This window comes from Lolium perenne, chromosome 5 (assembly GCF_019359855.2).
Source record: "Lolium perenne isolate Kyuss_39 chromosome 5, Kyuss_2.0, whole genome shotgun sequence".
Classification (NCBI taxonomy): Eukaryota; Viridiplantae; Streptophyta; class Magnoliopsida; order Poales; family Poaceae; genus Lolium; species Lolium perenne.
The window spans coordinates 53,707,954-53,852,132 of record NC_067248.2 but is presented as its reverse complement, the minus strand read 5'-3'; the positions used below and the strand labels follow the sequence as shown (position 1 = coordinate 53,852,132).

At 43.0% G+C, this 144,179-nt stretch overlaps 5 protein-coding genes and 1 pseudogene across 5 annotated transcripts; 2 read left to right on the top strand and 4 right to left on the bottom strand.

Moving 5' to 3' along the window:
- Window positions 1–3,203: 3,203 nt before the first annotated feature.
- LOC127299205 (uncharacterized) lies at window positions 3,204–4,048 on the bottom strand. The gene has a single exon (XM_051329133.2). The coding sequence runs from the start codon at window positions 3,915–3,917 to the stop codon at window positions 3,354–3,356; it is 564 nt and encodes a 187-aa protein (XP_051185093.1). The 5' UTR covers window positions 3,918–4,048; the 3' UTR covers window positions 3,204–3,353.
- Window positions 4,049–49,888: 45,840 nt separating this feature from the next.
- Window positions 49,889–53,063, top strand: LOC127299203 (uncharacterized). The gene is made up of 2 exons (XM_051329131.2): window positions 49,889–51,390; window positions 52,684–53,063. Exon 1 carries the CDS (start codon window positions 49,921–49,923, stop codon window positions 51,346–51,348), a length of 1,428 nt encoding a protein of 475 aa, XP_051185091.1. The 5' UTR covers window positions 49,889–49,920; the 3' UTR covers window positions 51,349–51,390; window positions 52,684–53,063.
- Window positions 53,064–54,245: 1,182 nt separating this feature from the next.
- On the bottom strand, window positions 54,246–59,832 carry LOC127299204 (receptor-like protein EIX1; annotated as a pseudogene).
- Window positions 59,833–67,614: 7,782 nt separating this feature from the next.
- LOC127299202 (osmotin-like protein) lies at window positions 67,615–68,616 on the top strand. Its single transcript, XM_051329130.2, has one exon. It carries the CDS (start codon window positions 67,714–67,716, stop codon window positions 68,389–68,391), a length of 678 nt encoding a protein of 225 aa, XP_051185090.1. The 5' UTR covers window positions 67,615–67,713; the 3' UTR covers window positions 68,392–68,616.
- A 1,648-nt stretch (window positions 68,617–70,264) lies between these two features.
- Window positions 70,265–103,301, bottom strand: LOC139831483 (uncharacterized). Its single transcript, XM_071820768.1, has 2 exons — window positions 103,141–103,301; window positions 70,265–71,195 (listed from the first exon to the last, which is right to left on the bottom strand). Exons 1-2 carry the CDS (start codon window positions 103,299–103,301, stop codon window positions 70,265–70,267), a joined length of 1,092 nt encoding a protein of 363 aa, XP_071676869.1.
- A 6,594-nt stretch (window positions 103,302–109,895) lies between these two features.
- Window positions 109,896–110,791, bottom strand: LOC127299200 (osmotin-like protein). Its single transcript, XM_051329129.2, has one exon. It carries the CDS (start codon window positions 110,751–110,753, stop codon window positions 110,100–110,102), a length of 654 nt encoding a protein of 217 aa, XP_051185089.1. The 5' UTR covers window positions 110,754–110,791; the 3' UTR covers window positions 109,896–110,099.
- Window positions 110,792–144,179: the final 33,388 nt, after the last annotated feature.

Sequence of the window (144,179 nt, the reverse complement as noted above, 5' to 3'; positions counted from 1 at the left end):
CAAAACATCAAGAAGCGCTCGAACTGCCGCGGCATTGCCCAACCCGTGGCAGTTCCAGCTTAAGATCCTCATTGCGACCGGACAGGTTCCTCTCGGGAACCCGCCGATCCGAATGAAGGGGAGTCAGCTCCGTCCTTCTTTGTACGTTTCTTCCTATCCTTCTCAGCCAACACATTGAGATCCTCACTTACATTAGCTCCATCAGCAACTTCAATCCCTTCCATACCATTATTTACCAAAGCGCTCCTATTTTGCTCCTCAATTACTTCCTTACCATCAAGGACCAGGGCTCTCTTAGTAATTGGGTTTGCCAAGTTTGTTCTATCCAGATCCATGCTATTTGCTTTTCCCGGGCTGGTCGCAGTATCCGTCAGTTCAGGGTCTCCTTGATTGGTTCCCTGGATGATTGCATTATGTCTCCAGGGAGTCATCAAACCACCACGGCCCCTCTGTTCATTTCCTCTCCCAAACTGTGTATCTCCAAACCGACCAGATCTACCACCACGGCCGCCTCCCCTAGCAAAAGCCATTCCACGACCGTGCCAAGTGTCCCATTCAGCCTTCAAGAACTCACCCCACTTCAAGTTTGCTTCCTCATGCTCCCCCGAGCCACACTCAAGATGGGAGTGTCCAAAATAACCACAGGCACCACAAAATTTCGGGATTTTTTCATATTGGAGATGATAGATTTCCCTTGCACCGTCCCTTACCATCGAAACAAAACGTGCTAAGACCTTCCTGACATCAAGCTTAGCCCTGATACGGATGAAGTTACCCATCCCCATAACATTGGTCTGAATCTTTGTAACTTGTCCAATCTTCCTTGTAAGATTTTTAATAAGAGCCTCATTATGATATCCAATGGGTAACTTATGGATCTGGATCCATGCTTCAAAGAAATTGAGATCAATAAGATCTGTTGACATAAACCCATCATATTCCTCAATACAGACAGCATTCTGCCTAAATAACCATGGTCCTTCTTCCTTAATCTTAATCCAATCCCCTAAGCAAAAGCACTGGACAGTAAACAGGTTGTTCTCCAGATGATGAAATTCAATACGTTGTGCTGGAGCCCAGGCATTTCTCATATGATTTTCAAAGGTAATCGGGCTAAACGAGTTTGCTGTATGTACCTTAACCAGAGCGAGCCACTTCATCCCCTGTTTAGGCGCTGTTTCCTCTTCTTCAAATACCACATCATCAAATTCATCATCTTCTACCCCCAATCGCAGCATAAGATCACCAATCCTTTCCTCCCTTTTACTCCCCGATCCACTTGCGCTATTAGCAGAACTAGCCGGACTCGCCATGACGATCGACCCGGTGACGGACAGGCAATGAACCAGGCAGCGCGCCGATGCAGAACAGACAAGAGACTAACCAGAACAGAGACCCTACCGGGATCGAAACACCAAAGCGCAGGTCTCCGGCAACAGATCAGATCCCTCCCCCTCCGAACGTGGCCGGCGGCGGAAGTCCTAAAACCCTAATCGCCCTGTCGCCAGGGCTTTAGGTCCGAAACGGTATGAGACCCAATAGGAGTTCGCTCGTCCTTACACCTACGAAGCCTAATACACAACGTTTTTAAAAGGAGGTAGTACTAATGTATTAATTCAGCACAAGAGAGCCGACACCTTCACATCGGATCGCACTTAGAGCATATAAATTAGAAATGTGTTTTTTAGAAACACAATACAAACACAGACGCTCACATACACGCGCATACACTCACTCATATGAACGTACACACGCACACCCTACCACTATATGAGCACCTCTGAAAGACTGAGCCGGCAGATTGGATCTTGAAATTGACGAGGTCATCACATGTGCCTCGCTATCGATGAGAAAGTCGCCTCCCGCCGAATAAATATTCCGCTTTTATGAGACACACAAATATTAAACCTAGGATTTAAGCTCTGGTGAGCTGGGGGTACAACCACCCTCCAAACCTCTCAACCTCAAGTTGGTTCTTTTAGAAATGTGGTTTTGTTAGGTCTCAGTTCTTGAGTCTCAGTGGATTTGAAAAATTGCAACTATAGTTAGGCAAAAAGTGCACCTTGTACTATTCACTAAGCTGCGGCTCCATGAATCAACTTATAGACCTAAACAAATCAATCAATCGAGACAGAGATACCTCTCTTACAACTAACATACTAACCGCAATTTACCATTTCGCTGCTTATAACTACTCCCTCCGTCCCAAAATGTAAGGCGTCTAAGGATTGGTCAAAAGTCAAACCTTACAAACTTTGACCAAATATTTAGAAAAAATATATTTAAATCTACAATATCAAATTGACATATTAAGAAAATATACTTTAGGGTGAATCTATTGATAATGATTTAGTATTATAAATATTTATATTTTTGTGTATAAACTTGGTCAAACTTTAAAAACATTGACTTTTAAATAATCCTTAGACGCCTTATATTTTGGGACGGAGGGAGTACATATCTCAGAAATAGCATTCCAACTGAGATAGCATTTCATCTTTATTATCAACAAAAGTTATTATATGTGATCTGAATTATATTGTACTCCTTCTGTTTGGGATTATAAGATCTGATAAATTTTCTATTTTTTTATGAATTATAAGGTATATCTTATTTATTGTCCTCTCTCCTCCAATGCATGTCTTTCTTCTCTCTCTTTTCTCTCATGCGTGCAAAATTATTGGTGCATGCAGTAATTAATGAGGTGAATTATAGTTTTTTTGGTTTTATCAAATTGGCAATTGAGCCTTATAATCCCCGACAGAGGTAGTAGAAGTAAAAAAATAATATTTTGACATTTTAGTTTCTTCGAGCACGGCTATTTTCTCTTGGTGGTGCATGAGTGCCCCTGACCTCTCTATCTCCCATGGATACCATGGATCTTGGAAATAGAATATTGCTACCCAGCTACGAAGAGAGGTGTTTGTTCCGTGCACGTGACCTCCCGTGCACGAAATCATTACATTTAGTTGCACGCCATTTTATTTGAAAATACTTGACGAAACTTAATAAAACATGGCAGCGTGGATCTCATAGCGTGAAACATGAATCCAATGGTACAATCATGCATGGGATGTCCCGTGCACGGGGCATACGCATTACGCCCTTGGCATCTACCAATGGAAAGGTTGAGGGCGCCCGCATAATAGTAACATGGGGTAAGAACACATAAAAAAAAGGGAAGAGATGATTACGTTGCTGCATAATAGCAAACGTGGAATGATATACATCAAAAGCATGTTAATTATTTCATGCATTTTTTGCTTACACTTGATAAGGTGCATTAACCAGCTTTGGTAAATATACCTTAATAAATTTACAAACTCAAGCATAGGCGCTACTCTCTTCAGCAGCTAGAAGCACACGACCATCGTCCTCTCCTCGAGCTGCCTCTCCATGTTGAACCTGGCGATGAAGTCTTCGACTCTCCTGTTCAGCTCGTCAGCAGGCAGCTCCGTCGCCTCCTCTTCACCCTCTTCTTCTGGCATCTCCTTCACACCCAAAGTAGTCGATGATGTTTCACGTTGACCCAGCTGCTGCGTGCTCATGAGTACAGCTGCTTCGTCAACTCCTCGTTCTTCTCGGACGGTCTCTTCTGCAGCGGCATGGTTCTCTTTGATCGACGGTTCGAAAACCGCAAGCTCGCGCACCAAGGCATCCATTTCGTCATCCAGGGAGGATCGAGCACCGTTCTGCGAGAGGAGCTTCGACTCCCTGGCGAGGAAGACGACGATGATGTTGGAGAAGATGAAGAGGCACTGCTTTGGCGTGACGATCGCCGAAGCGGCGGAAGGGAGCGACACGGAGAGGAGGCCCCTGAGGCAGGAGAAGCCGTGCGGCACCAAGGTCACCATGGAGGCGAGGACCAGGCCGAGAAGTGTGGCTCTGGAGAAGGCCTGGAGCTGGCTTGCGTCCATGGCGGTTTTCGTGGTAACTGGGAGGTGTTGCGTTGCGCTCTTGGCTTTGCAATAGTGAAGAGACGAACAAACAGATGCATGAAAAACGCAAGGAACCTGATGATGAGTGCACGGAACTTAGCGCATGCGGGTATGGGTCTATTTATACTAGCTGGAGAGTGGGGAGTGGTGGTGGCCAAATTAAAGTCAGCTGGTTTTTTCATTTCCTCTCCGGCTAAGTTATTCCCCAATTGAAATCACTTGATTCCTGCCGCCCACCTTTGCAAAAGCAGCGAGGTATGATTGCTTGGTGGTGCTTGGGGAATATGGTCTGAGTGCTAGGTGTCTGCTAGCCATGGTGTGCTTGCTAGTGGCGACAGGGTTCTTGCCGGAACTGAATTTTTCTGGATGATGTGCTACGTTGGTGCAGTGATTCTGTCCTGGCGTATGACAAATCAGTTACCGAAGGAAAAACTAATTGTGTCTTCAGATGGATTGTACTCCATATATATGACAAACTAGCGACTCATGGAGTATTTGGTAATCAATTAATCTGGCCACTTAGGCCTCTTCAGGGGAATCATTTTTTTGGCAACATGGAGGAATCTGTCAATTCATTGGCAAAATCTTTCGGGAAGATTACAGACGGATAAAGAAATGGTATCATGTGATATAAAACAGTCAGTATTTATAATTCCATTCAAGTCGAAAGGAACAATATTATGCTTATTATCCATTCTATTTTTCAACAAAGGCAAATATGCAGCAGTTCTTCTTTGTATCTTGGTGACATCGTAAGTCATGTATACGCAGGGATCCTTCTTTTGTCCGTGTGGGCATATATTATCTGCACTAATATCATTAGGTCCTCTTCCGGTTTGGTTCCTTCGCATGCGAATAATTGGCTGGATATGTTCTGCGTATAGGATAAGAGATCTTTGTCGTGTCTCCATTAGGGACACAAGGCAAAGCCTGGCTATTATGACGGCGCCGTCTCGGGAGGCCACCAGGGCCTTGTGTCCCAACCTTTGCCGTGTTCGTAGCCTTTGCCGTATTCCTCCTCCAACCTTTACCGTGTTCCCCTATTTGCCATGTTCTTTTTTGGATCTTTGCTAAGTTATTGTTTTTGCAGTGTTCCTTTTTACCGCTTTACCGTGCCAAGTTTTTTTGCCATGTTCTTTTTTTTCCCGGGCCATAGGGCACACGGTAAAGGGTTAGGAGCACGGCAATAGCCGGTTTTCCCTAGTGAAAGCGCCTGAAATGGTGCAATTTACATCATGTTAGAATTGACGGAGAAGATGGAAACCTTGTAAAATAAGGACGGCTAATGTATCCCAATAAAAATTGACTCGCAATTCACATGGTTTTGCACCTCTTTTGTTGTTCTAGTTAGGAAAATCAGCTATAAATTTGTTTTTCTAACGGGTTGACGGAGTGAAGAGACCCTAATCTATTAGTTAAGTAGAAAAGGTTGTAGAAGTTAATTAGAGAGAATTTAAATTAATTACATCATGTTTATATCGCACCATGATGACCCACAAGTATAGGGGGTGTATCGTAGTACTTTCGATAAATAAGAGTGTCGAACCAACGAGGAGCAGAAGGTGTTGACAAGCAGTTTCGATGAAGGATTCACTGTAAATGCTCACAGACAAGTATTCCGGGGGTTTTGATATAGCAGCTAAATAAAATACAAGTAAGTAAAATGCGAGAGTAATAATTGCAGCGAGTGGCCCAATCCTTTTTAGCACAAAGGACAAGCCGGTTTGTTTACTTATAATGACCAAACGTTCTTGAGGACACACGAGAATTTAGTCTAGTGCTTTCGCTTCATATAGTTGATTAATCTTCATTGTTTTGATAAGTGTTGTGTGGGTGAACCTATGCTAATGCGTCGCCCTTCCTAGGGCTAATACATACTTGTGATTATACCCCTTGCAAGCATCCGCAAATACAAGAAAGTAATTAAGATAAATCTAACCACAGCCTTCAACTCTGAGATCCTGCTATCCCTCCTGCATCGATATACCAACGGGGGTTCAGGTTGCTGTCACTCCGGCAACCCCACAATTAGCAAACGAATACAAGATGCATTCCCCTAGGCCCATAAAGGTGAAGTATCATGTAGTCGACGTTCACATGACACCACTAGAAGAATAACACCACAACTTAAATATCAAACCATTAAATATTACTCAACATAGTTCACTACTAACATTTAGACTTCACCCATGTCCTCAAGAACTAAACGAACTACTCACGAGACATCATATGGAACATGATCAGAGGTGATATGATGATGAATAACAATCTGAACATAAACCTTGGTTCAATGGTTTCACTCAATAGCATCAATAACAAGGAGTAATCAAGACCGGGAGAGTTTCACCTATGAGACAATCAAGATTTAACCCTAGATGTTACAGCGGTGACGAGGTGCAGCGGTGGAGATGGCGATGTCGATGGTGGAGATGATGGTGATGATGATCCCAATGAAGTCCAGTGATACGTCTCCAACGTATCGATAATTTCTTATGTTCCATGCCACATTATTGATGTTATCTACATGTTTTATGCACACTTTATGTCATTTTTATGCATTTTCTGGAACTAACCTATTAACAAGATGCCGAAGAGCCAGTTGCTGTTTTCTGCTGTTTTTGGTTTCAGAAATCCTAGTAAGGAAATATTCTCGGAATTGGACGAAATCAACGCCCAGGGGCCTATTTCGCCACGAAGCTTCCAGAAGTCCGAAGACGAGACGAAGAGGGGCCACGAGGGGGCCACACCCTAGGGCGGCGCGGCCCCCCCCTTGGCCGCGCGGCCCTGTGGTGTGGGGCCCTCGTGCCGCCTCTTGACCTACCCTTCCGCCTACTTAAAGCCTCCGTGACGAAACCCCCAGTACCGAGAGCCACGATACGGAAAACCTTCCAGAGACGCAGCCGCCGCCAATCCCATCTCGGGGGATTCAGGAGATCGCCTCCGGCACCCTGCCGGAGAGGGGATTCATCTCCCGGAGGACTCTACGCCGCCATGGTCGCCTCCGGAGTGATGAGTGAGTAGTTCACCCCTGGACTATGGGTCCATAGCAGTAGCTAGATGGTTGTCTTCTCCTTATGTGCTTCATTGTTGGATCTTGTGAGCTGCCTAACATGATCAAGATCATCTATCTGTAATACTATATGTTGTGTTTGTCGGGATCCGATGGATAGAGAATACTATGCTATGGTAATTATCAATCTGATGTTTATGTGTTGTTTAAGATCTTGCATGCTCTCCGTTATTAGTAGAGGCTCTGGCCAAGTTTTTGCTAGTAACTCCAAGAGGGAGTATTTATGCTAGATAGTGGGTTCATGCCTGCATTGATACCTGGGACAGTGACAGAAAGTTCTAAGGTTGTGTTGTGCTGTTGCCACTAGGGATAAAACATTGATGCTATGTCCGAGGATGTAGTTATTGATTACATTACGCACCATACTTAATGCAATTGTCTGTTGCTTTGCAACTTAATACCGGAGGGGGTTCGGACGATAACCTGAAGGTGGACTTTTTAGGCATAGATGCAGTTGGATGGCGGTCTATGTACTTTGTCGTAATTCCCAATTAAATCTCACTATATTTATCATGTCATGTATGTGCATCGCGGTGCCCTCTCTATTTGTCAATTGCCCGACTGTAATTTGTTCACCCAACATGCTTTTATCTTATGGGAGAGACACCTCTAGTGAACTGTGGACCCCGGTCCATTCTTTTATACTAAAATACAATCTACTGCAATACTTGTTCTTTACTGTTTTCTTGCAAACAATCATCTTCCACACAATACGGTTAATCCTTTGTTACAGCAAGCCGGTGAGATTGACAACCTCACTGTTTCGTTGGGACAAAGTACTTGGTTTGTGTTGTGCAGGTTCCACGTTGGCGCTGGAATCTCTGGTGTTGCGCCGCACTACATCCCGCCGCCATCAACCTTCAACGTGCTTCTTGGCTCCTACTGGTTCGATAAACCTTGGTTTCTTACTGAGGGAAACTTGCTGCTGTACGCATCACACCTTCCACTTGGGGTTACCAACGAGCGTGTGCTTAACGCGTCATCAAGCTAAATTTCTGGCGCCGTTGCCGGGGAACTGAAGAAAAGTTACACCACAAAGATTTCTATCTCCCACGCCAACTTCACGCCAGCAATAAATTTCTGGCGCCGTTGCCGGGGAGATCAAGACACGCTGCAAGGGGAGTCTCCACTTCTCAATCTCTTTACTTTGTTTTTGTCTTGCTTTATTTTATTTACTACTTTATTTGCTGCACCTAAACAAAACACAAAAAAATTAGTTGCTAGTTTTACTTTATTTACTGTCTTTCTCTCTATATCGAAAACACAAAAAAATTAGTTACTTGCATTTAGTTTACTTTTGTTATCATGTCTAGTTCTGTACCGGTTACTTCTTCGCCTGAAGAATTAGTCTTCACTTTTAAACAAGGGGATGAGGAGAGTTTTAAGGATGCTTGGTCTAGAATTTTTACTTCTTACCGTAAAACTAAACCTCAAATGACTCTAAGTTTGCTCCTTAGTAATTTTTATTTTGGTCTTATGGTTCGCTATAGATACGCTTTGGACACTTTAGTGGGAGGAGATTTCCTTCACTGCAATGGGGATCAAGCTTTTAATGCCATAAAGAAGTTGGTTGCATCACATGATTCAGCTAATAACTTTGATTCAGCCCTCACTAGCATATATAGTAGATTAAACAATCTCGAAATAAGTACATCTCGCTTGAATGATAACTATTGTCATGTTCGTAATCGTCTTGAACAAGTTTTAGTGAACTCTGAACTTTCATTGTGGGATCCTGCTGTTAAAATTGTTATCGGTGATCGAACTCTCCATGCCTACTGTGATATTATGTATGAATTTTGCCTTATGCCTGAAAGCATTTATAAATCTTTGAAACTTTGGGGAGTCGATGAAGGAGGAGAAGAAATAACTCTCATTGATAACTCTATTATAATTCCTAAGGGAATAGCCGCAGGTGTGCATACAACCATTCTTGGAAGAACAATATCCATTGATTATCTTGTTGTTGAAACAGGAAAACTCACACTCGGAAGATCCCTGCTGAAACTATTGGGAGCAGTCATTGATGTTGGAGAAGGCACTCTGAAATTCACCTCTATACCGGGGGGAAATCATATATTTCCTAAACCAAAGGGAAAGAAAAACAATAAGAAAGGTAAGGGTAAAGCCCAAGGTAAGGTTGACACGCCATCTCTCGATAATACTTGATTACACTTTCTGCGCCTAGCTGAAAGGCGTTAAAGAAAAGCGCTTATGGGAGACAACCCATTGTTTTTAGTACAGCACTTTGTTTTATATTTGAGTCTCGGAAGTTGTTTACTACTGTAGCAATCTCTCCTTATCATGTTTTTGTGCCAAGTAAAGTCTCTATAGTAAGGTTCATACTAGATTTGGATTACTGCGCAGAGACAGATTTCTTTGCTGTCACGAATCTGGGCCTAATTCTCTGTAGGAAACTCAGAAAATTATGCCAATTTACGTGAGTGATCCTCAGATATGTACGCAACTTTCATTAGTTTTGAGTTTTTCCATTTGAGCAAGTCTGGTGCCATTTTAAAATTCGTCTTTACGAACTGTTCTGTTTTGACAGATTCTGCCTTTTATTTCGCATTGCCTCTTTTGCTATATTGGATGAATTTCTTTGATCCATTAATGTCCAGTAGCTTTATGCAATGTCCAGAAGTGTAAAGAATGATTGTGTCACCTCTGAACATGTAAACTTTTATTATGCACTAACCCTCTAATGAGTTTGCTTGAAGTTTGGTGTGAAGGAAGTTTTCAAGGATCAAGAGAGGAGTATGATATACTATGATCAAGAGGAGTGAAAGCTCTAAGCTTGGGGATGCCCCGGTGGTTCACCCCTGCATATTTTAAGAAGACTCAAGCGTCTAAGCTTGGGGATGCCCAAGGCATCCCCTTCTTCATCGACAACATCATCAGGTTCCTCCCCTGAAACTACATTTTTATTCCGTCACATCTTATGCACTTTGCTTGGAGCGTCGGTTTGTTTTTTTTTGTTTTTGTTTTGTTTGAATAAAGTTGGATCCTAGCATTCACTTTGTGGGAGAGAGACACGCTCCGCTGTTGCATATGGACAAATATGTCCTTAGGCTTTACTCATAATGTTCATGGTGAAGTTTCTTCTTCGTTAAATTGTTATATTGTTGGAATTGGAAAATGCTACATGTAGTAATTGCTATAATGTCTTGGGTAATGTGATACTTGGCAATTGTTGTGCTCATGTTTAAGCTCTTGCATCATATACTTTGCACCCATTAATGAAGAAATACATAGAGCTTGCTAATTTGGTTTGCATATTTGGTTTCTCTAGAGTCTAGATAATATCTAGTATTGAGTTTTGAACAACAAGGAAGACGGTGTAGAGTCTTATAATGTTTACAATATGTCTTTTATGTGAGTTTTGCTGCACCGGTTCATCCTTGTGTTTGTTTCAAATAACCTTGCTAGCCTAAACCTTGTATCGAGAGGGAATACTTCTCATGCATCCAAAATTCTTGAGTCAACCACTATGCCATTTGTGTCCACCATACCTACCTACTACATGGTATTTTCCGCCATTCCAAAGTAAATTGCTTGAGTGCTACCTTTAAATTTCCATCATTCGCCTTTACAATATATAGCTCATGGGACAAAATAGCCTTAAAAACTATTGTGGTATTGAATATGTACTTATGCAGTTTATCTCTTATTAAGTTGCTTGTTGTGCGATAACCATGCTTCTGGGGACGCCATCAACTACTCTTTGTTGAATATCATGTGAGTTGCTATGCATGTTCGTCTTGTCTGAAGTAAGGGAGATCTACCACCATATGGTTAAGCATGCATATTGTTAGAGAAGAACATTGGGCCGCTAACTAAAGCCATGAATCATGGTGGAAGTTTCAGTTTTGGACACATATCCTCAATCTCCAGTGAGAATAATAATTGTTGTTACATGCTTATGCATTAAAGAGGAGTCCATTATCTGTTGTTCATGTTGTCCCGGTATGGGTGTCTAAGTTGAAGAATGATCAAAAGCGAGAAATCCAATGCGAACTTTCTCCTTAGACCCTTGTACAGGCGGCATGGAGGTACCCCATTGTGACACTTGGTTAAAACATGTGCATTGTGATGATCCGGTAGTCCAAGCTAAGTAGGACAAGGTGCGGGCACTATTAGTATACTATGCATGAGGCTTGCAACTTGTAAGATATAATTTACATAACTCATATGCTTTATTACTACCGTTGACAAAATTGTTTCATGTTTTCAAAATAAAAGCTCTAGCACAAATATAGCAATCGATGCTTTCCTCTTTGAAGGACCATTCTTTTACTTTTATTGTTGAGTCAGTTCACCTATTTCTCTCCACCTCAAGAAGCAAACACTTGTGTGAACTGTGCATTGATTCCTACATACTTGCATATTGCACTTGTTATATTACTCTATGTTGACAATATCCATGAGATATACATGTTATAAGTTGAAAGCAACCGCTGAAACTTCATATTCCTTTGTGTTGCTTCAATACCTTTACTTTGATTTATTGCTTTATGAGTTAACTCTTATGCAAGACTTATTGATGCTTGTCTTGAAGTACTATTCATGAAAAGTCTTTGCTTTATGATTCACTTGTTTACTCATGTCATTACCATTGTTTTGATCGCTGCATTCATTACATATGCTTTACAAATAGTATGATCAAGATTATGATGGCATGTCACTTCAGAAATTATCTTTGTTATCGTTTTACCTGCTCGGGACGAGCATAACTAAGCTTGGGGATGCTGATACGTCTCCAACGTATCGATAATTTCTTATGTTCCATGCCACATTATTGATGTTATCTACATGTTTTATGCACACTTTATGTCATATTTATGCATTTTTTGGAACTAACCTATTAACAAGATGCCGAAGAGCCAGTTGCTGTTTTCTGCTGTTTTTGGTTTCAGAAATCCTAGTAAGGAAATATTCTCGGAATTGGACGAAATCAACGCCCAGGGGCCTATTTCGCCACGAAGCTTCCAGAAGTCCGAAGACGAGACGAAGAGGGGCCACGAGGGGGCCACACCCTAGGGCGGCGCGGCCCCCCCCCTTGGCCGCGCGGCCCTGTGGTGTGGGGCCCTCGTGCCGCCTCTTGACCTACCCTTCCGCCTACTTAAAGCCTCCGTGACGAAACCCCCAGTACCGAGAGCCACGATACGGAAAACCTTCCAGAGACGCAGCCGCCGCCAATCCCATCTCGGGGGATTCAGGAGATCGCCTCCGGCACCCTGCCGGAGAGGGGATTCATCTCCCGGAGGACTCTACGCCGCCATGGTCGCCTCCGGAGTGATGAGTGAGTAGTTCACCCCTGGACTATGGGTCCATAGCAGTAGCTAGATGGTTGTCTTCTCCTTATGTGCTTCATTGTTGGATCTTGTGAGCTGCCTAACATGATCAAGATCATCTATCTGTAATACTATATGTTGTGTTTGTCGGGATCCGATGGATAGAGAATACTATGCTATGGTAATTATCAATCTGATGTTTATGTGTTGTTTAAGATCTTGCATGCTCTCCGTTATTAGTAGAGGCTCTGGCCAAGTTTTTGCTAGTAACTCCAAGAGGGAGTATTTATGCTAGATAGTGGGTTCATGCCTGCATTGATACCTGGGACAGTGACAGAAAGTTCTAAGGTTGTGTTGTGCTGTTGCCACTAGGGATAAAACATTGATGCTATGTCCGAGGATGTAGTTATTGATTACATTACGCACCATACTTAATGCAATCGTCTGTTGCTTTGCAACTTAATACCGGAGGGGATTCGGACGATAACCTGAAGGTGGACTTTTTAGGCATAGATGCAGTTGGATGGCGGTCTATGTACTTTGTCGTAATGCCCAATTAAATCTCACTATATTTATCATGTCATGTATGTGCATCGCGGTGCCCTCTCTATTTGTCAATTGCCCGACTGTAATTTGTTCACCCAACATGCTTTTATCTTATGGGAGAGACACCTCTAGTGAACTGTGGACCCCGGTCCATTCTTTTAACTAAAATACAATCTACTGCAATACTTGTTCTTTACTGTTTTCTTGCAAACAATCATCTTCCACACAATACGGTTAATCCTTTGTTACAGCAAGCCGGTGAGATTGACAACCTCACTGTTTCGTTGGGACAAAGTACTTGGTTTGTGTTGTGCAGGTTCCACGTTGGCGCCGGAATCTCTGGTGTTGCGCCACACTACATCCCGCCGCCATCAACCTTCAACGTGCTTCTTGGCTCCTACTGGTTCGATAAACCTTGGTTTCTTACTGAGGGAAACTTGCTGCTGTACGCATCACACCTTCCACTTGGGGTTACCAACGAGCGTGTGCTTAACGCGTCATCAAGCTAAATTTCTGGCGCCGTTGCCGGGGAACTGAAGAAAAGTTACACCACAAAGATTTCTATCTCCCACGCCAACTTCACGCCAACAATAAATTTCTGGCGCCGTTGCCGGGGAGATCAAGACACGCTGCAAGGGGAGTCTCCACTTCTCAATCTCTTTACTTTGTTTTTGTCTTGCTTTATTTTATTTACTACTTTATTTGCTGCACCTAAACTAAACACAAAAAAATTAGTTGCTAGTTTTACTTTATTTACTGTCTTTCTCTCTATATCGAAAACACAAAAAAATTAGTTACTTGCATTTAGTTTACTTTTGTTATCATGTCTAGTTCTGTACCGGTTACTTCTTCGACTGAAGAATTAGTCTTCACTTTTAAACAAGGGGATGAGGAGAGTTTTAAGGATGCTTGGTCTAGAATTTTTACTTCTTACCGTAAAACTGAACCTCAAATGACTCTAAGTTTGCTCCTTAGTAATTTTTATTTTGGTCTTATGGTTCGCTATAGATACGCTTTGGACACTTTAGTGGGAGGAGATTTCCTTCACTGCAATGGGGATCAAGCTTTTAATGCCATAAAGAAGTTGGTTGCATCACATGATTCAGCTAATAACTTTGATTCAGCCCTCACTAGCATATATAGTAGATTAAACAATCTCGAAATAAGTACATCTCGCTTGAATGATAACTATTGTCATGTTCGTAATCGTCTTGAACAAGTTTTAGTGAACTCTGAACTTTCATTGTGGGATCCTGCTGTTAAAATTGTTATCGGTGATTGATGTCTACGTTCCCCCTCCTTTCCTGTAGACAGTGTTGGGCCTCCAAGAGCAGAGGTTTGTAGAACAGCAGCAAGTTTTCCCTTAAGTGGATCACCCAAGGTTTATCGAACTCAGGGAGGAAGAGGTCAAAGATATCCCTCTCATGCAACCCTGCAACCACAAAGCAAGAAGTCTCTTGTGTCCCCAACACACCAAATAGGTGCACTAGTTCGGCGAAGAGATAGTGAAATACAGGTGGTATGAATATATATGAGCAGTAGCAACGGTGCCAGAAAAGTGCTTGCTGGCGTGCAGTTGATGGTAGCAGTATTGTAGGAAGTAAACAAGCAGTAGTAACTCAGCAGTAGTAACGCAGTAAAACAGTAAACAAGCAGCGATAGCAGTATTTAGGAACAAAGGCCTAGGGATTACACTTTCACTAGTGGACACTCTCAACATTGATCACATAACAGAATAGATAAATGCATACTCTACACTTTTGTTGGATGATGAACACATTGCGTAGGATTACACGAACCCTCAATGCCGGAGTTAACAAGCTCCACAATAATGCTCATATTTTAGTAACCTTTAGTGTAAGATAGATCAAAAGACTAAACCAAGTACTAGCATAGCATGCACACTGTCACCTTCATGCATATGTAGGAGGAATAGATCACATCAATATTATCATAGCAATAGTTAACTTCGCAATCTACAAGAGATCATGATCATAGCATAAACCAAGTACTAACACGGTGCACACACTGTCACCTTTGCACACATGCAAGAGGAATAAAACTACTTTAATAACTTTGCTAGAGTAGCACATAGATAAATTGTGATACGATGCACATTGCAATCATAAAGAGATATAAATAAGCACTTCACTACGCTCTTCATAACAGCGAATAAGTACTTCGTGAAATATAGCCTAAGAGACCCACACGGTGCACACACTGTCACCTTTACACACGTGGGACAAGGAGTCTCCGGAGATCACATAAGTAAAACTCACTTGACTAGCATAATGACATCTAGATTACAAGCATCATCATATGAATCTCAATCATGTAAGGCAGCTCATGAGATTATTGTATTGAACTACATAGGAGAGAGATGAACCACATAGCTACCGGTACAGCCCCGAGCCTCGATGGAGAACTACTCCCTCCTCATGGGAGACAGCAGCGTTGATGAAGATGGCGGTGGAGATGGCAGCGGTGTCGATGGAGAAGCCTTCCGGGGGCACTTCCCCGCTCCGGCAGGGTGCCGGAACAGAGACTCCTGTCCCCCAGATCTTGGCTTCGCGATGGCGGCGGCTCTGGAAGGTTTCGCGTACCGTGGCTCTCTCCGTAAGGGTTTTCGATGCAGGGGCTTTATATAGGCGAAGAGGCGGCGCAGGAGGGTCAAAGGGGCGACGACACCATAGGGTGGCGCGGGCCCAGCCCTGGCCGCGCCACCATGTCATCTGGGGCCCACAGGGCCCCCCTCTAGCGGCTCTCGGGTGTTCTGGATGCTTCCGGGCAAAATAGGAACCTGGGCGTTGATTTCGTCCAATTCCGAGAATATTTCGTTACTAGGATTTCTGAAACCAAAAACAGCAGAAAACAGGAACTGGCACTTCGGCATCTTGTTAATAGGTTAGTTCCAGAAAACGCATAATAATGACATATAATGTGTATAAAACATGTAGGTATCATCAATAAAGTAGCATGGAACATAAGAAATTATCGATACGTTGGAGACGTATCAGCATCCCCAAGCTTAGTTCTGCTCGTCCCGAGCAGGTAAAACGATAACAAAGATGATTTCTGAAGTGACATGCCATCATAAACTTGATCATATTGTAAACATATGTAATGAATGCAGCGATCAAAACAATGGTAATGACATGAGTAAACAACTGAATCATAAAGCAATGACTTTTCATGAATAGTACTTTAAGACAGGCATCAATAAGTCTTGCATAAGAGTTAACTCATAAAGCAATAAATCAAAGTAAAGGTGTTGAAGCAACACAAAGGAAGATTAAGTTTCAGCGGTTGCTTTCAACTTGTAACATGTATATCTCATGGATATTGTCAACATAGAGTAATATAACAAGTGCAATATGCAAGTATGTAGGAATCAATGCACAGTTCACACAAGTGTTTGCTTATTGAGGTGGAGAGAGATAGGTGAACTGACTCAACAATAAAAGTAAAAGAATGGTCCTTCAAAGAGGAAAGCATCGATTGCTATATTTGTGCTAGAGCTTTTATTTTGAAAACATGAAACAATTTTGTCAACGGTAGTAATAAAGCATATGAGTTATGTAAATTATATCTTACAAGTTGCAAGCCTCATGCATAGTATACTAATAGTGCCCGCACCTTGTCCTAATTAGCTTGGACTACCGGATCATCGCAATGCACATGTTTTAACCAAGTGTCACAATGGGGTACCTCCATGCCGCCTGTACAAGGGTCTAAGGAGAAAGTTCGCATTGGATTTCTCGCTTTTGATCATTCTTCAACTTAGACACCCATACCGGGACAACATGAACAACAGATAATGGACTCCTCTTTAATGCATAAGCATGTAGCAACAATTATTATTCTCACATGAGATTGAGGATATGTGTCCAAAACTGAAACTTCCACCATGATTCATGGCTTTAGTTAGCGGCCCAATGTTCTTCTCTAACAATATGCATGCTTAACCATAAGGTGGTAGATCTCCCTTACTTCAGACAAGACGAACATGCATAGCAACTCACATGATATTCAACAAAGAGTAGTTGATGGCGTCCCCAGAAGCATGGTTATCGCGCAACAAGCAACTTAATAAGAGATAAAGTGCATAAGTACATATTCAATACCACAATAGTTTTTAAGGCTATTTTGTCCCATGAGCTATATATTGTAAAGGCGAATGATGGAGTTTTAAAGGTAGCACTCAAGCAATTTACTTTGGAATGGCGGAGAAATACCATGTAGTAGGTAGGTATGGTGGACACAAGTGGCATAGTGGTTGGCTCAAGGATTTTGGATGCATGAGAAGTATTCCCTCTCGATACAAGGTTTAGGCTAGCAAGGCTTATTTGAAACAAACACAAGGATGAACCGGTGCAGCAAAACTCACATAAAAGACATATTGAAAACATTATAAGACTCTACACCGTCTTCCTTGTTGTTCAAACTCAATACTATAAATTATCTAGACCTTAGAGAGACCAATTATGCAAACCAAATTTTAGCATGCTCTATGTATTTCTTCACTAATAGGTGCAAAGTATATGATGCAAGAGCTTAAACATGAGCACAACAATTGCCAAGTATCAAATTATCCAAGACATTATAGCAATTACTACATGTAGCATTTTCCAATTCCAACCATATAACAATTTAACGAAGAGGAAACTTCGCCATGAATATTATGAGCCAAGAACACATGTGCTCATACGAACCAGCGGAGCGTGTCTCTCTCCCACACAAGCATGAATTTATTCAAACATAAACAAAAACAAAAGCAAACAGACGCTCCAAGCAAAGTACATAAGATGTGACCGAATAAAAATATAGTTTCAAGAGAAGAAACCTGATAAGTTGTCGATGAAGAAGGGGATGCCTTGGGCATCCCCAAGCTTAGATGCTTGAGTCTTCTTGAAATATGCAGGGATGAACCACGGGGGCATCCCCAAGCTTAGACTCTTCACTCTTCTTGATCATAGTATATCATCCTCCTCTCTTGACCCTTGAAAACTTCCTCCACACCAAACTTTAAGCAAACTCATTAGAGGGTTAGTGCATAATCAAAAACTCACATGTTCAGAGGTGACACAATCATTCTTAACACTTCTGGACATTGCTCAAAGCTACTGGAAGGTAATGGAACAAAGAAATCCACCCAACACAGCGAAAGAAGCAATGCGAAATAAAAGGCAGAATATGTCAAAAACAGAACAGTCCGTAAAGACGAATTTTAAAATGGCACCAGACTTGCTCAAACGGAAAAACTCAAAACTAATGAAAGTTGCGTACATATCTGAGGATCACTCATGTAAATTGGCATAATTTTCTGAGTTACCTACAGAGAATTAGACCCAGATTCGTGACAGACAGCAATGCTGTTTCTGCGCAGAAATCCAAATCTAGCATCAACTTTACCATAGAGACTTTACTTGGCACAAAAACATGATAAGGAGAGGTTGCTACAGTAGTAAACAACTTCCAAGACACAAATATAAAACAAAGTACTGTAGTAAAAAAAACACATGGGTTATCTCCCAAGAAGTTCTTTCTTTATAGCCATTAAGATGGGCTCAGTAATTTTAATGATGCACTCGCAAGAAATAGTAGTTGAAGCAAAAGAGAGCATCAAGAAGCAAATTCAAAACAAATTTAAGCCTAACATGATTCCTATGCAAAGGAATCTTGTAAATAAACAAGTTCATGAAGAGCAAAGTAACAAGTATAGAAAGATAAAACAAGTGTAACTTCAAAAATTTCAGCATATAGAGAGGTGTTTTAGTAACATGAAAATTTCTACAACCATATTTTCCTCTCTCATAATAACTTTCAGTAGCAACATGAGCAAACTCAACAATATAACTATCACATGAAGCATTCTTATTCTCATGCATAAAATAATTACTACTCCCAACATAAGCATAATCAGTTTTATTAGATGTAATGGGAGCAAATTCAACAAAGTAGCTATCATTATTATTCTCATCATCAAATATAGGAGGCATATTGTAATCATAATCAAATTTATCCTCCATAACAGGTGGTAACAAAAGACTACTATCATTATAATCATCATAAATAGGAGGCAAAGTATCATCAAAGTAAATTTTCTCCTCAATGCTTGGGGGACTAAAAATATCATGCTCATCAAAGCCAGCTTCCCCAAGCTTAGAATTTTCCATAGCATTAGCAACAATAGTGTTCAAAGCATTCATATTAATAACATTCCCATTAGTTTGCATATAAATTTCCATGGGTTTTTTAATTCTCTCTTCAAACACATCATGTCCTAATTCAAGATAAAGTTCATAAAGATCTCTCATATTTTTGTTGTTTTCCATTATGCCTTACTAGTGTAAACAAGAAACCAAATGTCGCAATTGCAGAGTCTAAAGGAAATAGCTTCGAGTACTTACAACGGCGGGAAATAGCTTAGTAGCCGAGATCCGGAGTGTGAGTACCGTTTACCTTTCCTCCCCGGCAACGGCGCCAGAAAATAGCTTGATGTCTACGTTCCCCCTCCTTTCCTGTAGACAGTGTTGGGCCTCCAAGAGCAGAGGTTTGTAGAACAGCAGCAAGTTTTCCCTTAAGTGGATCACCCAAGGTTTATCGAACTCAGGGAGGAAGAGGTCAAAGATATCCCTCTCATGCAACCCTGCAACCACAAAGCAAGAAGTCTCTTGTGTCCCCAACACACCAAATAGGTGCACTAGTTCGACGAAGAGATAGTGAAATACAGGTGGTATGAATATATATGAGCAGTAGCAACGGTGCCAGAAAAGTGCTTGCTGGCGTGCAGTTGATGGTAGCAGTATTGTAGGAAGTAAACAAGCAGTAGTAACTCAGCAGTAGTAACGCAGTAAAACAGTAAACAAGCAGCGATAGCAGTATTTAGGAACAAGGCCTAGGGATTACACTTTCACTAGTGGACACTCTCAACATTGATCACATAACAGAATAGATAAATGCATACTCTACACTTTTGTTGGATGATGAACACATTGCGTAGGATTACATGAACCCTCAATGCCGGAGTTAACAAGCTCCACAATAATGCTCATATTTTAGTAACCTTTAGTGTAAGATAGATCAAAAGACTAAACCAAGTACTAGCATAGCATGCACACTGTCACCTTCATGCATATGTAGGAGGAATAGATCACATCAATATTATCATAGCAATAGTTAACTTCGCAATCTACAAGAGATCATGATCATAGCATAAACCAAGTACTAACACGGTGCACACACTGTCACCTTTGCACACATGCAGGAGGAATAAAACTACTTTAATAACTTTGCTAGAGTAGCACATAGATAAATTGTGATACGATGCACATTGCAATCATAAAGAGATATAAATAAGCACTTCACTACGCTCTTCATAACAGCGAATAAGTACTTCGTGAAATATAGCCTAAGAGACCCACACGGTGCACACACTGTCACCTTTACACACGTGGGACAAGGAGTCTCCGGAGATCACATAAGTAAAACTCACTTGACTAGCATAATGACATCTAGATTACAAGTATCATCATATGAATCTCAATCATCTAAGGCAGCTCATGAGATTATTGTATTGAACTACATAGGAGAGAGATGAACCACATAGCTACCGGTACAGCCCCGAGCCTCGATGGAGAACTACTCCCTCCTCATGGGAGACAGCAGCGTTGATGAAGATGGCGGTGGAGATGGCAGCGGTGTCGATGGAGAAGCCTTCCGGGGGCACTTCCCCGCTCCGGCAGGGTGCCGGAACAGAGACTCCTGTCCCCCAGATCTTGGCTTCGCGATGGCGGCGGCTCTGGAAGGTTTCGCGTACCGTGGCTCTCTCCATAAGGGTTTTCGATGCAGGGGCTTTATATAGGCGAAGAGGCGGCGCAGGAGGGTCAAAGGGGCGACGACACCATAGGGTGGCGCGGGCCCAGCCCTGGCCGCGCCACCATGTCATCTGGGGCCCACAGGGCCCCCCTCTAGCGGCTCTCGGGTGTTCTGGATGCTTCCGGGCAAAATAGGAACCTGGGCGTTGATTTCGTCCAATTCCGAGAATATTTCGTTACTAGGATTTCTGAAACCAAAAACAGCAGAAAACAGGAACTGGCACTTCGGCATCTTGTTAATAGGTTAGTTCCAGAAAACGCATAATAATGACATATAATGTGTATAAAACATGTAGGTATCATCAATAAAGTAGCATGGAACATAAGAAATTATCGATACGTTGGAGACGTATCAGTGATCGAACTCTCCATGCCTACTGTGATATTATGTATGAATTTTGCCTTATGCCTGAAAGCATTTATAAATCTTTGAAACTTTGGGGAGTCGATGAAGGAGGAGAAGAAATAACTCTCATTGATAACTCTATTATAATTCCTAAGGGAATAGCCGCAGGTGTGCATACAACCATTCTTGGAAGAACAATATCCATTGATTATCTTGTTGTTGAAACAGGAAAACTCACACTCGGAAGATCCTACTTTGAAACTATTGGGAGCAGTCATTGATGTTGGAGAAGGCACTCTGAAATTCACCTCTATACCGGGGGGAAATCATATATTTCCTAAACCAAAGGGAAAGAAAAACAATAAGAAAGGTAAGGGTAAAGCCCAAGGTAAGGTTGACACGCCATCTCTCGATAATACTTGATTACACTTTCTGCGCCTAGCTGAAAGGCGTTAAAGAAAAGCGCTTATGGGAGACAACCCATTGTTTTTACTACAGCACTTTGTTTTATATTTGAGTCTCGGAAGTTATTTACTACTGTAGCAACCTCTCCTTATCATGTTTTTGTGCCAAGTAAAGTCTCTATAGTAAGGTTCATACTAGATTTGGATTACTGCGCAGAGACAGATTTCTTTGCTGTCACGAATCTGGGCCTAATTCTCTGTAGGAAACTCAGAAAATTATGCCAATTTACGTGAGTGATCCTCAGATATGTACGCAACTTTCATTAGTTTTGAGTTTTTCCATTTGAGCAAGTCTGGTGCCATTTTAAAATTCGTCTTTACGAACTGTTCTGTTTTGACAGATTCTGCCTTTTATTTCGCATTGCCTCTTTTGCTATATTGGATGAATTTCTTTGATCCATTAATGTCCAGTAGCTTTATGCAATGTCCAGAAGTGTAAAGAATGATTGTGTCACCTCTGAACATGTAAACTTTTATTATGCACTAACCCTCTAATGAGTTTGCTTGAAGTTTGGTGTGAAGGAAGTTTTCAAGGATCAAGAGAGGAGTATGATATACTATGATCAAGAGGAGTGAAAGCTCTAAGCTTGGGGATGCCCCGGTGGTTCACCCCTGCATATTTTAAGAAGACTCAAGCGTCTAAGCTTGGGGATGCCCAAGGCATCCCCTTCTTCATCGACAACATCATCAGGTTCCTCCCCTGAAACTACATTTTTATTCCGTCACATCTTATGCACTTTGCTTGGAGCGTCGGTTTTTTTTTTGTTTTTGTTTTGTTTGAATAAAGTTGGATCCTAGCATTCACTTTGTGGGAGAGAGACACGCTCCGCTGTTGCATATGGACAAATATGTCCTTAGGCTTTACTCATAATGTTCATGGCGAAGTTTCTTCTTCGTTAAATTGTTATATTGTTGGAATTGGAAAATGCTACATGTAGTAATTGCTATAATGTCTTGGGTAATGTGATACTTGGCAATTGTTGTGCTCATGTTTAAGCTCTTGCATCATATACTTTGCACCCATTAATGAAGAAATACATAGAGCTTGCTAATTTGGTTTGCATATTTGGTTTCTCTAGAGTCTAGATAATATCTAGTATTGAGTTTTGAACAACAAGGAAGACGGTGTAGAGTCTTATAATGTTTACAATATGTCTTTTATGTGAGTTTTTCTGCACCGGTTCATCCTTGTGTTTGTTTCAAATAACCTTGCTAGCCTAAACCTTGTATCGAGAGGGAATACTTCTCATGCATCCAAAATTCTTGAGCCAACCACTATGCCATTTGTGTCCACCATACCTACCTACTACATGGTATTTTCCGCCATTCCAAAGTAAATTGCTTGAGTGCTACCTTTAAATTTCCATCATTCGCCTTTACAATATATAGCTCATGGGACAAAATAGCCTTAAAAACTATTGTGGTATTGAATATGTACTTATGCACTTTATCTCTTATTAAGTTGCTTGTTGTGCGATAACCATGCTTCTGGGGACGCCATCAACTACTCTTTGTTGAATATCATGTGAGTTGCTATGCATGTTCGTCTTGTCTGAAGTAAGGGAGATCTACCACCATATGGTTAAGCATGCATATTGTTAGAGAAGAACATTGGGCCGCTAACTAAAGCCATGAATCATGGTGGAAGTTTCAGTTTTGGACACATATCCTCAATCTCCAGTGAGAATAATAATTGTTGTTACATGCTTATGCATTAAAGAGGAGTCCATTATCTGTTGTTCATGTTGTCCCGGTATGGGTGTCTAAGTTGAAGAATGATCAAAAGCGAGAAATCCAATGCGAACTTTCTCCTTAGACCCTTGTACAGGCGGCATGGAGGTACCCCATTGTGACACTTGGTTAAAACATGTGCATTGTGATGATCCGGTAGTCCAAGCTAAGTAGGACAAGGTGCGGGCACTATTAGTATACTATGCATGAGGCTTGCAACTTGTAAGATATAATTTACATAACTCATATGCTTTATTACTACCGTTGACAAAATTGTTTCATGTTTTCAAAATAAAAGCTCTAGCACAAATATAGCAATCGATGCTTTCCTCTTTGAAGGATCATTCTTTTACTTTTATTGTTGAGTCAGTTCACCTATTTCTCTCCACCTCAAGAAGCAAACACTTGTGTGAACTGTGCATTGATTCCTACATACTTGCATATTGCACTTGTTATATTACTCTATGTTGACAATATCCATGAGATATACATGTTATAAGTTGAAAGCAACCGCTGAAACTTCATCTTCCTTTGTGTTGCTTCAATACCTTTACTTTGATTTATTGCTTTATGAGTTAACTCTTATGCAAGACTTATTGATGCTTGTCTTGAAGTACTATTCATGAAAAGTCTTTGCTTTATGATTCACTTGTTTACTCATGTCATTACCATTGTTTTGATCGCTGCATTCATTACATATGCTTTACAAATAGTATGATCAAGATTATGATGGCATGTCACTTCAGAAATTATCTTTGTTATCGTTTTACCTGCTCGGGACGAGCAGAACTAAGCTTGGGGATGCTGATACGTCTCCAACGTATCGATAATTTCTTATGTTCCATGCCACATTATTGATGTTATCTACATGTTTTATGCACACTTTATGTCATATTTATGCATTTTTTGGAACTAACCTATTAACAAGATGCCGAAGAGCCGATTCTTTGTTTTTCTGCTGTTTTTGGTTTCAGAAATCCTAGTAAGGAAATATTCTCGGAATTGGACGAAATCAACGCCCAGGGGCCTATTTCGCCACGAAGCTTCCAGAAGTCCGAAGACGAGACGAAGAGGGGCCACGAGGGGGCCACACCCTAGGGCGGCGCGGCCCCCCCCTTGGCCGCGCGGCCCTGTGGTGTGGGGCCCTCGTGCCGCCTCTTGACCTACCCTTCCGCCTACTTAAAGCCTCCGTGACGAAACCCCAAGATCGAGAGCCACGATACGGAAAACCTTCCGGAGACGCAGCCGCCGCCAATCCCATCTCGGGATTCAGGAGATCGCCTCCGGCACCTGCCGGGAGAGGGGATTCATCTCCCGGAGGACTCTACGCCGCCATGGTCGCCTCGGAGTGATGAGTGAGTAGTTCACCCCTGGACTATGGGTCCATAGCAGTAGCTAGATGGTTGTCTTCTCCTTATGTGCTTCATTGTTGGATCTTGTGAGCTGCCTAACATGATCAAGATCATCTATACGTAATACTATATGTTGTGTTTGTCGGGATCCGATGGATAGAGAATACTATGCTATGGTAATTATCAATCTGATGTTTATGTGTTGTTTAAGTTCTTGCATGCTCTCCGTTATTAGTAGAGGCTCTGGCCAAGTTTTTGCTAGTAACTCCAAGAGGGAGTATTTATGCTAGATAGTGGGTTCATGCCTGCATTGATACCTGGACAAGGATGTAAAAGTTCTAAGGTTGTGTTGTGCTGTTGCCACTAGGGATAAAACTGTGATGCTATGTCCGAGGATGTAGTTATTGATTACGTTACGCACCATACTTAATGCAATTGTACATTTGCTTTGCAACTTAATACCGGAGGGGGTTCGGACGATAACCTGAAGGTGGACTTTTTAGGCATAGATGCAGTTGGATGGCGGTCTATGTACTTTGTCGTAATGCCCAATTAAATCTCACTATATTTATCATGTCATGTATGTGCATCGCGGTGCCCTCTCTATTTGTCAATTGCCCGACTGTAATTTGTTCACCCAACATGCTTTTATCTTATGGGAGAGACACCTCTAGTGAACTGTGGACCCCGGTCCATTCTTTTATACTAAAATACAATCTACTGCAATACTTGTTCTTTACTGTTTTCTTGCAAACAATCATCTTCCACACAATACGGTTAATCCTTTGTTACAGCAAGCCGGTGAGATTGACAACCTCACTGTTTCGTTGGGACAAAGTACTTGGTTTGTGTTGTGCAGGTTCCACGTTGGCGCCGGAATCTCTGGTGTTGCGCCGCACTACATCCCGCCGCCATCAACCTTCAACGTGCTTCTTGGCTCCTACTGGTTCGATAAACCTTGGTTTCTTACTGAGGGAAACTTGCTGCTGTACGCATCACACCTTCCACTTGGGGTTACCAACGAGCGTGTGCTTAACGCGTCATCATCCAGCTCGATGATGATGACGATGGTGTCGATTTCCCCCTCCGGGAGGGAATTTCCCCGGTGGATTTCAGCCTGCCGGAGAGCTCTTTTCTCTCTGGTGTTTTCCGCCCCGTAGAGGCGGCTGTGTCTCCTCGCGATTATTCTCGGCACCTTAGGTTTTCGGGTAGATGAAGTACGCGAAAGAGAGGAGGCCGAGAGGGGCTGTGGGCCCCCTCCCCACAAGGCGGCGCTGCCAGGGCAGGGCCCGTGCCGGCCTATGGGGGGGCCATGGCGGCCCTCCTCGGCTCCTCCTTTTGGCTGGCTCATTCTTCTGGAAAAATAAGATCTTCGGTGTAATTTCCGTCAATTGTTGATCTCCAGAAATATTGCATTCTGACGGTGCTTTTTCCAGCAGAATCCTGACTCCGGTGAGTGATTCTCCAATAATCATGAAACATGCAAAATAGGTGAAATAACAAAAGTATCATCTCTAAATATGAAATATATCAATGAATAACCGTAAATTATGATATAAAATAGTGTTGCAAAATGGACGTATCAACCCCCCCCCCCCCCCAAGCTTAGACTTCGCTTGTCCCCAAGCGAAACTGAACTCAGTAAACAAGACCACATGTTTATGGAGTGAAGAGTCGATAAATAAAATACGGACAAGAAGCATCTCATTTATTAATTCACACAAGACATTCTAGTAGACAACTTCCTCATATAACTCAACTTGAAATAAGTAAAGAGAAATCACAAATAAAGGTGCATAGGAAATCATAATTGGTGATGGCAAACTTCGTTCTTGGTCAAAGAACAATTAACAGATTGTACTTATTGATGCGCGTAGATTGTACACGTCCGTTGGGAACCCCAAGAGGAAGGTATGATGCGCACAGCGGCAAGTTTTCCCTCAGAAAGAAACCAAGGTTTATCGAACCAGGAGGAGCCAAGAAGCACGTTGAAGGTTGATGGTCGCGGAATATTATGCGGCGCCTCGCCAGGGATTCCGGCGCCAACTAGGAACCTGCACAACACAAACCAAGTACTTTGTCCCAACGAAACAGTGAGGTTGTCAATCTCACCGGCTTGCTGTAACAAAGGATTAAACGTATCGAGTGGAAGATGTTTGCAAAGAAAACAGTAAAACACAAGTATTGCAGTAGATTGTATTTCAGTAAAGAGAATTGGACCGGGGTCCACAGTTCACTAGAGGTGTCTCTCCCATAAGATAAAAGCATGTTGGGTGAACAAATTACAGTCGGGCAATTGACAAATAGAGAGGAGCATAACAATGCACATACATGACATGGTAAATATAGTGAGATTTAATTGGGCATTACGACAAAGTACATAGACCGCCATCCAACTGCATCTATGCCTAAAAAGTCCACCTTCAGGTTATCATCCGAACCCCCTCCGGTATTAAGTTGCAAACAACAGACAATTGCATTAAGTATGGTGCGTAATGTAATCAACAACTACATCCTTAGACATAGCATCAATGTTTTATCCCTAGTGGCAACAGCACAACACAACCTTAGAACTTTCTCACATCGTCCTGGTATCAATGCAGGCATGAACCCACTATCGAGCATAAATACTCCCTCTTGGAGTTAAGAGTAAAAACTTGGCCAGAGCCTCTACTAGTAACGGAGAGCATGCAAGATCTTAAACAACACATATGTAATAACTTGATAATTACCATAGCATAGTATTCTCTATCAATCGGATCCCGACAAACACAACATATAGAATTACAGATAGATGATCTTGATCATGTTAGGCAGCTCACAAGATCCAACAATGAAGCACAACAAGGAGAAGACAACCATCTAGCTACTGCTATGGACCCATAGTCCAGGGGTGAACTACTCACTCATCACTCCGGAGGCGACCATGGCGGTGTAGAGTCCTCCGGGAGATGAATCCCCTCTCCGGCAGGGTGCCGGAGGCGATCTCCTGAGTCCCCCGAGATGGGACTGGCGGCGGCTGCGTCTCTGGAAGGTTTTCCGTATCGTGGCTCTCGGTACTGGGGGTTTCGCGACGGAGGCTTTAAGTAGGCGGAAGGGCAAGCCAGGAGGGGGCACAGGGGCCCCACACCATAGGTCGGCGCGGCCAGGGCCCAGGCCGCGCCGCCCTAGGGTTTGGGCACCCTGTGGCCCCACTTCGTTGACTCTTCGGTCTTCTGGAAGCTTCGTGGCAAAATAGGACCCTGGGCGTTGATTTCGTCCAATTCCGAGAATATTTCCTTACTAGGATTTCTGAAACCAAAAACAGCAGAAAACAGCAACTGGCTCTTCGGCATCTTGTTAATAGGTTAGTTCCAGAAAATGCATAAATATGACATATAATGTGCATAAAACATGTAGATAACATCAATAATGTGGCATGGAACATAAGAAATTATCGATACGTTGGAGACGTATCAGCATCCCCAAGCTTAGTTCTGCTCGTCCCGAGCAGGTAAAACGATAACAAAGATAATTTCTGAAGTGACATGCCATCATAATCTTGATCATACTATTTGTAAAGCATATGTAATGAATGCAGCGATCAAAACAATGGTAATGACATGAGTAAACAAGTGAATCATAAAGCAAAGACTTTTCATGAATAATACTTAAAGACAAGCATCAATAAGTCTTGCATAAGAGTTAACTCATAAAGCAATAAATCAAAGTAAAGGTATTGAAGCAACACAAAGGAAGATTAAGTTTCAGCGGTTGCTTTCAACTTGTAACATGTATATCTCATAGATATTGTCAACATAGAGTAATATAACAAGTGCAATATGCAAGTATGTAGGAATCAATGCACAGTTCACACAAGTGTTTGCTTCTTGAGGTGGAGAGAGATAGGTAAACTGACTCAACATAAAAGTAAAAGAATGATCCTTCAAAGAGGAAAGCATCGATTGCTATATTTGTGCTAGAGCTTTGGTTTTAAAGAGAGCATAAAAATGAAGTTTTGAGAGGTGTTTGTTGTTGTCAACGAATGGTAATGGGTACTCTAACTACCTTATCAACCAGACTTTCAAGAGCGGCTCCCATGAAGGACGTTATTTCTACCACCGTGGTAGATCATCCCTCTTCTCTTTTGTTTACACATGTATTTTAGTGGGGTGGCACTCCTTCCAACCTTTTTTTTTCATACCATGAAGGAGTACCTTTTTTTTTATTTTTTTATGATGACACTCCTCCCCACCTTTGCTTTCTCAAGCCATGGCTAACCGATTCCATCGGGTGCCGACCAACTTTTCACATACCATGGAGGAGTGTCTATTTGCAAAATTAAGTTGCTTACTGATGAATCAGTGCAACACATGTGAAGAGAATTATTAATGAAGTTAATTAATTGGGGCTGGGAACCCCTTTGCCAGCTCTTTATGCAAAGTTATTGGATAAGCGGATGAAGCCACTATTCCATTGTGAAAGTCTGTCCGAAGTAAATGACAAGATCGAAAGATAAAACACCACATACTTCCTCATGAGCTATAAAACATTGACACAAATAAGAGATAAATTTTGAATTGTTTAAAGGTAGCACTCAAGCAATTTACTTTGGAATGGCGGAAAATACCATGTAGTAGGTAGGTATGGTGGACACAAATGGCATAGTGGTTGGCTCAAGTATTTGGATGTATGAGAAGTATTCCCTCTCGATACAAGGTTTAGGCTAGCAAGGTTATTTGAAACAAACACAAGGATGAACGGTACAGCAAAACTCACATAAAAGACATATTGTAAACATTATACGACTCCACACCGTCTTCCTTGTTGTTCAAAACTCAATACTAGATATTATCTAGACTCTAGAGAAACCAAATATGCAAACCAAATTAGCAAGCTCTAAGTATTTCTTCATTAATGGGTGCAAAGTATATGATGCAAGAGCTTAAACATGAGCACAACAATTGCCAAGTATCACATTATCCAAGACATTTTTAGCATTACTACATGTAGCATTTTCCAATTCCAACCATATAACAATTTAACGAAGAAGAAACTTTGCCATGAACATTATGAGTAACACCTAAGGACATATTTGTCCATATGCAACAGCGGAGCGTGTCTCTCTCCCACAAAGTGAATGCTAGGATCCAACTTTATTCAAACAAAAACAAAAACAAAAACAAACTGACGCTCCAAGCAAAGTGCATAAGATGTGACGGAATAAAAATGTAGTTTCAGGGGAGGAACCTGATGATGTTGTCGATGAAGAAGGGGATGCCTTGGGCATCCCCAAGCTTAGACGCTTGAGTCTTCTTAATATATGCAGGGGTGAACCACCGGGGCATCCCCAAGCTTAGAGCTTTCACTCCTCTTGATCATAGTATATCATACTCCTCTCTTGATCCTTGAAAACTTCCTTCACACCAAACTTCAAGCAAACTCATTAGAGAGTTAGTGCACAATAAAAATGTACATGTTCAGAGGTAACACAATCATTCTTTACACTTCTGGACATTGCATAAAGCTACTGGACATTAATGGATCAAAGAAATTCATCCAACATAGCAAAAGAGGCAATGCGAAATAAAAGGCAGAATCTGTCAAAACAGAACAGTTCGTATTGACGAATTTTTAGATGGCACCAGACTTGCTCAAATGGAAAAACTCAAAACTAACGAAAGTTGCGTACATATCTGAGGATCATGCACGTAAATTGGCATAATTTTCTGAGCTACCTACAGAGAGGTAGACCCAGATTCGTGACAGCAAAGAAATCTGTAACTGCGCAGTAATCCAAATCTAGTACTTACTTTACCATAGAGACTTTTACTTGGCACAAAAAACATGATAAGGAGAGGTTGCTACAGTAGTAAACAACTTCCAAGACTCAAATATAAAACAAAGTACTGTAGTAAAAACAATGGGTTGTCTCCCATAAGCGCTTTTCTTTAACGCCTTTCAGCTAGGCGCAGAAAGTGTAATCAAGTAACATCAAGAGATGAAGCATCAACATCATAATTTGCTCTAATAATAGAGTCATAAGGTAACTTCATTCTTTTTCTAGGGAAGTGTTCCATACCTTTCTTGAGAGGAAATTGATATTTAATATTACCTTCCTTCATATCAATAATAGCACCAACGGTTCGAAGAAAAGGTCTTCCCAATATAATGGGACAAGATGCATTGCATTCAATATCCAAGACAACAAAATCAACGGGGACAAGGTTATTGTTAACCACAATATGAACATTATCAACTCTCCCCAAAGGTTTCTTTTTAGCATTATCAGCGAGATTAACATCCAAATAACAATTCTTCAATGGTGGCAAGTCAAGCATATCATAAACTTTTTTAGGCATAACAGAAATACTTGCACCAAGATCACATAAAGCATTACAATCAAAATCATTTACTCTCATCTTAATGATGGGCTCCCAACCATCTTCTAACTTTCTAGGAATAGAAGTTTCACGTTTTAGTTTCTCTTCTCTAGCTTTTATGAGAGCATTTGTAATATGTTTTGTGAAAGCCAAATTTATAGTACTAGCATTAGGACTTTTAGCAAGTTTTTGCAAGAACTTTATAACTTCAGAGATGTGGCAATCATCAAAATCTAAATCATTATGAGCTACAGCAATGGGATCATCATCCCCAAGGTTGGAAAAAATTTCAGCAGCTTTATCACAAGCAGTTTCAGCAGTTTTAGCAATTTCAGGCAGTTTTGCACGCTTTGCACTAGGAGTAGAAACATTGCCAACACCAATTATTTTACCATTGATAGTAGGAGGTGCAGCAACATGTGAGGAATTAGCATTACTAGTGGTGGTAATAGTCCAAACTTTAGCTACATTATTTTCTTTAGCTAGTTTTTCATTTTCTTCTCTATCCCACCTAGCACGCAGTTCAGCCATTAATCTTATATTCTCATTAATTCTAACTTGGATGGCATTTGCTGTAGTAACAATTTTATTTTCAATATCATTATTATGCATAACTTTCAATTTTAAAAGATTAACATCAGAGGCAAGACTATCAACTCTAGAAGCAAGAATATCAATTTTATTAAGCTTTTCTTCAACAGATTTGTTAAAAGCAGTTTGTGTACTAATAAATTCTTTAAGCATAGCTTCAAGACCAGGGGGTACACTCCTATTATTGTTGTAAGAATTCCCATAAGAATTACCATAACCATTACCATTAGCAGAAGGATATGGCCTATAGTTATTACTAGAATTGTTCCGATAAGCATTGTTGTTGAAATTATTATTTTTAATGAAATTCACATCAACATTTTCTTCTTGAGCAACCAATGAAGCTAAAGGAACATTATTAGGATCAACATTAGATCTACCATTCACAAGCATAGACATAATCACATCAATTTTATCACTCAAGGAGGAGGATTCTTCGACAGAATTTACCTTCTTACCTTGTGGAGCTCTTTCCGTGTGCCATTCAGAGTAATTAATCATCATATCATCAAGAAGTTTTGTAGCCGCCCCCAATGTGATGGACATAAAGGTACCTCCAGCAGCTGAATCCAATAAATTCCGCGAAGAAAAATTTAGTCCTGCATAGAAGGTTTGGATGATCATCCAAGTAGTCAGTCCATGGGTTGGGCAATTCTTTACCAAAGATTTCATTCTCTCCCAAGATTGAGCAACATGTTCAGTATCTAATTGCTTAAAATTCATTATGCTACTTCTCAAAGATATAATTTTAGCGGGAGGATAATATCTACCAATAAAAGCATCCTTGCATTTAGTCCATGAATCAATACTATTCTTAGGCAAAGATAGCAACCAATCTTTAGCTCTTCCTCTTAATGAGAAAGGAAACAATTTCAATTTAATAATATCACCATCTACATCCTTGTACTTTTGCATTTCACATAGTTCAACAAAATTATTAAGATGGGCAGCAGCATCATCAGAACTAATACCAGAAAATTGATCTCTCATGACAAGATTTAGTAAAGCAGGTTTAATTTCAAAGAATTCTGCTGTAGTAGCAGGTGGAGCAATAGGTGTGCATAGGAAATCGTTATTATTAGTGGTTGTGAAGTCACACAACTTAGTATTTTCAGGGGTATTCATTTTAGCAACAATAAATAAAACAAACTAGATAAAGTAAATGCAAGTAACTAATTTTTTTGTGTTTTTAATATGGAGAGCAAGACAGTAAATAAAGTAAAACTAGCAACTAATTTTTTTGTGTTTTGTTTTAGTGCAGCAAACAAAGTAGTAAATAAAATAAAGCAAGACAAAAACAAAGTAAAGAGATTGAGAAGTGGAGACTCCCCTTGCAGCGTGTCTTGATCTCCCCGGCAACGGCGCCAGAAAAAGCTGCTTGATGCGCGTAGATTGTACACGTCCGTTGGGAACCCCAAGAGGAAGGTATGATGCGCACAGCGGCAAGTTTTCCCTCAGAAAGAAACCAAGGTTTATCGAACCAGGAGGAGCCAAGAAGCACGTTGAAGGTTGATGGTCGCGGAATATTATGCGGCGCCTCGCCAGGGATTCCGGCGCCAACTAGGAACCTGCACAACACAAACCAAGTACTTTGTCCCAACGAAACAGTGAGGTTGTCAATCTCACCGGCTTGCTGTAACAAAGGATTAAACGTATCGAGTGGAAGATGTTTGCAAAGAAAACAGTAAAACACAAGTATTGCAGTAGATTGTATTTCAGTAAAGAGAATTGGACCGGGGTCCACAGTTCACTAGAGGTGTCTCTCCCATAAGATAAAAGCATGTTGGGTGAACAAATTACAGTCGGGCAATTGACAAATAGAGAGGAGCATAACAATGCACATACATGACATGGTAAATATAGTGAGATTTAATTGGGCATTACGACAAAGTACATAGACCGCCATCCAACTGCATCTATGCCTAAAAAGTCCACCTTCAGGTTATCATCCGAACCCCCTCCGGTATTAAGTTGCAAACAACAGACAATTGCATTAAGTATGGTGCGTAATGTAATCAACAACTACATCCTTAGACATAGCATCAATGTTTTATCCCTAGTGGCAACAGCACAACACAACCTTAGAACTTTCTGTCACTGTCCCAGGTATCAATGCAGGCATGAACCCACTATCGAGCATAAATACTCCCTCTTGGAGTTAAGAGTAAAAACTTGGCCAGAGCCTCTACTAGTAACGGAGAGCATGCAAGATCTTAAACAACACATATGTAATAACTTGATAATTACCATAGCATAGTATTCTCTATCAATCGGATCCCGACAAACACAACATATAGAATTACAGATAGATGATCTTGATCATGTTAGGCAGCTCACAAGATCCAACAATGAAGCACAACAAGGAGAAGACAACCATCTAGCTACTGCTATGGACCCATAGTCCAGGGGTGAACTACTCACTCATCACTCCGGAGGCGACCATGGCGGTGTAGAGTCCTCCGGGAGATGAATCCCCTCTCCGGCAGGGTGCCGGAGGCGATCTCCTGAGTCCCCCGAGATGGGACTGGCGGCGGCTGCGTCTCTGGAAGGTTTTCCGTATCGTGGCTCTCGGTACTGGGGGTTTCGCGACGGAGGCTTTAAGTAGGCGGAAGGGCAAGCCAGGAGGGGGCACAGGGGCCCCACACCATAGGTCGGCGCGGCCAGGGCCCAGGCCGCGCCGCCCTAGGGTTTGGGCACCCTGTGGCCCCACTTCGTTGACTCTTCGGTCTTCTGGAAGCTTCGTGGCAAAATAGGACCCTGGGCGTTGATTTCGTCCAATTCCGAGAATATTTCCTTACTAGGATTTCTGAAACCAAAAACAGCAGAAAAACAAAGAATCGGCTCTTCGGCATCTTGTTAATAGGTTAGTTCCAGAAAATGCATAAATATGACATATAATGTGCATAAAACATGTAGATAACATCAATAATGTGGCATGGAACATAAGAAATTATCGATACGTTGGAGACGTATCACTTATCTGTCGAGCAACGCTCTTATATTAAAGCTTATACGGCAAACTTGCATACTCAATCATAATAATTTCCTCATAATCATTGATAACTTTCAAAGCTATATTCATTCGGATAAAACTTGTACTAAACAAGGAAGAATAAAAGGCATGATTAAATAGATCACAATATAAATGGTTGGATCACAACAACTCAATTGCTTGCTTAGGATAGAGGGAAATAGGTTTACTGACTCAACATAAAAGTAAAAGATAGGCCCTTCGCAGAGGGAAGCATGGATCAAATCATGTGCTAGAGCTTTTTAAGTTTTGAAATCATATAGAGAGCATAAAAGTAAAGTTTGAGAGGTGTTTGTTGTTGTCAACGAATGGTAGTGGGCACTCTAACTACCTTATCAACCAGACTTTCAAGAGCGGCTCCCATGAAGGACGTTATCTCTACCAGCAAGGTAGATCATCCCTCTTCTCTTTTGTTTACACATGTATTTAGTTTCATTATTGATGACACTCCTCCCAACCTTTTGCTTTCACAAGCCATGGCTAACCGAACCATCGGGTGCCCTCCAACATTCTCATACCATGGAGAAGTGTCTATTTGCAAGATTAAGTTGCTTACTGATAGATCAGGGCAAAACATGTGAAGAGAATTATTAGTGCAAGTTAATTGATTGGGGCTGGGAACCCCGTTGCCAGCTCTTTTTGCAGAATTATTGGATAAGCGGATGAGCCACTAATCCATTGGTGAAAGTCTGTCAGAAGTAAATGACAAGATCGAAAGATAAAACACCACATACTTCCTCATGAGCTATAAAACATTGACACAAATAAGAGATAATAACTTTTGAATTGTTTAAAGGTAGCACATGAAGTATTTACTTGGAATGGCGCAAAATACCACATAATAGGTAGTTATGGTGGACACAGATGGCATGGGTTTGGTTAAAGGTTTTGGATGTATGAGAGGTATTCCCTCTCAGTACAGGCCTTTGGCTAGCAAGGTTGATTAGCAAGCATAAGAGTTGAGGGAAACAAACAAATATACATGTGATAGAAACAATCATGCATCTTACTTGTAAGCACAAACAATTTTAACTTCAGAATACTAAGCTCATAGTTAATCAAGAAAGAAAGATAATGAACTAACATATCTACATGTATTTCCTCTTTTCTACTTAAACTCAAAGTGTTGTTGCTATTGACCAATGCTAAGTTTGCCAAAACCAAATAGATTTACTTGATGCTCCCAAAGTGATACCAATACTAACAACAAGATCAATCATATAGCAGAAATTGCAAACTAAAATAAGGTGTGCAATATGTAAATGATAAAACTTCTCATTAATATTCCATAACGATAACTCACACCAAGGGATACATAGACAACCAACTAAAGAGAGATACTTCCACACTGCAACCATCTTATATAATAACTTCCCTACTCATGATATGACACTACTTGATAGTAAAAAGGTAAAAGATAGTGATGATGTGATACCGCGGCACTCCCCCAAGCTTGGAAGAAACCAAGGGGGTGCCAATACCAATGATGAATTACTCCTTCGGTGGTGATGGTGGAACGACCCCGATGGGAGTGAGGAACCGCTCTAGCATTCTGCGAAGTCGGTTGTTCTCCTCCTGAAGTATCTCCACTTCCCTTCTCAGAACACGGTATTGATCACAAAACTCATCTGTAACCCGTAATGCCTCCTCCACAACAGGGAAAGAGTTGAGGCTAGGAGCAGGTGGTAAAGGTCCCTGCAAGTTATGAGAAAAAGAACGTTGAGTGTTAACCGATCCCACCAAGATTGGCTTGCTCCCCACAGCTTGCCGCCCTCTTTTTATTGATGACATTTCCTTCACTTCCTCCTTGACTTCTTTCTTCAAATCGGGGTCTTGAATATCTTCCTCCAAAGGCCCCTTGTCCTTGTTGTTGGAGACCATGGTGCTTCTAGATCAAAAACAGATCCTGGCAGAAAACAGCTCGAAACAAAACACGACGAGAAAACGATATACGGACCTCCAGGGATCCGGGGGATTATATAGCAAAAAAAAATTTCACGACAGAAGGAAAGTACCAGGTCGAAAACGAGTGGTAGAGGGACCCCGAGGGGCCGTCACCATAGGGCGGCGCGGCCAGGCTGGGGCCCACGCCGGCCTATGGGGGCACGCCCTCGTGCGTCTCCTCCTCTCCGTTTCGATCTCGTAATTTTTCATATTTTCCGCAAATAGCAAAAATGTTATTCGGAAAGTTAAACGCGGACTTTTTATTACCAGAACTGTTACCTATTCAAAGTCGAACTCTGCAGAACTGTCAGTTTGACCTTTGATGAAAGCTTTCGGAGTCACCACTTGAATAACATCAACATCTTCATTATAAGAATCTCCAGAAATATAGTGCTTGAGCCTTTGTCCATTCACTACTTGTGTGGCATCACCTTTCAGAGAATCAATCTTAATTGCCCCTGAACGATACACCTCCACAATGACATATGGTCCTTTCCATTTAGAGAGTAATTTCCCTGCAAAAAATCTGAGACGAGACCGATACAATAGGACTTTATCTCCAACATTAAATTCTCTTTTAATAATTCTTCTATCATGCCATTTCTTAACCTTCTCCTTAAAAAGTTTAGCATTTTCATAAGCTTCACTTCTCCATTCATCTAAAGAACTCAATTGTAGCAATCTTTTCTTACCGGCAAGTTTAAAATCTTTATTAAGTTCTCTTATAGCCCAATAAGCTTTGTGCTCTAGTTCTAAAGGTAAATGACAAGCTTTCCCATAGACCATTTTATAAGGTGACATACCCATAGGATTTTTATAAGCAGTTCTATAAGCCCACAACGCTTCCTTTAACTTACTAGCCCAATTTTTCCTAGATTTATTAACAGTCTTTCCCAAGATAGATTTAATTTCTCTATTTGATAATTCTACTTGCCCACTAGTTTGAGGATGATAAGCGGAAGCAATCCTATGATTAATACCATATTTAGCAAGAGTTTTTCTAAAACCACCATGAATAAAATGAGAACCTCCATCAGTCATAATATATCTAGGTACTCCAAACCTAGGAAAAATAACATCTAAAAGCATTTTTAAAGAAGTCTCACCATCAGCACTTTTTGTGGGTATAGCTTCCACCCATTTAGTAACATAATCAACAGCAACAAGTATATGAGTATTACCTTCTGAAGAAGGGAAAGGACCCATGAAGTCAAATCCCCAACAATCAAATGGTTCAATAACAAGAGTATAATTCATAGGCATTTCATTGCGTCTAGAGATATTACCAACTCTTTGACATTCATCACAAGATAAGATAAACTTCCTTGCATCTTTAAAGAGAGTCGGCCAATAAAAACCTGATTGTAGAACCTTTTGCGCGGTTCTATCTCCGGCGTGATGTCCTCCATAAACACTACCATGACACTTACTCAATATTTCTTGTTGTTCATATTCTGGGACACATCTTCGCATAATACCATCCACTCCTTCTTTATATATGTGTGGGTCATCCCAAAAATAATGCCTCAAATCATAAAAGAATTTCCTCCTTTGCTGAGCTGAAAAGGTTGGAGGCAAATACTTCGAAACGATAAAGTTAGCATAATCAGCATACCAAGGACTATCTCGCGAGCTCACCTTTATTACATCCAATTGTTCATTTGGAAAACTATCATTAACAGGAACAGGATCATAAGCAATATTTTCCAATCTAGATAAGTTATCAGCAACAGGATTATCAGCACCTTTCCTATCTATAATATGTAATCAAATTCTTGCAAAAGAAGCACCCATCTAATAAGCCTTGGCTTAGCATCTTTCTTTTCCATAAGGTATCTAATTCCAGCATGATCAGTATGAATCGTAACTTTTGAATCAACAATATAAGATCTAAACTTATCACAAACAAAAACTACAACTAATAATTCTTTTTCAGTTGTAGCATAATTTCTTTGAGCAGCATCAAGAGTTTTACTAGCATAATGAATAACATTCAATTTTTTATCTATTCGCTGTCCAAGGACAACACCTACAGCAAAATCACTAGCATCACACATAATTTCAAAAGGTAAGTTCCAATCAGGAGGTTCAACTACAGGAGCAGTTGTTAAGGCTTTCTTTAGAGTTTCAAAAGCTTCCTTACAATCATCATCAAAAACAAAAGGTACATCTTTTTGAAGAAGAGAAGTAAGAGGCTTTGAAATCTTAGAGAAATCTTTAATAAATCTCCTATAAAACCCAGCATGACCAAGAATACTACGAATACCTTTAACATCCCTCGGATAGGGCATCTTCTCAATTGCTTCAACTTTAGCTCTATCAACTTCAATACCTCTCTCAGAAATTTTATGTCCCAATACAATTCCTTCGTTAACCATAAAGTGGCATTTCTCCCAATTAAGAACAAGGTTAGTTTCTTCACATCTCTGCAAAACTTTATCAAGGTTTCGCAAGCAATTATCAAAAGAATTCCCATAGACAGAAAAATCATCCATGAATACCTCTACAATCTTTTCACAAAAGCCATAAAAAAATAGCAGACATGCATCTTTGAAAAGTAGCAGGAGCATTACATAAACCAAAGGGATTTCTATTTTCGTGCCCTCAGGTCGTTAGTTGTACTCAGTTTTCCCCAGCCCCTTAATTTTTCCTCAGTTTTACCCTAGCCTTTGTCTGAAGACCCGCAGAAGGAGCTCAGACGGAAGGAATCCGTTTATTTGGACGTTCTGTGCTGACGTGTTGTGCCGCGTCGTCTGTGGGGCCGCGTCGTGTGGGGCCGCGTTGTGTGGGGCCGCATCGCGTGGGGCTGGTAGAAAGGGACCGCGTGGGACAGGACGAGAAGCGTTTGGTTGCACGTGAGCAGGAGCTGGGTTTTGTCTCTCTCGGCCCAAATTGGCATTTTTAAGAGCACCTTTTCCCCTCTTTCTCTCTCTGTCTTTTTCACCAAATTAGTATCAAATCTAGAGAAGCTTCTATTTCTGTCTTTCTTCAATATGGTAGCAAATCTAGTAGCAAATCTCTGGGGTTATTTATGCCTTTTGGCCCTCGTTTTTTGCCCAATATGGCAGCAAATCTAGTAGCAAATCTAGAAGCTATTATATGATAAATTCACAGCAGCATAATCAGAAAACTAAGTATAATACATAGGTAAACTGCATACATCAGCCAAAAGCAGCCAATAACATTGTTAATGTTCACTACAAACTAAGCTGAAAAAAATACAAGACGCACGCAATGTATGGCCAACAAGAAGATTAGGATACCCCAGGATGAATGAATTTGTTATTCATCCCTCATATATTTCTGCGTCGCTCCATTCGTGCATTATCCCAAGGAAATATTTATTGAACTCCCGCCGTCTGCAGTGTGCGGCCAATACATCCTCCAAACGGTATGGCCTGTCTTCATTTCTCAGACCGTAGCTTCCTAGTCTATGCACATATTGTGGCGACTCATCCCAGGAATTTGTATCATGAAAGTACTCCCTGGTATAACCTAAATCCGCATAGTATATGCAGCCAGGTCGAAGAGTCGGGTACACTCTGGTGTCGACGGAGATACACCGGATATAATGCACAAAGAAGGAATGAATGCCAATGTTACTGACCGGATGGAGAGAGCGGCTCTGAGTGTCCACACGGTACACCACAGGCGTGTTTTTCATCAACACAAGCAGCAGATCACCATCCGACTTCACAAGGTAGAACTTGTCACGTCCAAGTTCTGGAAACGAAATTAGTGTCTCCATCTTGACAGTTTCGCTCGCCGCTGCTTCTGTACATTGGTGCACACTATTCTTCCGGACTCAAAATTGTCCACAGCTATTGCATACAGTTCACCATTGAACGGGGTAATGCAACGCATACTATGGTTCTTGATCGAAAATCTTCCTTCTCCCCAATCTTCATATATATCCTTAGTTGGAGTGCTCTCATCGACCAAACCAAGTTCCTCCGGGTAATGTCCGCAAGTGAAGACCATAGTCGGGGAGTTGATTGCAGCGACTGAATCCAGAAAAACAGTTGGCATCTGCGCCTCAAACATAGTGTTTGATGTCTTTGTGAGTGGGTTCAGAAGCCGTATCTTGTGCGGCGGGTTCTTCTGGGCAAGCACAATGACGCCACGGGAAAAGCCGACAAAGTAGAATCTAAAATATATTGATGAAGATAACATTCAGCACTAAGATTGAAAATAAGAATAGATTAAGCCTATAGATATGGAGGAATTTGAACCTTGCACGAACTGCAGATAGATCTATGGTGACGTAGCGGGATGTGCCGAGATGGAGGAAGGTGAACTCAGCGGCGCGTGGAAGGTCGTGGTGTAGCATGATCCATTCGTGCAGGTGCACGTCGGGATCAGGTAAACCTGAGCGCCAATTTCTACAGACTTGCCTCATAGCAGAGTAGGTGTCCACGTACTCCTCTTTCGCCAATAAGCATTCGCCGATCTTGTGAAGTGGTCCGTCAGCCGTGAGACCGGCCCAGTTCACGGAGGCGCCGCGCTTGGATGCGCCGCCCTCGGAGGCGACGGGCTCGGCGACGACGGGCTCGGAGGCGACGGGATCGGAGGCGACGGGCTGGCAGGCGACGGGCTCGGGGGCGATGGCCGCCGGCGCATTCTTCTTCTCCATCGCCGGCAGGGGAGCGCTCGTACGGTGGTTGGGGTTTTTTGGAGAAGTTGATAGGACGTGAGAGGGGTGGTTTCGTGCGTGAGCGAGAATGAGACGTACTGTGTGCAGAGGGAGGGAGAGAGGGGCTTACGCGTCCTAAATGCGACCCGCGTCAACAATGGCACGTCTTCCACGTCTGCACCGCGACACGCATCAACAATGGCACGTCTTCCACTTCTGCACCGCAACACGCGTCCTCGAGTCTAACCCTGGAAATTTAGATATACTCAGGTATACCCTCGAGTCATATACTAGCATTTTTCGTGTGCTCAATTTTCGCCTTGACTGCTAATACTGGCTAGTGTAATATACTCAGTTTTACCCTCAAGTGGCTGGTCAACAGAGAGTCAACAAATGGGATTAACTAGTTAAATGAGTTATTTAATGTGCAAAAAATTCCGAAAAAGAGTGGCATTTACTCATGGAGTCTTTACCACAAATTGCCACTTCTCAAATCATAGATAAATCCTAGATAAATCAAGTTTCACCACAAATTGCCACTTCTCAAATCACCTAGTAGCTATGAAGGTGCATGGTTTTCCATAATAAGCCCTACCCAAAACAGCTTTCCCCAAAACATACTTTGTCTGAATGAGGCCATAATTTTCACACTCATGTAGATTTGTATTGCAAATAGTTTGAGGTAGGCCAAGATGGGTTTCATTGTACAAAACACGCATTTTCCATTTTTTAAATCTCATATTTGAATCCCTTAGTCTGTTTACTACTCACTTGCCCTTGGTTTCTTGATACTACTCAGTTTTGCCCTCTCCCTTCACAAACTCTCACAGACGCCCAACATTGCCCTGATTGGTCTAGCCCATGTCACGCGGATCGTGCCCGCCGACCGTTGATCGTATGATCTAACGGGCAGGATAACCCCTATCTCTCTCTCTGGTCGGGGCCACCACCCTCTCTCTCTCTCTCTCTGTCGTCGGTTAGCTTCACGCAAAGTTTGGTTTTCTGCATTATTTTTTACGAGCTAACTTATAAACTCTTTTTAGGCATTACTTTTCACGCAAAAAATGATAAACCATCACCGATTTGTTGTTGCCATTACTTTTCACGCAAAAAAATGATACACCATCACCCATTTCTTGTACCCATTACTTTTCACGCAAAAAACGATAAATCATCACCGATTTTGTTGTAGCCATTACTTTTCACGCAAAAAATGATACACCATCACCTATTTCTTGTAGCCATTACTTTTCACGCAAAAACGATAAACCATCACCGATTTGTTGTAGCCATTACTTTTCACGCACAAAAATGATACACCATCACCCATTTCGTGTACCCATTACTTTTCACGCAAAAAACGATAAACCATCACCGATTTTGTTGTAGCCATTACTTTTCACGCAAAAAATGATACACCATCACCCATTTCTTGTAGCCATTACTTTTCACGCAAAAAACAATAAACCATCACCGATTTTGTTGTAGCCATTACTTTTCACGCAAAAAATGATACACCATCACCCATTTCGTGTACCCATTACTTTTCACGCAAAAAACGATAAACCATCACCGATTTTTTTGTAGCCATTACTTTTCACGCAAAAAATGATACACCATCACCCATTTCTTGTAGCCATTACTTTTCACGCAAAAAATGATAAACCATCAACGATTTGTTGTAGCCATTACGGTAAATGATAAACTATCACGAATTACCATTTCTTTTAGGCATTACTTTTCACGGTAAAATGATAAACTATATCACGAAGTTCCATATCCGTCAAGATAGTCCGCATTACTTTTTTGTTGAGATATATACCCCCACAACGGTCATCTCCTCCTTAAATTATTTTGTAAACCCCCACAACGGTCACCTCCTCCTTAATTTATTGTGTAAACCCCTACAACGGTCATCTCTCCCTTATAAACACCCACAACGGCCATCCCTTGTGTCAATAGGTTCTGCCTCTCTCTTCTTCGTTCACATACACTTGATCATCCATTGCCATGGCTTCCACGTCTCGGACGAACGGAAGGGGAAGGGGAAGGGGAAGGGGCGGCCGGGGTGGTGGATCATCATCATTGCCACCACCACCGTCGTCAACACTGCCATTGATCATAGAGGAGTTCTTCATCGTCATCTATGAAGACCCTTTGGTCAAGAAGGTACGTATGCGTTCCCACATATATGATGCATGTGATTAATTATGGGCATGTTCTAAAAAACCTTTAATTTCAAACGATCGGCGCTCGATCTCTTTGCAGGCACTCCCAAAAAAGTTTGCGGACTATCTTGACGACCAGGAGCCAGCTAAGGTGTATCTGCGAGCAGCTGACTGCGGTCCTCGTCTCTGGACCGTGGAGGTCCTATTTGACGGACAAGGCCGGATGTATCTCGACAAGGGCTGGGAGAATTTCGCCATCGCGCACGGTGTGGATTTCGGCTGCTACGTACACTTCAAATATGAAGGCGATGATGTGCTCACAGTGAAGGTGTTCGACGGAACAATGTGCAGGAAGTACTACTACTCAGACGACGAAGATACTGACGATGAAAGTGACGACGAAGGCGATGATGTGCTCACAGTGAAGGATTTCTCCCGCTATTTGCCATCCCCTTTAGAGATCTAGCTATTTTCTATATATTTAGAGATCTAGCTATTTTCTATATATTATGCACAATGTTTAGCATAAGAGTCACTTTAAATTAAGCTACGAAAATAGTCACCTGCCATGGGCTGAGGCGGCCCCACAGAGCGGCTCTATATTATATTCTCTAAATAAATAGACAACCCCAGCGGTCATTGGCTGCGGAGGCCCCACAGAGCGGCAATATATGATTTTCTATAAATAAATAGACGACCCCACTGGTCATTGGCTGCGGCAGCCCCACAGAGCGGCAATATATGTGTTTTCCTGAAAAATATACGACCCCACTGGTCATTGGCTGCGGCAGCCCTATAGAGCGGCCCCATTTGTCATTGGCAGCACCGCGTATAAAATCATGAAATAAAACGGCCCACACGTCAGTGATAGATGGATGGCTGCTCCGACGTGTCTCGACCCCTGCCCGTCGGCCACGAGACGGTCGGGAGGAGCTGCCCCTGTGCGGCCCCACCCGGTCAGACTAACGGTCAAGGCCTCTGACCTGACGGCTACCGGCCGTTCCAGCACTTGTGCGTGTTTCAAACTAGAGGAGGGGAAAACTGAGGAAAAACTAAGGGACTGGGGAAAACTGAGTACAACTAACGAACCAGGGGCACGAAAATAGAAATCCCTAAACCAAAAGGCATACGCCTATAAGCATAAGTTCCATAGGGACAAGTGAAAGTGGTTTTCTCTTGATCTTTAGCTCTAACAGCAATTTGTGAAAACCCAGAATAACCATCAAGAAAGAAAAAATGAGTATTTTTAGACAACCTTTCTAACATTTGATCAATAAATGGCAAAGGGTAATGATCTTTCTTTGTAACTTTATCAACTTTTCGAAAATCAATGCACATTCTATACCCTACAACTACTCTTTGAGGGATGAGCTCATCATTATCATTAGGCACAACATTTATTCCTCCTTTCTTAGGAACACAATGCACAGGACTAACCCATCTACTATCAGCAATAGGATATATAATACCTGCTTCAAGAAGTTTTAATACCTCATTCCTTACCACATCCTTCATCTTAGGAATTAGACGACGCTGATGTTCAACAACAGGCTTTGCATCATCTTCCATGTTGATGGCATGTTGGCAAATAGCGGGAGAAATCCCCTTCAAGTCATCAAGAGTATAGCCAATAGCTCCTCAGTGTTTCTTCAATATTTCCAATAACCTTTCTTCCTCAAATTCTGAAAACTTAGAACTAATAATAACATGATATATTTTCTTATCATCAATATGAGCATACTTAAGATTATCAGGTAATGGTTTCAAATCAAAAACAGGATCTTCCTTTGGTGGTGGTGTTGTACCTAGATCTTCAACCGGCAAGTCATGTTTAAGAATAGGTTGACGAAGGAAAATTTCATCAAGCTCATTCCTTTCTTCCCTAAAGACTTCACTCTCACTATCCTCCAAATGTTGCTGCAAAGGATTATTAGGAGCAAGAGCAATAGATGCACACTGTTCAACTCTAAAATCATTATTAGGCAAATCAACTTTATAAGGAGTTTTGGCAAATTTAGAGAAATTAAACTCATAAGATTCACCAGCAAATTTAGTCACAATTTTCTCTTTCTTGCAATCTATAATAGCTCCACAAGTATTTAGAAAAGGTCTACCAAAAATAATAGGACAAGTCTTACTAGCAGCAGAACCAAGTACCAAAAAGTCAGCAGGATATTTAATCTTACCACATAGAACTTCCACATCTCGAACAATACCAATAGGAGAGATAGTTTCTCTATTAGCTAGCCGAATAACCACATCAATATCTTCAAGTTCACAAGAACCAATTTCATGCATGATTTCAGTGTAAAGCTCATAAGGAATGGCACTAATACTTGCACCAATGTCACATAAACCATAATAACAATGATCACCAATTCTAACAGAGAGCATAGGAACGCTGGCTTTCCTAGACTTATTAGGATGCGAAACAATATTAGAAGCATCTTCACAGAAAATGATATGACCATCTTCTACATTTTCAGTCACAAGATCTTTAACTATTGCAATAGCAGGTTCAACCTTTATTTGCTCTTCAGGTTCTATAGGTTTCTTTGCACTTTTATTAACCGCACTAGTTATAACAGAATACTCCTTCATTTTAGCAGGAAAATGAGTTTTTTCAATATAAGCTTCAGGAAGAATATGATCAACAATTTTAATTTCAACACATTTACCTATAGGTGAATCAATTTTATCTTTATAAGGTTCATGATACTTATTAAAGTTCTTCCTAGGCAATTCAAAATGAGAGGCAAAAGCTTTATAAAAATTTGCAACAACTTGAGAGTCAAGACCATAAGTAGCACTCATATTACGAAATTTATCAGTATCCATAAAAGTTTCAATGCATTCATAATCATAATTTATACATGACTCTCTACCTTTGTCGTTCTTCCATCCTTCAGTATTCTCTTGGATCCGATCAAGAAGGTCCCATTTAAACTCTTCTTTGTTGCGTGTAAATGATCCAGAGCAAGTAGTATCCAGCAAGGTTTTATCTTGAAAAGAAAGTCTTGCATAGAAATTATCAATGATGATATTACCAGGAAGCTCATGAATGGGGCATTTGAGCATTAAAGACTTCAATCTCCCCCATGCTTGGGCAATACTCTCTCCATCATGAGGCCAGAAATTATATATGCGGTTCTGGTCTTTGTGAATTTCACTTGGAGGATAGAATTTAGAATAAAATAGAGGCACAATATCCTTCCAATCAAGAGAATCCCCATTCTTCAGCAATTTATACCAATGCGCCGCTTTACCAGACAGCGATATAGAGAATAGTTTCTACCTAACTTCATCCATAGCAATACCTGCACACTTGAATAACCCGCATAATTCATGTAAAAACAGTAAATGATCTCCAGGATGGACAGTTCCATCCCCTTCATAGCGGTTATCCACAACACGTTCAATAATTTTCATAGGTATTTTGTATGGAACCTCTTTCTCACCTGGCGCCTCATCCACTAACTTTGCAGTAGTAGTAGATTTTCCAAATAGGAATTCAAGAGAAGACCTCTCCATAATGAATTATAGCAGCAGGCAGAAATAAAAACAGCACGTACAGTAAAAGTTTCCCTTACCAATTCCACTTACCAATAGCGCTTCACTCCTCGGCAACGGCGCCAGAAAATAGTCTTGATGACCCACAAGTATAGGGGGTGTATCGTAGTACTTTCGATAAATAAGAGTGTCGAACCCAACGAGGAGCAGAAGGTGTTGACAAGCAGTTTCGATGAAGGATTCACTGTAAATGCTCACAGACAAGTATTCCGGGGGTTTTGATATAGCAGATAAATAAAATACAAGTAAGTAAAATGCGAGAGTAATAATTGCAGCGAGTGGCCCAATCCTTTTTAGCACAAAGGACAAGCCGGTTTGTTTACTTATAATGACCAAACGTTCTTGAGGACACATGGGAATTTAGTCTAGTGCTTTCGCTTCATATAGTTGATTAATCTTCATTGTTTTGATAAGTGTTGTGTGGGTGAACCTATGCTAATGCATCGCCCTTCCTAGGGCTAATACATACTTGTGATTATACCCCTTGCAAGCATCCGCAAATACAAGAAAGTAATTAAGATAAATCTAACCATAGCCTTAAACTCTGAGATCCTGCTATCCCTCCTGCATCAATATACCAATGGGGGTTCAGGTTGCTGTCACTCCGGCAACCCCACAATTAGCAAACGAATACAAGATGCATTCCCCTAGGCCCATAAAGGTGAAGTATCATGTAGTCGGCGTTCACATGACACCACTAGAAGAATAACACCACAACTTAAATATCAAACCATTAAATATTACTCAACATAGTTCACTACTAACATTTAGACTTCACCCATGTCCTCAAGAACTAAACGAACTACTCACGGGACATCATATGGAACATGATCAGAGGTGATATGATGATGAATAACAATCTGAACATAAACCTTGGTTCAATGGTTTCACTCAATAGCATCAATAACAAGGAGTAATCAACACCGGGAGAGTTTCCCCTATGAGACAATCAAGATTTAACCCTAGATGTTACAGCGGTGACGAGGTGCAGCGGTGGAGATGGCGGTGTCGATGGTGGAGATGATGGTGATGATGATCCCAATGAAGTCCAGCTCGATGATGATGACGATGGCGTCGATTTCCCCCTCCGGGAGGGAATTTCCCCGGCGGATTTCAGCCTGCTGGAGAGCTCTTTTCTCTCTGGTGTTTTCCGCCCCGTAGAGGCGGCTGTGTCTCCTCGCGATTATTCTCCGCACCTTAGGTTTTCGGGTAGATGAAGTACGCGAAAGAGAGGAGGCCGAGAGGGGCTGTGGGCCCCTCCCCACAAGGCGGCGCGGCCAGGGCAGGGCCCGCGCCGGCCTATGGGGGGGGGCCATGGCGGCCCTCCTCGGCTCCTCCTTTTGGCTGGCTCATTCTTCTGGAAAAATAAGATCTTCGGTGTAATTTCCGTCAATTGTTGATCTCCAGAAATATTGCATTCTAACGGTGCTTTTTCCAGCAGAATCCTGACTCCGGTGAGTGATTCTCCAATAATCATGAAACATGCAAAATAGGTGAAATAACATAAGTATCATCTCTAAATATGAAATATATCAATGAATAACAGTAAATTATGATATAAAATAGTGATGCAAAATGGACGTATCACACCATTCCATGAAAATTACGAGCGGGAACCTTAACTAAACTCCAAGAGGCACGGGCCAACACTTGTGCCCACCTGTACTTGATTTCGAGCCCCGCCTACCGTTTTGGCTAAAATCGCTATCCTCATGTTACTTACCCATTCCCTCCCCATCCCTCGCGCTTATTTTTTACTACGAGCGCGCGACACACATAATAAGGCGATTGAGGGAGCACAAGGTTCGCTGGATAAACCATGCCGAGGCCACGCAATTCATCCGTTTCATCCACTCTCTTGTTCCATGCCTTAACCATATATTTGTCCTATATTATGTCACACTTTTGCATTTCATCGCCTGAGGCTCTCCCATGACACCCCTTTCCCCTCCCACTCATGTAACCCCCTTCCCTCCATCATCTTGTCCAACTACACCCCCTCCCTTTCCTCTCTTCCATGGTGGCGCTCCCTCTTCATCTTAAACCCTAGATTGATATATAATTATTTACAATTCTATGATTTACATTATCTACTAGCCAAGTACATGCAATATTTATAAAGTACTACCTATGTCTTTAAAAGGATGTCGCAATTTTGTCTAAATTTTTATTTATTTAGACACTCCTTAGTGTATAGATACATCTGAAAATTAGGTAAATCTCCGACATCCTTTTATGGATGGAGGGAGTATAAGAAATCTATGCATTCATGTATCCTCGTGTTCTAACTTTGAACGGCACTAATTCATCAATAAACATGAGTTGAAATTTAGAGGTTCACTAAATTTTGACAAGCGATTTCAAGTGTCAACCAAAAATCCCAACTTGAAATCGTACAACATTTCCAATGCAGCTCTGTTTTTCGAATTGGGCCTCCATTTCCACATGCCCAATTATTTTCAAATGAAGCCCCATTGAGATTGTTCGCAAATGGACACCCTTCGTTCTCTTATGGAGAGAATGACCAAAATACCACTAGTCAAAACCAGAAAATGCCTAAGCACGGTAGTAAACCAAAGTGTCAAAATAGCACTTAAATTAGGGTTTTGATGCCAAAATACCACAACCGTCAATTATTTGCAATGCAACCATTCTAGTACGATTTATAATTTCTACTAGCCAAGTACAAGCAATACTTATAAAAGTATAAGTAATCTATGGATTCATGTATTCTCATGTTCTATCTTTGAAAAAGCACCAGTTCATCAATACTGCACACGCAAAACATGAATTGGCATTTGGAGGTTCACTAGATTCTGACAAGCAATTTCAGATGCCACCTAAAATTCCAAATTGCGATTGCACATCATTTCCAATGCAGCTCGATTTTGGAGTCGGGCTTCCGTTTCCACAGACCCAATTCTTTTTAGACATCCAAACGGCCCACTGAAATTGTTCGCAACTGCAACTGCAACCTTCTGAACACGCGGTGAGGGTTTCTCCATGCACGCCGGCGGCGGCGCCGCCCCGTCCAGCGGAGATTCCACGACCGACCCTTCCTCTCCCTACTTCATCGACGCCGCCCACCCGTACGCGGCCGCCGCCGCTTCCGCGCTCACCTCCCACCGCTCCAAGTCAAAGTGGTCGCAACTCTCCTCCCTCCCGCTCCCGGATCCCCTCCCGGCGTCCGCCGTCTCCGCCGTCCTTCTCCTCCTCCGCCGCCGGCCGCACGTAGCCCTCAGCTTCCACAGCTTCTCCCTCCGCCGCCTCCTCCCCTCCCGCTCCCCTCCCCCGCTCATCCTCTCCGCCTCGGCCGCCCACGTCGCCGCCGCCTCGCGCCTCCGGCGCGCGGCCATCTCCGTCCTCTCCTCCGCCACCTGCCACTACTCCCCATCTCAGATATTCAACGCCCTCGCCGCCACCTACCGCCGCTTCGCGTCCGCGCCCTTCGTCTTCGACCTCCTCCTCCTCGCCTACCTCCGCTCCCGCCGCGACCCCCTCGCGGCCACCTCCATCGCCCGCCGCCTCCTTGCCTCCGGCGCCTGCCCCCTCCCCGCCACCGCCGCGGCCCTCTTCCGCTCCCTCCCCTCCGCCGAGTCCGCCCTCGAGATGTACCACCAAATCTACACACTCCCGGGCACAAGAACCAGCCGCGCGCTCCAGCCAACCGCCCAGACCTTCAACTCCCTCCTCCTCGCTTTCTACCGCCAAGGCAAGTGCGAAGATTTCAGCATCGCGCTGGACGAAATGGATAGGTATTCTTGCAAGCACAATGTGGGCACCTACAACATTCGGATGGCTGCTTACTGTGATGGTAGGGAGATGGATAATGCAACACGATTGTGGGATGAGATGGTTCAGGGAGGGATCCAGCCAGACGTCACCACATACAACACCGTGATTGCTGGGTATTGCGGTGCTGGGGAGGTGGGGATGGCAGAGGAGATGTTTAAGGACATGGAGATTGGTGGTATTGAGCCAAGTGTTACAACCTTTGAGTGGTTGGTTCGAGGGCATTGCAGGACAGGGGATGTTGATGCTGCGATGCTTGTTTGCGCAGACCTTGGAAGGAGGGGTTTTGCGATGGCTGCGGAGGTTGTCGAGGAGGTGGTTGATACACTGTGTCAGAAGAACAGAGTTGAGGAGGGGTTACGTATTTTAAGGGCAGAGATGAGAAGGGAAGATTTCACACCTAGTCGGGGAAGCTACGAGGCGCTGATAAGGGGGTTTTGTGAACAAGGAGAAGTGGAGGTGGCCATGAGACTCCAGGCAGAGATGGCTGGGAAGGGATTCAAGGCTGGTGCTGAGGTATACCATGCTTTTGTCCGGGCTTATCAGAAGACTGAGGACTTCGAGATGGTTGAGAGGTTAAGGAAGGAAATGTCGGTGATAGGCATTGAGGAAGAAATTGGCCTGCCTTGTATGCAGTGATGTACTGTTTGGAAGCTATGTATGTCGTTGTTCAACAACCTGGTATGTGTCTCATCCAATATGATCTGATTTTTAGACTGAGCCAATACGATCCTTTTTGTATCTGGTCTCACTACTAGGATATGTGCTGTAATGTGCAAAGCATAATAATATTTTAAGATCAGTTTTGTTATTAGTTATGCCCAAGCCTTGAGAACATATTGTCATGGATGGAGATTATATTAGGGGTTGTGGATCTTGGGACTACAGCTGGCCAGCTGCAGCACTAAGGTGGATTCCAACGGCAGTACGTATCAGCGACTTATAGGAAAGATTCAATTAGTATAGGTTATGCTTTCCCTATTAATTATTTATAGGTAATTATACACCAAACTGAAGGGAAATACTTGCGTACATGATGCTTATAAAAATTTAAACAATCAAATATGAAGAAGTAAATCTGAATATTGTGACGCATATAACCTTGTGTTCTATTCCTCTACTTGTCTCGCCGTGAGACATTTTGCAGTTATGTTACTCGACGTACAACATCATGTAGCGAAACTCTTCAAACACATTACACATGCCCATCTTACTCTAATTTGCCCGCCAACCATCTAATCTAAAGTTGTATCGGTGGAACCCATAAAAGAGTGCTAAAATATTATCTTTGCAGTACTCTTGGCCTCACTTATGTTTTGCTGCCAGTGCCCATGCTGATTGCATCAGCTTATATTATTTAGAACAATTAAAACTAATCACTACATATTGGACATATTTTGTTGGTTCCAAACTTTTATTTGTCTGACGCAAAAAATTTATTGCTTCCTTTGTATGGCACACTCGCTCACACACATGGCATAACAGTGTGGATACGCCGATTGTTTTATCTGATGCCATGCATGTTTTGTACATGATCTTCAGATACACATATTATTTGGTTCTTCTCATTCTACCACTTTGTTATAGATTGTAGTCATCTTGAACTCCACCAGAGACAACCAATTTATTAAGCCCTGGCACGTCTACATTCTATGACTCCTTTCTAATCTCATTTCTACTACTGCTAAACATATTCATGTTGATACATCTAATATATGTTTCTTATTTTCACATCGACTGAAGCAAGAAACCCATGCATGTTGAGACCAGCCATTTTACATTCACATTTTCACTACATGCATGTTCGTGGATGAGAATTGCTAACTTTATTCTACCTGTTACTCCACATTTTATATCTAGGTTGAGTTTCATGTATAAACCCAGCTGCTAACTTCTCTATAAAGTTATTGCTAAATTTATTACTCCACAAACTACTAACTTCTCTAAGTTGAATTTCACCCGCCAACTCTCTAGGCACATGGGTGCAAGGTACATTAGCATGAGCAGTCCTGGAGCTGCAATTGTCACTGGAGGCGTCTGGCAACGGTGATGAGCCGATAACGCTGCCCTATTGCCCCGAGTCTTGATGCCCTTCCATTCTCGGCTGGAGGTAAGGCTGGCGAGGCCTAATGTCGTTGCGGTTTGAAGTTGAGTGCACCTCCTCACATAGTCGTAGTCGCTTGGTGAGGACGGTTGTGTGTGTGCGTTTGTGCGTCCCTCCTCTTTGTAGGTTGTACCTCCGATGTCTTCCTGTTCAATGAAATGAGACACAAATTCTTTTGCGTTTTCTCGAAAATTAAAATTTAGTTTTTGTCAATTATGGAGTTTATAAAAAAATACAATTTGCTAATTTACTTTATATTCTTATTTCGAGTTTCATTCTACAAATAGTTTTATACTTTCTCCGCTTAATATGGTTTTTAACTCAATTATGTAAGGTTTATATCGAGTAAGCATGAAATAAGTTGCTATATTAATTTTCTATTACATAATCTATTTAAAAAGCTTTTATTCTCCAGTTCCTAAGTTTTGTACAAAAATATCTGGAATTTCGTTAGTTATAAACAATTTATGGGTTTGCTGCAAAATCAAATCAAAGTTGCTAATTGTCCGTAATCTATTTTTGACATATGATTTATTCTGAATCCAGGCTTTACTGGTTTTACGTGGAGCTTGTACGGAAACTGAATTTCTAAATTGGTCGCAGTCAGCACACTTCACCCCTCGCATGTATTAACTTCTGGTAGCTAATGCGTAAGTCATGCATTGCTCCTCAAAAAGAGTGTGAGCCCTTTCTTTTTGGTTGCAGCTGTGAAAGCTCTAGACATACATGCGGCCAGTAAGACTCACAAGACGTAAGTACTGACATCGGGTACTAATTAAATTGGACTCCTGCTTGTCAATTTTTCGTTTCTTGCTTAATTATTCTGCCACCAAAATTAGTAGAACTAATGTGCATGTCATGAATATCCACCATACATATATTTTACATCTAAATTGATCGATCTACTCCATTGTTTTATCTTTCTTTAATGATATAATAGGTTGTACTTTGAAGTTTACAACTTTCAGACTTGATCACTTGATATAGAGTTTAGCTACCTCTTAAAACCAAATAACTGATTCTTTTTGTTCTGAATTCATATATAAAATAGAGTTGTATTTTTCCAAGTTAGAAGAGTTATATTATTTTATCAATCTAATAACAATTGTATGTACATTTGTAAAAATGTAAATCTAGCCACTGGTGATGATGCGTTACACTGTCTTACTTCTTTGAGAAATCTGGGATGAAGTACTCTCATGGATCAGGTTCATCTTTAGCCCCCAGACCCTGACACTCCCCTGATGGAATGGGCTGCTTCTCAGTGTTCACCATGTGGATGCTTTGGAAGCACCGAAACACGTGTTTTCTTTGATGGTGCTTGTGCAAACCTCGCGATGCTCCTTGCTCAGATAAAGAGGAAGCTATCCTCTGGTCCCGAGCTGGTGCCTGAGGTCTTACAGTTTGCATGCCCGCAGTGGATGGGATGTATTCCCTCTGATCCATAATAAGTGTCGGAGCCTTTAATTCAATTTAGTTCAAATTTGAACTAAAGTCCCGACACTTATTATGGATCGTACTGATGCTGTGTGTGTTTCCTAGCCTCTCTTTAGGCTTGTAGAACTTTTTCGACTTTTTCTGTATATCAAAAAGGCAAAGCTTGAAAAAATAATCTTCTACTCGCACGTGCTACTGGGCCATGGTGTAACGTAGTAATCACGATGAAATAGATCTGTTATATACTCATGATAAATCGGACTGTAGTGGTCTTGTAAGAGTGACAGAGTAGCAAGTGAATTTCACTTGAATTGTTTGTGCACATGTGATGTATTCCTCAAGCCAAGATTCAAGCTATCGTGTGTACGTGAGAGATTGCTTAATTACACGGTGAAATCAGCACCGCTCAAACATCTTGAATTTGGATGGATGAATCTTGCCCGTTCTTTTTCTATCATTTTAATAATAATAAATAGATACATAAATGGGGCTGGGTGGTCTTCGCTGTTGATGTAACTTTTGTACTATTAACTTATAAATAGAAGAAAGTTTACAAGATGGGACACCAAATCTATATGAGCCATAAATTCCTAGTCATACTCATACACAACTTCTAACACACCACTACAGTATTAGTAGCCAGTCATGAAAAAACTGTTATGTAGCAAACACATACATGGACACATGGTAATTATTGTGCATAACATATAACAATATTTAGGTTTTCACTAATTTTCTCTTCAGATTGGCCCATCTTAGTACCACAGTCACATAAATCTTGTCCTGCAGCCTTTCGACAAACAAGAAATAAGAAATTCTCCATTTTCTCTTAAACAGCATCACACAAAAGATCACCCAAAGGCCAAGAACAAAGCCAACATCAAAACCAAGGTAAATGGATATGTCCTCCAATCCATCCCCGTCATCTGCATGTGCTGGCCGACTTAACCCATTTCCAGGACAACTGTTAGTCAAGGGGAGACCACATAAACCAATGTTTCCAATGTAAGAAGATGCATCGAAAGTCCCGAGCTGATTTCCAAATGGTATCTTTCCAGATAGAGTGTTGTATGAGAGGTTTAGATGGCTTAAAGAGGTAATAGATGCCATGCTTGAAGGGATTTCACCTGAAAGCTCATTGTTTGACAGGTCAAGAGACTCCAGTTGCTTTAGCTCACCAATATTCTCTGGGATTTCACCACTTAAGCTGTTCCATGAAAAGTTCAGACCTCTTAATCCAATGAGAGCACCAATACCTTGAGGGATCACCCCAGCTAGACTGTTGCATGACAAATCAAGAAACACCATGTATGGAATTTGACGGGAAAATTCAAGTTGTTGTCCTTTAGTAAGAACTGATACTTGTTCCGTGAAATAAATCAAATCATATACTGAGTTATACAGATGGGGTCCTTGGAAATATGTGATCAGTTGACCAAGAACATAACTGTATCCAGAAATACGGGCCATTGCACTCATGTTAACTAATGAGTCTGGCATGATACCTGAGAAGTTGTTATGTGCAAGATCTAAAAATTGTAGCTCTTGAATTCTTCCAATTTCAACAGGAATTTGGCCAGAAAACATATTGTGCCGCAGACGTAAGAGTGCCAAGTATGGCAATTTTACCCCCAACCACACGGGTAGGTCTCCAGAGAATCTGTTATATGACAGATCAATAAAAACAAGGTACTGGCTACTTCTTAAAACTCTTGGGAACTCTCCTGAGAGGTTGTTGGTATTTAAATTTACTACACTAAGACTCTGCATGTGTTGGTTTAAATCCTCTTCACAACTTGGAACTTCTCCTGTAAGCTTGTTTCCTGACAGGTCTAGCACAACCAGCTGTGACAATGAGCATATTGAAGATGGAATGGTGCCTGATATTGAATCTATAATATCTAAATAGGAGCAACCCACTAAGTTGATTTCTCTCAACATGCAGCAAGCTATCCACCTCATCAAGCATCATTGATCAATCATAGCTTGGCACATGTCATCCAATTGCCACCTCAGCTAAAAAAAAAGTTCCTAAATAATTGCCCCACAAATCATGCGGTGACGTTTCTGTTTCATGATTGACTGACTCCACTACCGAGGCATGCAACACCAATTCTCTCTGCGTTCTGAAACTGAACATACACCATGCATGGCTCCTGGCCTCCTAATAGAAGAGACGAGCAGCCACTCTAGCCTTTAAATTCCATAGGTCGCTCCACCTCCCTCCTCGCAAGTCACAGTGTGTTGCTTTGCCACCAACGGAATCAAACCCAAACCATCCTCTCTGCACTCGCGTTCGACATCCTCAACCTTGCTCTCAACAACATAGATAAATTCTGGTCATGGATCCACGCAGACAACGATTGACTGCATGTTTGTTTAGCCACAGTTGCTGTTGTGACATTGGCAGGTTTTATTTCTCTGCTCATCATTCTCCAGTTTGCCCCTCACTTCTGTGTGGGTGCCCACTACATGATTTTACATTGGTTGCTGAAGATTTCATTTAGAGAACTTGGATCTGCTTCTGCGGGTGTCAACATTGATAATAGATGCCTGTTTTACCTTATATTCTGCATTTTCAGGTCCACTATTGTTACTTGACGCATGCGCCTTAAGTGTTTGACAAAATTTCAAGCCTCCAAAACTTTGTGTGTTACAATGGAATTCTCTTGCTCGCGGCAATATCCTAACGGCAGCTCCATAAAATTCAGCAACATTTTTTCCTAGGCTATATCTAACCTGACACATGGAATTTTACAAGGTAGCAAGTTCATGGATCAAGTGGTTCGACATTGAGCATAATAGTTGTTGGGGTCTGGAAGGTTAATTGCCCCATCCATGGATAAAGTTCAGATTTATGTAAACGAGAGGTACTTACTGATTTGTAATTTTTTCAGATGTCGCCTATCTCTTCTACATGGAGATGCTTGCACCTTGGTCAGGCGGCAGGGTGGTGAGAGTGTAGCTATCGAGCAACCAGGCAATTAAAAACTGAGGTTAGATTCTTCTATCTACTTAAGATTTGTTGGTTCCTCCCACAATGCATATTCTTTCATGCTTATTTTCTTTAAGTACACTAGCCAATACGATAGGTACATTATGGATTGACATGTTATAAATGGAAGAATTATTGTTACTTTTTTCCTTCACTTTATTAGACTACATAAATATTTAAATAACTGATATGGGGTTTATATTTCATTGTGTGGTGGCTTGGGATCAAGAATAAATTTCTGGCCATCTCTTGATTTGTTCATATTCTCCATAGTAGTATCAAGTGTATGGTGGCTAGATGTCTGGTTATTGAAAATCTCACATATAGACCGAATTCTCTGTATATATATTTGATGCAGCTATTTTGTCTGAATTTGCAAGGAGAAGAGGATTTTTTTTTGGGGGATGCTAATATGTGACTTGGTACGCTTCAATATATCCCTACTCAGCTCATGGTTTATTGTTCTCAACATTTACACAAATCATTTTTCTTTGAGCTGTCACATGAACTTTAACTATTGCAGATTACAGGGGAATGAACAATAAAAATGATCATTGTCTTAATATACGCAACTGAGCGGACCGAAAGGAAATTAGCAGTTTTGATTTATTTATACAAGAGCTTCTAGATCGGTCCGAATTTTCTCTTGCACAATTTGCACCACAAATCATTGTGTAATCATTGTTTATGGTATTTGACCGACCATGTCATCTAAATTTCACATGTAGCCGGTCGTAGTATACCAATTGTAATTAAATAAACTATTGCTACAAACTATTCCCGCCGCAACGCGCGGGGTATCACCTAGTTGTTATAAAGAATAAGCCCCTTTAACAAAGGGGCTCCGAAATCTGATGGCAATGTCCCCGAGAAAGAGTTTCTAGATAGGTCCATGTATGTAATATTTCTTGGAAATTTTGGCACCATACTTGTATATCTGTTATTGAACAATACCATTGTATCCGCTTCCATAAACTCCAATGTTGCTGTTAGTGTCCCGGCTATCTGACAGATCCACAAACTCTGCACTTGAAAATGCAACCCAAAACCAATCTGGGATTTCAGTTATGCTTGCGTTTGAAATGTGAAGGAGCTGAAGGCTTGTCTGTGATCTAAGCCATGGTGGGAATGCTGGTCCTAGCTGCAAAGATGCTAAGAGAATTGCTTGTAGCTTGAATTGAGGAATCCAATTCGGGCTGATCTTTATCTGAAGAAGTGTGTTGTCCAACGCTAAGAACCTCAAAGCTGTAAGTCCTTTTAGATGATCTTCCGTGACTATGCCATTTAATCTGTTTCCAGCTAGCTCCAAAATGACCAAATCGTTGAGTGCCCATATCCATTGTGGTACAGGTCCTATAAGGTTATTGGCAGCGAGGACCAAGTAGGTCAGGTTGGTAAGCGGCCCTGACCAATCTGGTAAAGCCCCACATAGATTGTTATAAGACAAATCAAGCATTTGCATCTTGCTAGAAGGACAGTTCGGTAACCTGTCCATCAACTCTGATATCCCCTGAGGTGTTGGCATGTTCTAGATCTAGTATTTTCAGGTTGCATAGATTTTTGAAACTGGATGGTATCATGGTGGACATAAGATTGTTCCCCTGGAGTGAAATTTGTTCTAGAGAGGTCATGCTTCCGATGTCATCTGGAATAGGGCCATGGAATTGACAACCTTGCAAGTTCAGTGAAGTGAGGCTGGTTGAGTTCCAAAACCAGTTTGGGGCAATGGTGGTGTTAAAGTTGTTCCCTGAGATATCGAGCACCTCGAGTGCCGTAAGATTGGACTGACCAACGAAAGCAACTCTATTTCTTAGGCCAGTGTATTGCAGGTAAAGCTTTCTAAGAGCTGGAAGCATGTTGATATTATGGACCCAGTCCACAACTGTGGTAAGGTTCATATGGCTCAAGTCATGGTGCTTCAGTGATGACAAGTGTGATAGCCACTGAAGATCACCTGGGTAGAGATAATAAAATTGATGGTTGTTCGGGCCAAAGGGCTTGAGATCAAGGTAGGTAAGTTTGGAGAGGTTCCCGATCTGTGGGGGTATTCTTCCATAGAACCGGTTGTATGAAAGGTTGAGATATCTAAGGCTTGGTAAAGAACCAATGAACTCCGGTATCTCGGCACCATAGAAGTTATTGCAGCTCAAGTCTAGATACCTCAGTTGCTGTAAACTGACCAAGGAATAGCTTATCTCACCACTGTATGGATAGACTTCGAGACAGTCGCCGGTCTTTCCCCGAAGGTTGAGCTTGACGACGTGGCCGGTTTTGTAGCTGCACCTGATGCCCTTCCATCTGCAGCAGTCTTCACCTTGCCATGACGAGAAATCAGTGTTGGGGTCCCGGAGGCTCGCCTTGATGGAGAGAAGCGCGGCCCGCTCGTACGTGATGCAGCTCCCGTTCGATGCTGGTGGTGCTGGATGAACTGAGGCTAAGGCTGTGGCTGGTGGTGGAACGGTGAGGAGATGGCACAACAAAACTACCAAAGTTATTTGGACGAGAAACCTGACCTCAGGCATTCTGACGAGGGTTTGTTTTGTGGGTTTTGGTTGGGATATGAAAGTGCATGTGTATGAACTCCTGTATGTATCTTCTTTTATAGCCGATTTTGCTTCGTCCGAAGGGGAATTAACCGTTGGACGCAAACATCGGTCCATTGATGTTATTTCTTGCGCCTTATACACGGAATTCACTTCACTGAGTGTCTGAGCCCTTTGCCCGAAGGAGAAGTCACCGTTGGACGGAAATCTTGCTCCACTGATGTGATTTCTCGTGTCTCATGCGGGGATTTCACTTCATGAGTCCTTGGTCCGAAGGAGCAGTCACCCTTGGACGGAAACCTTGCTCCACTGATGTGATTTCTTGTGTCTTATTATGCAAGGAATACGCTTCACTGAGTGGGACATCAGAAGTCTAACACACGGCAGATAAAACCTGAGTTGATAAACAATTGCCTGGAGGCTCTGCTTCCTGTTACCTACAACGCATGGCATGGTAAGCGACTTGATGTATAATCGATATTTTAGTCCACCTTACCATGTTTACTGCGCAATGAACTTTTAGTTTTTTTTGTCATTTCAGTTTATTTTCATCACTCCTAGATCTACACAATACATCCATTCTCAGTAGCAAATTTAATTCCTGGAATTATGATGCATTGAATATAAGAAATTTTGGAATTTTTTTGGGCATTAGCAGTTCAAGTCCTGATGTATAGTAGGAATCTACCGATGCGAGTGCGACATATGACGTTCTATGCACGGTCTGTGGAAGAATGAGACAAATATAGATATCTGATTCTACTCTAGTCTAGTCTTTCCTTAAAATTACATGGCATGCCCTGTAGGTGTTATGGAATCGATGGTTGATTTTTTTTTGCAATAGCAGTACTAGTATTTCCCGTCCAGGCGATTCACAGTACTTTAGCGTATATCCCATCTAGGCGATTGTTAATTTAACATATCGGAAGCAGGAGTTTTAAACTGACTAGCCTAACTTCAATATAGTTTGATCATTTTCAGAAAAATTTAGAAAAAAACGATTCGGCCTGCCTTGGTCGCTCCCCGCGGGCGACGGGCAGACGACCGAAAACCCTACCCCAGCTCCTTCCCTTCTCCTTCCTAGCCGCCGCCGAGCGAAGCGGCGGCGGCGGAGCAGCCTTTCCCCGCACGTGTGGAGGGGAGGCGCGGGGCCTCCTCGGTCGGTGGCGGTGCGCTCAGGTCGGCGACGGTTCCGGCAGTGGCGGGTCCTCCTGGGCGGCGCGGCGGTGCATCCCGGGGCGGCGCGGCGTCGGGTGGCGGGGTGACGGTGGCGCAACCGCTTGGTTGCTGGGTGGCGGGGTGGCTCTGGCTGGCGCTGGCCTGGCCCAGATCTGGGCCCTTCGGGGCCCATCTGGGTCTGGGCGGGCCGGGTCGCGGCTCTGCTGCTTCCTGTGCTGAGAGGGGACGGCCGGAGCTGGGTGTGGCGGTGTGGGCAGCACGCGTACTGCAGCACGGCGACGGGAGCTTCACGACCCTTTTCGGGCTAGGCCGGGCCAGGAGGGCCTGGTTTGCTCCTGTCAATGCGTCCGGCCGGTGCCCGCAGGTGGCGGTGAAGGCGGGTCCCTTCAGCGCGTTTGCCGACCTACTGCTCCTCGCTCTCGGCTGGCTCTCCTTGATCCTCTTGGCCTCATTTCATTTGCCGTGGTAAGACGGCGATGGTATTTGCAAGGCCGTGGTGGCGCGTGGTGGTGGGTGCAAGTTTGGTGGAGCACAATGGAGCGTCCGGGGGCGGGGTTGCAAGGGTCGGGAGAAATCCCTGTCGGCTTGGCTGGCACCGACGCGGTGACGTCAGTGGGCGCCACCCTACCTTCCTGAAGGGCGTTGGGTGAAGCCTTCCTTCCTTGCTCCTGCGCGTACCGGGAGAAACCCTAGGATCCGTCCGGGCAGCAGCGTCGTCATCGTCGCATCCTTCCTGGAGGTGTTGCTTGGTACACGGCGCTTCAGAGTGCTAGGAGCGTGGTGGACATATCCGGAGGGCTTCGACTTTGTTGACATTCTTTCTGTTTTCTTTCTTTTATGTTTTCTCTTGGGCATGCTTGTGTTGATGCTCCAACAAGTTATACTGTGTTGTTACTATATTAATTTAGCGGAATAAAAGCCTATTTCGAGGATCATTTGGTTGACTGAACCTGTGGCCTGTGCCGCGGTAGCCTGAGCCTGAGCCCGAGCCCTTCCCTTCAGACGACGACTCCGACGAGTTTGCCGAGATAAACGAGGCATTCTTGCCCGACGATGTTTGGGGGGACATGACTTAAGTGGCCAGAAATAACTGCCTGTCTTCGTTTGCGAATAAATTAACTGTGGCAGTCTGCAGATACTTTGGTTTATTAGATTGTCAAACCCTAGCTCCTGGCGTCGCCCCCGCGAGCGACCTGGGAGCTCCTTGGCGGCGCCCCTCCCTAGCCCCTCCCCACCCTTCCCCCTCCTCCTCGCCGCCGCCTGAGGGCGTCGCCGGGCAAAGCCCGCGCGGCGTCGGCGGCGGCGGGGCTCCTCTGCTCCCTCGCGCGGTGGCGGCGGCGCGGGTCTTCGCGGCCGGTGAGGGCGCCGTGCCGGTAGGCGCGGCGGCGAGGTTGCGCAGCCAGCCGTGGCGACTACGTGGCACCGGCGTGCCCGCGGCGGCGACGGTTCACCGGCGCGGCCTGAGGCGGGCGGCGCGAGCTCGGGGGTGTTGCAGGAAGGTGGAGGTCGTGGGCGCCGCGGACGAGGCCAGGGGCGGCAGGGCGCGGCCGGCGGCTACGTTCGCCCACCCCATCACGGAGGATCCCGGCGAGGTGCTGGTTTTTGTGGCCCAGATCTCGATCTGGCCACCTCGAGTCGGGCCGAGGCAGGGGCCCGCGCCCCATTCGACCCCATCCACCTCCGCCCCAGATCTGTGGGCACCCGCAGCCTTGGGGGCTGCTGGTTGCTGATCTGGCGGGTGGTGCCCTCCCGATGTGGCGGCGGTGCGGCGGCGATGCGGCGGCGTTCCGGATCTGGTTAGATGGGCTCTCTGGCCGCCGTGCTTGCGGGCCAGGGCAGGGGCCCCGGGCTTCCGTCTCCAGATTTGGTGTGCCCGGCAGTCACGGGGGCTGTCGGTTTGCAGCTCCTTCCCCTCGCGATGTGGTGCTTGTCTTCTCCGGTCTCGCAGCAGGAAGAGTTTGGACGCCGGGGCGGCGGCCCTGGAAAGGTGGGAGCTTCGCTGGTTGGCGGGCGAGCCAGGAGCTCAGGAGCTGGTCGGTGCCACGGTCGTGAGGGCGGCGTGGTTCTCGGCGAGCAGTGTTCTGTGGCAGTGGCGCGGGTGCCGTTAGGGCGGTGGCCCGTTCCCTGTGCTGGAGGTGTTGAGGTTTACCGAGGGGAAACCCTCGCCCTCCATGGGGCCGCGGTGTCGGCGTCTGCGGACGTCGTGTCCTTCTTGAAGGCGCCGTCGCGGTAACCTTGATCCTCCTCGTGCTTCGGGTGAAAGCCTAAGATCCGAGGATCGGGCGGTGGCGATGCTCTTGTGTCGTGTTCTTCTTGAAGACACCGCCTTGGAGCTCACAGTTCGTGGCTCTCCGTTGGTGGTGTGGCAGAGGCGCGGTATTCGTCGACCTTTGTGCTTCGGGTGAAAACCTAAGATCCGCGGATCGGGCGGTGACGGCGCTCTCGTGTCGTGTTCTTCTTGAAGACGCCGCCTTGGAGCTCACTGTGTTTCTGCGGATGATGTTGGCTCTTTGCTTGGCGACCATCGGCAAGGCTTGCGCCGTCCCCTCCTTCGTCGAGTTTCCTGGGTGCTGCTTGTTGGGGTTCGAACGGCGGTGGTCGATGCACAGTGGTGGTCGGTCACTGGTGGCGCTACCCGCGGCAGGGAGTTCTGTTGACGGCGTGCGTGTTCGATGGCTCTCCCTTGGGTGAGCCCCGGCCCGACACTGTTGCTGTCCGGTGTCTTCTCCGAGTCTTCGTAGGTTTCGTAAGGATCGTGATTGCCGTTCGAGGTTCCGGTTGTAGCCTTTTGGCAGCTCGTGTGAGTGTGTGGGTGTGTGTTGTAAGCTGGGTTCAGCTCCTTGTACCTTGTCGCCGTTAAGGGCGTTATTAATTTAACGTCGGGCCTTGGGCCTTTGATTTTAAAAAAAAGATACTTGATGGGCGACTTCTCTTTTCCAAGTCGTGAACCCATCGGTCACCCCGAAGTGCGTCGGCCAACCATTGTGTGGTTCTTCCGGATCAAAATGCCAAAGGACGCGTTTGGTAGACTAAGCGTCCTTTGACTTGCATGTGTTCCGTAGTTGTTGGGCCGTATGGTTTTTCGGGCTACTCCGCGTTGTCGCACGGTATGGGTATTAAAGCATTCCGGGATAGGTTCGAGAAGAACGTCTAGTTTGACAGTTGCTCCAGGGACTTGCCATGGGGAAAAGAAAATCGACAACGCCGTTCGCACGGGCGCTCCGCCTCGGCATGGAGGGAGAAGCCGAAATTCGAGCAACGTTGCGCGGTAAAGGTAGGGGTAACTTCCCTCTTCGGTTACCATCTCCATTAGCCTCCTCCCAAATTTTCCCTTCCTCCAATTTTCGCACCAGCGGCGGCTGCGGCGACCCAGATCTAGCAGCGCGCATCCTCCTTCTGTCTCCGGCACCGGATCAGGGTCGTTGTTTCCAACCGCGGCGCTAGACCAGGGTCGTCGTTTATAGTCGCAGCGGAGCCTAGGCACATATGCGACGGCTTTCGGACATGTCCATCGTCCGCCATGACGGAGGTAAGGGGAAACACCTGTGCTCTACTGTAATGTCAGATTCATGTTGGTAGAACTAGTTGGGTTCTATAAAACCGTTCGTAATACATAGATCTTGTTTGAGTAGACCGACCAGGACCAGCTTGTGCATCACGCAACAACATTCATCATTTGCATACAATACTGGATACTGATGGTGCACAAGAGAGCAGTTAGGCATGCTGCTTTTCCTCGTGTCAGTTACGGTCATATGTTACAACGAGATCGGGATAGGATTACCAACATAAACTACATCTACAACTCCAACAATGTAGACGCTATATCCAGATGCTTCGGATGAGAAGAGCCATTTCTTTGCACTTGTGAAAGCGTTCAAGGATAGAGGACTGCTGGTTGATAGCATCCACACCTCTGTCGAAGAACAAGTCGCAATGTTTCTTCATGTCGTGGATCATAACCAGAGGTTCAGAGTCATCCATAGCACATTCAGGCGATCCACGAAGACAATCTCTCGGTACTTCTAGCAGGTGTTGTATGCAATTGGGGAGCTTAGAGGTGAAATGATCAAGCCAGCATCAACGAACACACCACCCAAGATCAACAACAGCTATAGGTGGTTCCCGTATTTTAGGGTGAGTATAAAATCATGTTCGTTCTACCTATCAGATGTGTGGTACTGTCAGAAATATGACTGCGTGCTAATTTTTTGATATGATTGCACTAGGGCTATTGATGGTACTCATGTGACTGCAAAGGTACCGAGATCAATGTCTGCAACATTCCGCAGGAGGAAGCACTACACCAGCCAGAACGTGGTAGCAGCTGTGGATTTCGATATGAGATTCACATACGTACTTGCTGGGTGGGAGGGTTCAGATCATGATGCGAGCATCCTGGCTGATAGCTTGTCAAGGCCTGATAGGTTGCAAATCCCTGAGGGTAAGTTCTACCTTGGAGATGATGGATATGCATGCCGACCTGGTATTCTACCTCTCTTCAGGAAAACAAGGTACCACCTCAACGAGTTCTATCCCAAGCACCGACCTCAGAATGCGAAAGAGTTGTTCAATCTAGGACACTAAAGCTTTAGAGTCACCATTGAGAGGGCCTTTGCTGCATTCAAGAACAGGTTCAAGGTCCTTGACCAGAAACCATTCCACACTTTTGACACTCAAATAAAACTGGTCATCGCTTGCTGCATTCTTCACAACCGGATCCTAGGTTAGGGCGAGGATGAGTTCTTCGAAGAGGTTGTCACTTTTGATGAAGTAGACCGGCCATGACATGGAGGCATGCGACAATGATGCCTGTAAGAAGAAGAGGCAAGAGTGGGCAGACGTAATGTCGGAAGCCAGAGGCAACACCCCCATCTGAAAAGAAGAAGTGAAGAAGTGAAGAAGAAGAACCCCCTTTGATCCCCTGTTTCTCGAACCCCAGTTTGATCCCGTATGTTGAACTATCCCGTGATGATAAACTGTCATTCGCAGTAGCTAGGAAGCATCGTTATGAACTACCATTCGTACTAGCTAGGGCTAATTTCGTGAACGGCTAGCTTCATTAGTGTGGAACTGTCATGAACTGATTTATGTGCGATGGAAGGTGATAGCATAGTAAGGCTACCAGTTGTAGAGAAGAGGTGACCTTAGCCATGTTTGGATGGTACCAAACAGCTGTAATCTCATCTCCATCGAGATTTGAGCTTGGCTGGAGCCAAACAAACAAAAGGCTCCTTTTGGCCCAAACCATGCAGCCCGACCTACCAAACAACATGCCAATTCCAGCTCGTGGCTTGTTCCGGATGCGCATAACCACTTCGCGCCAGTGAGCCACAAATCGGGCCCAGGCTACCAAAGGCGTCCGAACAGGTCTGGGGCAATCTCATATGGGACAGCCGAACAATGAAGCCATCATTTTATTTTGTTTTTTTAGAAATATGGTACAAATTGAGATCACATATAACATACATTCATCACTATGAACGCTATTCCTTAAATACTTCTAAAAGACTAACATAATGGCTATAATGGCTAGATCTTGATATTAACGAAGTTACCATAGGCACTTCATTATCGCCAAAAACTTTGCTTCCAAAGAGAATTGCGTCAAATACATATATATTGACGAAAGTTTTCATTTTCCTATCGCCAATTGTGATTTTAGGGGTGGCCTTAGAAAGCTAGTACCTTTTTTTAGACAAACGTGTGCTATAGCCCATCTACTCGTCTCTTTTGCGCGGATCCTATACACCGACCAGGTCGGTGTATACCCGACGCCGCACACCTCTATATGGGCCGGGCCTAATTAGCATTTTCGGGAATTTGGCTCTTTTTTCGTTTCTGTTCTCTTCTTTCTTTCTTTTTGTTTTTTTCTGTTGGTTTTTGTGTTTCTTTTTCTCCTTCAGATTCGAAAATTAAAATGATTCAAAAAATATTCAAATTTAAAAAATGACCAAAGTTGGAAATATGAAAATTGTTCAGATTCAAAAATTGTTCAAAATAAAAATTTGTTCAAAATAGAAATTTGTTCAAATTTTAAAAATGTTCAAATTTAAAAATTGTTCAAATTTGAAAATGGTTTAAACTTAAAAATAGTTTAGATTAAAAATTTGTTCAAACTTAAAATTGTTCGAACTTAATTTTTTTTCAAATTTAAATTTTGTTCAAATTTGAAAATTGTTCAAATTTTTAAGAAGCGAAAAACTTAATAAAACTATCAAACCAGAAATGTTCGATTTCAAAATTTAAAATTATTCAGATTTTGATAATTTTCTATTTTTAAAAATATTCAAATTGTAAAAAATTAACAGAAAGAAAAGAACCAAAAAAAGAAAAACATTTACCTGATGCTGTTTGGCCGGCCCATCAAGGCACGTCGTACCAGCGGTGCACCTTGACTGCTTCCTATCGGGATCATGGGCCGGGCCCAACAACAGCCGGAGGGTGTGCGGCTCCTCTTTTGGCCCTGTCTTATACCTTCAAACAGCCCGCTGCATTGAGCCTTTGAGCCCATTACGGTGGCCCCAAAGGCCCAAACCTAGGCCTAGTTGGAAGCTGCTGTTTTTTCCATCGTAGAAAAAGGGAAGCTGCTACTTCTCAAAAAAAGAAAAAGGGAAGCTGCTGCTCCGACGTAGCTTCTCGAAGACGGCTCAGCCGGAGCGACAAGGCTCGCCTACAAAACCAGCCGCTGCTAGCTCTCCACTCATCTCACAACTCACAAGTTCGCCATCGAGGTGCCATCTGCCATGGCAAGGGACCTCGCCGTCGTCCTCCTCGTCCTCGCGGCGCTGGCCGCCGTCTCGTCGGCGACCACGCTGACCATCCACAACCTCTGCCCGCACCCGGTGTGGCCGCTCGTCACTCCCAACTCCGGCCTCCCCTCCATCTCCGACAACACCGCGCGCCTCGACACCAACGCGCTCCTCTCCCTCTCCTTCCCGTCCACCTTCTGGGCCGGCCGCGTCGTCATACGCACCTCCTGCGGGACCTCCTCGCCGCCGCGCGGCTGCTGGACGGGCGAGGCGCCGCCGTCCTCCGTCGCGCAGCTCACGGTCCACGACGGCGGGAACCTGGACCGCGCCGCGTACAGCGTGAGCCTCGTGGACGGCTTCAACGTGCCGATGGTCATCAGCCCGCAGGCCGTCGGCGGCGGGCAGTGCCCCGCGCTCGGCTGCGCCGTGGACCTCAACTGCGACTGCCCGCCGGACCAGCGCGCCGCCGAGGGCGCCGCGTGCCGCGGGACCCCGGCGTACTTCAAGAACCGGTGCCCGCTGACGCGGACCACGCCCACCGACGTGGAGCCCGTGCCGCAGAGCTGCCGCGCGCCCGGGGAGCTCAAGATCGTGCTCTGCCAGACGTCCATGATCCAGAGCGGAGCCGGGGAGGCCGACATGGTCATCCGCACCGTCGTCGCCGACAACTAGAGCTCTCTGGCACTGCAGTGTCCTGCTCGCTTTGCCGTATTAGTACGCCATGCACGATCACTCGATCAGTGTAGACGTTCTTTTTGTTAAATAAAAGTTCGTAAGCGTTAATTTAAGTGTCCGGTTTTGGCAGAAATGTCACAGTTGAATGTGTGTATTTAGAGCTTCAGTTTCGTCTTCTGTAATCCCGGTGTGGGTAGTAATGCGAGTGGTTGTTTCTTGTAAGGTAAACACTAACGTTGCATAAATACATTGTTTTTTCTCTCTCCAACTGCTAAGCCTCGTTTGCATGAATCTTAATTTGGTGAATGACAGTCACTCAAAGGTCAAACCCAAATACAACATCACTGAGTCTAAAATTTCCACTTGCACCCCATATCAACGCAACGAAAGTGATTGTATTTCCACATAAATCATTTCCATGTTTTTAGCTAGGACACAGTTTATCTTACTTTTAGTAAATCTATCTATATGGGGGACAACAAAATATAGTGCTCCAAGATTGAGCACGTGGATAAGGTACAGATAGGCGGCAAGAATATCACTTTATCACCTTTTTGCATGCATAAGTACCTTGCTTCGTTGCATATAGAAATTAAAGTGCTCAGCTATAAAGCCAAAGCGTCCCGCACAAAAAGAAGAGCTTAAAGCCGAAGTTGAATTGATGCTCTTTGCATCGCACAAGCTGAATGATTTCATATCAAAGTGAGATCCGGATTGTCGCCGCTTGAATGTCTAAAGCTGCGCGATTATCAAGATCTCAACATTGGGGCAGGTAAGAGCATCTGCAGCACAGACTGTAAACACACGAACTGAAACCCTTCACCGGATTTGTGTTTACGGGTCGGAAAATCACTGACGCACAAAACCTCAGTTTTACAGTTTTAGTTTACGTGCTCTGTTCTACGCCAGTAATTTTCCGACCCGTAAAATGTAGGATTTTTCATAGAATTTATATGCAACACATATAACAATCGATCATAATTAATCAAATAATCATCCAAATTATTACATTAGATAAATAAATGTCTGAACCAAATTATTACAACAGTTTTAAAAAAATTGAACAAATGAAAAAATGTCTCAACCAAATTACAAATGTCTCACACCGGAGCTCTTTCTTTCATTAAAAAGTATTGTGAACTTGTATAGTCCACATTCTTTGGCTCTACCTATCCATTATAGAGTAAATCACTCTTTTCACAATAAGAGTTATCCATACAGTGACGGTATTCTCGCTGTTTGTCAACCACCAGAAGAGTTAGGTCTTTCAATTCCTTCTTTCATTTCTGATTGAGATCCTTCGTCTATTACTGGAATTTCGAAATAACCCGAACATTGCTTTCGTCATATCTTGAAAGATCGGAGAAATTTGTTTTTCTTTTCCTGTCTCTATGATTTTGATTTTCGATGAATGAGCCTGTGGTAATGCTTTTATCTCTATTCTATAAATCTGAAAAAAAAAGACATATTAGGGCTATACGGATTTGAACCGTAGACCTTCTCGGTAAAACAGAAACAATGATACTTCTCACACATAAATGAATGGAATGGTAGGATCAAAGGCGACGGCCATGTCGCTGCCAGTGGTGCATTTTCAGATCATAAACGAGTTGGGCATGGGTACTGGCATTCTTAATCTGCCGATGCGTTTCAAGAAAAGCTTCAATGCGATCCGGATTGCGTTGGGGTTGCACTCGGGTGCCTACGTTGTCATAGAAGCAGGACAGGCTTAACTCTCTTTCATCCTCAATGATCATGTTGTGAAGAATCACACAACATGTCATGATGTTCACAAGGTTTTTTTTTCTTCCAAAACCGGGCTGGACCACGAACAATGTCAAACCTTGCTTGCAAAACACCGAATTCTCTCTCAATGTCCTGCTTCTTGAGCTTTGGCAAATTCAGCTTCTATTTTGTCTTGGGGATCCTTCACAGACTTCACAAAAGTTGTCCAATCTGGATAGATGCCATCAGCTAGGTAATATCCCATTGTATATTCATTGTTCATGACCTTGTAGTTGCAAGTGGGTGCTTCCCCATTTGCTAGTTTCGCAAATAAAGGAGATCTTTGCATCACGTTGATGTCATTGAGTGTTCCCGGCAACCAAAAAAAACAATGACAAATCCACAAATCTTGTGATGCGACAGCCTCAAGTACAATGGTAGCCTCTTTGCTCTTGCCACAGTACTGTCCATGCCATGCCTTGGGACAATTCTTCCATATCCAATGCATATAATATAGACTACCAAGCATGCCATGCCAACCTCTTTTCTCATTTATCTCCATCAATCTTTTTGTGTCATCCCCATTGGGAGCTCGGTGATAGGTTGGTGCAAACAACTTGATAATCATGACAGCAAACCTATGCGCGGACTCTGTGGTTGTATCTTCGCCAATTCGAAGATACTCATCAGTGTAATCCGCAGGGATGCCATACGCAATCACCCTCATGGCAACCAAGATTTTTTGAAAGGGTCTGAAACCCATCACGCCGGCAGAATTTCTACGTTGCTTGAAGTAATTCGAGTAGGCTTCGCAGGCCTTGACGATTTTGACGAACAAACTACGGCGCATGCGATACCTCCTATGAAATAGATGCGGCGGATATGTAGGTACCTCGGCAAAGTAGTCCTCCATCAGCTTCTCGTGGCCGAGGAGGTGATTCTGTTGGATGTGGTTCCGGCCAATCACCAAGCCATGCATCCGATTCAGCGGCTGCGCGCGGTCCTCTAGCTCCTTGAAGGAGAGAAGGAGGATGGTGGCCTCCACCTCGTCGTCCTGGAGAAGCTCGTCGAGGCTCCTCGTTTTGTGACATTGTTTTTAGCTCATGAGAAAGTAAATTAAAATTGTGGTTATCGTCTTCCATCCTAGTTAAGTAACTCAAAGACTCACGAGCTTCATCTTGCTTGTCACATAAAAAAGTATATATAAAAAAGAGCTGGTTTGACCACAACTTCCAATATGGAAGAAAATAGGAAAATTATAAGAAAAGGGCACTCCTTCATGGTTTGTGATTGCTTGGTCGGCACCCGAGGATTCGGTTAGCCATGGTATGTGTAAGCAAAGGTTGGGAGGAGTTTCACAATTTTATAAGTAGTATAAATGAAAAGAGGCTTTGCCCAAATATTTCGAAACCGCTCTCAAACTTGCTTAGTATGGAAGATGAAAATAGCTCGTTTTACTACTCGTTGACATGAACAACCACCTCTCAAAAGTGCATTTTATACTGTTGTTGTTTCAATAAAAAGCTCTAGCACATGAGTGATCTTACTTGCCTCTCAAAGAGAGACCTTCTTTTACTTTTATGTTGAGTCTCCACCTTCTAGTTTATGCACCACTTATGAGAGCATAGTTGTCATTCTTAGTTTTATGCGCATGGTCCCAAGATTTTATTGATTGATTCATAATTATGGTATTGCTTGTTCAAACTTTTTGTTTCTAGTCATCCTTATAATCTTTTAAAGGTGTCCAAGCATTTATGTTTTGCTTCCACTTATGGGACAAGCTGGGTACCACTTTATTATGTATCTATGCTATGCTCTTGACAATCACTTTGCTTTCCATGCACGTTATATATTTTCTTTTGTTTGATTACTATTCATGTTTTAGCATGGTTATTAAGTTTCATTGTTTGATTATATCTATCATGCTTATGTTAGGATTCTATGATTCCAGCTATGTTTGCTTTTACACTTAGATTGATCAAAGTAGTGTGACAACATGTCACCTCAAAAATTATTTGTTTGTTATCACTTACCTACTCGAGGACGAGCAGGAGTTAAGCTTGGGGACGTTGATACGTCCCAAACGTATCTATAATTTTCGATGCTCCATGCTTGTTTTGTTACAATTCTTATATTTATGTGCACTTTTACACACTTTTTTAGCATTTTCTGGGACTAACCTATTAACGCAACGCAGTGCCGCAGTGCCAGTTCTTGTTTTCTGTTGTTTTTGTGTTTCAGAAAAGTTATACATGAAAGTTTCTCGGAATTGGACGAAACAAAAGCCCAGAGTCGGGACGAAGACGGAGCCAGAAGGACACGCGCAGGAGAGCTGCCACATGGCAGTACATAGGGAAGGCGCGGCCCCACCCTTGGTCGCGCCTGGCCCATGTACTGGCGCCTCGTCGCCTCGTTTGCTCCGCCCTTCCGCCTATTTATTCCTCGTTTCAGGAAAACCCCAGGGACGAGAGCCTCCATCCACGAAAAGTTCCGATGCCGCCGTCAACCGAAACCCTAGTTCGGGAGGGTTCTGCAGTCCATCCCGGCACCCTGCCAGAGAAGGAAATCACCGTCGGAGGCCTCTACATCGCCATGTCTTCATCCGAGGTGATGTGTGAGTATTCCTCCACGGGACCATGGGTCCATAGCAGTAGCTAGATGGTTGTCCTCTCCTTGTTGTGCTTCATGTATAGATCTTGTGAGCTGCCTAACATGATCAAGATCATCTATTTGTAATTGCTACATGTTGGTTTGATGTGGATCCGATTTATAGAGAGATTGCTTTGGTTGAGATTATGTATTATATTATTATGATCTTGCATGCTCTCCGTTTCTAGTAGATGCTCTGGACAAGTAGATGCTAGCGACTCCAAGAGGGAGTATTTATGCTCGATAGTTGGTTCATGCCTCTATTTAACCATGGGAAGTGACCTTGTTCTCTATGGTTGTAGATGTGTTGTTGCTACTAGGGAGAAAACAGCGGTGTTCTATTCAAGGGTAGTTTCATCGTTTACTTTACACACATTGCTTAAAGCGATAGTCCGTTGCTTGCAACTTAATACTGGAGGGTGTCGCGGATGCAATCCTGAAGGTGGATTATTAGTCATAGGTGCATTTGGATTACGGTCTATGTATATTGTTGTAATGCCCGCATACTTTCATAGCATGTATTCTGCACCAACCATTAGCGTAGAATCTCTGTTTGTCAATTGCCCATCTGTAATTTGTTTACCCAGGAGGAACATGCTCCAGGTGCAAGAACCTAAAGGTAATCAACTCACAAACATTCACTTCCACGTATCACCGTGGGGAACTCAAACTGATGCACCAAATGCAATGGCAAGAACACACAAGGTGGTCAAATCCTTCACTCTCAAATTCTATCAAAGCTACAAAAGCTATTGGGAATAAGAGATAAAGAACAAAGTAAATCCATAAAGAACTCCAACATCTAGATCTACTATGTTACCCTCACTTAGAGAAGACATTGATTGGGGGAATTTAGATCTAGATCTCCTGTCCCTTTTTTTCTCAAGAAGATGCAAGAACCATAGGAGGAATAGAGAGTTAGGGCAAGCACTCAAGGTCAACAATGGAGGAGAGAGACTAGGAAAGAAGCAACCAGCCCTTGGGGAAGAAGGATGTCTTTTATGGACCCCCACGAAATCTGACCATTACACCCATTTAACCCCATACCCAGAGCAAGGCAGGCTTTGAAACAGAGAAACCACGACTAGGCCTAGAGTCTTTAGCCCTGGAAAAGCCAGAAACAACTGAAACCAGAACAACCATAACTAGAGTATAGACTCTAATTTTGATGATCTTGGGACCGTTTTGAAGATGCAACAAGATTTAAATATCATGCATAGAACCATCATAGTACAACAAAGAAGGATATAACCAAATGATTAAAGATTTTTACCTATCTATAAAAGACAAATCGATAAAACCTCGAATATTGAAAATGCAATAGAGAATGCATATGGAATCCACTTTTGATGAATGTGAGCTTGTCATGGAGATAAAGACAAACTCGAAATCCTTTCATGGATAAGAACCAAATAAGAACCAAGAAATATGATGCGACATATGCAAAGGTTTGTGGTTTATCTGAACGATTCAATTAAGTTAACCACTCAATAGCCCCTCTTGATTGTACATCTATCCATCCTATAAGATGGTCTCCCTACTAACACCAAGAGACCGGTAACAAAGAAAGCCTATCAAGAACAAATCTTAACCATGCGAATTTCACTTGATCTTGATGATGAGATCTTGTCTGCTTTAAGATGGAACACCTTTCTTGATTATGCTTGCATGGTGAAGTCTTGTGAATTGCTCCTCCATACTCCACTATGAGAGGGCCTCTACTTCGGTCATATCTTCACAACAATTGGATCACCATATGGATGGAAAGCTTCAAGCATATAATTTCTTCGAGATGGATCATCTTAAACTTGCACTTAGTTTCTTCTTTCTTCATAGTGTTGATGTCTTGAAGATACACATGAGAGCTCACTACATCTTCTTCTTCAAGACATATTAGTCATTGGCTCAACTCTCTCATGACCAATCTTTAGATCACTCCTTGATTACTGCCTTGTTGATCACTTCATCTTCCTCAATTTCTTCTTCTTTCAACCTTGAAGCTTGGTTCAAGCATTATCTATGGACAAATCCTATAAACATAACTCAATGCAAACATTAGTCCATAGGGATTGTTATTACTTACCAAAATCACACATGAGGGCTCCATGCACTTTCAAAACCATATACCATTTAGCCAATCAATATTTTTTCTCACTATCTCGTTCCCAAAAAATTCTTGATCGGAAATAATCCAATCGTTGCAAGACTCATTTAGAAAATTGTAAGAAGGAAATCATATATAGTACCATATTACTGAATACTGAATTAATGAGAACCAATCGTCCACCAAAAGATAGCAACTTGCCTTTCTAGCTAGCTAGACGCTTCTGAAATCTTTCCTCGACATATTTTCATTCAGCATTTGTAAGCCTCCCATAATGAATCGAAATGCCTAAGTAACTGATAGGAAACTAACTAACCATGTAACCAAAAAGTCAGCATACAAGGTGTCCTCTATGATCGCTCAAGGTTTGTTGGGAACGATGGGGACTTCCATCGGTTACGTGTTAACTTATATAGGCCAACAATGGCAGAGATAGATACATGGAAGGTTACAACAGATAGAGGAAAACACGGGATTGATCTTGATCTTATAAATCGATCAGATCAATGACATGATAGTTTGAACTTCCGTCCACTTCTATCTGTACTTCTGTCTAGGTTCATCTGAACTTATCTGCCGTGAACACTAGATACTCTAACACCCCTCCTCAATCACAGCCTTCTTGAGGTTGAGATTGTACTTGAACTCTAACTGCTGAACTGGTAAGGCCTTTGTGAAGCCATCTGCCACCTGATCTTTGGATGGAATAAACCCGATTTCCAGTTGTTTGCTTGCTACTCTTTCTCTTACAAAATGAAAATCAATTTCAATGTGTTTAGTCCTAGCATGAAATATAGGATTAGCAGAAAGATATGTTGCACCCTGATGCGCGTAGATGTACACATCCGTTGGGAACCCCAAGTGGAAGGTATGATGCGCACAGCAACAAGTTTCCCTCAGTATGAAACCAAGGTTATCGAACCAGTAGGAGCCAAGAAGCACGTGAAGGTTGTTGGTGGAGGAGTGTAGTGCGGCGCAACACCAGTGAAACCGGCGCCAACGTGGAACCTGCACAACACAATCAAAGTACTTTGCCCCAACGTAACAGTGAGGTTGTCAATCTCACCGGCTTGCTGAAAACAAAGGATTAAGCGTATCGAGTGGAAGATGGTGTTTGTTTGCAAAGAACATTAAAAACAGTAGAATGTATTCAGATGTAAAAGAATGGACCGGGGTACACAGTTCACTAGTGGTGTCTCTCCAATAAGGTAACTAGCATGCTGGGTGAACAAATTACAGGCGGGCAATTGACAAATAAAGATTCAATACATATCAACGATGATTACTATGTGATTTAATCAGGGCATTACGACAAAGTACATAGACCGCTATCCAGCATGCATCTATGCCTAAATAATCCACCTTCAGGTTATCATCCGAACCCCTTCCGGTATTAAGTTGTAAACAACAGATAATTGCATTAAGTATGGTGCGTAATGTAATCAACACAAATATCCTTAGACAAAGCATCAATGTTTTATCCCTAGTAGCAATAGCACATCCACAACCTTAGAACTTTCTGTCACTGTCCCAGATTCAATGGAGGCATGAACCCACTATCGAGCATAATTACTCCCTCTTGGAGTTACAAGTATCAACTTGGCCAGAGCCTCTACTAGCAACGGAGAGCATGCAAGAACATAAACAACACATATATGATAGATTGATAATCAACTTAACATAGTATTCCATATTCATCGGATCCCGCCAAACACAACATGTAGCATTACAAATAGATGATCTTGATCATGTTAGGCAGCTCACAAGATCTATAACAATGAAAGCACAAGCGGAGAAGACAACCATCTAGCTACTGCTATGGACCCATAGTCCAAGGATGAACTACTCACGCATCAATCTGGAGGCGGGCATGATGATGTAGAGCCCCTCCGGTGATGATTCCCCTCTCCGGCAGGGTGCCGGAGGCGATCTCCTGAATCCCCCGAGATGGGATTGGCGGCGGCGGCCTCTCAGTAATGTTTTCCGTATCGTGGCTCTCGGTACAGGGGGTTTCGCGACGAAGGCTATTTGTAGGCGGAAGGGTAGGTCAGGGGGCGTCACGAGGGGCCCACACACTAGGCCGGCGCGGCCAGGGCTTGGGCCATGCTGCCCTAGTGTCTGGCCACCTCGTGGCCCCACTTCGTCTCCCTTTCGGTCTTCTGGAAGCTTCGTGTAAAAATAGGCCCCTGGGCGTTGATTTCGTCCAATTCCGAGAATATTTCCTTACTAGGATTTCTGAAACAAAAAACAGCAGAAAAACAGCAACTGGCACTTCGGCATCTTGTTAATAGGTTAGTGCCGGAAAATGTATAATAATGCTGTAAAGTATGTGTAAAACACTCAAGTATTGTAATAAAAGTAGCATGGAACATAAGAAATTATAGATACGTTTGAGACGTATCAAGCATCCCCAAGCTTAGTTCCTACTCGTCCTCGAGTAGGTAAACGATAACACAAATAATTTCTGAAGTGACATGCTACCAACATAATCTTGATCAACATTATTGTAAAGCATATGAGATGAATGGAGTGATCTGAACAAAAGATTGCTAACAAAGATAATGACTAAACAAATGTATCATATAGCAAAACTTTTCATGAATAGTACTTTCAAACAAGTATCAATAAGAGTTGCATAAGAGCTAACTCATAAGCAATAAATTCAAAGTAGAATGCATTGAAGCAACACAAAGGATGATTAAGTTTCAGCAATTGCTTTCAACTTGTAACATGTATATCTCATGGATATTTGTCAACATAGAGTATTATAACAGGTGCAATAAGTAAACATGTAAGAATCAATGCACACAGTTAACACAAGTGTTTGCTTCTAAGATAGAAAGAAGTGGGTAAACTGACTCAACATAAAGTAAAAGATTGGCCATTCGCAGAGGGAAGCATGGATTACTATTTTTGTGCTAGAGCTTTTGTTTTGAAAACATAGAATTTTTTTGTCAACGGTAGTAATAATTCATATGTGCTATGCATAATACTTCCTACAAGTTGCATGTCTCATGCATAGAGTACTAATAGTGCTCGCACCTTGTCCTACTTAGCTCGGAAACACGGATTATCATCACATGACATATGCTTCAACCAAGTGTCACAAAGGGGTACCTCTATGCCGCCTGTACAAGTGTCTAAGGAGAAAGCACGCATTGGATTTCTCGCTTTTGATTATTCTCAACTTAGACATCCATACCGGGACAACATAGACAACAGATAATGGACTCCTCTTTTTTAATGCTTAAGCATTCAACAACAGTTAATATTCTCATAAGAGATTGAGGTTGTATGTCCAAACTGAAACTTCCACCATGATACATGGCTTTAGTTAGCGGCCCAATGTTCTTCTCTAACATATGCATACTCAAACCATTTGATCATGAAATCCACTTACTTCAGACAAGACGAACATGCATAGCATCTCACATGATATCCAACAAAGATAAAGTTGATGGCGTCCCCAGAAAACATGGTTACCGCTCAACAAGCAACTTATAAGAATTAAGACACATAACTACATATTCATCACCACAATAGTTTTTAAGCTATTTGTCCCATGAGCTATATATTGTAAAGGTAGAGGAATGAAATTTTAAAGGTAGCACTCAAGTAATTTACTTTGGAATGGCAGAAAAATACCACATAGTAGGTAGATATGGTGGACACAAATGGCATGGGTTTTGGCTCAAGGTGTTTGGATGCACGAGAAGCATTTCCTCTCAGTACAAGGTTTGGGCTAGCAAGGTTGTTTGAAGCAAACACAAGTATGAACAGGTACAGCAAAACTCACACAAGAACATATTGCAAGCATTATAAGACTCTACACTGTCTTCCTCGTTGTTCAAACACTTTACCCAAAAATATCTAGACTTAGAGAGACCAATCATGCAAATCAAATTAAACAAGCTCTACAGTAGTTCTTTATTAATAGATTAAACTACATGATGCAAGAGCTTAAACATGATCTATGAGAGCTCAAACCATTGCCAAATTGCCAAACCATATGCAGCATTTTCCAATTCCAACCAAATAGCAATCTAACGAAGCAATTAGCTTTCGCCATGAACATTAAAGCACAATTAAGAACACAAGTGTTCCATATGAAAAAGCGGAGCGTAATATCTCCAATATAAGAATGGTGGGATCCAACTTTATTCAAACTAAAACAAAAATAAAAGCAAACCGACGCTCCAAGTAAAGAACATAAGAATGTGACGGAATAAAAATATAGTTTCACTAGAAGTGACCTGATAATGTTGTCGATGAAGAAGGGGATGCCTTGGGCATCCCCAAGCTTAGATGCTTGAGTCTTCTTAAAATATGCAGGGATGAACCACCGGGGCATCCCCAAGCTTAGACCTTTCACTCTTCTTGATCATAGTATATATCATCCTCTTCTCTTGACCCTTGAAAACTTCCTCCACACAAACTTCAAGCAAACTCATTAGAGGGTTAGTGCATAACCAAAAATTCACATATTCAGAGGTGACACAATCATTTTTAACACTTCTGGACATTGCACAATGCTTCTGAAAGTTAATGGAACAAAGAAACTCATTTAACATAGCAAAAGCGGCAATGCGAAATAAAAGGCAGAATCTGTCAAAAACAGAACAGTTCGTAAAGATGAATCTGGCAGGGGCACTTAACTTGCTCAAATGGAAAAACTCAAAACTAATGAAATTTGCGTACATATCTGGGGATCACGCTCGTAAATTTACAGATTTTTTTGATTTTTTTACAGGGAGCTCTGCGAGAATTCGTGACAGACAGCAATGTTGTTTCTGCGCAGCAATCCCAAATATAGTATCAACTTTTAGCATAGAAACTTTACTTGGCACAAAAACATGATAAGGAGAGGTTGCTACAGTAGTAAACAACTTCGAAGACTCAACAATACAGTAAATAAAATGAAACATGGGTTATCTCCCAAGAAGTGCTTTCTTTATAGCCATTAAGATGGGCTCAGTAATTTCAATGATATCTCTCAAGAAATAAGAGTTGAAGCAAAAGAGAGCTTCAAGAAGCAAATTCAAAACACATTTAAGCCTAACCGACTTCCTATGAAAAGGAATCTTGTACACAAATAAATTCATGAACAAAGTGACAAGCATAGAAAGATAAAACACGAGTAATTTCAAGATTCTCAACATAAAGAGGGGAAACTTAATATTATTAAGATGCATATAACCATGTTTCCCTCTCTCATAATAACTTTCAGTAGCATCATGAACAAACTCAACAATATAACTATCACATACAACATTCTTGTCATGAGCTACATGCATAAAATTATTACTCTCCACATAAGCATAATCAATTTTATTAGTTGTAGTGGGAGCAAATTCAATAAAATAGCTATCATTATTATTCTCATCACCATAATCATCATATATAGGAGGCATATTGTAATCATAATTAATTTTCTCCTCAATAGTAGGTGGACTGAAAATATCATATTCATCATTGCAAACATCATATATAGGAGGTAAAGTATCATCAAAGTAAATTTTCTCCTCCATGCTTGGGGGACTAAAAATATCACAACCAGCTTCCCCAAGCTTTAATTCTTCCATAGCTTTAGCAATAATGGTGTTCAAAGAGTTCATGCTAATAACATTGCTACAACTATTTTGCAAACAAAGTTCCATGGGTTTTTTAATTTTCTCTTCAAACACATCATGTCCTAATTCAAGATATAGTTCATAAAGATCTCTAATTTTTTTGTTGTTTTACATTAAGCCTAACTAGTGAAAATAAAAACAAGTACAGGACTAGACATGATAACAAAATAAATTAAATGCAAGTAATTAATTTTTTGTGTTTTTGATATGAGAAAGCAAACAAGGCAGAAAATAAAATAAAGTAAAGCAAGACAAAAACAAAGTAAAGAGATTGGATATGGAGACTCCCCTTGCAGCGTGTCTTGATCTCCCCGGCAACGGCGCCAGAAATTTAGCTTGATGCGCGTAGATGTACACGTCCGTTGGGACCCCAAGTGGAAGGTATGATGCGCACAGCAGCAAGTTTCCCTCAGTATGAAACCAAGGTTATCGAACCAGTAGGTGCCAAGAAGCACGTGAAGGTTGTTGGTGGAGGAGTGTAGTGCGGCGCAACACCAGTGAAACCGGCGCCAACGTGGAACCTACACAACACAATCAAAGTACTTTGCCCCAACGTAACAGTGAGGTTGTCAATCTCACCGGCTTGCTGAAAACAAAGGATTAAGCATATCGAGTGGAAGATGGTGTTTGTTTGCAAAGAACTGTAAAAGCAGTAGAATGTATTCAGATGTAAAAGAATGGACCGGGGTCCACAGTTCACTAGTGGTGTCTCTCCAATAAGATAACTAGCATGCTGGGTGAACAAATTACAGGCGGGTAATTGACAAATAAAGATTCAATACATATCAACGATGATTACTATGTGATTTAATCAGGGCATTACGACAAAGTACATAGACCGCTATCCAGCATGCATCTATGCCTAAATAATCCACCTTCAGGTTATCATCCGAACCCCTTCCGGTATTAAGTTGTAAACAACAGATAATTGCATTAAGTATGGTGCGTAATGTAATCAACACAAATATCCTTAGACAAAGCATCAATGTTTTATCCCTAGTAGCAACAGCACATCCACAACCTTAGAACTTTCATCCTTGTCCCAGATTCAATGGAGGCATGAACCCACTATCGAGCATAATTACTCCCTCTTGGAGTTACAAGTATCAACTTGGCCAGAGCCTCTACTAGCAACGGAGAGCATGCAAGAACATAAACAACACATATATGATAGATTGATAATCAACTTAACATAGTATTCCATATTCATCGGATCCCGCCAAACACAACATGTAGCATTACAAATAGATGATCTTGATCATGTTAGGCAGCTCACAAGATCTATAACAATGAAAGCACAAGCGGAGAAGACAACCATCTAGCTACTGCTATGGACCCATAGTCCAAGGATGAACTACTCACGCATCAATCCGGAGGCGGGCATGATGATGTAGAGCCCCTCCGGTGATGATTCCCCTCTCCGGCAGGGTGCCGGAGGCGATCTCCTGAATCCCCCGAGATGGGATTGGCGGCGGCGGCCTCTCAGTAATGTTTTCCGTATCGTGGCTCTCGGTACAGGGGGTTTCGCGACGAAGGCTATTTGTAGGCGGAAGGGTAGGTCAGGGGCGTCACGAGGGGCCCACACACTAGGCCGGCGCGACCAGGGCTTGGGCCGCGCCGCCCTAGTGTCTGGCCACCTCGTGGCCCCACTTCGTCTCCCTTTCGGTCTTCTGGAAGCTTCGTGTAAAAATAGGCCCCTGAGCGTTGATTTCGTCCAATTCCGAGAATATTTCCTTACTACGATTTCTGAAACCAAAAACAGCAGAAAAACAGCAACTGGCACTTCGGCATCTTGTTAATAGGTTAGTGCCGGAAAATGTATAATAATGTTGTAAAGTATGTGTCAACACCCGGATTTTTAAGTCCGGATGCCTATTATATCATTCATCGCAATCCCAGGAATATTGTTGTTGCGAGATATAATAGCTAAGTATCACAGTCATCATTTATTACAACTCATAAAGTCTTACAACTTGAATCACATGATCCATATTACACAATTAGTTGATCTATTGATCAACGAACAAACACAAGTTCAAAGCGGAAGCGTAAAGATAAAGGGACTCTGTAGTCCACAGGCCAACGCTTGACGTCAGAAAGCTCCTAGTTGTCATAGGCGTCCTGCTGGTCATCGTCTTGATAGTTCTGTTCATCTTCATACTCTGGCCATTTGAATAGCCAGGGACAAAGCCGTAAGTACTTTAAGTACTTGCAAACTAACACTAAAGTAAGTGCTTGATACGTCTCCAACGTATCGATAATTTCTTATGTTCCATGCTACTTTATTGATGATACCTACATGTTTTATGCACATTATATGTCATATTTATGCATTTTCTAGAACTAAACTATTAACAAGATGCCGAAGAGCCGATTCTTTGTTTCTGCTGTTTTTGGTTTCAGAAATCCTAGTAAAGAAATATTCTCGGAATTGGACGAAACTTTCGCCCAGGGTCCTATTTTTGCACGAAGCTTCCAGAAGACCGAAGAGATAACGAAGTGGGGCCACGAGGCAGCCAGGGGCTAGGGCGGCGCGGCCCAAGCCCTGGCCGCGCCGACCTACCCCCTGGGCCCCTCGTGTGGCCCCCCGCGTTGACTCTCCGCCTACTTAAAGCCTCCGTCGCGAAACCCCCAGTACCGAGAGCCACGATACGGAAAACCTTACTGAGACGCCGCCGCCGCGAATCCCATCTCGGGGGATTCAGGAGATCGCCTCCGGCACCCTGCCGGAGAGGGGATTCATCTCCCGGAGGACTCTACACCGCCATGGTCGCCTCCGGAGTGATGAGTGAGTAGTTCACCCCTGGACCATGGGTCCATGGCAGTAGCTAGATGGTCGTCTTCTCCTTGTTGTGCTTCATTGTTGGATCTTGTGAGCTGCCTAACATGATCAAGATCATCTATCTGTAATACTATATGTTGTGTTTGTCGGGATCCGATGGATAGAGAGTACTATGATTATGGTGATTATCAATCTATTGTTTATGTGTTGTTTATGATCTTGCATGCTCTCCGTTATTAGTAGAGGCTCTGGCCAAGTTTTTGCTCTTAACTCCAAGAGGGGGTATTTATGCTCGATAGTGGGTTCATGCCTTCATTGACACCTGGGATCGTGACAGTAGGTTCTAAGGTTGTGATGTGCTGTTGCTGAAAGTGCATGGAGCCCCCATGTGTGGTTTTGGTAATTAATGACAATCCCTATGGACTAATGTTTGCATTGAGTTATATTTGTAGGAGTTGTCCATAGGCAATTCTTGAACCATATGTTGGCTTCAAGGTTGCAATAAGAAGAAATTGATGAAGGATATCAAGTGTCAAGTATGTCTTGAAGATGAAGATGAAGTGAGCCCTCAAGTTACTTCAAGACATCAACATGATGAAGAATGAAGAAATGATGTGGAAGTTCAAGATGAGCCATCTCGAAGAGATCCTTTGCTTGAGTCTTGCCATCCACATGGTGGTCATGGATATGTGAAGATGCGCCGAAGAAGAAGCTCTCCCATGGTGGTTTATGGGGGAGCAATCTACAAGACTTCGTCAAGCAAGCACAAGCAAGAAAGGCGTTCCATCTTGTTGAGGTCAAGATCGTCGTCATCAAGCTCAAGTGGAATGCGCAAGTATAAGGTTTGCTCTTGATAGGGTTTCTTTCTCACCGGTCTCATAGTGTAGTTGGAGACCGGTTTATAGTTTAGTTGCCGTACTATCAAGAGGGCTCTCGAGTGAGTAACTCGATCGTATCATTCGGAGAGAGCTCAAACCTTTGCATCCTTGCATCATCTTTCTTGGTTATTATTTGGATCTTATCCATGTGATGATTTAGAGCTTGTGCTTATTCTCATGACAAGCTCTAGTTCATCAAGGATGGTTTTTGCATGGGCAACTTGTTGCATTTTCAAGATTGGAGATTTTACCGGTATGTCTTTTTGAGATAGGTCAAACCTTTCATCATTTGTTTCTATCCTCCTTTGCTGGACTATGATGTTTCTATGCATATTGTTGTAGAGCTCGTTGTTGTGATTTCAACGAGCCCAAGATCATCGAAATCGGAGTCCGGATGCAAAAGTTATGCCCGTTTGAGTTTTGGTGTTTCTGCAGTTTGCTTTGGCCGGATATTTCGGAAATATCCGGGCCGGATTATCCGGGCCGGATATTTCGGAAATATCCGCCCCCCCCCCGAAATCGGCTAAGGACCTGGGGAATTGCTGCTCAGTATAGGGGCCGGAAATTTGCCCGGATATTGTCCCGGTTTTGTCCCAGGGGCGGATTATCCGGGCCGGACATTTCGGAAATATCCGGCCCCCTCGAAATTGGCTAAGGACCAGACGAAAAGCAGCTCTGGATAGGGGGCGGATATTTGGCCGGATTTTGACCAGGTTTTGTCCCTGAGGCCGGATTATCCGGGGGGGCGGATTATCCGGCCCTCACTTAGGCCGGAATATCCGGCCCTGGTTCTGCCCAACGGCTCGATTCTCTTGGGGGGTATAAATACCCCCCTTCTTCCTCCTTGGGCTGTTGCTTCTTCCACTCTCTCTCTCCTCCATTGTTGTTCTTGAGAAGCTTGCCCTCTCTCTCTATCCCTCCATGATTCTTGCCCCCATTTGAGGGAAAAGAGAGAGGAGATCTAGATCTACATTTCTACCAATCAAATCCATCTCTTTGTGAGTGGAACTCTCTAGATCTTGATCTTGGTGTTCTTTGTGAATTCCTTTGTTCTTCCTCTCTTATTCCCCCAATAGCTTTTGTAGCTTTGTTGGAATTTGAGAGAGAAGGACTTGAGCATCTTTGTGGTGTTCTTGCCATTGCATTTGGTGCATCGGTTTGGGTTCTCCACGGTGATTCGTGGAGGTGAAAGCGAGAAAGTTGTTACTCTTGGGTTCTTGGAACCCTAGACGGATTCTAGGCCTTTGTGGCGGTTTGTTGGGAGCCTCCAATTAAGTTGTGGATGTGTGCCCCAATCTTTGTGTAAGGCCCGGTTTCCGCCTCGAAGGAAATCCCTTAGTGGAACCGTGACCTAGGCCTTTGTGGCGAGGGTCACCGGAGATTTAGGTGAGGCGCCTTCGTGGCGTTCGGTTTGTGGTGTGAGTACCGCATCTTGGGGTGAGGCCTTTGTGGCGTTGGTGTGCATCGAGCAACCACACCTCAAGGTGAGCCTCTTGTGGCGTTCGGGAGCACTAAGCAACCGCACCTCTCCACCGGAGATTAGCACTCGCAAGAGTGTGAACTCCGGGATAAATCATCGTCTCCCGCGTGCCTCGGTTATCTCTATACCCGAGCTCTTTACTTATGCACTTTACCTTGTGATAGCCATCGTGCTTGAAGTTATATATCTTGCTATCACATTGTTGCTTGTATTGCTTAGCATAAGTTTATATATATCTTGCTATCACATAGTTGCTTGTATTGCTTAGAATAAGTTGTTGGTGCACATAGGTGAACAATAGTATATAGGCTTTGGGCTTGACAAAGTAAACGCTAGTTTTATTCCGCATTTGTTAAGCCCATCTCGTAAAAGTTTTAAATCGCCTATTCACCCCCCCCCCTCTAGGCGACATCCGTGTCCTTTCAATTGGTATCAGAGCAAGGTCTCTCATTCTTAGGCTTCACCGCCTTGAGAGTAAAGATGTCGGTTAGGGGATTAGCGCACAATAGCTTGGTTATATTTGATGGCACAAATTATGATCTATGGAAAATTTATGTGCTTAATATTTTGCGGCGTATGTCCCCGGACATGGAGCGATTTCTTGACATGGGCTTTTCTTCTCCTAAGGATCCTCAAAATTTATCTCTTGAGGAGGAGAAAAACTCTTGTCTCGATGCTCTTGCTTCTCATGTGTTTTCCATTGTTGTGAGCAATGTAGTTACTTCTTCAATCATGCCTTTTGGGAGCGCTCATGAATTATGGACAAAGCTTCAAGATAAATATGATGTGTCCAAGATTATTGAGGATGATTGTATTGCTTCCACTTCCGGCCGTGATGAGTTTTCATCTTCTTCCACTTCACCAAAGTGTGGTAAGACACAAGGTAATGATATGGTGAGTGGTGGTGAAAATTGCAATGTTGATATTGAGCTTACTATTGATGATTCTTCATCTCTATCTCATTGCAATGCTTCATCTTTGGACTTAAACACATCTAGCACTAGAAATGATTTACATGCTTGTGTTGATAGTCCTTGCATATCATGTGTAAGTTGCTTGAATAAATCTCATGATGATATGCTTGCTTTGTCTTGTGGCCATGATAAAAATGCTTCTATTTCCTCTAGTTGTTGTGTGACTAACAATGTAGAGGAAACCAAAGATTCTATTGGTCAAGACAAGATCTTGAAAGGAGCCTCAAGTAACTCCTCATCTTTATCTCACGGTTCTCATATATGCCTTATGGCCAAGAGTTCCATGGTATCTCCTACCGTGGAACCTAATATTTCTCGTGGTGATAAGGATGAGGATGAATATGAAGAAGAGGATTGGGTTGTCTCTCTACGCGATAAGGGTAAGAGCGTATTCAAGGTTATTTGCAAAGATAAAATTGCTAGCACTCACTTCTTTGAAATCTTGACTACCGCTATTGAGAGCCAAAAACTTATTTGGATGCATGAGAACACCATTGATAAAAAGGGTGCTCTTGAACGAGAGTATGCCGATGATGTAGCATCATTAAAAAATGAACTTGAAGAAGAACAAACCATCAAGGAAGCTCTTGAGGAGACCTTTGCTCTAGAATTGTCTAGAGAAAAGGAAAACCATGATAGAGCTCTTGAGATGGCAAATGAACTAAAGCTAAAAAATGATAAGCTTGTGTTTGTTAATGCTAAACTCCTTGAGGATTTTGAGCAACTCAAAAAGGGCTCAAGGGTCATTGAGAGTGCGCTCACCAAACTCACCGAGTCGCATGAGCAACTTAAAGCTTCTTATCTAAAAGAGCATGCCAACTTGCCTTCTCCTATTACTACTAATATTGATGCTTGTGGTACTAACTCTACTTCTTGTGAAGCATCTATCTTGAAGGAGAATGTTGAGCTAAGGGCTCAACTTGAGTTGCTAACTTGCAATTATGGGAAATTGGAAGAAAATCATGGAAAGCTTTCTCGCTCCCATGAGGATCTTCTAGCCTCTCATGATAGGCTAAAGTTAGCTCATGAGGCTATCATATTTAAGGCAACACCTTGTGAGCCTCATGTGGATACTAGCACTACTACTCAAAATGCTATATTTCCATGTGCTAGTCCTAATATTTCATCCACTCATAATATTGCTAAATCTTGTGATGAATTATCTTCCTTGCCTTGTTGCTCTAACAATGAAGATTCTACTTCCTCTAGTACTTGTGTTGTTACTAACCATGTAGAGGAAATCAAAGAGCTCAAGGCCCAAGTCACTTCTTTAAAGAATGACTTGGTAAATGGTCATGAAGGGAAATGCAAACTTGACACGATGTTGAGTATGCAACAATCCCCCAATGACAAGAGTGGACTTGGTTTCAAATCCAACAACAAGAACAAGTCCATGAACAACAACAAGAAGAAGGGCCAAGTACAAGTCAAAGACCCGGCCAAGATTGTTTGCTTCAAGTGCAATATTGAAGGGCACCATGTTAGATCTTGCCCTTTGAAGAAGAAGCAAAAAGGGAAGCGGCCCCAAGCTCAAACTCATATTCAACCTCAAGTTGAAGAAATGCCACTTCCCAAGAAGAAACAAGCCAATGCTCCCATTGTGGAGAAACCTAGTGAGAAGAAGGAGAAGAAAAGAACTTGCTACATATGCCGTGAGAAGGGCCACATCTCCTCCTTGTGCACTATTGGTACCTCATCCAACTCTATCACCATTGATGATGTTTATTCTCTTCGTAAGGATGAGGGTGGCAATGTGTTTGCCAAATTTGTTGGTGCTCAAAGTGGTGTCAAGAAAAGAACCATTTGGGTTGCCAAGCCTATTGTGACTAACCTCTTAGGACCCAACTTAGTTGGGGACCAACAATCCAAAATTTGATCAATAGGTGCTTGTTGGAGGGCATTGGAGACTTGGCTACATCATGAAGAATTAAGGGATCTTCATCATTTATATTATCTCAAGCCAAGTCTTCTGATTATCTTGCTACTATCATATATCCAATGTTCCTCCTTGCGGTAACATGTTCTCAACTCATTTATATTGAAAGTTACTCGCCCCTTTGCATGTGTTAGTTTTGTTCCTAGCATGTGTTTGTATATGTTGTGCTTCCTACTTGATTTTCTTGAGAAATCAAGTCTATGTATGTTGGGTTGCACACCATGTATTTGTGTTTGTGTTGGAGCCACTTTGCATCTTGTTGTATCTTATATGGCTCTTATGAGCGATTAATGGACTATCCCATTTTGGGGGAGTGATATTCCTTTGGGAATTTCATGATCCTAACAATGTGTGTACATGAGGAATATCACTTAGAATTGATATTGCAAGATTATCTAGTCTCTATGTGGTATGTCATCTTCATGAGAAATTCAAATTCCAATGTCCATTAATATCTCTAGTTGGATCTTATTTGCCTCTTGTGAAAATAAATTCCTTATCACATTATGGGGGAGTAATAAGCTTTGTGCATATTACAAGCCTAGAAAATGTGAACATTTGAGGTTGTGTCACATAGAATTGATACCGTAAATTATCTCTCTCCTATGTGGCATGTTTGCTCAAACAAGCTCCAATTTGCTTAAATGGCTTCATTGCTAATATCTTTTTGGATCTTATTTGTGAAAGTTCTTCTTGGCATGGTTTTTCACAACGTGTCCCTCAATACCTTTTTGGAAAACCATGTGCTTCAAGTCATACTATTAATTGCTTTGCATGTTGGTATGAATACTATTAATTGCTTTGCATGTTGGTATGAATACTATTAATTGCTTTGCATGTTGGTATGAATACTATTAATTGCCTTGCATGTTGGTATGACTAAATGAAGCTATCAAGAAACTATCTTTGCATGATGGTTAACTCTTATCTTTTACCATATGCTTTGTTCGTTGTAAATATGATCTTATGTATACTTACAAACTACCACCGGGAAATATTTCCTAATACCTCTTGTCCTAGGACAATTGGTAATCAATTATGAGGTAGATATTTATTGATCATATCTACATTGGCTCTTGTATTTATTTTGCCTTATTTATTGCCATGAATTTGTTGTGCTTTGACTCCCATGTGTCTTCCTTACATCTTCTGGATCTAAGTTGTCTATTCAAACTTTCTTAGCATTGTTAGAAGATATAGGTAGCGTGATGATCCTAGTTTTGTGCATTTTGTATTCATATAAAAAAATCCTTGATAATGCACCAAACTTGGGGGAGCTCTTCTATATTATTATAATGCTTAACATCTCTTGATCTTTATCAAAAATTGGGTTTTGGGAGACATAAAATTTTCTTTTTGGTACTTTGTGCCATCATAAAAAATGTCGAGGGTTTGGTTTATTTGTTGGAACCTTGCTCTCTTGGGAGTTGGTTATCTCATTCCTTTGTGCTTAGGTTTAATTAGCTTCTTATAATGAGATAAGTCTTTGGAGTCAATCTTGTGTTGATTTGATTCTTTGATATAATTTGGACAACCATTGTCTCTTGGTTTATTTGGTGTTTTGTCAAAATTGTATCTTCCTTTGGTTCTTGAAAGTATTGTGCATGCATATTTAATATATGTATATCTTATGGCATGTGTCACTTTCTTTGATCCAATATATAGGGTAAACTCCATCAAATCCTAATTTGACTAAGATGTGCATGAAATTCAATTTCATATCTATATGCACATAGAATTGTGGAGTTTGTCCTATATGTTGTAGTGTGTCTAACTACTTCGGACCCAATTAGTTTGGGGACCTTTTTGTACTTACCTTTGTGTTAGGTACAATGGATATGCATTGGATGCTTGTCTCACTCTTGGGGAGAAGTGGTGACTCAATGGTAACTCGAGGCAAGCTAGGATGGTCAACGAACACATATCTACTACATCCACACCAATGCTATCTTGGTAACAAGTATCTTCTCATGCATACTTTTCTTGTATCCAACCTTATGGTTGCATCTTGGCATGAATCTCTTGATTTGCAAATATTGTGCTTCTTGCAAAAGTCTTAACGAAACCTCTTTATTGCAAATGTGAGTAATTTGAGATGAGTACATATGTTGGGAAGTATATAAAATCATGCTCATGATTCACCCATCCCATCTATGCCTATCTAGCAATTTTATTGCATATCAATTCCTCAAGCCTCTCACATGTGCAATATCGATTAAAGTGCAAATTGAGTTATTTCTTTTAGTATCCTCGTTTGTGATACTTGTTGCCTTTCTCAAATGCATCCCAACTATCTTCTATCCCTTGTTGATATTTGTGATGTATTTTAGATGTTTGTGGTTGAAGTTCATGAATGTACAATAAGACAAAATTGAGCCTTTGGCCATGCCATTAAGCAAAAAATTCTTATTGGTATATTGCATGACTTCATTTTGGGATATCATACTATATTTCTTGAGTATCCATTTTGTGTGTACATGTTTCTTTGTGGATAAATATCTTTGTGATATTGCTCACTTAGAGAAACTTATACACATAAGAGATGATACATCTCCTTTTGATATCTTATTTATTCTTTGCATGTTGATTGGTCATGCTAAGCAATATAATTCATTGAAGACTATGATGATGCTTTTTGCTCATCCTTGCAATAGTCTTATAATATGCTTTATCATGCCTTTCACATATCCTCTTGGTTGAGCCTTTTATTATGGTGCCTCCTACTTGTTGCTCAACCATTTGTTTGTTGCAAGTGTTAAGCTTAATTTTCTATCTATGATCTATTGCAAATGTTTGTATTTTAAATGGTAATGAGGGAGTGAGGATTCCATGTTATGCATATTGTATTCAAATACAACATTTTAATTTATGCATGTACCTTGGGGAGCTTCCTCATTTAATTTAGAGCACTATCTTTTGGTGATCATTAGAGTTTGATTCACTTGGTATATTTTGTTTTTGAATGATATTATGGGAGTGATGATTCCATGTTTGTGCACTTTATACTCCAATGCAAATTGTCTTGTTTTGTGCACAAACCTTGGGGAGCTTCCTCATATTAGTTAGAGCAATCTTCTTGATCTTATCATAATATCTTTCTTTCTTTTGGTATCTTCTTTGTGGTTCATTTGGTTGCTTGCTTCATTTGTTGAAGCTTCTTGACGTTGTTATCTTTTTGCAACCTTTGATCCTATCTATGGTGTGACTCCTTCCGAATATTCGTAATTGGATATGTGCATTTGATTCCACTCAAATTATGAGAAATGCACACGCTATGGAGGATCTCTCACTATATTGGCCTTCTAAATTTTTCACCCATTTCGGCAATTGGTGCCAATGGGGGAGAAGTTTGGAGGGTTTAAGGGAATTTGGTTATGTCTTTGCTTTGTGCTCAAGCATGTGCCTTTATTGCATTGCATCTTGTTGCTTTGCATAGTTGAATATTTAGAGGAAACTCCACTAGGCTTTGAATGCCAACATATGCAATGAAAGTCAAGATCATTCACACATGCATATATTATGGGGGAGTTTGCTCTATATATTCAACTTATTTGTTACTTAAATTCCTTATATAAACCCTCTCAAAGAGATTGTCATCAATTACCAAAATGGGGGAGATTGAAAGTGCATGGAGCCCCCATGTGTGGTTTTGGTAATTAATGACAATCCCTATGGACTAATGTTTGCATTGAGTTATATTTGTAGGAGTTGTCCATAGGCAATTCTTGAACCATATGTTGGCTTCAAGGTTGCAATAAGAAGAAATTGATGAAGGATATCAAGTGTCAAGTATGTCTTGAAGATGAAGATGAAGTGAGCCCTCAAGTTACTTCAAGACATCAACATGATGAAGAATGAAGAAATGATGTGGAAGTTCAAGATGAGCCATCTCGAAGAGATCCTTTGCTTGAGTCTTGCCATCCACATGGTGGTCATGGATATGTGAAGATGCGCCGAAGAAGAAGCTCTCCCATGGTGGTTTATGGGGGAGCAATCTACAAGACTTCGTCAAGCAAGCACAAGCAAGAAAGGCGTTCCATCTTGTTGAGGTCAAGATCGTCGTCATCAAGCTCAAGTGGAATGCGCAAGTATAAGGTTTGCTCTTGATAGGGTTTCTTTCTCACCGGTCTCATAGTGTAGTTGGAGACCGGTTTATAGTTTAGTTGCCGTACTATCAAGAGGGCTCTCGAGTGAGTAACTCGATCGTATCATTCGGAGAGAGCTCAAACCTTTGCATCCTTGCATCATCTTTCTTGGTTATTATTTGGATCTTATCCATGTGATGATTTAGAGCTTGTGCTTATTCTCATGACAAGCTCTAGTTCATCAAGGATGGTTTTTGCATGGGCAACTTGTTGCATTTTCAAGATTGGAGATTTTACCGGTATGTCTTTTTGAGATAGGTCAAACCTTTCATCATTTGTTTCTATCCTCCTTTGCTGGACTATGATGTTTCTATGCATATTGTTGTAGAGCTCGTTGTTGTGATTTCAACGAGCCCAAGATCATCGAAATCGGAGTCCGGATGCAAAAGTTATGCCCGTTTGAGTTTTGGTGTTTCTGCAGTTTGCTTTGGCCGGATATTTCGGAAATATCCGGGCCGGATTATCCGGGCCGGATATTTCGGAAATATCCGCCCCCCCCCCGAAATCGGCTAAGGACCTGGGGAATTGCTGCTCAGTATAGGGGCCGGAAATTTGCCCGGATATTGTCCCGGTTTTGTCCCAGGGGCGGATTATCCGGGCCGGACATTTCGGAAATATCCGGCCCCCTCGAAATTGGCTAAGGACCAGACGAAAAGCAGCTCTGGATAGGGGGCGGATATTTGGCCGGATTTTGACCAGGTTTTGTCCCTGAGGCCGGATTATCCGGGGGGGCGGATTATCCGGCCCTCACTTAGGCCGGAATATCCGGCCCTGGTTCTGCCCAACGGCTCGATTCTCTTGGGGGGTATAAATACCCCCCTTCTTCCTCCTTGGGTTGTTGCTTCTTCCACTCTCTCTCTCCTCCATTGTTGTTCTTGAGAAGCTTGCCCTCTCTCTCTATCCCTCCATGATTCTTGCCCCCATTTGAGGGAAAAGAGAGAGGAGATCTAGATCTACATTTCTACCAATCAAATCCATCTCTTTGTGAGTGGAACTCTCTAGATCTTGATCTTGGTGTTCTTTGTGAATTCCTTTGTTCTTCCTCTCTTATTCCCCCAATAGCTTTTGTAGCTTTGTTGGAATTTGAGAGAGAAGGACTTGAGCATCTTTGTGGTGTTCTTGCCATTGCATTTGGTGCATCGGTTTGGGTTCTCCACGGTGATTCGTGGAGGTGAAAGCGAGAAAGTTGTTACTCTTGGGTTCTTGGAACCCTAGACGGATTCTAGGCCTTTGTGGCGGTTTGTTGGGAGCCTCCAATTAAGTTGTGGATGTGTGCCCCAATCTTTGTGTAAGGCCCGGTTTCCGCCTCGAAGGAAATCCCTTAGTGGAACCGTGACCTAGGCCTTTGTGGCGAGGGTCACCGGAGATTTAGGTGAGGCGCCTTCGTGGCGTTCGGTTTGTGGTGTGAGTACCGCATCTTGGGGTGAGGCCTTTGTGGCGTTGGTGTGCATCGAGCAACCACACCTCAAGGTGAGCCTCTTGTGGCGTTCGGGAGCACTAAGCAACCGCACCTCTCCACCGGAGATTAGCACTCGCAAGAGTGTGAACTCCGGGATAAATCATCGTCTCCCGCGTGCCTCGGTTATCTCTATACCCGAGCTCTTTACTTATGCACTTTACCTTGTGATAGCCATCGTGCTTGAAGTTATATATCTTGCTATCACATTGTTGCTTGTATTGCTTAGCATAAGTTTATATATATCTTGCTATCACATAGTTGCTTGTATTGCTTAGAATAAGTTGTTGGTGCACATAGGTGAACAATAGTATATAGGCTTTGGGCTTGACAAAGTAAACGCTAGTTTTATTCCGCATTTGTTAAGCCCATCTCGTAAAAGTTTTAAATCGCCTATTCACCCCCCCCCCCCCTCTAGGCGACATCCGTGTCCTTTCAGTTGCCACTAGGGATAAAACATTGATGCTATGTCTAAGGATGTAGTTGTTGATTACATTACGCACCATACTTAATGCAATTGTCTGTTGCTTAGCAACTTAATACTGAATGGGGTTCGGATGATAACCTGAAGGTGGACTTTTTAGGCATAGATGCAGTTGGATGGCGGTCTATGTACTTTGTCGTAATGCCCGGATTAAATCTCACTATATTTATCATATCATGTATATGCATTGTTATGCCTTTCTCTATTTGTCAATTGCCCGACTGTAATTTGTTCACCCAACATGCTTTTATCTTATGGGAGAGACACCTCTAGTGAACTGTGGACCCCGGTCCTATTCTTTACATAGCATACAATCTACTGCAATTGTGTTTACTGTTTTCTTTGCAAACATCTTCCACTCGATACGTTTAATCCTTTGTTACAGCAAGCCGGTGAGATTGACAACCTCACTGTTTCGTTGGGGCAAAGTACTTGGGTTGTGTTGTGCAGGTTCCGCGTTGGCACCGGAATCCCTGGTGTTGCGCCGCATCACATTTCGCGACCATCAACCTTCAACGTGCTTCTTGGCTCCTACTGGTTCGATTAAACCTTGGTTTCTTTCTGAGGGAAAACTTGCTACTGTGCGCATCATACCTTCCTCTTGGGGTTCCCAACGAACGTGTGAGTTACACGCCATCAAGCTCTTTTTCTGGCGCCGTTGCCGGGGAGATCAAGACACGCTGCAAGGGGAGTCTCCACTTCTCAATCTCTTTACTTTGTTTTTGTCTTGCTTTATTTTATTTACTACTTTGTTTGCTGCACCTAAACAAAACACAAAAAAATTAGTTGCTAGTTTTACTTTATTTACTGTCTTGCTCACTATATCAAAAAACACAAAAAAATTAGTTACTTGTCTTTACTTTATTCGCCTTGTTTACTTTTTGCTTATTGCATCATGTTTCCTTTTAATTTCACCACAAAAGACATACCGGTAGGACGTGGGTCCATAGTTGGGAGAAATAATATAGAAGAATTTTTCAATCATGTTAGTATTACTGAAGATTTTGAAGATAGACACTTGGTAGAACTTGCTCCTACCTATGAAATTGCTGCTTTAGTTAGCATGTTGGAAACTAAATTTGTTAATCTCAATCCTATAATCCAACACATGTTTCTTACACTTGGTGATATGGAAGAAGGGGAAAAGAAAGATTTTGTTTTAGAAACTCTTCTTAGAGAATTTGGTTGTTTAGCAAGAGAGGCTAGAAAGGTCTTTGCTAAATTTAATATGCTAGGTTCTCATATTAATTTTGTTGGTCTCCTTGAAAAAATGGACATGGATAGAATAAGGTACACTAATAACATTAATGATGGTGGGGAGATCAAAGCACCAATACCATGTAAACTCCTAGCTATGAATGATGCACTAGAAAATAACTATGCTTGGCTTGTTCCTGAAAATTTGTTCGATGAGAGTAGCAAGCCTAAGACTAATGAAAAGGGAGACGCTAAAACTTATATATCAAACATACTATGCTTGGTTGAGAAAACTCCCAACACCCCTGGTAATGATGTTGATGCTTCTACTCTCGATAATACTTGATTTGCATTTTCTGCGCCTAGCTGAAAGGCGTTAAAGAAAAGCGCTTATGGGAGACAACCCATGTTTTTACCTACAGCAATTTTTTGTTTTGTTGAGTCTTGGAAGTTGTTTACTACTGTAGCAACCTCTCCTTATCATGTTTTTGTGCCAAGTAAAGTTTCTATGTCAAAGTTGATGTTATATTTGGGATCGCTGCGCAGAAACAGCATTGCTGTCTGTCACGAATCTGGGCACAGTCCTCTGTAGAAAATTCGAAAAAATCTGCCAATTTACGAGCGTGATCCTCAGATATGCACGCAACTTTCATTAGTTTTGAGTTTTTCCATTTGAGCAAGTCTGGTGCCAGCTTTAAATTCGTCTTTACGGACTGTTCTGTTTTTGACAGATTCTGCCTTTTATTTCGCATTGCCTCTTTTGCTATGTTGGATTTATTTCTTTGATCCATTAATGTCCAGTAGCACTATGCAATGTCCAGAAGTGAAAATAATGATTGTGTCACCTCTGAATGTGTGAATTATTAATTGTGCACTAACCCTCTAATGAGTTTGCTTGAAGTTTGGTATGAAGGAAGTTTTCAAGGGTCAAGAGAGGAGAATGATATACTATGATCAAGAAGAGTGAAAGCTCTAAGCTTGGGGATGCCCCCGTGGTTCACCCCTGCATATTTTAAGAAGACTCAAGCGTCTAAGCTTGGGGATGCCCAAGGCATCCCCTTCTTCATCGACAACATCATCAGGTTCCTCCCCTGAAACTATATTTTTATTCAATCACATCTTGTGTTCTTTACTTGGAGCGTCGGTTTGCTTTTGTTTTTGTTTTTGTTTGAATAAGATGGATCCTAGCATTCACTTTGTGGGAGAGAGACACGCTCCGCTGTTGCATATGGACACATGTGTCCTTAGGCTTTACTCATAATGTTCAAGGCGAAGTTTCTTCTTCGTTAAATTGTTATATGGTTGGAATTGGAAAATGCTACATGTAGTAATTCTAAAATGTCTTGGATAATGTGATACTTGGCAATTGTTGTGCTCATGCTTAAGCTCTTGCATCATATGCTTTGTACCCATTAATGAAGAAATACATAGAGCTTGCTAGAATTTGATTTGCATATTTGGTCTCTCTAAGGTCTAGATAATATCTAGTATTGAGTTTTGAACAACAAGGAAGACGGTGTAGAGTCTTATAATGTTTACAATATGTCTTTTATGTGAGTTTTGCTGCACTTGTTCATCCTTGAGTTTGCTTCAAATAACCTTGCTAGCCTAAACCTTGTATCGAGAGGGAATACTTCTCATGCATCCAAAATCCTTGAGCCAACCACTATGTCATTTGTGTCCACCATACCTACCTACTACATGGTATTTCTCCTCCATTCCAAAGTAAATTGCTTGAGTGCTACCTTTAAAATTCCATCATCCACCTTTGCAATATATATCTCATGGGACAAAATAGCCTTAAAAACTATCGTAGTATTGAATATGTACTTATGCACTTTATCTTTTATTAAGTTGCTTGTTGTGCGATAACCATGCTTCTGGGGAACGCCATCAACTATTGTTGAATATCATGTGAGTTGCTATGCATGTCCGTCTTGTCTGAAGGATCTATCATTTTAGTGGTTGGAGCATGCAAAATTGTTAGAGAAGAACATTGGGCCGCTAACTAAAGCCATGAACCATGGTTGAAGTTTCAGTTTTGGACATATATCCTCAATCTCATATGAGAACAATAATCATTGCTACATGCTTATGCATTTAAGAGGAGTCCATTATCTGTTGTCCATGTTGTCCCGGTATGGATGTCTAAGTTGAGAATAATCAAAAGCGAGAAATCCAAAATGCGAGCTTTCTCCTTAGACCTTTGTACAGGCGGCATGGAGGTACCCCTTTGTGACACTTGGTTGAAACATGGCATGCAAAGATCCGGTAGTCCAAGCTAAGTAGGACGAGGTGCGGGCACTATTAGTATACTATGCATGAGGCTTGCAACTTGTAAGATATAATTTACATAACTCATATGCTTTATTACTACCGTTGACAAAATTGTTTCATGTTTTCAAAATAAAAGCTCTAGCACAAATACAGCAATCGATGCTTTCCTTTTGAAGGACCATTCTTTTACTTTTACTGTTGAGTCAGTTTACCTATCTCCTTCCACCTTAAGAAGCAAACACTTGTGTGAACTGTGCATTGATTCCTACATACTTGCATATTGCACTTGTTATATTACTTTATGTTGACAATATCCATGAGATATACATGTTATAAGTTGAAAGCAACTGCTGAAACTTAATCTTCTTTTGTGTTGCTTCAACACCTTTACTTTGATTTATTGCTTTATGAGTTAACTCTTATGCAAGACTTATTGATGCTTGTCTTGAAGTACTATTCATGAAAAGTCTTTGTCATATGATTCACTTGTTTACTCATGTCATTACCTTTGTTTTGATCGCTGCATTCATTACATATGTTTACAAATAGTATGATCAAGATTATGATGGCATGTCACTTCAGAAATTATCTTTGTTATCGTTTTACCTGCTCGGGACGAGCAGAACTAAGCTTGGGGATGCTGATACGTCTCCAACGTATCGATAATTTCTTATGTTCCATGCTACTTTATTGATGATACCTACATGTTTTATGCACATTATATGTCATATTTATGCATTTTCTGGAACTAACCTATTAACAAGATGCCGAAGAGCCGATTCTTGTTTTCTGCTGTTTTTGGTTTCAGAAATCCTAGTAAAGAAATATTCTCGGAATTGGACGAAACTTTCGCCCAGGGTCCTATTTTTGCACGAAGCTTCCAGAAGACCGAAGAGATAACGAAGTGGGGCCACGAGGCAGCCAGGGGCTAGGGCGGCGCGGCCCAAGCCCTGGCCGCGCCGACCTACCCCCTGGGCCCCTCGTGTGGCCCCCCGCGTTGACTCTCCGCCTACTTAAAGCCTCCGTCGCGAAACCCCCAGTACCGAGAGCCACGATATGGAAAACCTTACTGAGACGCCGCCGCCGCGAATCCCATCTCGGGGGATTCAGGAGATCGCCTCCGGCACCCTGCCGGAGAGGGGATTCATCTCCCGGAGGACTCTACACCGCCATGGTCGCCTCCGGAGTGATGAGTGAGTAGTTCACCCCTGGACCATGGGTCCATGGCAGTAGCTAGATGGTCGTCTTCTCCTTGTTGTGCTTCATTGTTGGATCTTGTGAGCTGCCTAACATGATCAAGATCATCTATCTGTAATACTATATGTTGTGTTTGTCGGGATCCGATGGATAGAGAGTACTATGATTATGGTGATTATCAATCTATTGTTTATGTGTTGTTTATGATCTTGCATGCTCTCCGTTATTAGTAGAGGCTCTGGCCAAGTTTTTGCTCTTAACTCCAAGAGGGGGTATTTATGCTCGATAGTGGGTTCATGCCTTCATTGACACAGGGATCGTGTGATGTAGGTTCTAAGGTTGTGATGTGCTGTTGCCACTAGGGATAAAACATTGATGCTATGTCTAAGGATGTAGTTGTTGATTACATTACGCACCATACTTAATGCAATTGTCTGTTGCTTAGCAACTTAATACTGAATGGGGTTCGGATGATAACCTGAAGGTGGACTTTTTAGGCATAGATGCAGTTGGATGGCGGTCTATGTACTTTGTCGTAATGCCCGGATTAAATCTCACTATATTTATCATATCATGTATATGCATTGTTATGTCTTTCTCTATTTGTCAATTGCCCGACTGTAATTTGTTCACCCAACATGCTTTTATCTTATGGGAGAGACACCTCTAGTGAACTGTGGACCCCGGTCCTATTCTTTACATAGCATACAATCTACTGCAATTGTGTTTACTGTTTTCTTTGCAAACATCTTCCACTCGATACGTTTAATCCTTTGTTACAGCAAGCCGGTGAGATTGACAACCTCACTGTTTCGTTGGGGCAAAGTACTTGGGTTGTGTTGTGCAGGTTCCGCGTTGGCGCCGGAATCCCTGGTGTTGCGCCGCATCACATTTCGCGACCATCAACCTTCAACGTGCTTCTTGGCTCCTACTGGTTCGATTAAACCTTGGTTTCTTTCTGAGGGAAAACTTGCTACTGTGCGCATCATACCTTCCTCTTGGGGTTCCCAACGAACGTGTGAGTTACACGCCATCAGTGCTAACCATTTAAATAAAGATACTAAGCCCTAGTTAATGTGACTAGGCCAAATTTTAGTTCACAACCGTTGGTTCATGTGCTAGCTGACTCAAGTGGGGACATTAGTGTCATTCCCACAACATCATCTGTTGTAAATCAACAAGTCGCAAGGTATTTCATCAATATTTTCAAAATCTGACACCGGAAACTATATGGCCTTTCCAACCGTCCGTAACCGTGGACACGACTATTCGAATAGATTGACACTCTGCAGAGGTTGCACACTTGTGCCACAACATTTGATTACATCCGTCGGAATATCTCCAAATCATCGTAACACAGTACGCGGATCATCAACCCTAACCTTTCACTTACAAACCCTAGTATGAACACCTCTCCCCATGAGCTTGGCCTCCCAGTGAAAACCAACTGTTAACCTGGGAACTGCACAGGGCTTGGCCGTATAATTCACCTCAATCCACATCATTTCTCAACAACGGAGGCAGCCTCAGCATAACCCCTATGATGTGTGTTCAGAGGGAACCCATACTAAGATGTATAAACTTCCAGTTAAGCCCTACCCATAATCAGGTATTGTGGGGGTACTTGAACTTGGAAAGGTATCGCATTCAAACCAATATCAGGTTTTATCAAAAATCACTATCTTCTCTTGTTCACCTTCAACTTCAACTTCATTCAATAGAATGACTGAGTATTCACAAGTTTTCAAATTCAACATATCATAGGTCCCCATCTAGAGTAGTCAAGTTTTAGTATTTTAGCTTTGGCACTAATCATGAGGGGTGCTACATTGCTTTGCTATCTTTGAACTAACTTTGCTACTCTCAGAATCTTGTTCACCTAAGTCAAGTTAATTCAACTCTTTGAAAACAACAAGGAAAACTTGTATGATGTAAGCTTAGGACAGGCTTGTGTAAGAAAGATAAGAATCATGGTGCCTTGCCCAAAAGGGGGCTTTGAACTTTGCAAGAGTATGAGCTTGCCTTGGTAGTTCTCTAGGTTTTCTTCTTCCTCTTCTGGGTAGAATTCTCCTTCCTCTTGGTAATCTCCGGTGCTAGCGTCTAAATTTGAATATGAAGTATAATCACTCAACAAATTCAAAGGCTATACTATGTTCATATTTACTTCTCACAAACTATGCTAAGCACACACATAAAATAATTAGGTGCATTGGTTTTCTTGATTTAAGAAAAATAATTTCCTCTCATTACATATGTAGTTAATAATTTTCCATTTGTTTCTTGAGAAAAATAATTTCCTCTTATTGACATCTTCTTAAGATTTAACTTCCCAATTAATCATACATGAATTCATATTGACCTAAGTCAAACATTCATTTATCATTATTTGAGAAAATGATTTAAATGAGGTAAATCACCTCATACCATTTTATAATTCCCAAATGTTTTAAATCTCCAAATATTCATATAGGAGTGTTTGGACCAGGGGTGCAAACATCTCATGAACCTTTTTGGGACAAGATTTAAATGAAGGGAAATCCTCCATATGATTTTCATAATAATTTTGGGACAATATCACATACTAAACTTAGCCATAGTGTTCATTAATTAATCTAGGGCATGATCATTCAAAGTGACCACACCATTTTCTTGCAGAAACAATTAGTGTAAGTTAATTGTGAGCTATAGGAGTTGGAATTAATTAAATATCTATTTTGGTTGATTTTTAATAATTATTCTAAGGCAGAAAAGTCCTTGTCTTGTTTATTTTTCCATTTTAATTCTATAAAAGATCTAGGGTTCAAACCAGTGGCATTGTGTAGATAAATTCCTAAGCTTTCTAAATATATAAAGTTTGTTAAATTTGGCCAAGCCAAACAGATTCTATGAATTTTCAAAGTTAGGTCCAGTATGGAATTTGAATTGAATTTATTAAACGAGATTTGAATTAAACGGGCTGGCAGGAAACTAACTGGGCCGAAATGGATTATAACGGCCCAAGGCCAGCCCACCACGCATCTGTGCACGCGCGGGCCGCCTGACAGTGGGCTCCACCCGTCAGCGACTTGTAATAGCCGAAGCGGTATGGATCAACAGGGGGCGTTGGATTAGATCGTGATCTAACGGCTCAGGTGTGTCGTCGTCGACGGCGAGAGAGAAGCTCGCCGGCGGCGCAGGTAGGGGGTCGGAGGGCTCACCGTGGCTCCAGCTAGGGTTGGCAGTATGCTCGACGACGTTGTAGATGACGGCGAGGCTCCTGGTAGCAGTGGCGTCGCTTGGGGAGGCCTGGATCGACGGCGATTGCTGCAGAGCTTCTGCGGCAGTGAGGCGTCGACTGGCCTTGCTCCGGCGACGATTGAGGTGGCTACTGGTGCGTTGAGAAGCGGTGGTGAGAGGTGGTCATGGTGGTGTTCTCAGATTGTTGAGGGGAGGTCTCCTTTTATAGGCGCGTGAGGGTGCCGTGGGTGCTGCGGCAAGTCGACAAGGGCGCGGCCGCTCCGGGGGTCTAGGGGGCTAGGCGGCGACGCGGGCGTGTTCACGACGTCATGGCGAGGCTATGAGCGTGAACGGCGCGGCGAGGGGGTGCATAGGGTGGTCGGGTCCTTGCTCGTACTGGCGCGGCCGTGGCGGGCGCGCTCGTCCTCTCCGGCGACCGTGGGCGCTAAGGCATGACGCCAGCTTGTCCGGCGAGCTCCGCGTGGCGAGGAGGGTACCAGGGCGCGCGGAGATGGTCGGGGTACGGCGAGGTACGGCGAACGCCGCGTGGCCGTGTCGCGCGCGTCCGTGCGCCAGTGACGTCGCCCATGCCGCTCGCGGCGTACCTGGAACATACTGGGCGCGCGTCGTCCGGGTCCTGTCGGCGTCCTCGCGATCGACGGCGTGCACGGGCGATCTCAGCAGGGCGTGGGCGACGCGTTGGACACGGTGGCCGTGCAGATGGTGAAGAGAGGATGGGGGAGGCGTGTCGGAGGGCGACGTGGCCGGCATGGCCATGGCCGGCCATGATCTGGTCGTGTCCATGGCGTGTTCTTGCATGAGCTAGGTATAGGGAGGTCCAAGGGACTGGGTTGAGCCAAGAAATGGTCAAGGAGTGGTCTGGTTTGATCAATTTCGAAAAAATGGGGTGATCTTGTTTTTAATAAAAAGTCTCTACTTTGCTTGATCCTATCTCTTGATCCAAGATGAATTTGATATGGTCCCCTTTACAAAAGTTATTCATCTTGTTGTGTACTTGGATGACATGCAAAGATTTGGATTTGTTTAGTTTAGAAATTTTGAAATAGAGAGGCTCAAAGTAGCAACCAGAATATAAAAGTCAAAAATGACCATTATCTCATGTGCTTATATTTTTATTCTTGGCTTTGATTTAATTGGGGTTACTTTGATTCTCAAAGTTGTAATTACTCTTTAATATCATAAAACAAGTATTGGTGAAGATCAAATGGGTCTATGGTCAATTTTACAAATTTGACATGGACCATAGGTTAGGGTTTTAGGGTTTTATGAATATTTGATTTCTTTCTCTTTTTGATGAAGTGGGTTGATGATCATTACTTGATCACTCTAGGGTTTTGGAATTCCTCAAATACACAAGATAACACTCATCATGGCATATCACTCAAAATGCACAAGTCCTATGCAGGGCACTATATGCAATTGAAAAGTTTTTGTTGGTTCTCAATTTTGGTCTCTAAATTTCTTCTTCTCTCTTTTATTGAAATTTGGGGTGTTACAGTATGTGTAAAACACTCAAGTATTGTAATAAAAGTAGCATGGAACATAAGAAATTATAGATACGTTTGAGACGTATCACACCCATATTATCACACCACAAGCATGAAGTTTCATATCTTTGGATTCCAAGTTCTTTCAATAGATACTCAATCCATATAACTTCTGCTGTAGAATTTGCTAGAGATTTATACTCAGCTTCTGTACTTGACCTTGACACTGTTGCCTTTTTCTAGCACTCCAAGAAATCAGATTAGGTCCAAAATATACATCAAAACCTCCTATAGATCTTCTGTCATCTACACAGCCTGCCCAATCTGCATCTGAGAAGGCACTTACCAATGTAGAAGAAGATCTTCTAAAGGTTAGCCCAAGACTCACTGTACCACTGACATACCTCAATATTCTCTTTACAGCTGTCCAGTGTACAGTAGTGGGAGCATGGAGAAACTGGCATACCTTATTGACAGAAAATGCTATATCTGGTCTAGTAAGAGTCAAGTACTGCTTCAGTGACTATCTTCTAGTCCTAGGAGTTCTCCTTCAGTGACAGAAAGCTTTTCTGATGCAGACAATGGAGTGGAAAGTGTCTTGCACCCTTTTAATCCAACTCTGTTGAGCAAATCTGAAGCATATTTTTCTTGGGTTAATGTAATTCCTTGATTAAATTTCTTTACCTCAATTCCCAAGAAGAAGTGAAGGTCACCAAGATCCTTTAGTGCAAAAGCTGAACCAAGATCTTGAAGGAGTGCAGTAATTGCTTTGTTGGAGGAGCTAGTAACAATAATGTCATCAACATATACTAGTACAAAAATGATGATACCTGGCTTATTATAAATAAAGAGTGACGTGTCTGCCTTTGATGCCAAAAAACCAAGTTCTTGTAACTTAGAGCTTAACTTGGAGAACCATGCTCTTGGTGCTTGTTTTAGCCCATAGAGTGACTTGTCAAGCTTACACGATGGAGAAACGCGTTCTTCACATCTAGTTGCCTCAAACTCCATCCTTTTGATACTGAAACAGCTAGAACAAGTCTGATAGTAGCAGCTTTAACAACAGGACTAAAAGTATCTTCATAGTCTATACCATATCGTTGTTTAAAACATTTTGCTACTAATCTAGCCTTATATCTATCAATAGTACCATCAGCTTTCCTTTTAATTCTATTGACCCATTTACAGTCTATTAAGTTATTTCCTTTTTGTGTGGTACTAGATGCCATGTTTTATTTTCAATTAGAGCCTTGTACTCATCATCCATAGCTTGTTTCCAATTTTTATTAGCTAGATCTACTTGTAGATTTTTAGGTTCATCAGAAAAGCATGACATCCCATACCTGACCGTACCATCATTATAAACTTTTGGTCCTGTATTACCTGTTCTTGACCGTGTTCTATATGTTGGCGCTGCAGGCTGGGTTGCAGATGGCTCAGGCGTAGAAGATCCAGGTGCAAAAGATCCGCCTGCTGCCTCCGTCTGACGAACAGGAGATCCTGCATGCGATGATGATTCCCGTGAGTGACACGTGGCAGCGCTTGACTCGCCACTGTCCTGGCTGACGGTGGGAGCAGAAGATTTGCTGCCCCTCTGGCCTCTAGACGCCGCAGGAGACGCGCGCGTGGACGTTGTCTCCGCATGACTGCGCGACGCGGCGCTCGTTGGCTAGTGCGTCGAAGCCCGAGGCTGCCCTGCTGCGCCTGGAGACCCTGTCGCGCCTAGAAATCCCGAGGCAGATCCGCTGCTGGCGCTGCTGTCGTCCGAGGTTTGCCCGATCCGAGGCAGATTTGCCTCGTGTCTTGTGCCAGGAGCATGTGCTGCCGTGAACGCACCATTTGGCCTCATTTCTTCACCGTTTTGCACCAAATTTTCGCCTGGTTGCTGCGGAACCTGAGAAGCACTTATATCACAAGGAATTACAAAGTCATTAGGTGTTAGATCAGTACAATGTTGTTCCCCCTCATGAGATGACACCGGATGATTTTGAAAATATTCGGGTAAAAGAAGGATTTCTTTGCGAAGGAGGGCACCGGCATTGGGATGAAGATTAGCAAAGGTAAACACCGTTTCATCAAAAAAAAATGTCACGAGATATGTAAACTCGACCAGTTTTGACATCAAGACATTTGACTCCTTTGTGCATGTGACTATACCCGAGAAATACACATTGTTGTGACCGAAAAGCAAGTTTTATTTTGTTGAAAGGACGCAAATTCAGCCAGCTTGCACAACCAAAGATACGGAGAGATGCATAATCTGGTGTTTTATGAAGAAGACGTTCCATTGGTGTTTCGTGATTAATGACTTTGGTGGGTAGCATATTGATGAGATATGTGGCGGTCAGGAAGGCTTCATCCCAAAATTTTAGTGGCATGGATGCGTTTGCAAGTAGTGCAAGGCCTACTTCTACAATGTGGCGATGCTTGCGTTCAGCTGAGCCATTTTGTTGATGAGCATGAGGGCAAGACACATGATGCTCAATGCCAATCTTTTGAAAAAAGGAATTTAGTTTTTCATATTCTCCACCCCAATCAGATTGGATGGCAAAGATTTTGTGTCAAATTGGCGTTCAACAAGTTGCTGGAAATTGTGAAAGACTTGAAACACATCAGATTTGTGCTTAAGAAGATAAATCCATGAAAATTTGCTAAAATCATCAATGAAGCTTACATAGTATGAAAATCTCCCTACTGAGCTAGGAGCTGGTCCCCATACATCAGAGAACACAAGTTGTAGGGGAGAAGTGGATACACTAGTAGACCTCAAATAGGGAAGTTGATGGCTTTTGGCTCTTTGACAAGAGTCACAAACCGACTCATCATGCAATTTATTTGTGTAAGGATCATAATTGCTAAGAACTTGTTGAACTATTCGAAAAGAAGGATGCCCTAAACGACTGTGCCACCTCGAAGCTGAAGGTTTGTGACACTGAACACTTGTTTATTCTTGATTGGTGATGAAGAAATCAACGGGTAGAGGCCACACAAACATCTACCTTTAAGAAGTACCTTCTTCGTTGCCTTATCCTTGACATAAAAATACCAAGGGTGAAATTCAATGAAGACATGATTGTCTTTAGTAAAACGATGAACATAAACAAGGTTTTTAGTGACATGTGGAACATGAAGAACATTCTTAAGATGCAAAGATTTAGAGGGGGTATCAACAATTGCATGACCAACATGTCTAATGCTCATACCTTGTCCATTGGCCGCATGAATTTGCTCGCGGCCGGTGTACTTTTCCTTCATGGTGAGCTTGTTGAGCTCACCGGTGATGTGGTCGGTGGCGCCGGTGTCGCTGTACCAATTGGTGTCCACTCTATAGGACACTGCATTGGCACCCTTCTCCTCCTCTTCTTCATCGTCTTCGCAGTAGCGGTGCCAACACTTCCATGCTTCGTGCCCTTGTTTGCCACAAATCTGGCACGTGACGAGGTCACGGTCACGGTCCTTGCCGCTCCTGCCTCCTCCACGGCGTCCACAGCCGCCACTGCCGCGACGACCATGGCCGCGGTTGTTGTTGATGTTGTCGCGGCCTCCCCTGCGTCCACCAAAGTGCCCACGTCCGCCGGTCCACCACGTCCACGCTGGGCCGAGTTGACAGAGGCGCCGCCGCTGATGTTGCCGTCGGTGAGCAGCTCCATGCGGTTGTCATAGGCACAGACCTGAGCGTAGAGTTCGCTCACGGTGAGGTTCTCCCCACCATTGATGCCGATGGCGGCGAAGAGGGGATTGTAGCACTCGTCTAGGCCCGCGAGAAGATACTCCACGAGCTCCTCTTCATCGATGGGCCGGCCTGCTGCAGCAAGCTCGTCGGTGAGGCCTTTCATCTTGGTGAAGAAGGCCGCCATCGTCATGTTCTCCTTCCTCGTCTTAGCGAGGGCGACGCGAAAGTTGGAGACCCGCGTCCTGGACTGGGAGGCAAACATTGCCTTGATGGCTCCCCAGACCTCTGCCGCCGTGCCCATCCCAATGATTGAGACTAGGATGTCCGGCGTGAGGGAACCGAGCAGGAAGGTGAGCATCTGCTGGTCCGTGGCCACCCATGCGTCGTAGGCAGGGTTGGGCTCCTTGGTTGTCTTGCTGTCTTTCTCGACGGTGATGGTTTCGGCCGGCGGCTCCGTCTTGCTGTCGAGGAAGCTCATGAGACGGGCGCCGCGGATCGGGGGCAGAATCTGTGACTGCCATAGGAGATGGTTTGATCTCTTCAACTTCTCGCTCACATTGATGCCGGCTAGAGGATTGGTCATGTTGGCGAGAGAGGATGGGAGAGAGATCGTAGATGTGTTTTATGAAGTTGGCTCTGATACCATATGATCGCTCAAGGTTTGTTGGGAACGATGGGGACTTCCATCGGTTACGTGCTAACTTATATAGGCCAACAACGGCAGAGCTAGATACATGGAAGGTTACGACAGATAGAGGAAAACACGGGATTGATCTTGATCTTATAAACCGATCAGATCAATGATAGGATAGTTTGAACTACCGTCCACTTGTATCTGTACTTTTGTCTAGGTTCATCTGAACTTCTCTGTCGTGAACACTAGATACTCTAACATCCTCGTCTTGAGCCCCACCGACGCAAAAAAACTCACTTTAATGATAGCTTCTCAAAAAATGATAAAATCAACTTAAGATTTTTTTGCTTTGTCAAAATTGTGTTCCACAAATAGAATCAATATCATATACTGGAATAGATAGTCCACCATCGATAAGATGTACAATTACCCCCTACAATTTGGCCATCAACTACACACTCAATAATTATGGCTAGCATATCAACTACTACATTAAATAGCATGGGTGATAATAGATCGTCTTGTCTTAATCCTTTTTTCGTATGAAAGTATTTGCCAATGTCATCATGAACCTTGATTACGATACTTCCTCCGAGAACAAAATTATAAATTAGAGCATGCCACTCGTCTGAAAAACCTTTCATGTGAGTGTTTGTTGAAGGAAAGACAGTTTGACCATTTGAGTGTTCTGAGCGGGACATGTGCATTTCAGCGACCCACAGAAAGACTATACCTCTTTGACTCTTGTTTTTGTTTTTCGGAGAAAGCGGTTACTGGAGACAAAATGCAATCACAGTTCATCGCTTGAGCGATTTCTGCCGGAACATCATATACCGTAGTTCGGCCATGGTGTTCTCTCTAGCTGACCTAAGCCATGACTCACCGAATTTGCATGAGGATTAATGTTGAGCACCTGAATCTATCTTTCCCTAAGAAGCTCTTAGAGGCTGCTAGGTGCTAACCCTCGTGGCATAACATGATGAGTTTGGCGTGTTTGCCAGTGCTAGTGCCTCAGCACAGCTCCTTCACCTAAGTACAAACCGTAGGAAGATTGTGAATCAATCGTATACTCACCACCATTTACAAATTACAAATAAGGGTGTACAAGTTTAACATTTCTAGTCACTTTCGACTGGGGTGACTAGAGAATTAATAATAGAGATACGGACCTTTGGTAGCCAATGACAAGGAGTCGTAAATCCATTAAGAAGGACAAATTTTAGCGGAAGGAGCTGCTACAGTTGGGTCCCTCCTCCACGTAAGAAGAGAAGAGAGAGCGACAAAAAGAAAATCGTAGGAAAACAACGCCGGTGTTATCAAATCATTACAATCGGCCTGTCAATTGAGATGTTGCGTCCCAAACAGATGACAGAATCACAGAAACCAGCCTCGCTCGCTCGTGTTGCACATCAGCCCCCAATCGATATCCGGGCCTCGTTGTGCCCAGCATTTCGTCGTCCACAAGATCACAACAATCATAAGCAAGTACGTACGAATATATACGACTGCTCAACCAAAATAAAAACGAGTATACGGAAACCGCTAAAACAGACGTGTAAGAACATGCGAGTACGTATTATTGACTGATATATAGTGATACTCCCGTATGCCACAGTCTGGACACAAATTTCATTTCACAACACCCTTACGCATGCATCAGCGGCACGCTAATAATGAGTAGTAATGACCAGCTACTAGTTGTCGCCGACGCCGTACGAGCTCCGTCTGGGCGGAGGCGGCGCCGACCATGGTAAGATCGATCAGATGGCGGCCGGGCAGAAGATGACCTTGAGCTCGCGGGGCGCGAGACACCTCTGGGGGACGGGCTCCACGTCGCTGCCGCCCACCCGCGTCAGCGGGCACCGCTGCTTGAAGTATCCGTAGTCCCCCTTGCACGCCACCACCATGCCGCGTTTGTCGACGACGCGCTGGTTCACGGGGCAGCCGTCGTTCAGGTTCACGGGGCAGCCGAGCACCGGGCACTGCCCGCCGCCGATGAACTGCGGGCTGACCGCCGCGCCCACGTTGAACCCGTCCTTGAGGCTCACGCTGTAGGTGGCCAGGTCCGCCCCGGGCCCGGCATCGGCCGAGTGCACGACCAGCTGCACCACCGTCATCGGCGGCGCCGTCCCCGTCTCGCAGCTCGTCGGCGACGCGCAGTCGGTGCGCGCCACCACGCGGCCGGCCCAGAAGGTGGCCGGGAAGGGGAAGGAGACGAGCCCGCGGCCGTTGGCGCCGAGCTGGATGGTGTTGTCGGCGATGGAGGGGAGGCCGTCGATGGGGGTGACCAGCGGGTACACGGGGAACGGGCAGAGGTTGTGCATGGTCAGCTTGCTGTCCACCGCCGATGCCGCCACAACGGCGGCCGCCGCGAGCAGGAAGGCGAGGGCGAGGCGCTCCGCCATGGCAGCCATCTGCTCTTGTTTCTTGGCTTTGCAGCTAGGGTGGTGAAGTGGGTGTGGGTTTTAGAACGCAGGTGCAGGCTGGTTTATATAGGCAGGTGGCAAGATCCAGCTGGTTGGTGAGGATTGCTTCGCTTTCGTGCACACTGTTCACAACACGCCCAAACAAACAAACGAGTGGCAAAATTCATCGGAGCTGCTGTATATATATGTGTGTTGGGTTCAAGTGAACCCAATAAAATACATGCATGTATCCTTCACTAATCTAATCTTTGACATTGCTTATTAGTGAATAATTACACTAGAAAAATAGAGACTGAACCCAATGGATTTATTCCCTAGCTTCGCGACTGATCGTAACAAACTCTCCTGAGTATATTTATCGCTCATTATTTCTGCAGTGAATCCTCTTCCATAAGAGCAATCATTCCGCTTATGCGACCACGAGTATATGCGGTCGATCACTCCTGCGATCGGTTTGACCGAATTCACTTGTTTTTGGACAGACTTAATTCTGTGTTCATCGTTATTTTTGTTCTATTGGGTTGGGTGTGGAATTCATCTCATATTGTAAGGTTGGATTTTGCGTTCCTGAGCTAACTACCGAGAGGCTTCAGTTTCTCCATGTTCTCGGTTGGATTTGCGTTCCTGTCTTCCTGAATTAACTACCGAGAGGCCGGATTCAGTTTCTCACATGTTCTCATCTGCAACATCCAATAGTACTGATCCGATGAGAAGTGCTGTATGCGCGTTAGAACCATGGAGTTCTCTGGTTACTTAGCTACAAAGGAGAGCACTCAGACTGATTTGTTTCCAGTATCAATTCCAGCCTGTATCGTATCGATCGATGCTTGGATTGGTCCCGTCATGGCGATGGCGAGTGGCTTCTATTCTGGGGAATGTAGCGAGCTTCCTTGTCGAGCAGAGATGCATCTACTAATTCCTTCCCGGAGGTTACATTAGCTTCTTCCGGATGTGGCGTGCTGGCATTACCCAAAAACGCAAAGGTATGTCAAGCAGACATGAATTATTCAGAAATCTTTCACATGGAGTGATACAGTCATACAGGTATGGTTGATAGCATTAGTTGCTTGCCCGCCGGGTTCTTCTTGCTCAACCAAGAATACTTACTGATCATTCGTACCAGTTTAAGGAACAGACAAAAGAGTCAAGATTAGGTTTCGCAATGTCGGGGACAGAACTGGTCACCATTCCCACCCAAACTGAAATTCAGTTCTGCAGGGGACTAATTAGGAACCCTTTGAAACACACGGAACAGATCAAACATATATAGGAAACTAACAAACTAGCCTGGCCATCAGCCATATACAAATCCAAATGATATATGAATCATGCATGTAGTAAAAAAAAAACTAACTAACCTGGCCAGTGCCGTAAACTGGGAAATTTTTAGCGGAGAAGTTCCTTGCTTTTTTTTTTTTTTTGACCTGAGAAGTTCCTTGCTCGAAAAGAAGAAATCAGTCCATTGATCCACCGGTGAATCCAACACGCCGGCTACAAGTTGGCCGGTGTAGTAAAAACGGTCCCTCGAGTGGAGAGTTGACTCAAATCGCCCTTTTAAAAAACTTTAAAACCTCAAATTCAAAGTTCCGAAAGAGTTCGAAAAATATCTGCACATAGTCATTTTTTGTAATTTACCGGTGCTTAAATTTTCAGTACGAAATACCTTATATATTTTAGGCTTAAAAAGAAAAAAAATGCATATTTGGGTGGGCTGAATAATGCAAAATTCAAAACTTCTACTACTATAATTTATAAAAAAAATCCCTTTTTGTTGAGCCTAAAATACAAGTAGTTATTTCACTTTGAAAATTTACATGCTCGTATTGTAATGTACATCGTTACCAACATGCAAGACTTTTTTTTAAAAATAGAACTTTAAATTTAAGTTTTCAAATTTCGAAATTATTGAACTACTTGTAGCCCATGCTCCAAAGCGAATTTTTGCGCGCTTAAAGCATGTCCTGTCGCATCCCCAAACAAAGTCTGGCCAAAGCACCGACTCGGACGAACCAGGCATCAAGCTATTTTCTGGTGCCGTTACTACTGCTCATATACATTCATATCACATGTATTTCACTATCTCTTCGCCGAACTAGTGCACATATACATCTGACAAGTGTATTAGGTGTGTTGGGGACACAAGAGACTTCTTGCATTGTGATTGCAGGGTTGCTTGAGAGGGATATCTTTGACCTCTTCCTCCCTGAGTTCGATAAACCTTGGGTGATCCACTTAAGGGAAAACTTGCTGCTATTCTACAAACCTCTGCTCTTGGAGGCCCAACACTGTTTACAGGAAAAGAAGCGTGAGTAGACATCAAGCTATTTTCTGGCGCCGTTGCCGAGGAGGAAAGGTAAAAGGCACTCATACTCCGGTCCCAAGTAACTAAGTTATTTTCTGTTGCCGTTGTAAGTGCTCGAAGCTATTTCCTTTAGATCCTGCAATTGCATCTTTTGGTTTCTTGTTTACACTAGTTAGGCATAATGGAAAGTAACAGTGAGCTTCTTAATCTATTTCCTGAGTTAAGACATGGATTGTTTGCTGCGAAAATTAAAAAACCTATGGAATCTTATTTGCATGCTAGTAGCAATGATATTAGTATGAACGTTTTGAACACCATTGTTGCTAATGATATGGAAAATTCTAAGCTTGGGGAAGCTGGTTTTGATGAGCATGACATTTTTAGTCCCCCAAGCATTGAGGAGAAAATTTTCTTTGATGATACTTTGCCTCCTATTTATGATGATTACAATGATAGTGGTCTTTTGGTGCCGCCTACTATGGAGAGTAAATTTTATTATGATTATACTATGCCTCCTACACTTGATGAGAATAATAATGATAGCTACTTTATTGAATTTGCTCCCACTACAACTAATAAAATTGATTATGCTTATGTGGAGAGTAATAATTTTATGCATGTGGCTCATGACAAGAATGCTTTATGTGATAGTTATATTGTTGAGTTTGTTCATGATGCTACTGGAAGTTATTATGAGAGAGGGAAACATGGTTATATGCATCTTAATAATATTAATTTTCCCCTCTTTATGTTGAGAATCTTGAAATTGCGCTTGTGTTGCTTTTCTATGCTTACCACTTTGTTCTTCATGAATTTATTTGTGTACAAGATTCCTTTTCATAGGAAGTGGGTTAGGCTTAAATGTGCTTTGAATTTGCTTCTTAATGCTCTCTTTTGCTTCAACTCTTATTTCTTGCGAGAGTATCATTAAAATTGCTGAGCCCATCTTAATGGCTATAAAGAAAAAACTTCTTGGGAGATAACCCATGTGTTTATTTTACTACAGCACTTTTGTTTTATATTGAGTCTTGGAAGTTGTTTACTACTGTAACAACCTCTCCTTATCATGTTTTTGTGCCAAGTAAAGTCTCTATGGTAAAGTTGATGCTAGATTTGGATTACTGCGCAGAAACAGATTTGCTGTCTGTCACGAATTCGGGCAGAAGTCTCTGTAGGTAACTCAGAAAAATCTGCAAATTTACGTGTGTGATCCTCAGATATGTACGCAACTTTCAATAGTTTTGAGTTTTTCCATTTGAGCAAGTTAAGTGCCCCTGCAAAATTCGTCTTTACGGACTGTTCTATTTTGACAGATTCTGCCTTTTATTTTGCATTGCCGCTTTTGCTATGTTGAATGAGTTTCTTTGTTCCATTAACTTTCAGAAGCTTTGTGCAATGTCCAGAAGTGTTAAGAATGATTGTGTCACCTCTGAACATGTGAATTTTTATTATGCACTAACCCTCTAATGAGTTTGCTTGAAGTTTTGTGTGGAGGAAGTTTTCAAGGGTCAATAGAAGAGGGTGATATACTATGATCAAGAAAAGTGAAAGGTCTAAGCTTGGGGATGCCCCGGTGGTTCATCCATGCATATTTTAAGAAGACTAAAGCATCTAAGCTTGGGGATGCCCAAGGCATCCCCTTCTTCATCGACAACTTATCAGGTCACTTCTAGTGAAACTATATTTTTATTCCGTCACATCTTATGTACTTTACTTGGAGCGTCTGTGTGCTTTTATTTTTGTTTTGTTATTTTCATTCTCTGAATAAATTCATGCTCATGTGTGGGAGAGAGACACGCTCCGCTTTTTCATATGGAACACTAGTGTTCTTAGTTGTGCTTTAATGTTCAAGGGCGAAAGTTGATCGCTTTACTTGTTGCTATTTGGTTGGAATCAGAAAATGCTTCATATGGTCTTGAATAATTTGATACTTGGCAATTGTTTTGAGCTCTCATATATCATGTTTAAGCTCTTGCATCATGTAGTTAAATCTAGTAGTGGAGAACTACCGTAGAGCTTGTTAAAATTTGGTTTGCATGATTGGTCTCTCTAAGGTTTAGATATTTTCTGGTAAAAGTGTTTGAGCAACAAGGAAGACAGTGTAGAGTCTTATAATGCTTGCAATATGTTCTTATGTAAGTTTTGTTGTACCGGTTTATACTTGTGTTTGCTTCAAACAACCTTGCTAGCCAAAGCCTTGTACTGAGAGGAAATGCTTCTCGTGCATCCAAACACCTTGAGCCAAAACCCATGCCATTTGTGTCCACCATATCTACCTACTATGTGGTATTTTTCTGCCATTCCAAGTAAATACTTCATGTGCTACCTTTAAACAATTCAAAAGCTATTATCTCTTATTTGTGTCAATGTTTTATAGCTCATGAGGAAGTATGTGGTGTTTTATCTTTCAATCTTGTCATTTACTTTTGACAGACTTTCACAATGGACTAGTGGCTCATCCGCTTATCCAATAATTTTGCAAAAAGAGCTGGCAATGGGGTTCCCAGCCCCAATTAATTAACTTGCATTAATAATTTTCTTCACATGTTTTGCTCTGATTTATCAGTAAGCAACTTAAATTTGCAAATAGACACTCCTCCATGGTATGTGAATGTTGGAAGGCACCCGAGGATTCGGTTAGCCATGGCTTGTGTAAGCAAAAGGTTGGGGGGAGTGTCATCTAATAAATAAAACTAAAATACATGTGTAAGCAAAAGAGAAGAGGGATGATCTACCTTGCTGGTAGAGATAACATCCTTCATGGGAGCCGCTCTTGAAAGTCTGGTTGATAAGGTAGTTAGAGTACCCATTACCATTCGTTGACAACAACAAACACCTCTCAAAATTTTACTTTTATGCTCTCTATATGATTTCAAAACTTGAAAAGCTCTAGCACATGATTTAATCCCTGCTTCCCTCGGCGAAGGGCCTATCTTTTACTTTATTGTTGAGTCAGTTTACCCATTTCCTTCCATCTTAGAAGCAAACAATTTTGTCAACTGTGCATTGATTCTTACATACTTGCTTATTTGCATTCATCATATTACTCTATGTTGACAATTATCCATGAGATATGCATGTTGAAAGTTGAAAGCAACTGCTGAAACTTATATCTTCCTTTGTGTTGCTTCGATGCCTTTACTTTGAATTTATTGCTTATGAGTTAGCTCTTATGCAAGTCTTGTTGATACTTGTCTTGAAAGTACTATTCATGAAAAGTTTTGCTATATGATTCATTTGTTTAGTCATTATCTTTTGTTAGCAATCTTTTTCTTCAGATCATACCATTCACTTCATATGCTTTACAATAATGTTGATCAAGATTATGATGGTAGCATGTCACCTCAGAAATTATTTGTGTTATCGTTTACCTACTCGAGGGCGAGTAGGAACTAAGCTTGGGGATGCTGATACGTCTCCAACGTATCTATAATTTCTGATGTTCCATGCTAGTTTTATGACAATACCTACATGTTTGTTCACACTTTATATCGTTTTGATGCATTTTCCGGAACTAACCTATTGACGAGATGCCGAAGTGTCAGTTCCTGTTTTCTGCTGTTTTTGATTTCAGAAATCCTAGTAAGGAAATATTCTCGGAATTGGACGAAATCAACGCCCAGCATCTTATTTTTGCACGAAGCTTCCAGAACACCGGAGAGACACCAGAGGGGAGCCTGGGGGGGCCCACACGCCAGGGTGGCGCGGCCAAGGCCCTGGGCGCCCCCCCTAGTGCGTGGGCCCACCAGGGCCCCTCCGAGGCTGCCCTTCCGCCTACTTAAGGACTCCATCGCGAAAACCCTATACGAAAAAAGCCACGGCACGAGAAACCTTCCAGAGCCGCCGCCATCGTGAAGCCAAGATCTGGGGGACAGGAGTCTCTATTCCGGCACGCCGCCGGGACGGGGAAGTGCCCCCGGAAGGCTCCTCCATCGACACCACCGCCATTTCCATCAACGCTGCTGCTCCCATGAGGAGGGAGTAGTTCTCCATCGAGGCTAAGGGCTGTACCGGTAGCTATGTGGTTAATCTCTCTCCTATGTACTTCAATACAATAATCTCATGAGCTGCCTTACATGATTGAGATTCATATGATGATGCTTGTAATCTAGATGTCATTATGCTAGTCAAGTGGATTTTACTTATGTGATCTCCGGAGACTCCTTGTCCCACGTGTGTAAAGGTGACAGTGTGTGCACCGTGTGGGTCTCTTAGGCTATATTTCACAGAATACTTATTCACTGTTATGAATAGCATAGTGAGGTGCTTATTTATATCCCTTTATGATTGCAATGTGTTTTGTATCACTATTCATCTATGTGCTACTCTAGTGATGTTATTAAAGTACTCTATTCCTCCTGCACAGTGTAATGGTGACAGTGTGTGCATCGTGTAGTACTTGGCGTAGGTTATGATTGTGATCACTTGTAGATTATGAAGTTAACTATTGCTATGATAGTATTGATGTGATCTATGCCTCCTTCATAGTGTGATGGTGACAGTGTGCATGCTATGTTAGTACTTGGTTTAGTTGTGTTGATCTATCGTGCACTCTAAGGTTATTTAAACATGAATATCGAATATTGTGGAGCTTGTTAACTCCGGCATTGAGGGTTCGTGTAATCCTACACAATTAGTGGTGTTCATCATCCAACAAGAGAGTGTAGAGTATAGCATTTATCTATTTATTCTGTTATGTGATCAATGTTGAGAGTGTCCACTAGTGAAAGTATAATCCCTAGGCCTTGTTTCCAAATACTGCAATCATCGCTTGTTTACTGTTCTACTGCATCTGTACTGCCTGCAATATCACCACCATCAACCATACGCCAGTTGTAGCATCAAGCTATTTTCTGGTGCCGTTACTACTGCTCATATACATTCATACCACATGTATTTCACTATCTCTTCGCCGAACTAGTGCACCTATACATCTGACAAGTGTATTAGGTGTGTTGGGGACACAAGAGACTTCTTGCATTGTGATTGCAGGGTTGCTTGAGAGGGATATCTTTGACCTCTTCCTCCCTGAGTTCGATGAACCTTGGGTGATCCACTTAAGGGAAAACTTGCTGCTGTTCTACAAACCTCTGCTCTTGGAGGCCCAACACTGTCTACAGGAAAAGAAGCGTGAGTAGACATCACAGCTATAGGAACATCATGAGGTGGGAGACTTGTAGAAGCACGGCCCGGCGCAATGGATGAGGTGCACACGCGAGAAGATTACACAACAGAGGCAGTAGCCTCGACAGAGGTTTGGGCATGTTGTTCTGCCGTGACAGAGAAGTCGGCAGGGTCAGCTGCCGCGACAGAGTTTTTCATGGTTCCGCTGACCACGGCAGGAGTTTGCGGCGAATGTTCTGCCGCAACTGGGGAGGCTACATGTAGGTGAAGAAGAGGTTTGACGGGACGACGAGGTGGAGGAGATGGCGTAGAGGGTGAAGGGTCAGATGAGCGAGTGGCAAAAGGATAGATATGTTTAACAAACGTGACATGGCGTGAGACATGAAGGCGACGAGAAGTAAGGTCAAGGCAACGTTATCCTTTGTGCTCGTCAGAATAACCTAATAAGATGCATGGTATGGACCGGGGAGCTATTTTTTGGAGAGGTGGCGTAGATGTTGGGAAAACAAAGACAGCCGAAGACACAAAGTTCAGGATAGTTGGGATGACATAGAAAAATGAGAGAAAAAGTGTGTGGTTGAAAGGATCGTATGCCGCACCTAGAGGGGGGGGGGTGAATAGGTGCTAACCAATTTTTAGTTCTTTTTCAATTTAGGTTTGACACAAAGGTAAATTCTCTAGATATGCAACTAAGTGAATTTACCTATATGACAAGGTTATCAACTAAGCAAGATATAGCTACGCAATATATAGGAGATAGAGTGGGATAGAGGTAACCGAGAGTGTAGCACGCGATGACACGGAGATGATTCCCGTAGTTCCCTTCCTTTGCAAGAAGGTACGTCTACGTTTGGAGGAGTGTGGTTGCTATGCAAGCCAAACCAACAGCCACGAAGGCTTCACTCAGATCTCCAGTGAGCAACGCCACGAAGGCCTAGCCCACTTCCACTAAGGGATTTCCTCGAGGCGGAAACCGGGCCTTTACAAGGTTCTTGGGGCACACATCCACAACCAAATTGGAGGCTCCCAAATCTGTAACAACACAACAAATCAACAAGCATACATCAACAACAACAACTAGGGATCCAAATAGGAACACTAGCAAGGGGGCCCTCAAGCATAAGAGGGGGAACTGAAAAACGCTTCGGTGAGGATGTAGATCGGGGTCTTCTCCTTCGATTCTCCAAAGCACAAGGGATTTGGGTGGTTGAGGGAGGAGATCTGGCTATTTTGGTGTTCTTGGTGGCTCAGCAATGGTGGATGAAGATCTTAGGGTTTGAGCACCATTCCAAGGTAGGTGGAGGGGGGTATTTATACCCCACCAGCTTTTCTGCCCGTTGGAAGAGAATCGCCGGCAGTGCCGGCCTTGAGACGCTGCAGTGCCGGCCAGATTTCTGATTCAGCACGTCGACAGACAGGCCGGCAGTGCCGGGCCAGAAACACCGGCAATGCCGGCCCCTTTTCTTTTTCAGCAGGACGACGGACAGGCCGGCAGTGCCGGGCCAGAAACGCCGGCAGTGCCGGGGAGCACTCACCGGCAGTGCCGGCCATGGACAGGCACCATCTTGTTCTTCTTTTCTTCCTTTTTGAGTGGGTCGAGATTTACCCGTAGAATCTTTTCTATACCTGTAAACCACTTAGCACATAGTTAAACTGTCACCGGTGTTGTTAACAAACACACAAAACCTCAGAGATCATGAGATGTTCTTTCAATCTCCCCCTTTTTGGTGTTTGATGACAATACCGGGATTTTGCAAAGAATAGAGCACGAATAGCATTGCTTTTGACAAGAGAGAAACTCCCCCTAGATGTGTGCAAACAAGAAAAATGTGCATGAATATAGATGTACACATTAGGTATAGAGTAACTGGAACTTTCAAGATGGAAAGCACAATTCTTATAGGACAAAAGGACAAATCATAGAGGGAAGACAATACAAGTTGAGATGAGAAGATCATACCCTTCAATAATGAAATCCTTAACTGTGTAACAATCTTGAACAAGAGTCTCATAATCATATTGGGTATCAATTCGAGAAAACCCAATGATAAGTTGAGATATATAAGATGATCATATCATTTCATGACAATAATCTAAACCAAAGTGAATACCGAAAACCATAGCACTAGGTTACTCACTAAATGGTCTTACCACCACACATAGAACAAAGTTTTAAACACATGAAACACATACTAAGGTTCAACATAAGCATAAATGCTAAACGGAGGACACAAGCTTTAACGGAATGATAAAAAGCAAATGCTTGTGCCCTCAACCCTAGTAAATCCCGTGCAAGTCCTACTAGACCTTCTTCTCCCCCTTTGGCATCAAGACACCAAAAAGGAGAAAAGAAGTGATGCTACAACGTCCCATGGAAGCTCACTCTTCCTCGGAGGATTCCTCAGACTCTTCTTCATCTTCAGACTCGGCAGGCTCAACATCATCACTAGTAGGGTGCTGACGGCGAGAAGGACCGGGAAGCCCAAGCTGTTCAAATTCAGACACATTGCCATGCCTAGAGAGCCATTCTTCTTCTGGAGTAATGACCTCCTCAGATCCACTCTCAACTGGGATATCCAACTTGCGCATAATCAGCTTTGTGTTCCTCCTCTCCATCTTTCTTTCCCTGTGAGCTTGATACTGGCGCCTGTTAATGTTAGACTTAAGACAGAACATCTTAGCTAACTTGGCCTCAATGCGAGCAAACCAACCACTGTCAGCAGGGGGAGCATACTCCATATCAGAGTCTTCTTCAGCAGAATCCTCAACATGGGGAAGACGAGGAGGATCGGGATGAGTCTTGACCCTGAGATCTTTGGACTTGTGAGGTAGAAGGATAACATCATCAGTGAGTTTGCCATACCCAGCATTGTCCCAGCGAGAACAGATGAAGAACATGAAGTAGGGAGCAAACACAGGAGCCTTGCGGGTCATGATGCATGCCCAAAACTCATTCCACAGAAAGTCCATCACATCAAGCTGAAGGCCAGAGTCACGGTGCTGGTGAGAGAGATACAGCAGATTTCCAAGGTACCCATATATCTGATCAACGCAGCCAACCATGGGATTTAGGACCTCACGATAAATACGGAGAAGGATGTCATACACTGGGCGGAGAAATTTCTGCGATCCATACACCACTTCCCCTTCAAGATATAGATCAGCAAGGAGAGTCTTCTCAATGGGCTTGGGAGTGTTGTGAGCTCTAAAATATTCGTCTTCATTGCCAGAGAGCACCGGATAACCAAGACAAGCTGCAAATTGGTCCCAAGTGCCATGTAACAAGCGACCCTCTGTCATCCAAGTCATAGTCTTGGCATCATCATTGTCAACATAGGTTGTGGCAAAGAATTGCCCAATCACATCCACACAGTAAGGGTGTTGAAACTTCATCAGTGGAAGAAGACCAAACTGCTCACAAATCTCTCGAGCTTCTGCAAAGTATTGGGCGTGTTTATCCATGTGGGCAAAGTTGATGTGATGCATAGGAGCAACTTTATAGGTGGCATTTGCATAGAGATCATCATAGGTCTTCTCTTGGTACCTTGTCCAGAACAGCTCGGAACAATTTTCGCCCTTAGGAGAGGTGTAGTGGTTAGTCTGACGCAGTCGAGCATACTCATGATCAGGCCATTTCCCAATGGGGGTGCCTCTCAGCCTTCTGATGATGGCAGCACGCGGTTCGGCAGCCACGCCTTGCTCCCTACGAGATGCCTTCTTGACCGGTAAGATTTCAGCTTCGAAGTCATGAGGAATCCCCCGTTTGCCCGAGCTAGGGCGATGAGAACCACCTGCACCTGTGAAAGCAATGGGTAGGAGAAGCATTTGATAAGGTACACTAAAACAAAGCAAAACATGATAATCAAAGCATGGTGAATGAAGTGTTCAAGATACAAGAGAGGAGGCTGAAAGAGATCTGGCAACAGCTACACCGGCAGTGCCGGGGTGGTATGGGCGGCAGTGCCGGCCCAACCGGCAGTGCCGGTTCGACAGAGGCGGCAGTGCCGGCCCGACCGGCAGTGCCGGTATGGAAGGGGCGGCAGTGCCGGCAAACACGAAGAAACACCAGATCTGCTCTAGACTCAACCATTGTTCCTCAAACTTTCACACCACAATGCACAAGATCATCCACCTCTATGGCAAAACTTTCGGAGAGATTCAACCACCCTTCTTTCTTCTAGAGAGGTCTACCCATTCTAGAGAGGGAGAGAGAGGGGATGAAGCTAACCGGAGGAGGAAGCCATGGAGGAGAGGGGGCACAGCCCGGATCTAGCCGACCAGAGGAGGAGGGAGGTCCCGGGACGGTGGCCGGAGGGCAGGGGCGAGGGCGGCGGCGGCTGGAGTCGGGTGGGAGGAGAGGACGCACGCTGGGGGAGAAAGGGGCAGTTGCCCTAACTCCCCCTGCGGGCCCTCAACTTATCCCACGCCCACAGCGGCAGTGCCGCCCAGCCGAGGCCGGCAGTGCCGGTGCCACCGGCAGTGCCGGTGTGAACGCACCGGCAGTGCCGCCGAAACTGCCCACAGCCCAAAAACCCTCGAAATTTTGCGGAGTTTTAGAGAATGGAGATAGATATGGTTTCTTTAGGAAAGGTGGGGCTTAGGATAGAGAGAGAACACAGTTGATGGTACGATATCACCCATATTTGCAAAATATTTCAAATGAAGACCAAACATGAGTGATTTCCCGTAAACAAGGGGATGTCAAATAAAATCAATTAAGATCCAAGTAACTCCAACTCTTCACAAAGAAGAGTGTGGTGGCCTAGGCCACCATATATGAGTGTTGTGGCATGGCACCGCGAAGATATATCTTGGGCCCAAAACCACTACTCATCATTGAAGCTCACATATCATTATATGATATAAAGAGAATGATTTCTTTTAATGTTGGCATTATGGGGGGAGGGATAGCTCAATAGTTTAAACCGCACTCCCCCTATTTCCATGCCCACATCTAAACCAAATAAAGTTTTGAGACAAAGGTGTGTTTGCAAGATGGTCAAGCTATACTCCTTGAATCAATGATATTTAGCTCATTCCTCAAATAAGAGAACCTTGCTTCATTGATGTCTACGGGTGCTTCTATTCTTGTAGACAATGTTGGGCCTCCAAGAGCAGAGGTTTGTAGAACAGCAGCAAGTTTCCCTTAAGTGTATTACCCAAGGTTTATCGAACTCAGGGAGGAAGAGGTCAAAGATATCCCTCTCATGCAACCCTGCAACCACAAAGCAAGAAGTCTCTTGTGTCCCCAACACACCTAATAGGTGTACTAGTTCGGCGAAGAGATAGTGAAATACAAGTGGTATGAATGAATATGAGCAGTAGTATGGCGCCAGAAAATAGCTCGCTGGCGTGCAGTTGATGGTAGTAATATTGCAGGAAGTAAACATGCAGTAGTAACGCAGCAGTAGTAACTCAGTAAACAGTAAACAAGCAGCGATAGCAGTATTTAGGAACAAGGCCTAGGGAATAGACTTTCACTAGTGGACACTCTCAACATTGATCACATAACAGAATAGATAAATGCATACTCTACACTCTCTTGTTGGATGATGAACACATTGCGTAGGATTACACGAACCCTCAATGCCGGAGTTAACAAGCTCCACAATTCAATGTTCATATTTAAATAACCTTAGAGTGCATGAAAGATCGAAACGACTAAACCAAGTACTAACATAGCATGCACACTGTCACCTTCATGCTTATGTAGGAGAAATAATACACATCAATACTATCATAGCAATAGTTAACTTCGCAATCTACAAGAGATCATGATCATAGCATAAACCAAGTACTAACACGGATGCACACACTGTCACCATTACATCGTGTAGGAGGAATAAAACTACTTTAATAACATTGCTAGAGTAGCACATAGATAAATTGTGATACAAAACACATTGCAATCATAAAGAGATATAAATAAGCACTTCACTATGCCATTCATAACAGTGAATAAGTATTCTGTGAAATATAGCCTAAGAGACCCACACGGTGCACACACTGTCACCTTTACACACGTGGGACAAGGAGTCTCCGGAGATCACATAAGTAAAACTCACTTGACTAGCATAATGACATCTAGATTACAAGCATCATCATATGAATCTCAATCATGTAAGGCAGCTCATGAGATTATTGTATTGAAGTACATAGGAGAGAGATGAACCACATAGCTACCGGTACAGCCCCGAGCCTCGATGGAGAACTACTCCCTCCTCATGGGAGCAGCAGCGGTGATGAAGATGGCGGTGGAGATGGCAGCGGTGTCGATGGAGAAGCCTTCCGGGGCACTTCCCCGTCCGGCAGGGTGCCGGAACAGAGACTCATGTCCCCCAGATCTTGGCTTCGCGATGGCGGCGGCTCTGGAAGGTTTCTATGGGTTTCGTCCTCCGTCATAGGGTTTTCGCGACGGAGGCTTTAAATAGGCGGAAGGGCAGCCTCGGAGGGGGCCTGGGGCCACCACACCATAGGGCGGCGCGGCCCCCCCTCTGGCCGCGCCAGGGTGTGGTGTGGGGCCCCCAGGGCTTCCCTCTGGCGGCTCTCGGGTGTTCTGGATGGTTCCGGGAAAAATAGGAACCTGGGCGTTGATTTCGTCCGATTCCGAGAATATTTCGTTACTAGGATTTCTGAAACCAAAAACAGCAGAAAACAGGAACTGGCACTTCGGCATCTTGTTAATAGGTTAGTTCCAGAAAATGCACGAATATGACATAAAGTGTGCATAAAACATGTAGATATCATCAATAATGTGGCATGGAACATAAGAAATTATCGATACGTTGGAGACGTATCAGCATCCCCAAGCTTAGTTCTGCTCGTCCCGAGCAGGTAAAACGATAACAAAGATAATTTCTTAAGTGACATGCCATCATAACCTTGATCATACTATTGTAAGCATATGAGATGAATGCAGCGATCAAAACAATGGTAATGACATGAGTAAACAACTGAATCATAAAGCAAAGACTTTTCATGAATAGTACTTCAAGACAAGCATCAATAAGTCTTGCATAAGAGTTAACTCATAAAGCAATAAATCAAAGTAAAGGTGTTGAAGCAACACAAAGGAAGATTAAGTTTCAGCGGTTGCTTTCAACTTATAACATGTATATCTCATGGATAGTGTCAATGTAAAGTAATATAACAAGTGCAATATGCAAGTATGTAGGAATCAATGCACAGTTCACACAAGTGTTTGCTTCTTGAGGTGGAGAGAAATAGGTAAACTGACTCAACATAAAAGTAAAAGATAGGTCCTTCAAAGAGGAAAGCATCGATTGCTATATTTGTGCTAGAGCTTTTATTTTGAAAACATGAAACAATTTTGTCAACGGTAGTAATAAAGCATATGAGTTATGTAAATTATATCTTACAAGTTGCAAGCCTCATGCATAGTATACTAATAGTGCCCGCACCTTGTCCTACTTAGCTTGGACTACCGGATCTTCGCAATGCCATGTTTCAACCAAGTGTCACAAAAGGGTACCTCCATGCCGCCTGTACAAAGGTCTAAGGAGAAAGCTCGCATTTTGGATTTCTCGCTTTTGATTATTCTCAACTTAGACATCCATACCGAGACAACATGGACAACAGATAATGGACTCCTCTTAAATGCATAAGCATGTAGCAATAATTATTATTCTCATATGAGATTGAGGATATATGTCCAAACTGAAACTTCCACCATGATTCATGGCTTTAGTTAGCGGCCCAATGTTCTTCTCTAACAATATGCATGCTCCAATCATTAAGGTGGTAGATCCTTCAGACAAGACGGACATGCATAGCAACTCACATGATATTCAATAAAGAGTAATTGATGGCGTTCCCCAGAAGCATGGTTATCGCACAACAAGCAACTTAATAAGAGATAAAGTGCATAAGTACATATTCAATACTACGATAGTTTTTAAGGCTATTTTGTCCCATGAGCTATATATTGCAAAGGCGAATGATGGAATTTTAAAGGTAGCACTCAAGCAATTTATTTTGGAATGGCGGAGAAATACCATGTAGTAGGTAGGTATGGTGGACATAAATGGCATAGTGGTTGGCTCAAGGATTTGGATGCATGAGAAGTATTCCCTCTCGATACAAGGTTTAGGCTAGCAAGGTTATTTGAAGCAAACTCAAGGATGAACCGGTGCAGCAAAACTCACATAAAAGACATATTGTAAACATTATAAGACTCTACACCGTCTTCCTTGTTGTTCAAAACTCAATACTAGATATTATCTAGACCTTAGAGAGACCAATTATGCAAACCAAATTTTAGCAAGCTCTATGTATTTCTTCATTAATGGGTGCAAAGTATATGATGCAAGAGCTTAAACATGAGCACAACAATTGCCAAGTATCACATTATCCAAGACATTTTACCAATTACTACATGTAGCATTTTCTGTTTCCAACCATATAACAACAAGTGAAGCGATCAACTTTCGCCCTTGAACATTAAAAGCTAAGAACACATGTGTTCATATGAACCAGCGGAGCGTGTCTCTCTCCCACACAAGGATGAACTTATTCAGAGAATGAAAATAACAAAACGAAAATAAAAGCACACACATACACTCCAAGTAAAGTACATAAGATGTGACCGAATAAAAATATAGTTTCAAGAGAAGGAACCTGATACTTTGTCGATGAAGAAGGGGATGCCTTGGGCATCCCCAAGCTTAGACGCTTGAGTCTTCTTAAAATATGCAGGGATGAACCACGGGGGCATCCCCAAGCTTAGAGCTTTCACTCCTCTTGATCATAGTATATCATACTCCTCTCTTGACCCTTGAAAACTTCCTTCACACCAAACTTCAAGCAAACTCATTAGAGGGTTAGTGCATAATCAAAAATTCACATGTTCAGAGGTGACACAATCATTCTTAACACTTCTGGACATTGCACAAAACTTCTGAAAGTTAATGGAACAAAGAAACCCATTCAACAAAGCAAAAGCGGCAATTCGAAATAAAAGGCAGAATCTGTCAAAAACAGAACAGTCCGTAAAGACGAATTTTAAAATGGCACCAGACTTGCTCAAACGGAAAAACTCAAAACTAATGAAAGTTGCGTACATATCTGAGGATCACGCTCGTAAATTGGAAGATTTTTTTCGAATTTTCTACAGAGACTTGTGCCAGAATTAGTGACAGACAGCAATGCTGTTTCTGCGCAGCGATCCCAAATATAACATCAACTTTGACATAGAAACTTTACTTGGCACAAAAACATGATAAGGAGAGGTTGCTACAGTAGTAAACAACTTCCAAGACACAAATATAAAACAAAGTACTGTAGTAAAAAAACACATGGGTTATCTCCCAAGAAGTTCTTTCTTTATAGCCATTAAGATGGGCTCAGCAGTTTTAATGATGCACTCGTAAGAAATAAGAGTTGAAGCAAAAGAGAGGATCAAGAGGCAAATTCAAAACACATTTAAGTCTAACATGCTTCCTATGCATAGGAATCTTGTAAATAAACAAGTTCATGAAGAGCAAAGTAACAAGCATAGGAAGATAAAACAAGTGTAGCTTCAAAAATTTCAGCACATAGAGAGGTGTTTTAGTAACATGAAAATTTTTACAACCATATTTTCCTCTCTCATAATAATTTTCAGTAGCAACATGAGCAAACTCAACAATATAACTATCACATAAAGCATTCTTCTCATGAGTCTCATGCATAAAATTATTACTCTCCACATAGGCATAATCAATTTTATTAGTTGTAGTGGGAGCAAATTCAATAAAGTAGCTATCATTATTATTCTCATCATCAAATATAGGAGGCATAGTATCATCAAAGTAAATTTTCTCCTCAATGCTTGGGGGTCTAAAAATATAATGCTCATCAAAGCCAGCTTCCCCAAGCTTAGAATTTTCCATAGCATTAGCAACAATAGTGTTCAAAGCATTCATATTAATATGTTCCATGGGTTTTTTAATTTTCGCATCAAACCATCCATGTCTTAAATCAGGAAATAGAATAAGAAGCTCATTGTTGTCCATTATGCCTAACTAGTGTAAACAAGAAACTAAATGTCACAATTGCAGAGTCTAAAGGAAATAGCTTCGAGTACTTACAACGGCGCCGGAGAATAGCTTAGTAGCCGAGATCCGGAGTGTGAGTACCTTTTACCTTTCCTCCCCGGCAACGGCGCCAGAAAAGTGCTTGATGTCTACGGGTGCTTCTATTCTTGTAGACAGTGTTGGGCCTCCAAGAGCAGAGGTTTGTAGAACAGCAGCAAGTTTCCCTTAAGTGGATTACCCAAGGTTTATCGAACTCAGGGAGGAAGAGGTCAAAGATATCCGTCTCATGCAACCCTGCAACCACAAAGCAAGAAGTCTCTTGTGTCCCCAACACACCTAATAGGTGTACTAGTTCGGCGAAGAGATAGTGAAATACAAGTGGTATGAATAAATATGAGCAGTAGTATGGCGCCAGAAAATAGCTCGCTGGCGTGCAGTTGATGGTAGTAATATTGCAGGAAGTAAACATGCAGTAGTAACGCAGCAGTAGTAACTCAGTAAACAGTAAACAAGCAGCGATAGCAGTATTTAGGAACAAGGCCTAGGGAATAGACTTTCACTAGTGGACACTCTCAACATTGATCACATAACAGAATAGATAAATGCATACTCTACACTCTCTTGTTGGATGATGAACACATTGCGTAGGATTACACGAACCCTCAATGCCGGAGTTAACAAGCTCCACAATTCAATGTTCATATTTAAATAACCTTAGAGTGCATGAAAGATCGAAACGACTAAACCAAGTACTAACATAGCATGCACACTGTCACCTTCATGCTTATGTAGGAGGAATAATACACATCAATACTATCATAGCAATAGTTAACTTCGCAATCTACAAGAGATCATGATCATAGCATAAACCAAGTACTAACACGGATGCACACACTGTCACCATTACATCGTGTAGGAGGAATAAAACTACTTTAATAACATTGCTAGAGTAGCACATAGATAAACTGTGATACAAAACACATTGCAATCATAAAGAGATATAAATAAGCACTTCACTATGCCATTCATAACAGTGAATAAGTATTCTGTGAAATATAGCCTAAGAGACCCACACGGTGCACACACTGTCACCTTTACACACGTGGGACAAGGAGTCTCCGGAGATCACATAAGTAAAACTCACTTGACTAGAATAATGACATCTAGATTACAAGCATCATCATATGAATCTCAATCATGTAAGGCAGCTCATGAGATTATTGTATTGAAGTACATAGGAGAGAGATGAACCACATAGCTACGGGTACAGCCCCGAGCCTCGATGGAGAACTACTCCCTCCTCATGGGAGCAGCAGCGGTGATGAAGATGGCGGTGGAGATGGCAGCGGTGTCGATGGAGAAGCCTTCCGGGGGCACTTCCCCGTTCGGCAGGGTGCCGGAACAGAGACTCCTGTCCCCCAGATCTTGGCTTCGCGATGGCGGCGGCTCTGGAAGGTTTCTGTGGGTTTCGTCCTCCGTCATAGGGTTTTCGCGACGGAGGCTTTAAATAGGCGGAAGGGCAGCCTCGGAGGGGGCCTGGGGCCACCACACCATAGGGCGGCGCGGCCCCCCCTCTGGCCGCGCCAGGGTGTGGTGTGGGGCCCCCAGGGCTTCCCTCTGGCGGCTCTCGGGTGTTCTGGATGGTTCCGGGAAAAATAGGAACCTGGGCGTTGATTTCGTCCGGTTCCGAGAATATTTCGTTACTAGGATTTCTGAAACCAAAAACAGCAGAAAACAGGAACTGGCACTTCGGCATCTTGTTAATAGGTTAGTTCCAGAAAATGCACGAATATGACATAAAGTGTGCATAAAACATGTAGATATCATCAATAATGTGGCATGGAACATAAGAAATTATCGATACGTTGGAGACGTATCATTCATCAAGAGGCTTCGTGAATATATCGGCAAGTTGATCTTTGGTAGGAACATAGATAAGCTCAATATCACCACGGGCAACATGATCTCTAATGAAATGATTCCGGATCTCAATATGCTTCGTTCTTGAATGTTGCACCGGATTATAGGCAATCTTGATGGCACTTTCATTGTCACATAATAGAGGCACTTTGTCACAAATGACACCATATTCCTTTAAAGTTTGCCTCATCCATAACAATTGAGTGCATCCACTTGCGGCGGCAACATAATCGGCTTCGGCGGTGGAGAGAGATGTACAATTTTGCTTCTTAGAAGACCAACACACCAAGGACCTACCAAGAAATTGGCAAGCCCGGGAAGTTGATTTCCTATCATCCTTGTCCCCCGCCCAATCCGCATCGGTATAACCATTGAGAATAAAGCTTGAGCCTTTGGGGTACCAAATGCCATATCTTGGGGTATCAACCAAATATCTAAAGATTCTTTTGAGAGCCATCATGTGGCTCTCCTTAGGAGAAGCTTGATACCTTGCACACACACCAGCACTCAACACTATGTCTGGTCTAGATGCACAAAGGTAAAGCAAGGATCCAATCATGGAGCGATATACCTTTTGATCCACCTCTTTACCATTGGGATCTAGTGCAAGATGACATTTGGTAACCATAGGAGTGGCCACACCCTTCAACTCGGTCATCTTGAACCTCTTGAGCATGTCTTGGAGATATTTTGCTTGATTGATGAAGGCTCCTTCTCTCAATTGCTTGATCTCAAAACCAAGGAAGAACTTCATCTCTCCCATCATAGACATCTCAAACCTATCGGTCATAAGCTTTGAAAATTCATCATTGAAAGCTTTGTTAGTAGAGCCAAAGATAATATCATCAACATATAATTGGCAAACGAAAAGCTCCCCATTAACCCTCTTAGTAAAAAGAGTGGGATCGATTAGCCCAACATCAAACCCACGGTCTACCAACAATTCTTTAAGGTGCTCGTACCAAGCTCTAGGAGCTTGTTTGAGACCATAAAGTGCTTTATCAAGCTTGTAGACATGGTTAGGAAAGTTGAGATCCTCAAACCCCGGGGGTTGCTTAACATAAACCTCTTCATGCAAAGGACCATTAAGAAATGCACTTTTAACATCCATTTGTTGTAACTTAAAGTTATGATGTGATGCATAAGCAAGAAGGATACGGATGGACTCAAGACGAGCCACGGGAGCATAGGTCTCTCCAAAGTCAATTCCTTCAACTTGAGAGAAACCTTGAGCCACCAATCTTGCCTTGTTCCTCACAATATTTCCAAACTCATCTTGCTTGTTCTTGAATATCCATTTAGTGCCTATAACATTGCGGCACTCCTTTGGCTTCTCTACTAAGGTCCACACTTTGTTGCGCTTGAAGTTGTTGAGTTCCTCGTGCATGGCTTCCACCCAATCCGAATCTTCAAGGGCTTCAAATACTTTCTTGGGTTCCACTACGGAGATATAAGCATGATGATTGCTAAAGTTAGCCAATTGCCTTCTTGTGGAGACCTTAGCTCGAACATCACCAAGGACCTTGTCATGAGTGTGTCCACGAATTTCAAGGGTCCTATCTCTTCTTGCTAGACGACGGGCCTCGATCTCCTCCTTGGTTCTTTTAGGCCTTGGAGGTGTCACTTGATCAACTTGATCATTTGGGTCCCCGTCTTGACCTTCAATTTGAGCTTCCTCAATTTCTTGAGAATGCTCATCCTCATGTGCTTGATCTTGGACAATATTTGGTGAAGCGCAAATATCGAATGGTTGATCTTGAATTCTTGGTTGATCTTGTCCTTGATCTTGTTCATGAGAGGGAGGGTTTTCTTCTTGTTCTTGGGTTGGTGCATCATTAGCTTCAAGAGATGGGGTTTGTTGATGTTGAGAGGATGAGGGCTCCACCGTGGTAGAGCATAGTTCTTCCCGAGACGCCACACTGTGTCCCTCAATGGGGCGGAAAAATCCCACACCCATTCTTACTATGGCATCTTGAGGTATTTCATCACCTGCACATACATCAACTTGCCCCACTTGGGAGCCATCATTTTCTTCGAACCTCACACTACAAGATTCGATGATAATCCCGGAGGCTATATCAAAGACTCTATAAGTGTGAGATTCGGCACCGTAACCAACAAATATACCCTCCAAAGCTTTAGGAGCGAATTTAGACAAAAGAACTCCTTTGATTTTGTAGAAACACTTACAACCGAACACCTTGAAGTATGAGATATTAGGCTTGTTGCCGGTGAGTATTTCATATGGAGTCTTGTTCAATCCCTTGCGGAGATAGAGCTGGTTAGAAGAGTGGCATGCGGTGGAGATGGCTTCGGCCCAAAAGTTATAGCGGGATTTATACTCCGCCATCATAGATCTTGCCATATCCATAAGAGTCCGGTTCTTCCTCTCCGCAACACCATTTTGTTGAGGGGTGTAAGCAGCGGAATATTGATGACGAATCCCCTCATCACTAAGAAAATCATTGAGTGTGTAGTTCTTGAACTCGGAGCCGTTGTCACTTCTTATTGCCATAATGAGGAGGTTGTGTTGGCGTTGCACCTCGGTAGCAAAGTCAATGAATATTTGTTGAGTCTCATCTTTCGTCTTGAGAAAGTAGACCCAAGTGTATCTTGAGTAATCATCAACAATCACCAAGCAATGTTTCTTCGCACCAAGACTTGCATGAGTAACGGGACCAAAGAGATCCACATGAAGGAGCTCCAAGATCCTCTTGGAAGAGATGATAGTCTTGCTTGGATGCGGAGAGTCATGCATTTTGCCTTCAACACAAGCCCTACAAACACGATCTTTGGCAAAAGAAACATTTTCCATTAGTCCCACAATATGGTTCCCCTTGTGAAGACTTTGCAAAGTTCTCATGTTGACATGGGCTAGGCGGCGATGCCACAACCAACCCACATCCGCCTTTCCGAATAGGCACATCGCACTTGAAGTGGTGGTCCCCGAAAAGTCCACCACATACAATTTATGTTCGCGATACCCAACGAAAGCGACTTTTAGAGTCTTGCTCCACAAGAGGACCACAATATCTTTATCAATAAAGACGGCGAAACCCATCTTGCCAAGGGCGAAAACGGAAAGCAAATTGTAACCAAGGGTTTTGACAAGCATGACATCCACAAGTGTTATGTTGTGTGCAACCACAACCTTGCCAAAACCCAATACCTCGGATGTAGAATTATCGCCAAAGGAGACGGTGATATTGTTTATGTTGGGCCTCAACTCCTTGACGAGGTTCTTGCCGCCGGTCATATGACTTGTACATCCACTATCAAGTACCCATTTTGAACCTCCGGCGGCATAGTCCTACATGAGATCAATGCTTGGATTTAGGTACCCATTTCTCAATGGGTCCTCTTTTGTTAGCAACAAGGGTCTTTGGGACCCAAATAGACCAAGCAACATAACCATCATATGGGCCAACATATTTAGCATAAACATCACCATAATAATCTTTGAATAAAACATAGTGAGGGTTAGCATTTCCTGCATCATCATCATTAATGGTTTTGCCCTTAGGGGCTTCACCATTAGTGATATCTTTCTTCTTCTCTTGTGCGAGCTTGGCCTTTTGCTTGTTTACCTTCTTTGCCTTGGCTCCATAACCAAGGCCCTCCTTCCCATTGTTTGATCTTTGCTTACTCAAGAGATCATCCAAAGAAAGTTTACTTTGGGGAGAGGAGGCCTTAGCAAGTTCATCCTTCAACCTAGCATTTTCCTTAATAATATTTGCATGATCACATGAAGGGGTAGAGGAACTAGGCACATCATATGAAGCAAGCCTAATTTGAAGTTCCTCATTTGACTTGGATAGGAGAGCGTATTCATTCTTCAAAGCTTTGTGAGCTTTGTCTAGTTCATCTAGATCCTTCACAAGTTTCTCATGATCAACACCAAATTGGGCCATTTCCTTTTTAAACAATTTAGTATTAGCCCTAGCATGATCTCTAGCTTTAGTGAGCTTGTTAATTTCATCTTGAGGCTCTTCAAGATTTTCTAGCCTCTCCTCAAGAGAAGCTATAGTTTCTTGACTTTCCTCAAGAGCATTTTTAAGAGCATGGATTTCAAGAGAGTCTTCTCTCTCTATTTGACCCTTTTTCTCAAGAGTAGCATTTTGTTGAGCTAAACGAGCCATGAGATTTGAAACATGCTTTTTGTTGATACCTTGTAGGTTAAGAATGAATTCATCAAATTCTAGCATTTCTTGTTTCATGTAACACCCCAACTTTTGCAACCTTGTTTAATTCTCCTTAGTGCAAAAATCAGGGGGAACAAAAACTTTTTCCATAGACTAATTAAGATGAATTGCCTTGATCTGTTTGTTATGATGAATTGCCTTGATCTGTTGGTAGATGAATTGTCTTGATTTTCTTGTTGAGTTTTGTCTTGAGCTACCTCATAGAACAACACCCCTAGTGGTTAAACAAGCAACTCACCAAATAAAACACCTATGTGACTTAGGAAAAGTTGTTTTCCTTTATCTCCACATCAAACTTTTCTACTCATGGCGACATGAGTGTGCCTACTAAAAATTCCTCTTTGTGTTTAAGCTAGCTCAAATCATCCTTGATTCCAAACTTGCACCCTTCTCTTATACCTACTCATCCTTGTTGGTTTTGAGGCCATGTCGACCATCTGTGTTGACAGGCTTTGAATGTCCAGATTTTGGCAGTTGATCTCTAAGCAACCACAACTGTTTTTGGTAGCCTCAATACATGGATCTCATCTATGCAACACCCTCTTTAACCTCCACAAAACCAAGAGTGAAGATGGTAGCTACATTATGTAGCCCTTGAGATCACTTCTCCCAAAACATTTTATTTACCAAAAATCCTATTTAAGATTCTTCTCTATTTTGACCATATAACCATTTCTAGTTTTGGCAAAGCTTTTCAAATTATTTTCCCAAATAACTCTTGAAAAGTGGGTGGTACCTCATACCCTCCATTTACAACACAAAAATGCATCTATAAAATCATTTCACTTTATTTTCACTTTCTTTTAACAAAATACATATTTATGGTACCTATGCAAATTCTTGCGTGAGGGTTGCTCTTTTAGAATTATGAGAAAAACCTACCTATCTTTATAAGATGAGTAGAGTATTTTGAAAACTCTAGGTTCTACCTAGCTACTCTCAACATTTTCAAAATACCTTTCCAATAAAATCTCATTTCAAAATTTGCCATAACCACAAAAGTGATCCCAATTTTATTTCTTGAGCCATATTTAAATAGTAACCTTTGAGCACCAACTATACCTCTTTATTTAACACCTAATCATTCTTATGCATTAGTGCATGATATCATGCTCACACTTCCTCTCATCTCTCTTTATCTATATCATATCTTCTCCATTCAAAAGTTGCCTTAAACAAGTGAAGTGGTTTGAACAACTCTCTTTTGACCTACACTTACATCTCTCCTTACCTCATCTCCACTTCACCAAAATCACCACCATCTCCTAGCACCTCCATATTGCTCTTTATAACTAAAACCATATCCCAATTTTGATCAACTCCCATAGTAGTGAAGACCCATCCTTTTAAGTTCAAAATCTAAATAACAACTTTTATTAATCAACCACATCTCACTCATATATTGTTTACCACCATCACCTTGACCTCATGAATTTATGTTTTATTTTCCTCCTTTTCAACCTTGACATCATATGGTTACTTCCATCACCATCCACCCCTCTCTTTTTACTCCCCTCTCTCTTGCAAAACCCTAAAGGACACCACCCCAACTCTCTCTTTCCCTTCTCTCTCTTTTTCTTTCTTCAAACATGGCCAGGCCATGATCCTCTTTGGACACCAGCCCGTGCACCCCTCTTGGCCTGACCCCCAAACCCACCCAGAACAGCCCCCTGGACCCTCTTTGCTGCTCCAAAATCAAACCAAGCCGCAGGCCCACTTGAGGCCATCGATCCAGACCCTAAAAAAGAAAACACACCCACGCCAAACTCCCTCCCACTCGACCCCTGCCCTCTCCCGCTCAACCTCTCCCCTTTCCCGCGCCCGTACCCTCCTCTGATGATGCCAGCCCTGCGACGTCATCACCCCGCGCCGCCCCTACGTCACCAAATGCGCAGCCATTGGTCGTCGCCTCCCGCACGGCCCTCCATTGGCCGCAGCCACGGTGCACACCACCCACGCGCCTCCCTCCGGCTATAAAAGCCCACCCCGCCCACTCCTCTCCACTCCACACCTCTCTCCCACCACCCTAGAGCACCAGCAAAAAGCACCGAGGTGCCCCCTTGCTGCTGCACGCCGGCAGGATCAGCACCGCCGTGGTCACCGTGCGATTGGCGGAAAAGCTCGGGCTCGCCCCGACGTCTGCGTCCCTCCCTCTATGCCCCATCTTGTTCACCCTCTTCCCCTTGTCCTAATGCACCTATTCACGCCGCCCAGGTCCGCCGGAGACAGACGCCCATGCTGCCGGACCGGGAGGTGCTGCGAGCCAACGCCGCCGGGGAAGTCGCTGCGGAGAGAGAGGAGGAGCTGGACGCGCTGCTCGGCCGCGTCGACCCTCCGCCACGTCTCTGCCACCTCGCCGTTGACCGTCGTCGCCTCGCAGGTGAGCCCCTGGCTGCTCGCCTTTTCTCTTCCCGGCCGCCGCGCGCATCTGCGTGTCTCGCGAGGGAGACGACTCGCTCGTCTCGTGCGTGGCTGCATGGTCGAATCGGCCACATCAGCCCATGCATGCAGGCCTGGCCCGCCCGGGCCCCTTTCCCCTCCTTTTTCTTACTTTTTTCTTTTCCCCCACCGCCACCTGGAAAACCACCTGGGCCGGCCCACTTCTCCACCCCCGCACGGCCCAGATCTTCCCGCCCCTTTCCAATTCGTTTAAAATTTTAATTGCTGTTGTATTGTGACAAAAACCAGTGACACTCTTTCGCAAATAACTTGAGTTATATACTCCCAAATCCAGTGAAACCAATTGCATTAGTTCAGAAATTTTATTATCTTTCCAATGCCACAGGTCCCATATTTTTACGATTTTTGTACGATTTTTGGTGCATTAAACATGATCACTGTATTATGTCTAGTATTTGTAATTCCTAAAATTATAGGATTAATATTTTTGGGTGAATCCAATTGGGTTAGTCTTGTTTTAGTACTGGCCATCTAGGAAAAATATTTTTAGTCTCTGTTCATGCATATTTGTTACTGTTTGTGTTAATGGTGTATCACATGAAATGTTGTACCAAAACCTTTCGTATATTTCAAATCTTTGACAACCTCTTTGTATTAAAATTGGTCAACCAATGTTTTATTCTTGCAAAACAATACCTATGCCTCTTAAACTCAGTTCTTTTGTTTGCTCAAGTTTTCCAAAGGTGTGGTATATGGTTTACTTCCTATTTTTGGTGTAGTCTTTTGTTTACAAAATAAAAGAGAGGAATGATTTCTACCTTTTCAAAAATGTTTGAAAATAAAAGTTGAATGTTTTTGAGGCCAAAGCATTGCACTGGTATTCTTGATAGTGTTATCTATCGGGGGATGTTTAAATCATTCCTTGGTGATAACCCTAGAGGCAATTGCTCATTTGTGAAGCTTTCATGCTTTTATCAAGCGAAATAAATGGGTTTTCTTTTATAAAGTTGTTTTGAAATAACTATAAGTCCTTAACATAATAGCTCTTAGTTGAATGGTTAAATTATGATTGTTGCATGTTTGTTTGTTGGTGCAATGTGTTGATTGTGTTCCTTTTTATATTTTCCGGCGATAGATGCGAACAATTCCGAAGGAGAAGAAGAAGTGGATCGGACAAGGATTTTATTTATATTGACGGGACTCTTATATTGATGAAGTTGAAGAAGTCCAGGGACAAATAAGCCAAGGCAAGCCATCTCTTGATCTCTGAATGTTGAATCACATATTGTGGTTACTTTGTTGTTATTATTGTCTCTCAATCTATCTTGTGTTGTTTCTACTTTTGTTGTTGGAGCATGCTCACCGTGAGCATGTTTAGTCTCTTTGGCACCTCACCGACAACCCCCTTTAGTGACATGGTGGTTGTCATCATCATGATCTCGGTGTACCCTCTAAGTGTGATCGGTATGCCCACTTACCTTGAGTGTGTCGACCTCTCGACACCCTTTTTGCACCCCTTCGTGGTATGATAGTTAGTATCGTGCCCTTGTTATATCTTCTACTTTGAGGCATGCTATGCATACTTACTCCCAAGTGTGCCGAACCTCTTGTTGATGCTATACATACTTACTCTCAAGTATGTTGCACCCTTGTTGATGTTCTGCATCCTTACTCTCAGGTATGTTGAACCCCTTGTTGATCTTATGCATGCTTACCCTAAGCATGTATGCCCCCCCTTTGACCGCCTATATTATCATCTTCTTAGTGGTATGATGATTAACATCATGACCCTTGTTTAACCATCCTACTTATATTGTCCCTACACATGCTTATCCTAAGTATGTATGATCCCCTTGACACCTCATTTATCACCTCCTTAATAGTATGATGGCTAGCATCATGCCATTGTTGTCTCTTATTTCTTACATGAAACTATAGGTTGGGAACCCCTTGGAAAAATACCTTGTTGAAAAGAACTTTTGAAAAACCTTGGGTGAGTTGGACTTACCTAAGTGTGTGTTTATGAAAGAAAAGGATCTTGGCAAAGATGGTTGGAAAGAGAATCTTGTTTATGAAAACTTTGGCGTCTAAGTATTCACCCGTGACAATTAACCCGCGCAACCACCGCTACTCCAACGTGGGCACGGAGCTTAGCTTGACGTTTGTTCTTCTTAGCATGAGGCACCGCACAACTATACAAGGGTACGGTTACCCCCGAGTCCGGGTTGTCATTGTTGGGACAATAGTATAACGGGAGGCCTTCGGGGCTGACCCGTCCGGAAGACACTATGGGTCTCCTGGCTTGGCGGTGGAGCCACGCTCAAAGGGAGGTGAGCTGCCACGGTGCCGGGGAGGTGCATACTCCATAGGGTAGGACCTCTTGCTAAGTCGAATGGGCGAAAGGCTATGTTCGGGTATCCGTCGTGGCATATGTTGTTATGCGGGGATGATGCCCACACGATAGGTATCCGGATAGAGGTGGGGAAAGTATGCAAACTCTGCAGAGTAAAATCTATTCGAATAGCCGCGTCCGCGGTCATGGATGGTTGGAATGGCTGTTGCTTAGCCTGATGAGTTTTGGTTTACAAAATGTTTTGGCAAATGAAAGGAAAGAACTTGTTTTGAAGTACCGGAAGGGTACGGGAAAGGTTGTGTCGACCATATGGAGATGGTCGGGAAGGACAAATAAATTGGGTTACCCCATCCTAGTGTTTTATGTTGTGGATATCTTTTGAAGTATCTTCTTCAACAAAGATATAGAGATGTCATAGGGTATCTTTTGAAGTATCATCTTTAACAAAGATATAGAGATGTCATAGAAATGTCTTAGCACCCTCTTAGTGTCCCCTTCAACTGTGATGTGGGATGCTATATCCACAAGAGAAACTTATTCTCTTTCACATGCTATATTCACAAGAGAAACTTATTCTCTTTCACATGCTATATCCACCAGAGAAACTATTCTTCCTCTCTTGTCTTCTTTAGTTAGAATTGTTATCACCTTCTTGATGGTTTGCGAGTACAATTCAAATGTACTCACGGCTTTGTCCCTGGCTATTTACTTGGCCAGACCTGGAGGACTTTGATAGATGAAGAAGGAGTTGACGACGTCTATGCGAGCTAGGAACGTCTTCCCAGTCAGTTGCCTGTAGGGTTAAGGCAGATGACTTGGGCTCTACGCTGCTGAAGTGATTCTGCTACTCTGATGATTAGATTAGGCCCTTCGAGGCTATCTTGTAAAGATGGGCCATGTGACCTTATTGTAATTTTCTTATTCCGTTTTGTAAAGGATGATGTAATTTGATATCAGTTCGGTTATGCGTTCACGGCACACTGATCATGGGAACGTGAACTGTATACATAACAGGGTATTTCGGACAGCTAGTCCGGGGTCCCCACAGAGCTGGTATCAGAGCTATCCTGACTGTAGGAGACCTTAGTTAGCATGGACGTTAGTTAGGAAACAAGTACTTGGGCAAAACTATTTACCAAATAAATTCTTTCTTTAGTCGGAAGCATAGCTTCTACTCCTCCTGTTTCTTCAAAACTTCTAAATTCTTATCTCTCCGCTTTATAGAAGTGTTAGAAAATTCTTACTCTATTGTCTCATCCACTTCAAACCTACATATTGGACGATGTCCCCAACTCAGACCGGAGACTCGACCTCAAAGATGGATCAATCCCTCGGGAAGCCTCATGTACCTCCAACAGTAGCTATGGAAGTTTGGATGCCAACTTATCCATACACATATAGGAATGATAATATCATGTCTTTGGTTGTCACCAAAGTCTGTCAAGGAGCTGACCTTGTTCCTCCATGGACTTGCACCTTTTTGCAGTCGTCTGGGATCAAATCCTCAGTTCTTGACTAGTAATTTTTAGGCCAGCCACCAGAAGTTGTCGACTTTGGGAGTTCCTCAACAGCTACCCCTCTCAAGACCTCACGTTCCCGGGATATTGAGACTAGAAGTTCTACGCAAATCTCGCCTCCACCTCAACATCAACGAGTCAACATCAGGCCTGCGTCACCAGCAACTGCTACAAGAATCCTTGTTGAAGACGATGTCAACAAGCTGAAGATGCCAACATATGTGACCAGCCCCAAACCAATAGGATGGATAGGACAAACTCAATCGCTTTGATTGAGCTACCCCTGCGTATTAGGCATCCCTAGATGCTTGGAGTACCATGTTTGGTTTGATGATTGCTTGTAGCTCTCTAAGTGTGCTGCCTTGAGTGTTTTTATCTATTTGTTGTGTGTATGATTGTCTTGCTCTTTCAGTCCGAAAAACGCTTTTAGTGTTGTCGGGGGTGTTCCTCGACAATGTCCTCCGATAGGGACTTAGGGTTGATGGAATCCTGCAAGCTGATACGTGACATCGGTGCACAGACAAACGGGGGAGGCGATTTACCCAGGTTCGGGGCCCTCGATGAGGTAAAACCCTTACGTCCTGCTTGTCTGTTCTTGATTATAATGAAAACAGCGTTACAATGGGGTGCCGAATAGTTCGGCTGTGATCTCGTCGAGATAGCTAATCGCTAGGGTAACCTAGTTCTAAGCTTCTGTTGGCTAAGATCGCTAAGATTGGTCGTGTCCTCGATAGCCCCTCTCCTGGCCTTTATATAGGTGGCCAGGTCCTGAGAGGTTTAGTCGAGTACGTGTAGGTTTACAATAGATCTATCTCTAATCTTTCCTTCTTCGGCTCTTTCCGCGTCTTGTACTTCAAGTAATCTTTCGCCGCACAGTCCTAGTGGCCCATCTTGTCTTCGAGTACCTTCATGGGCCTCCACCTGGGCCGTATAGGGTAGAGCAATAGTGGTTACCCGAAGGGTAATGCCCACGTCAGTAGCCCCCGAGTGTCTAGCCAAACATAGTTCGGGTAGAGACTGAAGCATGTCTTCTTCCAAACTCCTTTTCCTTGATCGTTCTTACATTTCTTCTGTCTTCTATCGGGTGCGCGCCAGCGCTCCCGATGGGAGTAGCCCCCGAGTCTAGGTACGGATGCTCGCGATCCGTGCGTAGACTCAAGTTGTACCACTCGAACATCTTCTTCTGCCGAAGCTTTTTCTGCAAGCCTCTTGTAATGCATCCGATATATTTTCTTTATGCAAGGGATACCGAATAACGTGCCCAACTTTTGTTGGTTAACTGCCGAAGGCAAAATAACGTTACCCTACACAGAATCAAGTCCCCGGGCATGATCCTGGAGTGCGAAAAAAGTTCTGTCGGGTGCGCATCCAGCGCTCCCGATGGGAGTAGCCCCCGAGTCTGGGCGCGGGCGTATTACGCCTGGGCGCAGACTTGAGTCAATTATTTCCTTCGAGTCTTCATTTTATCGGGTGCGCGACAGCGCTCCCGATGGGAGTAGCCCCCGAGCCTAAGTGCGGATGCCTGCAATCCGCGCATAGGCTCAAGTTGATCACCCGATTCTTTCTTATCCCTTTGCATGCAATCATTCTCCATGACGTCATTGATGACGTTTTTCTGTTCTCCTGATTTTGACTGATAAGACATGACCTGCCAGCCCTGTTTTCAAGCAATCCCTGCTCCTCTTTACACGGTTAACAAGGCATGTCCTCGATTTCTGCGATCATTAACTGGGGAAAGGCCCATTTAACAATATGAAGCCTTCCTTAAGTTCCTTAAGAGATAAAAGATCCCTTTCATTCTCCTCCGTTCGTCTTCTTCGTTGTTCTTGCTCTTCTTGTGTTCGCAACTGGAGCTCGCGCCGCCACCACTATCTTTCCGATTTGTTCAGATCTCGCAATGGTGAAGAAGAAAATCCCTAGTGCCGCCGCCAGCTCCACGAGCGTCGGTGCCGCCGCCAGATCCTCTTCGATTCCTGCGAAGGAGGTCGCCCCCAATGCTCCTCCTCCAGTTCCGGCGCCGCCGGTGCCACCAAGTTCATCAGCCAAGCCTGGCGATTGGACAGCTTCGACCGTCACCAAGCGTGACGAGAAAAAGGTCCCGAAGCCTGGGACTGATCTCCTCCGACGAGGGGAACGTAATCTTTCCAGGTGCGATTTCTCGACCTAACCCTCCTGCCGGTTTTACCGTGATGTTCCTGTCATTCTTGTACCGAGGCCTTTCCCTTCCTGTTCACGAAGTCCTCCTCTATCTCCTGCGAACTTACGAAATCCAACTGTGGCAACTCACTCCCAACTCGATTCTTCACGTTGATGTGTTCATTACTCTCTGCGAAGCATATCTGGGCGTTGAGCCCCACTTTGGTTTGTGGAAGAAGATCTTTTACGTGAAGAGATACAGCAGTAGCAATGGATCTTTTGTCACCGGAGGAGTAGGATTCGTAGCTCGTTCAGATGTTAATTACTTCAATTTCCCGATGAGGGAGTCCGTACAAGGGTGGAGATTGAAGTGGTTCTACATCAAGGATTCTCCTTCACCCGAATGCCAGCTCCCTCGCTTCGTCGATGTCCTTGAGGCTAAGCCTAAGAGTTCCTGGAAAAATGTTCTCTCTCCCGACGAAAAAACAGCAGCCGATGAATTATTTGCCAGATTCCTTCGGATCAAGGAGGCTGACGGGCAAACCATGGTCGGTACAGAAGTAGCGGCAGTGTTTCTAAAACGTCGAGTCCAACCAATCATGGCTAGGGTTCTCCCAATGTGGTTGTACTCAGGTCCCAAAGATGAAACTAGAATCAACGCTGCCGAATTATCGGAAAAAGAACTGCTTGATGAAGTCCGTCGCCTAACTTCCTTTAGTCAAGAGGATTCGATCCCGCTGATATCTCCATATATTCCTTTCGATGCTGATCACCCAGCACCAGAGGTAATTTCCCCCTTAAAGTCTTGGTATGCTGTTACCGACATATATTACTGTTATCTTTATTTACTTTTCCTTTCGACAGACCGTCGCAGCCTCCGAGGATTTTCATAACTTGCCAAATGACACTTCCGAAGGAAGAGGCTCTTCAGAGCCTGTTAACTTTCGTACTGTTGAACACACAAGCCCATTCAACGAGCCTGATGACCCGATAAATTCTGAAACTGCCCATGCCAATTTCCCCCATCAGCCGGTGATACCTGCGACACAGAGGGATCAGTGCGCAATGACGACGCTGATCACAATGCCTTTGTTGATGCAGCTGTGGAGGAGACCAGGGCTTCTCCTATGAAGAGATCAATCGGCGGTTTTGCCGATGAAGATGACCTCCTTGATTTGTAAGTGCTTTTCTTCTTACTATTTTCAACTTTCTTGACTTTTTCAAATTGTTCTGATAATCTTGATTAATCGAATCTTCCTTGCAGTGATGATACTTTCATTGAGCCTCCGCCCAAGAAGGCCAGATCTGATGCTGTTTCGCCGGCCGCTGCAGCTTCCGAAGCTTCGGCTCCCAAGGCGGCTCCTGTGGCGCAAGCATCGACTGCCTCCTCTCTTTCCAAAGGGAAAGATGCTTCTGCTGCTGCTGC

Coding starts and splice junctions, on each gene's coding strand:
- LOC127299205 (XM_051329133.2), bottom strand. CDS start 3,917: ATGGACGCAAGCCAGCTCCAGGCCTTCTCCAGAGCCACACTTCTCGGC.
- LOC127299203 (XM_051329131.2), top strand. CDS start 49,921: ATGCACGCCGGCGGCGGCGCCGCCCCGTCCAGCGGAGATTCCACGACC.
- LOC127299202 (XM_051329130.2), top strand. CDS start 67,714: ATGGCAAGGGACCTCGCCGTCGTCCTCCTCGTCCTCGCGGCGCTGGCC.
- LOC139831483 (XM_071820768.1), bottom strand. CDS start 103,301: ATGGCCATGCCGGCCACGTCGCCCTCCGACACGCCTCCCCCATCCTCT. Junction 71,196..103,140: donor ACCCGGACGACGCGCGCCCA/GTATGTTCCAGG, acceptor TCACAAAACGAG/GAGCCTCGACGAGCTTCTCC.
- LOC127299200 (XM_051329129.2), bottom strand. CDS start 110,753: ATGGCTGCCATGGCGGAGCGCCTCGCCCTCGCCTTCCTGCTCGCGGCG.